The sequence below is a fragment of the Anopheles arabiensis genome (assembly GCF_016920715.1).
Source record: "Anopheles arabiensis isolate DONGOLA chromosome X unlocalized genomic scaffold, AaraD3 X_pericentromeric_contig0037, whole genome shotgun sequence".
NCBI lineage: Eukaryota > Metazoa > Arthropoda > Insecta > Diptera > Culicidae > Anopheles > Anopheles arabiensis.
In genome coordinates this window covers 301,658-445,836 of record NW_024412115.1, presented here as the reverse complement: position 1 = coordinate 445,836, position 144,179 = coordinate 301,658, and positions in this window count along the sequence as shown.

Genomic DNA, 144,179 nt, shown 5'->3' with positions numbered 1-144,179 from the left:
AAAGAAGATAAAATTTGGTCGAAATTCGGAAAAAATTGTTTTTTGGTCAAAATTTCATCCATAAAAACAGTCAAACTTTAAACGGCCACAACTGTTTAACCAGAAGAGCTAGAGACGTAGTTTTTGCACCATTAGAAAGGAATTTTATTGTTCTAAAAAGATAAAATTTGGTCGAAATTCGGCAAAATTTGTTTTTGGGTCAAAATTTCATCCATAAAAACAGTCAACTTTAAACGGCCATAACTTTTGAACCAGAAGAGCTAGAGACGTAGTTTTTGCACCATTAGAAAGGAAATTTATTGTTCTAAAAACGATTAAATTTGGTCGAAATTCGAAAAAAATTGTTTTTGGGTCAAAATTTCATCCATAAAACAGTCAAACTTTAAACGGCCATAACTTTTGAACCAGAAGAGCTAGAGACGTAGTTTTTGCACCATTAGAAAGGAAATTTATTGTTCTAAAAAGATAAAATTTGGTCGAAATTCGAAAAAAATTGTTTTTGGGTCAAAATTTCATCCATAAACACATTCAAACTTTAAACGGCCATAACTTTTGAACCAGAAGAGCTAGAGACGTAGTTTTTGCACCATAAGAAAGGAAATTTATTGTTCTAAAAAGATAAAATTTGGTCGAAATTCGAAAAAATTGTTTTTGGTCAAAATTTCATCCATAAACACATTCAAACTTTAAACGGCCATAACTTTTGAACCAGAAGAGCTAGAGACGTAGTTTTTGCACCATTTGAAAGGAAATTTATTGTTCTAAAAACGATAAAATTTGGTCGAAATTCGAAAAATTTGTTTTTGGGTCAAAATTTCATCCATAAACACAGTCAAACTTTAAACGGCCATAACTTTTGAACCAGAAGAGCTAGAGACGTAGTTTTGCACCATTAGATAGGAAATTTATTGTTCTAAACGATAAAATTTGGTCGAAATTCGAAAAATTTGTTTTTGGGTCAAAATTTCAACCTAAACACATTCAAACTTTAAACGGCCATAACTTTTGAACCAGAAGAGCTAGAGACGTAGTTTTTGCACCATAAGATAGGAAATTTATTGTTCTAAAACGATAAAATTTGGTCGAAATTCGAAAAAATTGTTTTTGGGTCAAAATTTCATCCATAAAACAGTCAAACTTTAAACCGGCCATACTTTTGAACCAGAAGAGCTAGAGACGTAGTTTTGCACCATTAGAAAGGAAATTTATTGTTCTAAAACGATAAAATTTGGTCGAAATTCGAAAAAATTGTTTTGGGTCAAAATTTCATCCATAAACACAGTCAAACTTTAAACGGCCACAACTTTTAACCAGAAGAGCTAGAGACGTATTTTGCACCATTAGAAAGGAAATTTATTGTTCTAAAAAAGATAAAATTTGGTCGAAATTCGAAAAAATTTGTTTTTGGGTCAAAATTTCATCCATAAACACAGTCTAACTTTAAACGGCCATAACTTTTGAACCAGAAGAGCTAGAGACGTAGTTTTTGCACCATTAGAAAGGAAATTTATTGTTCTAAAAACGATAAAATTTGGTCGAAATTCGAAAAAAATTGTTTTTGGGTCAAAATTTCATCCATAAAAACAGTCAAGCTTTAAACGGCCATAACTTTTGAACCAGAAGAGCTAGAGACGTAGTTTTTGCACCATTAGAAAGGAAATTTATTGTTCTAAAGAAGATTAAATTTGGTCGAAATTCGGAAAAAATTGTTTTTTGGTCAAAATTTCATCCATAAAAACAGTCAAACTTTAAACGGCCATAACTTTTGAACCAGAAGAGCTAGAGACGTAGTTTTTGCACCATTAGAAAGGAAATTTATTGTTCTAAAAAGATAAAATTTGGTCGAAATTCGAAAAATTTGTTTTTGGGTCAAAATTTCATCCATAAACACAGTCTAACTTTAAACGGCCACAACTGTTTAACCAGAAGAGCTAGAGACGTAGTTTTTGCACCATTAGAAAGGAAATTTATTGTTCTAAAGAAGATAAAATTTGGTCGAAATTCGAAAGAAATTGCTTTTGGGTCCAAATTTCATCCATAAAAACAGTCAAACTTTAAACGGCCATAACTTTTGAACCAAAATGAGCTAGAGACGTAGTTTTTACACCATTTGAAAGGAAATTTATTTTTCTTAAAAAGATAAAATTTGGTCGAAATTCGGCAAAATTTGTTTTGGGTCAAAATTTCATCCATAACCACAGTCTAACTTTAACCGGCCATAACTTTTGAACCAGAAGAGCTAGAGACGTAGTTTTTGCACCATTAGAAAGGAAATTTATTGTTCTAAAACGATAAAATTTGGTCGAAATTCGAAAAATTGTTTTTGGGTCAAAATTTCATCCATAAACACAGTCTAACTTTAAACGGCAATAACTTTTGAACCAGAAGAGCTAGAGACGTAGTTTTTGCACCATTAGAAAGGAAATTTATTGTTCTAAAAAGATAAAATTTGGTCGAAATTCGAAAAATTGTTTTTGGTCAAAATTTCATCCATAAACACAGTCTAACTTTAAACGGCCATAACTTTTGAACCAGAAGAGCTAGAGACGTAGTTTTTGCACCATTAGAAAGGAAATTTATTGTTCTAAAAAGATAAAATTTGGTCGAAATTCGAAAAATTGTTTTGGGTCAAAATTTCATCCATAAACACAGTCTAACTTTAAACCGGCCATAACTTTTGAACCAGAAGAGCTAGAGACGTAGTTTTGCACCATTAGAAAGGAAATTTATTGTTCTAAAAAGATAAAATTTGGTCGAAATTCGAAAAATTGTTTTTGGGTCAAAATTTCATCCATAAACACAGTCTAACTTTAAACGGCCATAACTTTTGAACCAGAAGAGCTAGAGACGTAGTTTTGCACCATTAGAAAGGAAATTTATTGTTCTAAAAAGATAAAATTTGGTCGAAATTCGAAAAATTGTTTTTGGGTCAAAATTTCATCCATAAACACAGTCTAACTTTAAACGGCCATAACTTTTGAACCAGAAGAGCTAGAGACGTAGTTTTGCACCATTAGAAAGGAAATTTATTGTTCTAAAAGATAAAATTTGGTCGAAATTCGAAAAATTGTTTTTGGGTCAAAATTTCATCCATAAACACAGTCAAACTTTAAACGGCCATAACTTTTGAACCAGAAGAGCTAGAGACGTAGTTTTGCACCATTAGAAAGGAAATTTATTGTTCTAAAAAGATAAAATTTGGTCGAAATTCGAAAAAATTGTTTTGGGTCAAAATTTCATCCATAAACACAGTCTAACTTTAAACGGCCATAACTTTTGAACCAGAAGAGCTAGAGACGTAGTTTTTGCACCATTTGAAAGGAAATTTATTGTTCTAAAGAAGATAAAATTTGGTCGAAATTCGAAAAAAATTTGTTTTTGGGTCAAAATTTCATCCATAAACACAGTCTAACTTTAAACGGCCATAACTTTTGAACCAGAAGAGCTAGAGACGTAGTTTTTGCACCATTAGAAAGGAAATTTATTGTTGTAAAAAGATAAAATTTGGTCGAAATTCGAAAAATTGTTTTTGGGTCAAAATTTCATCCATAAACACAGTCAAACTTTAAACGGCCATAACTTTTGAACCAGAAGAGCTAGAGACGTAGTTTTTGCACCATTAGAAAGGAAATTTATTGTTCTAAAAAGATAAAATTTGGTCGAAATTCGAAAAATTGTTTTTGGGTCAAAATTTCATCCATAAACACAGTCAAACTTTAAACGGCCATAACTTTTGAACCAGAAGAGCTAGAGACGTAGTTTTTGCACCATTAGAAAGGAAATTTATTGTTCTAAAAAGATAAAATTTGGTCGAAATTCGAAAAATTGTTTTTGGGTCAAAATTTCATCCATAAACACAGTCAAACTTTAAACGGCCATAACTTTTGAACCAGAAGAGCTAGAGACGTAGTTTTTGCACCATTAGAAAGGAAATTTATTGTTCTAAAAAGATAAAATTTGGTCGAAATTCGAAAAATTGTTTTGGGTCAAAATTTCATCCATAAACACAGTCAAACTTTAAACGGCCATAACTTTTGAACCAGAAGAGCTAGAGACGTAGTTTTTGCACCATTAGAAAGGAAATTTATTGTTCTAAAACGATAAAATTTGGTCGAAATTCGAAAAATTGTTTTTGGTCAAAATTTCATCCATAAACACAGTCTAACTTTAAACGGCCATAACTTTTGAACCAGAAGAGCTAGAGACGTAGTTTTTGCACCATTAGAAAGGAAATTTATTGTTCTAAAAAGATAAAATTTGGTCGAAATTCGAAAAATTGTTTTTGGGTCAAAATTTCATCCATAAACACAGTCAAACTTTAAACGGCCATAACTTTTGAACCAGAAGAGCTAGAGACGTAGTTTTGCACCATTAGAAAGGAAATTTATTGTTCTAAAAAGATAAAATTTGGTCGAAATTCGAAAAATTGTTTTGGGTCAAAATTTCATCCATAAACACAGTCAAACTTTAAACGGCCATAACTTTTGAACCAGAAGAGCTAGAGACGTAGTTTTGCACCATTAGAAAGGAAATTTATTGTTCTAAAAAGATAAAATTTGGTCGAAATTCGAAAAATTGTTTTGGGTCAAAATTTCATCCATAAACACAGTCTAACTTTAAACGGCCATAACTTTTGAACCAGAAGAGCTAGAGACGTAGTTTTTGCACCATTAGAAAGGAAATTTATTGTTCTAAAAAGATAAAATTTGGTCGAAATTCGAAAAAATTGTTTTTGGTCAAAATTTCATCCATAAACACAGTCTAAACTTTAAACGGCCATAACTTTTGAACCAGAAGAGCTAGAGACGTAGTTTTTGCACCATTAGAAAGGAAATTTATTGTTCTAAAAAGATAAAATTTGGTCGAAATTCGAAAAAATTGTTTTTGGGTCAAAATTTCATCCATAAACACAGTCAAACTTTAAACGGCCATAACTTTTGAACCAGAAGAGCTAGAGACGTAGTTTTTGCACCATTAGAAAGGAAATTTATTGTTCTAAAAAGATAAAATTTGGTCGAAATTCGAAAAAATTGTTTTTGGGTCAAAATTTCATCCATAAACACAGTCAAACTTTAAACGGCCATAACTTTTGAACCAGAAGAGCTAGAGACGTAGTTTTTGCACCATTAGAAAGGAAATTTATTGTTCTAAAAAGATAAAATTTGGTCGAAATTCGAAAAAATTGTTTTGGGTCAAAATTTCATCCATAAACACAGTCTAACTTTAAACGGCCATAACTTTTGAACCAGAAGAGCTAGAGACGTAGTTTTTGCACCATTAGAAAGGAAATTTATTGTTCTAAAACGATAAAATTTGGTCGAAATTCGAAAAATTTGTTTTTGGGTCAAAATTTCATCCATAAACACAGTCTAACTTTAAACGGCCATAACTTTTGAACCAGAAGAGCTAGAGACGTAGTTTTTGCACCATTAGAAAGGAAATTTATTGTTCTAAAAAGATAAAATTTGGTCGAAATTCGAAAAATTTGTTTTGGGTCAAAATTTCATCCATAAACACAGTCAAACTTTAAACGGCCATAACTTTTGAACCAGAAGAGCTAGAGACGTAGTTTTTGCACCATTAGAAAGGAAATTTATTGTTCTAAAAAGATAAAATTTGGTCGAAATTCGAAAAATTTGTTTTTGGTCAAAATTTCATCCATAAACACAGTCAAACTTTAAACGGCCATAACTTTTGAACCAGAAGAGCTAGAGACGTAGTTTTGCACCATTAGAAAGGAAATTTATTGTTCTAAAAAGATAAAATTTGGTCGAAATTCGAAAAAATTGTTTTGGGTCAAAATTTCATCCATAAACACAGTCTAACTTTAAACGGCCATAACTTTTGAACCAGAAGAGCTAGAGACGTAGTTTTTGCACCATTAGAAAGGAAATTTATTGTTCTAAAACGATAAAATTTGGTCGAAATTCGAAAAAATTGTTTTTGGGTCAAAATTTCATCCATAAACACAGTCAAACTTTAAACGGCCATAACTTTTGAACCAGAAGAGCTAGAGACGTAGTTTTTGCACCATTAGAAAGGAAATTTATTGTTCTAAAACGATAAAATTTGGTCGAAATTCGAAAAAATTGTTTTGGGTCAAAATTTCATCCATAAACACAGTCTAACTTTAAACGGCCATAACTTTTGAACCAGAAGAGCTAGAGACGTAGTTTTTGCACCATTAGAAAGGAAATTTATTGTTCTAAAAAGATAAAATTTGGTCGAAATTCGAAAAATTGTTTTTGGGTCAAAATTTCATCCATAAACACAGTCAAACTTTAAACGGCCATAACTTTTGAACCAGAAGAGCTAGAGACGTAGTTTTTGCACCATTAGAAAGGAAATTTATTGTTCTAAAAAGATAAAATTTGGTCGAAATTCGAAAAATTGTTTTGGGTCAAAATTTCATCCATAAACACAGTCAAACTTTAAACGGCCATAACTTTTGAACCAGAAGAGCTAGAGACGTAGTTTTTGCACCATTAGAAAGGAAATTTATTGTTCTAAAAAGATAAAATTTGGTCGAAATTCGAAAAATTGTTTTGGGTCAAAATTTCATCCATAAACACAGTCAAACTTTAAACGGCCATAACTTTTGAACCAGAAGAGCTAGAGACGTAGTTTTTGCACCATTAGAAAGGAAATTTATTGTTCTAAAAAGATAAAATTTGGTCGAAATTCGAAAAAATTGTTTTGGGTCAAAATTTCATCCATAAACACAGTCAAACTTTAAACGGCCATAACTTTTGAACCAGAAGAGCTAGAGACGTAGTTTTTGCACCATTAGAAAGGAAATTTATTGTTCTAAAAAGATAAAATTTGGTCGAAATTCGAAAAAATTGTTTTTGGGTCAAAATTTCATCCATAAACACAGTCAAACTTTAAACGGCCATAACTTTTGAACCAGAAGAGCTAGAGACGTAGTTTTGCACCATTAGAAAGGAAATTTATTGTTCTAAAAAGATAAAATTTGGTCGAAATTCGAAAAAATTGTTTTGGGTCAAAATTTCATCCATAAACACAGTCAAACTTTAAACGGCCATAACTTTTGAACCAGAAGAGCTAGAGACGTAGTTTTGCACCATTAGAAAGGAAATTTATTGTTCTAAAAACGATAAAATTTGGTCGAAATTCGAAAAATTGTTTTTGGGTCAAAATTTCATCCATAAACACAGTCAAACTTTAAACGGCCATAACTTTTGAACCAGAAGAGCTAGAGACGTAGTTTTTGCACCATTAGAAAGGAAATTTATTGTTCTAAAAAGATAAAATTTGGTCGAAATTCGAAAAAATGTTTTTGGGTCAAAATTTCATCCATAAACACAGTCTAACTTTAAACGGCCATAACTTTTGAACCAGAAGAGCTAGAGACGTAGTTTTTGCACCATTAGAAAGGAAATTTATTGTTCTAAAAAGATAAAATTTGGTCGAAATTCGGAAAAATTGTTTTGGGTCAAAATTTCATCCATAAACACAGTCTAACTTTAAACGGCCATAACTTTTGAACCAGAAGAGCTAGAGACGTAGTTTTTGCACCATTAGAAAGGAAATTTATTGTTCTAAAAAGATAAAATTTGGTCGAAATTCGAAAAATTGTTTTGGGTCAAAATTTCATCCATAAACACAGTCAAACTTTAAACGGCCATAACTTTTGAACCAGAAGAGCTAGAGACGTAGTTTTTGCACCATTAGAAAGGAAATTTATTGTTCTAAAAAGATAAAATTTGGTCGAAATTCGAAAAAATTGTTTTGGGTCAAAATTTCATCCATAAACACAGTCAAACTTTAAACGGCCATAACTTTTGAACCAGAAGAGCTAGAGACGTAGTTTTTGCACCATTAGAAAGGAAATTTATTGTTCTAAAAAGATAAAATTTGGTCGAAATTCGAAAAATTGTTTTGGGTCAAAATTTCATCCATAAACACAGTCTAACTTTAAACGGCCATAACTTTTGAACCAGAAGAGCTAGAGACGTAGTTTTTGCACCATTAGAAAGGAAATTTATTGTTCTAAAAAGATAAAATTTGGTCGAAATTCGAAAAATTGTTTTGGGTCAAAATTTCATCCATAAACACAGTCAAACTTTAAACGGCCATAACTTTTGAACCAGAAGAGCTAGAGACGTAGTTTTTGCACCATTAGAAAGGAAATTTATTGTTCTAAAAAGATAAAATTTGGTCGAAATTCGAAAAAATTGTTTTGGGTCAAAATTTCATCCATAAACACAGTCAAACTTTAAACGGCCATAACTTTTGAACCAGAAGAGCTAGAGACGTAGTTTTTGCACCATTAGAAAGGAAATTTATTGTTCTAAAAAGATAAAATTTGGTCGAAATTCGAAAAATTTGTTTTTGGGTCAAAATTTCATCCATAAACACAGTCAAACTTTAAACGGCCATAACTTTTGAACCAGAAGAGCTAGAGACGTAGTTTTTGCACCATTAGAAAGGAAATTTATTGTTCTAAAAAGATAAAATTTGGTCGAAATTCGAAAAATTGTTTTGGGTCAAAATTTCATCCATAAACACAGTCAAACTTTAAACGGCCATAACTTTTGAACCAGAAGAGCTAGAGACGTAGTTTTTGCACCATTAGAAAGGAAATTTATTGTTCTAAAAAGATAAAATTTGGTCGAAATTCGAAAAATTGTTTTGGGTCAAAATTTCATCCATAAACACAGTCAAACTTTAAACGGCCATAACTTTTGAACCAGAAGAGCTAGAGACGTAGTTTTTGCACCATTAGAAAGGAAATTTATTGTTCTAAAAAGATAAAATTTGGTCGAAATTCGAAAAATTTGTTTTTGGGTCAAAATTTCATCCATAAACACAGTCAAACTTTAAACGGCCATAACTTTTGAACCAGAAGAGCTAGAGACGTAGTTTTTGCACCATTAGAAAGGAAATTTATTGTTCTAAAAAGATAAAATTTGGTCGAAATTCGAAAAAATGTTTTTGGGTCAAAATTTCATCCATAAACACAGTCAAACTTTAAACGGCCATAACTTTTGAACCAGAAGAGCTAGAGACGTAGTTTTTGCACCATTAGAAAGGAAATTTATTGTTCTAAAAAGATAAAATTTGGTCGAAATTCGAAAAAATTGTTTTTGGTCAAAATTTCATCCATAAACACAGTCAAACTTTAAACGGCCATAACTTTTGAACCAGAAGAGCTAGAGACGTAGTTTTGCACCATTAGAAAGGAAATTTATTGTTCTAAAAAGATAAAATTTGGTCGAAATTCGAAAAATTGTTTTGGGTCAAAATTTCATCCATAAACACAGTCAAACTTTAAACGGCCATAACTTTTGAACCAGAAGAGCTAGAGACGTAGTTTTTGCACCATTAGAAAGGAAATTTATTGTTCTAAAACGATAAAATTTGGTCGAAATTCGAAAAATTTGTTTTTGGTCAAAATTTCATCCATAAACACAGTCTAACTTTAAACGGCCATAACTTTTGAACCAGAAGAGCTAGAGACGTAGTTTTTGCACCATTAGAAAGGAAATTTATTGTTCTAAAAGATAAAATTTGGTCGAAATTCGAAAAATTGTTTTGGGTCAAAATTTCATCCATAAACACAGTCAAACTTTAAACGGCCATAACTTTTGAACCAGAAGAGCTAGAGACGTAGTTTTGCACCATTAGAAAGGAAATTTATTGTTCTAAAAAGATAAAATTTGGTCGAAATTCGAAAAATTTGTTTTGGGTCAAAATTTCATCCATAAACACAGTCTAACTTTAAACGGCCATAACTTTTGAACCAGAAGAGCTAGAGACGTAGTTTTTGCACCATTAGAAAGGAAATTTATTGTTCTAAAAAGATAAAATTTGGTCGAAATTCGAAAAATTGTTTTGGGTCAAAATTTCATCCATAAACACAGTCTAACTTTAAACGGCCATAACTTTTGAACCAGAAGAGCTAGAGACGTAGTTTTTGCACCATTAGAAAGGAAATTTATTGTTCTAAAACGATAAAATTTGGTCGAAATTCGAAAAAATTGTTTTGGGTCAAAATTTCATCCATAAACACAGTCAAACTTTAAACGGCCATAACTTTTGAACCAGAAGAGCTAGAGACGTAGTTTTTGCACCATTAGAAAGGAAATTTATTGTTCTAAAAAGATAAAATTTGGTCGAAATTCGAAAAATTGTTTTTGGGTCAAAATTTCATCCATAAACACAGTCAAACTTTAAACGGCCATAACTTTTGAACCAGAAGAGCTAGAGACGTAGTTTTTGCACCATTAGAAAGGAAATTTATTGTTCTAAAAAGATAAAATTTGGTCGAAATTCGAAAAATTGTTTTTGGGTCAAAATTTCATCCATAAACACAGTCTAACTTTAAACGGCCATAACTTTTGAACCAGAAGAGCTAGAGACGTAGTTTTTGCACCATTAGAAAGGAAATTTATTGTTCTAAAAAGATAAAATTTGGTCGAAATTCGAAAAAATTGTTTTTGGGTCAAAATTTCATCCATAAACACAGTCTAACTTTAAACGGCCATAACTTTTGAACCAGAAGAGCTAGAGACGTAGTTTTGCACCATTAGAAAGGAAATTTATTGTTCTAAAAGATAAAATTTGGTCGAAATTCGAAAAATTGTTTTGGGTCAAAATTTCATCCATAAACACACAACTTTTAAACGGCCATAACTTTTGAACCAGAAGAGCTAGAGACGTAGTTTTTGCACCATTAGAAAGGAAATTTATTGTTCTAAAAAGATAAAATTTGGTCGAAATTCGAAAAATTTTTTTGGGTCAAAATTTCATCCATAAACACAGTCAACTTTAAACGGCCATAACTTTTGAACCAGAAGAGCTAGAGACGTAGTTTTTGCACCATTAGAAAGGAAATTTATTGTTCTAAAAAGATAAAATTTGGTCGAAATTCGAAAATTGTTTTGGGTCAAAATTTCATCCATAAACACAGTCTAACTTTAAACGGCCATAACTTTTGAACCAGAAGAGCTAGAGACGTAGTTTTTGCACCATTAGAAAGGAAATTTATTGTTCTAAAAAGATAAAATTTGGTCGAAATTCGAAAAATTTTTTGGGTCAAAATTTCATCCATAAACACAGTCAAACTTTAAACGGCCATAACTTTTGAACCAGAAGAGCTAGAGACGTAGTTTTTGCACCATTAGAAAGGAAATTTATTGTTCTAAAAAGATAAAATTTGGTCGAAATTCGAAAAAATTGTTTTGGGTCAAAATTTCATCCATAAACACAGTCTAACTTTAAACGGCCATAACTTTTGAACCAGAAGAGCTAGAGACGTAGTTTTTGCACCATTAGAAAGGAAATTTATTGTTCTAAAAACGATAAAATTTGGTCGAAATTCGAAAAAATTGTTTTTGGTCAAAATTTCATCCATAAACACAGTCAAACTTTAAACGGCCATAACTTTTGAACCAGAAGAGCTAGAGACGTAGTTTTTGCACCATTAGAAAGGAAATTTATTGTTCTAAAAAGATAAAATTTGGTCGAAATTCGAAAAATTTGTTTTGGGTCAAAATTTCATCCATAAACACAGTCTAACTTTAAACGGCCATAACTTTTGAACCAGAAGAGCTAGAGACGTAGTTTTTGCACCATTAGAAAGGAAATTTATTGTTCTAAAAAGATAAAATTTGGTCGAAATTCGAAAAATTGTTTTTGGGTCAAAATTTCATCCATAAACACAGTCAAACTTTAAACGGCCATAACTTTTGAACCAGAAGAGCTAGAGACGTAGTTTTTGCACCATTAGAAAGGAAATTTATTGTTCTAAAAGATAAAATTTGGTCGAAATTCGAAAAAATTGTTTTGGGTCAAAATTTCATCCATAAACACAGTCTAACTTTAAACGGCCATAACTTTTGAACCAGAAGAGCTAGAGACGTAGTTTTTGCACCATTAGAAAGGAAATTTATTGTTCTAAAAAGATAAAATTTGGTCGAAATTCGAAAAATTGTTTTGGGTCAAAATTTCATCCATAAACACAGTCTAACTTTAAACGGCCATAACTTTTGAACCAGAAGAGCTAGAGACGTAGTTTTTGCACCATTAGAAAGGAAATTTATTGTTCTAAAAAGATAAAATTTGGTCGAAATTCGAAAAATTGTTTTGGGTCAAAATTTCATCCATAAACACAGTCTAACTTTAAACGGCCATAACTTTTGAACCAGAAGAGCTAGAGACGTAGTTTTTGCACCATTAGAAAGGAAATTTATTGTTCTAAAAAGATAAAATTTGGTCGAAATTCGAAAAATTGTTTTTGGTCAAAATTTCATCCATAAACACAGTCAAACTTTAAACGGCCATAACTTTTGAACCAGAAGAGCTAGAGACGTAGTTTTTGCACCATTAGAAAGGAAATTTATTGTTCTAAAAAGATAAAATTTGGTCGAAATTCGAAAAAATTGTTTTGGGTCAAAATTTCATCCATAAACACAGTCAAACTTTAAACGGCCATAACTTTTGAACCAGAAGAGCTAGAGACGTAGTTTTTGCACCATTAGAAAGGAAATTTATTGTTCTAAAAAGATAAAATTTGGTCGAAATTCGAAAATTGTTTTTGGGTCAAAATTTCATCCATAAACACAGTCTAACTTTAAACGGCCATAACTTTTGAACCAGAAGAGCTAGAGACGTAGTTTTTGCACCATTAGAAAGGAAATTTATTGTTCTAAAAAGATAAAATTTGGTCGAAATTCGAAAAAATTGTTTTTGGGTCAAAATTTCATCCATAAACACAGTCTAACTTTAAACGGCCATAACTTTTGAACCAGAAGAGCTAGAGACGTAGTTTTTGCACCATTAGAAAGGAAATTTATTGTTCTAAAAAGATAAAATTTGGTCGAAATTCGAAAAATTTGTTTTGGGTCAAAATTTCATCCATAAACACAGTCTAACTTTAAACGGCCATAACTTTTGAACCAGAAGAGCTAGAGACGTAGTTTTTGCACCATTAGAAAGGAAATTTATTGTTCTAAAAAGATAAAATTTGGTCGAAATTCGAAAAATTGTTTTGGGTCAAAATTTCATCCATAAACACAGTCAAACTTTAAACGGCCATAACTTTTGAACCAGAAGAGCTAGAGACGTAGTTTTTGCACCATTAGAAAGGAAATTTATTGTTCTAAAACGATAAAATTTGGTCGAAATTCGAAAAATTGTTTTTGGGTCAAAATTTCATCCATAAACACAGTCTAACTTTAAACGGCCATAACTTTTGAACCAGAAGAGCTAGAGACGTAGTTTTTGCACCATTAGAAAGGAAATTTATTGTTCTAAAAAGATAAAATTTGGTCGAAATTCGAAAAATTGTTTTTGGGTCAAAATTTCATCCATAAACACAGTCAAACTTTAAACGGCCATAACTTTTGAACCAGAAGAGCTAGAGACGTAGTTTTTGCACCATTAGAAAGGAAATTTATTGTTCTAAAACGATAAAATTTGGTCGAAATTCGAAAAATTGTTTTTGGGTCAAAATTTCATCCATAAACACAGTCAAACTTTAAACGGCCATAACTTTTGAACCAGAAGAGCTAGAGACGTAGTTTTTGCACCATTAGAAAGGAAATTTATTGTTCTAAAAAGATAAAATTTGGTCGAAATTCGAAAAATTGTTTTGGGTCAAAATTTCATCCATAAACACAGTCAAACTTTAAACGGCCATAACTTTTGAACCAGAAGAGCTAGAGACGTAGTTTTTGCACCATTAGAAAGGAAATTTATTGTTCTAAAAAGATAAAATTTGGTCGAAATTCGAAAAATGTTTTGGGTCAAAATTTCATCCATAAACACAGTCAACTTTAAACGGCCATAACTTTTGAACCAGAAGAGCTAGAGACGTAGTTTTTGCACCATTAGAAAGGAAATTTATTGTTCTAAAACGATAAAATTTGGTCGAAATTCGAAAAAATTGTTTTGGGTCAAAATTTCATCCATAAACACAGTCAAACTTTAAACGGCCATAACTTTTGAACCAGAAGAGCTAGAGACGTAGTTTTTGCACCATTAGAAAGGAAATTTATTGTTCTAAAAAGATAAAATTTGGTCGAAATTCGAAAATTGTTTTGGGTCAAAATTTCATCCATAAACACAGTCTAACTTTAAACGGCCATAACTTTTGAACCAGAAGAGCTAGAGACGTAGTTTTTGCACCATTAGAAAGGAAATTTATTGTTCTAAAACGATAAAATTTGGTCGAAATTCGAAAATTGTTTTGGGTCAAAATTTCATCCATAAACACAGTCAAACTTTAAACGGCCATAACTTTTGAACCAGAAGAGCTAGAGACGTAGTTTTTGCACCATTAGAAAGGAAATTTATTGTTCTAAAAACGATAAAATTTGGTCGAAATTCGAAAAATTGTTTTTGGGTCAAAATTTCATCCATAAACACAGTCAAACTTTAAACGGCCATAACTTTTGAACCAGAAGAGCTAGAGACGTAGTTTTTGCACCATTAGAAAGGAAATTTATTGTTCTAAAAAGATAAAATTTGGTCGAAATTCGAAAAAATTGTTTTTGGGTCAAAATTTCATCCATAAACACAGTCTAACTTTAAACGGCCATAACTTTTGAACCAGAAGAGCTAGAGACGTAGTTTTTGCACCATTAGAAAGGAAATTTATTGTTCTAAAAAGATAAAATTTGGTCGAAATTCGAAAAATTGTTTTGGGTCAAAATTTCATCCATAAACACAGTCAAACTTTAAACGGCCATAACTTTTGAACCAGAAGAGCTAGAGACGTAGTTTTTGCACCATTAGAAAGGAAATTTATTGTTCTAAAAAGATAAAATTTGGTCGAAATTCGAAAAAATTGTTTTGGGTCAAAATTTCATCCATAAACACAGTCAAACTTTAAACGGCCATAACTTTTGAACCAGAAGAGCTAGAGACGTAGTTTTTGCACCATTAGAAAGGAAATTTATTGTTCTAAAACGATAAAATTTGGTCGAAATTCGAAAAATTGTTTTGGGTCAAAATTTCATCCATAAACACAGTCAAACTTTAAACGGCCATAACTTTTGAACCAGAAGAGCTAGAGACGTAGTTTTTGCACCATTAGAAAGGAAATTTATTGTTCTAAAAAGATAAAATTTGGTCGAAATTCGAAAATTTGTTTTGGGTCAAAATTTCATCCATAAACACAGTCAACTTTAAACGGCCATAACTTTTGAACCAGAAGAGCTAGAGACGTAGTTTTTGCACCATTAGAAAGGAAATTTATTGTTCTAAAACGATAAAATTTGGTCGAAATTCGAAAAATTTGTTTTGGGTCAAAATTTCATCCATAAACACAGTCTAACTTTAAACGGCCATAACTTTTGAACCAGAAGAGCTAGAGACGTAGTTTTTGCACCATTAGAAAGGAAATTTATTGTTCTAAAAAGATAAAATTTGGTCGAAATTCGAAAAAATTGTTTTGGGTCAAAATTTCATCCATAAACACAGTCTAACTTTAAACGGCCATAACTTTTGAACCAGAAGAGCTAGAGACGTAGTTTTTGCACCATTAGAAAGGAAATTTATTGTTCTAAAAAGATAAAATTTGGTCGAAATTCGAAAAAATTGTTTTTGGGTCAAAATTTCATCCATAAACACAGTCAAACTTTAAACGGCCATAACTTTTGAACCAGAAGAGCTAGAGACGTAGTTTTTGCACCATTAGAAAGGAAATTTATTGTTCTAAAAAGATAAAATTTGGTCGAAATTCGAAAAATTTGTTTTGGGTCAAAATTTCATCCATAAACACAGTCAAACTTTAAACGGCCATAACTTTTGAACCAGAAGAGCTAGAGACGTAGTTTTTGCACCATTAGAAAGGAAATTTATTGTTCTAAAAAGATAAAATTTGGTCGAAATTCGAAAAAATTGTTTTTGGGTCAAAATTTCATCCATAAACACAGTCAAACTTTAAACGGCCATAACTTTTGAACCAGAAGAGCTAGAGACGTAGTTTTTGCACCATTAGAAAGGAAATTTATTGTTCTAAAACGATAAAATTTGGTCGAAATTCGAAAAATTGTTTTGGGTCAAAATTTCATCCATAAACACAGTCTAACTTTAAACGGCCATAACTTTTGAACCAGAAGAGCTAGAGACGTAGTTTTTGCACCATTAGAAAGGAAATTTATTGTTCTAAAAAGATAAAATTTGGTCGAAATTCGAAAAATTGTTTTGGGTCAAAATTTCATCCATAAACACAGTCAAACTTTAAACGGCCATAACTTTTGAACCAGAAGAGCTAGAGACGTAGTTTTTGCACCATTAGAAAGGAAATTTATTGTTCTAAAAAGATAAAATTTGGTCGAAATTCGAAAAATTTTTTTGGGTCAAAATTTCATCCATAAACACAGTCAAACTTTAAACGGCCATAACTTTTGAACCAGAAGAGCTAGAGACGTAGTTTTTGCACCATTAGAAAGGAAATTTATTGTTCTAAAAGATAAAATTTGGTCGAAATTCGAAAAAATTGTTTTGGGTCAAAATTTCATCCATAAACACAGTCAAACTTTAAACGGCCATAACTTTTGAACCAGAAGAGCTAGAGACGTAGTTTTTGCACCATTAGAAAGGAAATTTATTGTTCTAAAAAGATAAAATTTGGTCGAAATTCGAAAAATTGTTTTTGGGTCAAAATTTCATCCATAAACACAGTCAAACTTTAAACGGCCATAACTTTTGAACCAGAAGAGCTAGAGACGTAGTTTTTGCACCATTAGAAAGGAAATTTATTGTTCTAAAAAGATAAAATTTGGTCGAAATTCGAAAAATTTGTTTTTGGGTCAAAATTTCATCCATAAACACAGTCTAACTTTAAACGGCCATAACTTTTGAACCAGAAGAGCTAGAGACGTAGTTTTTGCACCATTAGAAAGGAAATTTATTGTTCTAAAACGATAAAATTTGGTCGAAATTCGAAAAAATTGTTTTTGGGTCAAAATTTCATCCATAAACACAGTCAAACTTTAAACGGCCATAACTTTTGAACCAGAAGAGCTAGAGACGTAGTTTTTGCACCATTAGAAAGGAAATTTATTGTTCTAAAAAGATAAAATTTGGTCGAAATTCGAAAAATTGTTTTTGGTCAAAATTTCATCCATAAACACAGTCAAACTTTAAACGGCCATAACTTTTGAACCAGAAGAGCTAGAGACGTAGTTTTTGCACCATTAGAAAGGAAATTTATTGTTCTAAAAAGATAAAATTTGGTCGAAATTCGAAAAATTTGTTTTGGGTCAAAATTTCATCCATAAACACAGTCTAACTTTAAACGGCCATAACTTTTGAACCAGAAGAGCTAGAGACGTAGTTTTTGCACCATTAGAAAGGAAATTTATTGTTCTAAAAAGATAAAATTTGGTCGAAATTCGAAAAATTGTTTTTGGGTCAAAATTTCATCCATAAACACAGTCTAACTTTAAACGGCCATAACTTTTGAACCAGAAGAGCTAGAGACGTAGTTTTTGCACCATTAGAAAGGAAATTTATTGTTCTAAAAAGATAAAATTTGGTCGAAATTCGAAAAAATTGTTTTTGGGTCAAAATTTCATCCATAAACACAGTCAAACTTTAAACGGCCATAACTTTTGAACCAGAAGAGCTAGAGACGTAGTTTTTGCACCATTAGAAAGGAAATTTATTGTTCTAAAAAGATAAAATTTGGTCGAAATTCGAAAAATTGTTTTTGGGTCAAAATTTCATCCATAAACACAGTCAAACTTTAAACGGCCATAACTTTTGAACCAGAAGAGCTAGAGACGTAGTTTTTGCACCATTAGAAAGGAAATTTATTGTTCTAAAAAGATAAAATTTGGTCGAAATTCGAAAAATTGTTTTTGGGTCAAAATTTCATCCATAAACACAGTCAAACTTTAAACGGCCATAACTTTTGAACCAGAAGAGCTAGAGACGTAGTTTTTGCACCATTAGAAAGGAAATTTATTGTTCTAAAAAGATAAAATTTGGTCGAAATTCGAAAATTTTGTTTTTGGGTCAAAATTTCATCCATAAACACAGTCAAACTTTAAACGGCCATAACTTTTGAACCAGAAGAGCTAGAGACGTAGTTTTTGCACCATTAGAAAGGAAATTTATTGTTCTAAAAAGATAAAATTTGGTCGAAATTCGAAAAATTGTTTTTGGGTCAAAATTTCATCCATAAACACAGTCTAACTTTAAACGGCCATAACTTTTGAACCAGAAGAGCTAGAGACGTAGTTTTTGCACCATTAGAAAGGCAATTTATTGTTCTAAAAAGATAAAATTTGGTCAAAATTCGGAAAAATTTGTTTTTGGTTCTAAATTTCATCCATAAACACAGTCAAACTTTAAACGGCCATAACTTTTGAACCAGAAGAGCTAGAGACGTAGTTTTTGCACCATTAGAAAGGAAATTTATTGTTCTCAAAAAGATAAAATTTGGTCGAAATTCGAAAAAATTGTTTTGGGTCAAAATTTCATCCATAAACACAGTCTAACTTTAAACGGCCATAACTTTTGAACCAGAAGAGCTAGAGACGTAGTTTTTGCACCATTAGAAAGGAAATTTATTGTTCTAAAAAGATAAAATTTGGTCGAAATTCGAAAAATTGTTTTGGGTCAAAATTTCATCCATAAACACAGTCTAACTTTAAACGGCCATAACTTTTGAACCAGAAGAGCTAGAGACGTAGTTTTTGCACCATTAGAAAGGAAATTTATTGTTCTAAAAAGATAAAATTTGGTCGAAATTCGAAAAATTTTTTTGGGTCAAAATTTCATCCATAAACACAGTCTAACTTTAAACGGCCATAACTTTTGAACCAGAAGAGCTAGAGACGTAGTTTTTGCACCATTAGAAAGGAAATTTATTGTTCTAAAAAGATAAAATTTGGTCGAAATTCGAAAAATTGTTTTGGGTCAAAATTTCATCCATAAACACAGTCAAACTTTAAACGGCCATAACTTTTGAACCAGAAGAGCTAGAGACGTAGTTTTTGCACCATTAGAAAGGAAATTTATTGTTCTAAAAAGATAAAATTTGGTCGAAATTCGAAAAATTGTTTTGGGTCAAAATTTCATCCATAAACACAGTCAAACTTTAAACGGCCATAACTTTTGAACCAGAAGAGCTAGAGACGTAGTTTTTGCACCATTAGAAAGGAAATTTATTGTTCTAAAAAGATAAAATTTGGTCGAAATTCGAAAAATTGTTTTTGGGTCAAAATTTCATCCATAAACACAGTCAAACTTTAAACGGCCATAACTTTTGAACCAGAAGAGCTAGAGACGTAGTTTTTGCACCATTAGAAAGGAAATTTATTGTTCTAAAAAGATAAAATTTGGTCGAAATTCGAAAAATTGTTTTGGGTCAAAATTTCATCCATAAACACAGTCAAACTTTAAACGGCCATAACTTTTGAACCAGAAGAGCTAGAGACGTAGTTTTTGCACCATTAGAAAGGAAATTTATTGTTCTAAAAAGATAAAATTTGGTCGAAATTCGAAAAATTGTTTTGGGTCAAAATTTCATCCATAAACACAGTCAAACTTTAAACGGCCATAACTTTTGAACCAGAAGAGCTAGAGACGTAGTTTTTGCACCATTAGAAAGGAAATTTATTGTTCTAAAAAGATAAAATTTGGTCGAAATTCGAAAATTTGTTTTGGGTCAAAATTTCATCCATAAACACAGTCAAACTTTAAACGGCCATAACTTTTGAACCAGAAGAGCTAGAGACGTAGTTTTTGCACCATTAGAAAGGAAATTTATTGTTCTAAAAAGATAAAATTTGGTCGAAATTCGAAAAATTGTTTTTGGGTCAAAATTTCATCCATAAACACAGTCTAACTTTAAACGGCCATAACTTTTGAACCAGAAGAGCTAGAGACGTAGTTTTTGCACCATTAGAAAGGAAATTTATTGTTCTAAAAAGATAAAATTTGGTCGAAATTCGAAAAATTGTTTTGGGTCAAAATTTCATCCATAAACACAGTCAAACTTTAAACGGCCATAACTTTTGAACCAGAAGAGCTAGAGACGTAGTTTTTGCACCATTAGAAAGGAAATTTATTGTTCTAAAAAGATAAAATTTGGTCGAAATTCGAAAAAATTGTTTTTGGGTCAAAATTTCATCCATAAACACAGTCTAACTTTAAACGGCCATAACTTTTGAACCAGAAGAGCTAGAGACGTAGTTTTTGCACCATTAGAAAGGAAATTTATTGTTCTAAAAAGATAAAATTTGGTCGAAATTCGAAAAATTGTTTTGGGTCAAAATTTCATCCATAAACACAGTCTAACTTTAAACGGCCATAACTTTTGAACCAGAAGAGCTAGAGACGTAGTTTTTGCACCATTAGAAAGGAAATTTATTGTTCTAAAAAGATAAAATTTGGTCGAAATTCGAAAAATTGTTTTGGGTCAAAATTTCATCCATAAACACAGTCAAACTTTAAACGGCCATAACTTTTGAACCAGAAGAGCTAGAGACGTAGTTTTTGCACCATTAGAAAGGAAATTTATTGTTCTAAAAAGATAAAATTTGGTCGAAATTCGAAAAATTTGTTTTTGGGTCAAAATTTCATCCATAAACACAGTCAAACTTTAAACGGCCATAACTTTTGAACCAGAAGAGCTAGAGACGTAGTTTTTGCACCATTAGAAAGGAAATTTATTGTTCTAAAAAGATAAAATTTGGTCGAAATTCGAAAAATTGTTTTGGGTCAAAATTTCATCCATAAACACAGTCTAACTTTAAACGGCCATAACTTTTGAACCAGAAGAGCTAGAGACGTAGTTTTGCACCATTAGAAAGGAAATTTATTGTTCTAAAAAGATAAAATTTGGTCGAAATTCGAAAAATTGTTTTTGGGTCAAAATTTCATCCATAAACACAGTCAAACTTTAAACGGCCATAACTTTTGAACCAGAAGAGCTAGAGACGTAGTTTTTGCACCATTAGAAAGGAAATTTATTGTTCTAAAAAGATAAAATTTGGTCGAAATTCGAAAAATTGTTTTTGGGTCAAAATTTCATCCATAAACACAGTCAAACTTTAAACGGCCATAACTTTTGAACCAGAAGAGCTAGAGACGTAGTTTTTGCACCATTAGAAAGGAAATTTATTGTTCTAAAAAGATAAAATTTGGTCGAAATTCGAAAAATTGTTTTTGGGTCAAAATTTCATCCATAAACACAGTCAAACTTTAAACGGCCATAACTTTTGAACCAGAAGAGCTAGAGACGTAGTTTTTGCACCATTAGAAAGGAAATTTATTGTTCTAAAAAGATAAAATTTGGTCGAAATTCGAAAAATTGTTTTTGGTCAAAATTTCATCCATAAACACAGTCAAACTTTAAACGGCCATAACTTTTGAACCAGAAGAGCTAGAGACGTAGTTTTTGCACCATTAGAAAGGAAATTTATTGTTCTAAAAAGATAAAATTTGGTCGAAATTCGAAAAATTGTTTTTGGGTCAAAATTTCATCCATAAACACAGTCAAACTTTAAACGGCCATAACTTTTGAACCAGAAGAGCTAGAGACGTAGTTTTTGCACCATTAGAAAGGAAATTTATTGTTCTAAAAAGATAAAATTTGGTCGAAATTCGAAAAAATTGTTTTTGGGTCAAAATTTCATCCATAAACACAGTCTAACTTTAAACGGCCATAACTTTTGAACCAGAAGAGCTAGAGACGTAGTTTTTGCACCATTAGAAAGGAAATTTATTGTTCTAAAAAGATAAAATTTGGTCGAAATTCGAAAAATTGTTTTGGGTCAAAATTTCATCCATAAACACAGTCAAACTTTAAACGGCCATAACTTTTGAACCAGAAGAGCTAGAGACGTAGTTTTTGCACCATTAGAAAGGAAATTTATTGTTCTAAAACGATAAAATTTGGTCGAAATTCGAAAAAATTGTTTTGGGTCAAAATTTCATCCATAAACACAGTCAAACTTTAAACGGCCATAACTTTTGAACCAGAAGAGCTAGAGACGTAGTTTTTGCACCATTAGAAAGGAAATTTATTGTTCTAAAAAGATAAAATTTGGTCGAAATTCGAAAAAATTGTTTTGGGTCAAAATTTCATCCATAAACACAGTCAAACTTTAAACGGCCATAACTTTTGAACCAGAAGAGCTAGAGACGTAGTTTTTGCACCATTAGAAAGGAAATTTATTGTTCTAAAAAGATAAAATTTGGTCGAAATTCGAAAAATTGTTTTGGGTCAAAATTTCATCCATAAACACAGTCAAACTTTAAACGGCCATAACTTTTGAACCAGAAGAGCTAGAGACGTAGTTTTTGCACCATTAGAAAGGAAATTTATTGTTCTAAAAAGATAAAATTTGGTCGAAATTCGAAAAAATTGTTTTGGGTCAAAATTTCATCCATAAACACAGTCAAACTTTAAACGGCCATAACTTTTGAACCAGAAGAGCTAGAGACGTAGTTTTGCACCATTAGAAAGGAAATTTATTGTTCTAAAAAGATAAAATTTGGTCGAAATTCGAAAAATTGTTTTTGGGTCAAAATTTCATCCATAAACACAGTCAAACTTTAAACGGCCATAACTTTTGAACCAGAAGAGCTAGAGACGTAGTTTTGCACCATTAGAAAGGAAATTTATTGTTCTAAAAAGATAAAATTTGGTCGAAATTCGAAAAATGTTTTTTGGTCAAAATTTCATCCATAAACACAGTCAAACTTTAAACGGCCATAACTTTTGAACCAGAAGAGCTAGAGACGTAGTTTTTGCACCATTAGAAAGGAAATTTATTGTTCTAAAAAGATAAAATTTGGTCGAAATTCGAAAAATTGTTTTTGGGTCAAAATTTCATCCATAAACACAGTCAAACTTTAAACGGCCATAACTTTTGAACCAGAAGAGCTAGAGACGTAGTTTTTGCACCATTAGAAAGGAAATTTATTGTTCTAAAAAGATAAAATTTGGTCGAAATTCGAAAAAATTGTTTTGGGTCAAAATTTCATCCATAAACACAGTCTAACTTTAAACGGCCATAACTTTTGAACCAGAAGAGCTAGAGACGTAGTTTTTGCACCATTAGAAAGGAAATTTATTGTTCTAAAAAGATAAAATTTGGTCGAAATTCGAAAAAATTGTTTTGGGTCAAAATTTCATCCATAAACACAGTCAACTTTAAACGGCCATAACTTTTGAACCAGAAGAGCTAGAGACGTAGTTTTTGCACCATTAGAAAGGAAATTTATTGTTCTAAAAAGATAAAATTTGGTCGAAATTCGAAAAATTTGTTTTGGGTCAAAATTTCATCCATAAACACAGTCTAACTTTAAACGGCCATAACTTTTGAACCAGAAGAGCTAGAGACGTAGTTTTGCACCATTAGAAAGGAAATTTATTGTTCTAAAAAGATAAAATTTGGTCGAAATTCGAAAAAATTTGTTTTTGGGTCAAAATTTCATCCATAAACACAGTCTAACTTTAAACGGCCATAACTTTTGAACCAGAAGAGCTAGAGACGTAGTTTTTGCACCATTAGAAAGGAAATTTATTGTTCTAAAAAGATAAAATTTGGTCGAAATTCGAAAAATTTGTTTTTGGGTCAAAATTTCATCCATAAACACAGTCAAACTTTAAACGGCCATAACTTTTGAACCAGAAGAGCTAGAGACGTAGTTTTTGCACCATTAGAAAGGAAATTTATTGTTCTAAAAAGATAAAATTTGGTCGAAATTCGAAAAATTTGTTTTGGGTCAAAATTTCATCCATAAACACAGTCTAACTTTAAACGGCCATAACTTTTGAACCAGAAGAGCTAGAGACGTAGTTTTTGCACCATTAGAAAGGAAATTTATTGTTCTAAAAAGATAAAATTTGGTCGAAATTCGAAAAATTGTTTTTGGTCAAAATTTCATCCATAAACACAGTCAAACTTTAAACGGCCATAACTTTTGAACCAGAAGAGCTAGAGACGTAGTTTTTGCACCATTAGAAAGGAAATTTATTGTTCTAAAAAGATAAAATTTGGTCGAAATTCGAAAAATTTGTTTTTGGGTCAAAATTTCATCCATAAACACAGTCTAACTTTAAACGGCCATAACTTTTGAACCAGAAGAGCTAGAGACGTAGTTTTTGCACCATTAGAAAGGAAATTTATTGTTCTAAAAAGATAAAATTTGGTCGAAATTCGAAAAATTTGTTTTTGGGTCAAAATTTCATCCATAAACACAGTCTAACTTTAAACGGCCATAACTTTTGAACCAGAAGAGCTAGAGACGTAGTTTTTGCACCATTAGAAAGGAAATTTATTGTTCTAAAAAGATAAAATTTGGTCGAAATTCGAAAAATTGTTTTGGGTCAAAATTTCATCCATAAACACAGTCTAACTTTAAACGGCCATAACTTTTGAACCAGAAGAGCTAGAGACGTAGTTTTTGCACCATTAGAAAGGAAATTTATTGTTCTAAAAAGATAAAATTTGGTCGAAATTCGAAAAAATTGTTTTTGGGTCAAAATTTCATCCATAAACACAGTCAAACTTTAAACGGCCATAACTTTTGAACCAGAAGAGCTAGAGACGTAGTTTTTGCACCATTAGAAAGGAAATTTATTGTTCTAAAAAGATAAAATTTGGTCGAAATTCGAAAAATTTGTTTTGGGTCAAAATTTCATCCATAAACACAGTCAAACTTTAAACGGCCATAACTTTTGAACCAGAAGAGCTAGAGACGTAGTTTTTGCACCATTAGAAAGGAAATTTATTGTTCTAAAAAGATAAAATTTGGTCGAAATTCGAAAAAATTGTTTTGGGTCAAAATTTCATCCATAAACACAGTCTAACTTTAAACGGCCATAACTTTTGAACCAGAAGAGCTAGAGACGTAGTTTTTGCACCATTAGAAAGGAAATTTATTGTTCTAAAAAGATAAAATTTGGTCGAAATTCGAAAAATTGTTTTTGGGTCAAAATTTCATCCATAAACACAGTCAAACTTTAAACGGCCATAACTTTTGAACCAGAAGAGCTAGAGACGTAGTTTTTGCACCATTAGAAAGGAAATTTATTGTTCTAAAACGATAAAATTTGGTCGAAATTCGAAAAATTTGTTTTGGGTCAAAATTTCATCCATAAACACAGTCTAACTTTAAACGGCCATAACTTTTGAACCAGAAGAGCTAGAGACGTAGTTTTTGCACCATTAGAAAGGAAATTTATTGTTCTAAAAAGATAAAATTTGGTCGAAATTCGAAAAATTGTTTTTGGGTCAAAATTTCATCCATAAACACAGTCAAACTTTAAACGGCCATAACTTTTGAACCAGAAGAGCTAGAGACGTAGTTTTTGCACCATTAGAAAGGAAATTTATTGTTCTAAAAAGATAAAATTTGGTCGAAATTCGAAAAATTGTTTTGGGTCAAAATTTCATCCATAAACACAGTCTAACTTTAAACGGCCATAACTTTTGAACCAGAAGAGCTAGAGACGTAGTTTTTGCACCATTAGAAAGGAAATTTATTGTTCTAAAAAGATAAAATTTGGTCGAAATTCGAAAAATTGTTTTTGGGTCAAAATTTCATCCATAAACACAGTCAAACTTTAAACGGCCATAACTTTTGAACCAGAAGAGCTAGAGACGTAGTTTTTGCACCATTAGAAAGGAAATTTATTGTTCTAAAAAGATAAAATTTGGTCGAAATTCGAAAAATTGTTTTTGGGTCAAAATTTCATCCATAAACACAGTCAAACTTTAAACGGCCATAACTTTTGAACCAGAAGAGCTAGAGACGTAGTTTTTGCACCATTAGAAAGGAAATTTATTGTTCTAAAAAAGATAAAATTTGGTCAAAATTCGAAAAAAATTGTTTTTGGGTCCAAATTTCATCCCTAAACACAGTCAAACTTTAAACGGCCATAACTTTTGAACCAGAAGAGCTAGAGACGTAGTTTTTGCACCATTTGAAAGGAAATGTATTGCTCTTAAAAAGAAAAAATTTTGGTTGATATTCGGAAAAAAATTTTTTTGGGTCAAAATTTCATCCATAAACACAGTCTTAATTTAAACGGCCATAACTTTTGAACCAGAAGAGCTAGAGACGTAGTTTTTGCACCATTAGAAAGGAAATTTATTGTTCTAAAAAGATAAAATTTGGTCGAAATTCGAAAAATTTTTTTTGGGTCAAAATTTCATCCATAAACACAGTCAAACTTTAAACGGCCATAACTTTTGAACCAGAAGAGCTAGAGACGTAGTTTTTGCACCATTAGAAAGGAAATTTATTGTTCTAAAAAGATAAAATTTGGTCGAAATTCGAAAAATTGTTTTTGGGTCAAAATTTCATCCATAAACACAGTCTAACTTTAAACGGCCATAACTTTTGAACCAGAAGAGCTAGAGACGTAGTTTTTGCACCATTAGAAAGGAAATTTATTGTTCTAAAAAGATAAAATTTGGTCGAAATTCGAAAAAATTGTTTTTGGGTCAAAATTTCATCCATAAACACAGTCAAACTTTAAACGGCCATAACTTTTGAACCAGAAGAGCTAGAGACGTAGTTTTTGCACCATTAGAAAGGAAATTTATTGTTCTAAAAAGATAAAATTTGGTCGAAATTCGAAAAATTGTTTTGGGTCAAAATTTCATCCATAAACACAGTCTAACTTTAAACGGCCATAACTTTTGAACCAGAAGAGCTAGAGACGTAGTTTTTGCACCATTAGAAAGGAAATTTATTGTTCTAAAAAGATAAAATTTGGTCGAAATTCGAAAAATTTGTTTTGGGTCAAAATTTCATCCATAAACACAGTCAAACTTTAAACGGCCATAACTTTTGAACCAGAAGAGCTAGAGACGTAGTTTTTGCACCATTAGAAAGGAAATTTATTGTTCTAAAAAGATAAAATTTGGTCGAAATTCGAAAAAATTGTTTTTGGGTCAAAATTTCATCCATAAACACAGTCAAACTTTAAACGGCCATAACTTTTGAACCAGAAGAGCTAGAGACGTAGTTTTGCACCATTAGAAAGGAAATTTATTGTTCTAAAAAGATAAAATTTGGTCGAAATTCGAAAAATTTGTTTTGGGTCAAAATTTCATCCATAAACACAGTCAAACTTTAAACGGCCATAACTTTTGAACCAGAAGAGCTAGAGACGTAGTTTTTGCACCATTAGAAAGGAAATTTATTGTTCTAAAAAGATAAAATTTGGTCGAAATTCGAAAAAATTGTTTTTGGGTCAAAATTTCATCCATAAACACAGTCAAACTTTAAACGGCCATAACTTTTGAACCAGAAGAGCTAGAGACGTAGTTTTTGCACCATTAGAAAGGAAATTTATTGTTCTAAAAAGATAAAATTTGGTCGAAATTCGAAAAATTGTTTTGGGTCAAAATTTCATCCATAAACACAGTCTAACTTTAAACGGCCATAACTTTTGAACCAGAAGAGCTAGAGACGTAGTTTTTGCACCATTAGAAAGGAAATTTATTGTTCTAAAAAGATAAAATTTGGTCGAAATTCGAAAAATTTTTTTGGGTCAAAATTTCATCCATAAACACAGTCAAACTTTAAACGGCCATAACTTTTGAACCAGAAGAGCTAGAGACGTAGTTTTTGCACCATTAGAAAGGAAATTTATTGTTCTAAAAAGATAAAATTTGGTCGAAATTCGAAAAATTGTTTTTGGGTCAAAATTTCATCCATAAACACAGTCAAACTTTAAACGGCCATAACTTTTGAACCAGAAGAGCTAGAGACGTAGTTTTTGCACCATTAGAAAGGAAATTTATTGTTCTAAAAAGATAAAATTTGGTCGAAATTCGAAAAAATTGTTTTTGGGTCAAAATTTCATCCATAAACACAGTCTAACTTTAAACGGCCATAACTTTTGAACCAGAAGAGCTAGAGACGTAGTTTTTGCACCATTAGAAAGGAAATTTATTGTTCTAAAAAGATAAAATTTGGTCGAAATTCGAAAAATTGTTTTGGGTCAAAATTTCATCCATAAACACAGTCAAACTTTAAACGGCCATAACTTTTGAACCAGAAGAGCTAGAGACGTAGTTTTTGCACCATTAGAAAGGAAATTTATTGTTCTAAAAAGATAAAATTTGGTCGAAATTCGAAAAATTGTTTTGGGTCAAAATTTCATCCATAAACACAGTCAAACTTTAAACGGCCATAACTTTTGAACCAGAAGAGCTAGAGACGTAGTTTTTGCACCATTAGAAAGGAAATTTATTGTTCTAAAAAGATAAAATTTGGTCGAAATTCGAAAAATTGTTTTTGGGTCAAAATTTCATCCATAAACACAGTCAAACTTTAAACGGCCATAACTTTTGAACCAGAAGAGCTAGAGACGTAGTTTTTGCACCATTAGAAAGGAAATTTATTGTTCTAAAAAGATAAAATTTGGTCGAAATTCGAAAAAATTGTTTTGGGTCAAAATTTCATCCATAAACACAGTCTAACTTTAAACGGCCATAACTTTTGAACCAGAAGAGCTAGAGACGTAGTTTTTGCACCATTAGAAAGGAAATTTATTGTTCTAAAAAGATAAAATTTGGTCGAAATTCGAAAAAATTGTTTTTGGGTCAAAATTTCATCCATAAACACAGTCTAACTTTAAACGGCCATAACTTTTGAACCAGAAGAGCTAGAGACGTAGTTTTTGCACCATTAGAAAGGAAATTTATTGTTCTAAAAAGATAAAATTTGGTCGAAATTCGAAAAATTGTTTTGGGTCAAAATTTCATCCATAAACACAGTCAAACTTTAAACGGCCATAACTTTTGAACCAGAAGAGCTAGAGACGTAGTTTTTGCACCATTAGAAAGGAAATTTATTGTTCTAAAAAGATAAAATTTGGTCGAAATTCGAAAAAATTGTTTTTGGTCAAAATTTCATCCATAAACACAGTCAAACTTTAAACGGCCATAACTTTTGAACCAGAAGAGCTAGAGACGTAGTTTTTGCACCATTAGAAAGGAAATTTATTGTTCTAAAAAGATAAAATTTGGTCGAAATTCGAAAAATTGTTTTGGGTCAAAATTTCATCCATAAACACAGTCTAACTTTAAACGGCCATAACTTTTGAACCAGAAGAGCTAGAGACGTAGTTTTTGCACCATTAGAAAGGAAATTTATTGTTCTAAAAAGATAAAATTTGGTCGAAATTCGAAAAATTGTTTTTGGGTCAAAATTTCATCCATAAACACAGTCAAACTTTAAACGGCCATAACTTTTGAACCAGAAGAGCTAGAGACGTAGTTTTTGCACCATTAGAAAGGAAATTTATTGTTCTAAAAAGATAAAATTTGGTCGAAATTCGAAAAATTGTTTTGGGTCAAAATTTCATCCATAAACACAGTCAAACTTTAAACGGCCATAACTTTTGAACCAGAAGAGCTAGAGACGTAGTTTTTGCACCATTAGAAAGGAAATTTATTGTTCTAAAAAGATAAAATTTGGTCGAAATTCGAAAAATTGTTTTTGGGTCAAAATTTCATCCATAAACACAGTCTAACTTTAAACGGCCATAACTTTTGAACCAGAAGAGCTAGAGACGTAGTTTTTGCACCATTAGAAAGGAAATTTATTGTTCTAAAAAGATAAAATTTGGTCGAAATTCGAAAAATTGTTTTTGGTCAAAATTTCATCCATAAACACAGTCTAACTTTAAACGGCCATAACTTTTGAACCAGAAGAGCTAGAGACGTAGTTTTTGCACCATTAGAAAGGAAATTTATTGTTCTAAAAAGATAAAATTTGGTCGAAATTCGAAAAATTGTTTTTGGTCAAAATTTCATCCATAAACACAGTCAAACTTTAAACGGCCATAACTTTTGAACCAGAAGAGCTAGAGACGTAGTTTTTGCACCATTAGAAAGGAAATTTATTGTTCTAAAAAGATAAAATTTGGTCGAAATTCGAAAAAATTTTTTTGGGTCAAAATTTCATCCATAAACACAGTCAAACTTTAAACGGCCATAACTTTTGAACCAGAAGAGCTAGAGACGTAGTTTTTGCACCATTAGAAAGGAAATTTATTGTTCTAAAAAGATAAAATTTGGTCGAAATTCGAAAAAATTGTTTTTGGGTCAAAATTTCATCCATAAACACAGTCTAACTTTAAACGGCCATAACTTTTGAACCAGAAGAGCTAGAGACGTAGTTTTTGCACCATTAGAAAGGAAATTTATTGTTCTAAAAAGATAAAATTTGGTCGAAATTCGAAAAATTGTTTTGGGTCAAAATTTCATCCATAAACACAGTCAAACTTTAAACGGCCATAACTTTTGAACCAGAAGAGCTAGAGACGTAGTTTTTGCACCATTAGAAAGGAAATTTATTGTTCTAAAAAGATAAAATTTGGTCGAAATTCGAAAAATTGTTTTTGGGTCAAAATTTCATCCATAAACACAGTCTAACTTTAAACGGCCATAACTTTTGAACCAGAAGAGCTAGAGACGTAGTTTTTGCACCATTAGAAAGGAAATTTATTGTTCTAAAAAGATAAAATTTGGTCGAAATTCGAAAAATTGTTTTGGGTCAAAATTTCATCCATAAACACAGTCTAACTTTAAACGGCCATAACTTTTGAACCAGAAGAGCTAGAGACGTAGTTTTTGCACCATTAGAAAGGAAATTTATTGTTCTAAAAAGATAAAATTTGGTCGAAATTCGAAAAAATGTTTTTGGGTCAAAATTTCATCCATAAACACAGTCTAACTTTAAACGGCCATAACTTTTGAACCAGAAGAGCTAGAGACGTAGTTTTTGCACCATTAGAAAGGAAATTTATTGTTCTAAAAAGATAAAATTTGGTCGAAATTCGAAAAATTGTTTTTGGGTCAAAATTTCATCCATAAACACAGTCAAACTTTAAACGGCCATAACTTTTGAACCAGAAGAGCTAGAGACGTAGTTTTTGCACCATTAGAAAGGAAATTTATTGTTCTAAAAAGATAAAATTTGGTCGAAATTCGAAAAATTGTTTTTGGGTCAAAATTTCATCCATAAACACAGTCAAACTTTAAACGGCCATAACTTTTGAACCAGAAGAGCTAGAGACGTAGTTTTTGCACCATTAGAAAGGAAATTTATTGTTCTAAAAAGATAAAATTTGGTCGAAATTCGAAAAATTGTTTTGGGTCAAAATTTCATCCATAAACACAGTCTAACTTTAAACGGCCATAACTTTTGAACCAGAAGAGCTAGAGACGTAGTTTTTGCACCATTAGAAAGGAAATTTATTGTTCTAAAAAGATAAAATTTGGTCGAAATTCGAAAAATTGTTTTGGGTCAAAATTTCATCCATAAACACAGTCTAACTTTAAACGGCCATAACTTTTGAACCAGAAGAGCTAGAGACGTAGTTTTTGCACCATTAGAAAGGAAATTTATTGTTCTAAAAAGATAAAATTTGGTCGAAATTCGAAAAATTGTTTTTGGGTCAAAATTTCATCCATAAACACAGTCTAACTTTAAACGGCCATAACTTTTGAACCAGAAGAGCTAGAGACGTAGTTTTTGCACCATTAGAAAGGAAATTTATTGTTCTAAAAAGATAAAATTTGGTCGAAATTCGAAAAAATTGTTTTGGGTCAAAATTTCATCCATAAACACAGTCAAACTTTAAACGGCCATAACTTTTGAACCAGAAGAGCTAGAGACGTAGTTTTTGCACCATTAGAAAGGAAATTTATTGTTCTAAAAAGATAAAATTTGGTCGAAATTCGAAAAAATTGTTTTTGGGTCAAAATTTCATCCATAAACACAGTCTAACTTTAAACGGCCATAACTTTTGAACCAGAAGAGCTAGAGACGTAGTTTTTGCACCATTAGAAAGGAAATTTATTGTTCTAAAAAGATAAAATTTGGTCGAAATTCGAAAAATTGTTTTTCAAAATTTCATCCATAAACACAGTCAAACTTTAAACGGCCATAACTTTTGAACCAGAAGAGCTAGAGACGTAGTTTTTGCACCATTAGAAAGGAAATTTATTGTTCTAAAAAGATAAAATTTGGTCGAAATTCGAAAAAATTGTTTTGGGTCAAAATTTCATCCATAAACACAGTCTAACTTTAAACGGCCATAACTTTTGAACCAGAAGAGCTAGAGACGTAGTTTTTGCACCATTAGAAAGGAAATTTATTGTTCTAAAAAGATAAAATTTGGTCGAAATTCGAAAAAATTGTTTTGGGTCAAAATTTCATCCATAAACACAGTCAAACTTTAAACGGCCATAACTTTTGAACCAGAAGAGCTAGAGACGTAGTTTTTGCACCATTAGAAAGGAAATTTATTGTTCTAAAAAGATAAAATTTGGTCGAAATTCGAAAAATTGTTTTTGGGTCAAAATTTCATCCATAAACACAGTCTAACTTTAAACGGCCATAACTTTTGAACCAGAAGAGCTAGAGACGTAGTTTTTGCACCATTAGAAAGGAAATTTATTGTTCTAAAAAGATAAAATTTGGTCGAAATTCGAAAAATTGTTTTGGGTCAAAATTTCATCCATAAACACAGTCTAACTTTAAACGGCCATAACTTTTGAACCAGAAGAGCTAGAGACGTAGTTTTTGCACCATTAGAAAGGAAATTTATTGTTCTAAAAAGATAAAATTTGGTCGAAATTCGAAAAAATTGTTTTTGGTCAAAATTTCATCCATAAACACAGTCAAACTTTAAACGGCCATAACTTTTGAACCAGAAGAGCTAGAGACGTAGTTTTTGCACCATTAGAAAGGAAATTTATTGTTCTAAAAAGATAAAATTTGGTCGAAATTCGAAAAAATTGTTTTTGGGTCAAAATTTCATCCATAAACACAGTCAAACTTTAAACGGCCATAACTTTTGAACCAGAAGAGCTAGAGACGTAGTTTTTGCACCATTAGAAAGGAAATTTATTGTTCTAAAAAGATAAAATTTGGTCGAAATTCGAAAAATTGTTTTGGGTCAAAATTTCATCCATAAACACAGTCAACTTTAAACGGCCATAACTTTTGAACCAGAAGAGCTAGAGACGTAGTTTTTGCACCATTAGAAAGGAAATTTATTGTTCTAAAAAGATAAAATTTGGTCGAAATTCGAAAAATTGTTTTGGGTCAAAATTTCATCCATAAACACAGTCAAACTTTAAACGGCCATAACTTTTGAACCAGAAGAGCTAGAGACGTAGTTTTTGCACCATTAGAAAGGAAATTTATTGTTCTAAAAAGATAAAATTTGGTCGAAATTCGAAAAATTGTTTTGGGTCAAAATTTCATCCATAAACACAGTCAAACTTTAAACGGCCATAACTTTTGAACCAGAAGAGCTAGAGACGTAGTTTTTGCACCATTAGAAAGGAAATTTATTGTTCTAAAAAGATAAAATTTGGTCGAAATTCGAAAAATTGTTTTTGGGTCAAAATTTCATCCATAAACACAGTCTAACTTTAAACGGCCATAACTTTTGAACCAGAAGAGCTAGAGACGTAGTTTTTGCACCATTAGAAAGGAAATTTATTGTTCTAAAAAGATAAAATTTGGTCGAAATTCGAAAAATTGTTTTTGGGTCAAAATTTCATCCATAAACACAGTCAAACTTTAAACGGCCATAACTTTTGAACCAGAAGAGCTAGAGACGTAGTTTTTGCACCATTAGAAAGGAAATTTATTGTTCTAAAAAGATAAAATTTGGTCGAAATTCGAAAAAATTGTTTTTGGGTCAAAATTTCATCCATAAACACAGTCAAACTTTAAACGGCCATAACTTTTGAACCAGAAGAGCTAGAGACGTAGTTTTTGCACCATTAGAAAGGAAATTTATTGTTCTAAAAAGATAAAATTTGGTCGAAATTCGAAAAAATTGTTTTGGGTCAAAATTTCATCCATAAACACAGTCAAACTTTAAACGGCCATAACTTTTGAACCAGAAGAGCTAGAGACGTAGTTTTTGCACCATTAGAAAGGAAATTTATTGTTCTAAAAAGATAAAATTTGGTCGAAATTCGAAAAAATTGTTTTGGGTCAAAATTTCATCCATAAACACAGTCAAACTTTAAACGGCCATAACTTTTGAACCAGAAGAGCTAGAGACGTAGTTTTTGCACCATTAGAAAGGAAATTTATTGTTCTAAAAAGATAAAATTTGGTCGAAATTCGAAAAATTGTTTTTGGTCAAAATTTCATCCATAAACACAGTCTAACTTTAAACGGCCATAACTTTTGAACCAGAAGAGCTAGAGACGTAGTTTTTGCACCATTAGAAAGGAAATTTATTGTTCTAAAAAGATAAAATTTGGTCGAAATTCGAAAAATTGTTTTTGGGTCAAAATTTCATCCATAAACACAGTCAAACTTTAAACGGCCATAACTTTTGAACCAGAAGAGCTAGAGACGTAGTTTTTGCACCATTAGAAAGGAAATTTATTGTTCTAAAAAGATAAAATTTGGTCGAAATTCGAAAAAATTGTTTTTGGGTCAAAATTTCATCCATAAACACAGTCTAACTTTAAACGGCCATAACTTTTGAACCAGAAGAGCTAGAGACGTAGTTTTTGCACCATTAGAAAGGAAATTTATTGTTCTAAAAAGATAAAATTTGGTCGAAATTCGAAAAATTGTTTTTGGGTCAAAATTTCATCCATAAACACAGTCTAACTTTAAACGGCCATAACTTTTGAACCAGAAGAGCTAGAGACGTAGTTTTTGCACCATTAGAAAGGAAATTTATTGTTCTAAAAAGATAAAATTTGGTCGAAATTCGAAAAAATTGTTTTGGGTCAAAATTTCATCCATAAACACAGTCAAACTTTAAACGGCCATAACTTTTGAACCAGAAGAGCTAGAGACGTAGTTTTGCACCATTAGAAAGGAAATTTATTGTTCTAAAAAGATAAAATTTGGTCGAAATTCGAAAAAATTGTTTTGGGTCAAAATTTCATCCATAAACACAGTCTAACTTTAAACGGCCATAACTTTTGAACCAGAAGAGCTAGAGACGTAGTTTTTGCACCATTAGAAAGGAAATTTATTGTTCTAAAAAGATAAAATTTGGTCGAAATTCGAAAAATTTGTTTTGGGTCAAAATTTCATCCATAAACACAGTCTAACTTTAAACGGCCATAACTTTTGAACCAGAAGAGCTAGAGACGTAGTTTTTGCACCATTAGAAAGGAAATTTATTGTTCTAAAAAGATAAAATTTGGTCGAAATTCGAAAAATTGTTTTTGGGTCAAAATTTCATCCATAAACACAGTCAAACTTTAAACGGCCATAACTTTTGAACCAGAAGAGCTAGAGACGTAGTTTTTGCACCATTAGAAAGGAAATTTATTGTTCTAAAAAGATAAAATTTGGTCGAAATTCGAAAAAATTGTTTTGGGTCAAAATTTCATCCATAAACACAGTCAAACTTTAAACGGCCATAACTTTTGAACCAGAAGAGCTAGAGACGTAGTTTTTGCACCATTAGAAAGGAAATTTATTGTTCTAAAAAGATAAAATTTGGTCGAAATTCGAAAAAATTGTTTTTGGGTCAAAATTTCATCCATAAACACAGTCAAACTTTAAACGGCCATAACTTTTGAACCAGAAGAGCTAGAGACGTAGTTTTTGCACCATTAGAAAGGAAATTTATTGTTCTAAAAAGATAAAATTTGGTCGAAATTCGAAAAATTGTTTTGGGTCAAAATTTCATCCATAAACACAGTCTAACTTTAAACGGCCATAACTTTTGAACCAGAAGAGCTAGAGACGTAGTTTTTGCACCATTAGAAAGGAAATTTATTGTTCTAAAAAGATAAAATTTGGTCGAAATTCGAAAAATTGTTTTTGGGTCAAAATTTCATCCATAAACACAGTCTAACTTTAAACGGCCATAACTTTTGAACCAGAAGAGCTAGAGACGTAGTTTTTGCACCATTAGAAAGGAAATTTATTGTTCTAAAAAGATAAAATTTGGTCGAAATTCGAAAAATTGTTTTTGGGTCAAAATTTCATCCATAAACACAGTCAAACTTTAAACGGCCATAACTTTTGAACCAGAAGAGCTAGAGACGTAGTTTTTGCACCATTAGAAAGGAAATTTATTGTTCTAAAAAGATAAAATTTGGTCGAAATTCGAAAAATTGTTTTGGGTCAAAATTTCATCCATAAACACAGTCTAACTTTAAACGGCCATAACTTTTGAACCAGAAGAGCTAGAGACGTAGTTTTTGCACCATTAGAAAGGAAATTTATTGTTCTAAAAAGATAAAATTTGGTCGAAATTCGAAAAATTGTTTTTGGTCAAAATTTCATCCATAAACACAGTCTAACTTTAAACGGCCATAACTTTTGAACCAGAAGAGCTAGAGACGTAGTTTTTGCACCATTAGAAAGGAAATTTATTGTTCTAAAAAGATAAAATTTGGTCGAAATTCGAAAAATTGTTTTTGGGTCAAAATTTCATCCATAAACACAGTCAAACTTTAAACGGCCATAACTTTTGAACCAGAAGAGCTAGAGACGTAGTTTTTGCACCATTAGAAAGGAAATTTATTGTTCTAAAAAGATAAAATTTGGTCGAAATTCGAAAAATTGTTTTGGGTCAAAATTTCATCCATAAACACAGTCTAACTTTAAACGGCCATAACTTTTGAACCAGAAGAGCTAGAGACGTAGTTTTTGCACCATTAGAAAGGAAATTTATTGTTCTAAAAAGATAAAATTTGGTCGAAATTCGAAAAATTGTTTTTGGGTCAAAATTTCATCCATAAACACAGTCAAACTTTAAACGGCCATAACTTTTGAACCAGAAGAGCTAGAGACGTAGTTTTGCACCATTAGAAAGGAAATTTATTGTTCTAAAAAGATAAAATTTGGTCGAAATTCGAAAAATTGTTTTTGGGTCAAAATTTCATCCATAAACACAGTCAAACTTTAAACGGCCATAACTTTTGAACCAGAAGAGCTAGAGACGTAGTTTTTGCACCATTAGAAAGGAAATTTATTGTTCTAAAAAGATAAAATTTGGTCGAAATTCGAAAAAATTGTTTTTGGGTCAAAATTTCATCCATAAACACAGTCAAACTTTAAACGGCCATAACTTTTGAACCAGAAGAGCTAGAGACGTAGTTTTTGCACCATTAGAAAGGAAATTTATTGTTCTAAAAAGATAAAATTTGGTCGAAATTCGAAAAATTGTTTTTGGGTCAAAATTTCATCCATAAACACAGTCTAACTTTAAACGGCCATAACTTTTGAACCAGAAGAGCTAGAGACGTAGTTTTTGCACCATTAGAAAGGAAATTTATTGTTCTAAAAAGATAAAATTTGGTCGAAATTCGAAAAATTTTTTGGGTCAAAATTTCATCCATAAACACAGTCTAACTTTAAACGGCCATAACTTTTGAACCAGAAGAGCTAGAGACGTAGTTTTTGCACCATTAGAAAGGAAATTTATTGTTCTAAAAAGATAAAATTTGGTCGAAATTCGAAAAAATTGTTTTGGGTCAAAATTTCATCCATAAACACAGTCTAACTTTAAACGGCCATAACTTTTGAACCAGAAGAGCTAGAGACGTAGTTTTTGCACCATTAGAAAGGAAATTTATTGTTCTAAAAAGATAAAATTTGGTCGAAATTCGAAAAATTGTTTTTGGGTCAAAATTTCATCCATAAACACAGTCTAACTTTAAACGGCCATAACTTTTGAACCAGAAGAGCTAGAGACGTAGTTTTTGCACCATTAGAAAGGAAATTTATTGTTCTAAAACGATAAAATTTGGTCGAAATTCGAAAATTTTGTTTTGGGTCAAAATTTCATCCATAACCACAGCAGTCTAACTTTAAACGGCCATAACTTTTGAACCAGAAGAGCTAGAGACGTAGTTTTTGCACCATTAGAAAGGAAATTTATTGTTCTAAAAAGATAAAATTTGGTCGAAATTCGAAAATTTTGTTTTTGGGTCAAAATTTCATCCATAACCACAGTCTCTCTAACTTTAAACGGCCATAACTTTTGAACCAGAAGAGCTAGAGACGTAGTTTTTGCACCATTAGAAAGGAAATTTATTGTTCTAAAAAGATAAAATTTGGTCGAAATTCGAAAATTTGTTTTTGGGTCAAAATTTCATCCATAAACACAGTCTAAAGCTTTAAACGGCCATAACTTTTGAACCAGAAGAGCTAGAGACGTAGTTTTTGCACCATTAGAAAGGAAATTTATTGTTCTAAAACCGATAAAATTTGGTCGAAATTCGGAAAATTTTGTTTTGGGTCAAAATTTCATCCATAACCACACAGAAGCTCTAACTTTAAACGGCCATAACTTTTGAACCAGAAGAGCTAGAGACGTAGTTTTTGCACCATTAGAAAGGAAATTTATTGTTCTAAAAAGATAAAATTTGGTCGAAATTCGAAAAATTGTTTTGGGTCAAAATTTCATCCATAAACACAGTCAAACTTTAAACGGCCATAACTTTTGAACCAGAAGAGCTAGAGACGTAGTTTTTGCACCATTAGAAAGGAAATTTATTGTTCTAAAAAGATAAAATTTGGTCGAAATTCGAAAAATTGTTTTTGGGTCAAAATTTCATCCATAAACACAGTCTAACTTTAAACGGCCATAACTTTTGAACCAGAAGAGCTAGAGACGTAGTTTTTGCACCATTAGAAAGGAAATTTATTGTTCTAAAAAGATAAAATTTGGTCGAAATTCGAAAAATTTGTTTTTGGGTCAAAATTTCATCCATAAACACAGTCTAACTTTAAACGGCCATAACTTTTGAACCAGAAGAGCTAGAGACGTAGTTTTTGCACCATTAGAAAGGAAATTTATTGTTCTAAAAAGATAAAATTTGGTCGAAATTCGAAAATTTTGTTTTGGGTCAAAATTTCATCCATAAACACAGTCTAACTTTAAACGGCCATAACTTTTGAACCAGAAGAGCTAGAGACGTAGTTTTTGCACCATTAGAAAGGAAATTTATTGTTCTAAAAAGATAAAATTTGGTCGAAATTCGAAAAATTTGTTTTGGGTCAAAATTTCATCCATAAACACAGTCTAACTTTAAACGGCCATAACTTTTGAACCAGAAGAGCTAGAGACGTAGTTTTTGCACCATTAGAAAGGAAATTTATTGTTCTAAAAAGATAAAATTTGGTCGAAATTCGGAAAATTTGTTTTGGGTCAAAATTTCATCCATAAACACAGTCTAACTTTAAACGGCCATAACTTTTGAACCAGAAGAGCTAGAGACGTAGTTTTTGCACCATTAGAAAGGAAATTTATTGTTCTAAAACCGATAAAATTTGGTCGAAATTCGAAAATTGTTTTTGGGTCAAAATTTCATCCATAAACACAGGGTAGGGGTCGAAATAAAAAATTTTTGGGTCAAAATTTCATCCATAAACACAGTCTAACTTTAAACGGCCATAACTTTTGAACCAGAAGAGCTAGAGACGTAGTTTTTGCACCATTAGAAAGGAAATTTATTGTTCTAAAACCGATAAAATTTGGTCGAAATTCGAAAAATTTGTTTTGGGTCAAAATTTCATCCATAAACACAGTCTAACTTTAAACGGCCATAACTTTTGAAAAGAAGAGCTAGAGACGTAGTTTTTGCACCATTAGAAAGGAAATTTATTTTCTAAAACCGATAAAATTTGGTCGAAATTCGGAAAATTTTGTTTTTGGGTCAAAATTTCATCCATAACCACAGGGTGAAATAGCTATTTTGAAGCAAAAACGTCTAACTTTAAACGGCCATAACTTTTGAAAACAAGAGCTAGAGACGTAGTTTTTGCACCATTAGAAAGGAAATTTATTCCTCTAAAACCGATGTTGCTTGGTCGAAATTCGAAAATTTTGTTTTGGGTCAAAATTTCATCCATAACCACAGGGTGGGTGAAATAGCTATTTTGAAGCAAAAACGTCTAACTTTAAACGGCCATAACTTTTGAAAAACAAGAGCTAGAGACGTAGTTTTTGCACCATTAGAAAGGAAATTTATTCCTCTAAAACCGATGTTGCTTGGTCGAAATTCGGAAAATTTTGTTTTGGGTCAAAATTTCATCCATAACCACAGGGTGGGTGAAATAGCTATTTTGAAGCAAAACGTCTAACTTTAAACGGCCATAACTTTTGAAAACAAGAGCTAGAGACGTAGTTTTTGCACCATTAGAAAGGAAATTTATTGTTCTAAAACCGATGTTGCTTGGTCGAAATTCGAAAAATTTTGTTTTTGGGTCAAAATTTCATCCATAAACACAGTCTAACTTTAAACGGCCATAACTTTTGAAAAACAAGAGCTAGAGACGTAGTTTTTGCTCCATTAGAAAGGAAATTTATTTTCTAAAACCGATGTTGCTTGGTCGAAATTCGGAAAATTTTGTTTTGGGTCAAAATTTCATCCATAACCACAGGGTGGGTGAAATAGCTATTTTGAAGCAAAACGTCTAACTTTAAACGGCCATAACTTTTGAAAACAAGAGCTAGAGACGTAGTTTTTGCACCATTAGAAAGGAAATTTATTGTTCTAAAACCGATGTTGCTTGGTCGAAATTCGAAAATTTTGTTTTTGGGTCAAAATTTCATCCATAACCACAGGGGGGTGAAATAGCTATTTTGAAGCAAAACGTCTAACTTTAAACGGCCATAACTTTTGAAAAACAAGAGCTAGAGACGTAGTTTTTGCACCATTAGAAAGGAAATGTATTCCTCTAAAACCGACGTTGCTTGGTCGAAATTCGGAAAATTTTGTTTTTGGGTCAAAATTTCATCCATAACCACAGGGTGGGTGAAATAGCTATTTTGAAGCAAAACGTCTAACTTTAAACGGCCATAACTTTTGAAAACAAGAGCTAGAGACGTAGTTTTTGCACCATTAGAAAGGAAATTTATTCCTCTAAAACCGATGTTGCTTGGTCGAAATTCGGAAAATTTTGTTTTTGGGTCAAAATTTCATCCATAACCACAGGGTCTATTTTGAAGCTCTAACTTTAAACGGCCATAACTTTTGAAAAACAAGAGCTAGAGACGTAGTTTTTGCACCATTAGAAAGGAAATTTATTCCTCTAAAACCGATGTTTTGGTCGAAATTCGGAAAATTTTGTTTTGGGTCAAAATTTCATCCATAACCACAGGGTGGGTGAAATAGCTATTTTGAAGCAAAACGTCTAACTTTAAACGGCCATAACTTTTGAAAACAAGAGCTAGAGACGTAGTTTTTGCACCATTAGAAAGGAAATGTATTCCTAAAACCGATGTTGCTTGGTCGAAATTCGGAAAATTTTGTTTTTGGGTCAAAATTTCATCCATAACCACAGGTGGGTGAAATAGCTATTTTGAAGCAAAACGTCTAACTTTAAACGGCCATAACTTTTGAAAAACAAGAGCTAGAGACGTAGTTTTTGCACCATTAGAAAGGAAATGTATTTCTAAAACCGATGTTGCTTGGTCGAAATTCGGAAAATTTTGTTTTGGGTCAAAATTTCATCCATAACCACAGGGTGGGTGAAATAGCTATTTTGAAGCAAAAACGTCTAACTTTAAACGGCCATAACTTTTGAAAACAAGAGCTAGAGACGTAGTTTTTGCACCATTAGAAAGGAAATGTATTCTCTAAAACCGATGTTGCTTGGTCGAAATTCGGAAAATTTTGTTTTGGGTCAAAATTTCATCCATAACCACAGGGTGGGTGAAATAGCTATTTTGAAGCAAAAACGTCTAACTTTAAACGGCCATAACTTTTGAAAAACAAGAGCTAGAGACGTAGTTTTTGCACCATTAGAAAGGAAATGTATTCCTCTAAAACCGATGTTGCTTGGTCGAAATTCGGAAAATTTTGTTTTGGGTCAAAATTTCATCCATAACCACAGGGTGGGTGAAATAGCTATTTTGAAGCAAAACGTCTAACTTTAAACGGCCATAACTTTTGAAAACAAGAGCTAGAGACGTAGTTTTTGCACCATTAGAAAGGAAATGTATTCCTCTAAAACCGATGTTGCTTGGTCGAAATTCGGAAAATTTTGTTTTTGGGTCAAAATTTCATCCATAACCACAGGGTGGGTGAAATAGCTATTTTGAAGCAAAAACGTCTAACTTTAAACGGCCATAACTTTTGAAAACAAGAGCTAGAGACGTAGTTTTTGCACCATTAGAAAGGAAATGTATTCCTCTAAAACCGATGTTGCTTGGTCGAAATTCGGAAAATTTTGTTTTTGGGTCAAAATTTCATCCATAACCACAGGGTGGGTGAAATAGCTATTTTGAAGCAAAAACGTCTAACTTTAAACGGCCATAACTTTTGAAAAACAAGAGCTAGAGACGTAGTTTTTGCACCATTAGAAAGGAAATGTATTCCTCTAAAACCGATGTTGCTTGGTCGAAATTCGAAAATTTTGTTTTGGGTCAAAATTTCATCCATAACCACACAGTCTAACTTTAAACGGCCATAACTTTTGAAAAACAAGAGCTAGAGACGTAGTTTTTGCACCATTAGAAAGGAAATGTATTCCTCTAAAACCGATGTTGCTTGGTCGAAATTCGGAAAATTTTGTTTTGGGTCAAAATTTCATCCATAACCACAGGGTGGGTGAAATAGCTATTTTGAAGCAAAAACGTCTAACTTTAAACGGCCATAACTTTTGAAAAACAAGAGCTAGAGACGTAGTTTTTGCACCATTAGAAAGGAAATGTATTCTCTAAAACCGATGTTGCTTGGTCGAAATTCGGAAAATTTTGTTTTGGGTCAAAATTTCATCCATAACCACAGGGTGGGTGAAATAGCTATTTTGAAGCAAAAACGTCTAACTTTAAACGGCCATAACTTTTGAAAAACAAGAGCTAGAGACGTAGTTTTTGCACCATTAGAAAGGAAATGTATTCTCTAAAACCGATGTTGCTTGGTCGAAATTCGGAAAATTTTGTTTTGGGTCAAAATTTCATCCATAACCACAGGGTGGGTGAAATAGCTATTTTGAAGCAAAAACGTCTAACTTTAAACGGCCATAACTTTTGAAAAACAAGAGCTAGAGACGTAGTTTTTGCACCATTAGAAAGGAAATGTATTCCTCTAAAACCGATGTTGCTTGGTCGAAATTCGGAAAATTTTGTTTTGGGTCAAAATTTCATCCATAACCACAGGGTGGGTGAAATAGCTATTTTGAAGCAAAAACGTCTAACTTTAAACGGCCATAACTTTTGAAAACAAGAGCTAGAGACGTAGTTTTTGCACCATTAGAAAGGAAATGTATTCCTCTAAAACCGATGTTGCTTGGTCGAAATTCGGAAAATTTTGTTTTTGGGTCAAAATTTCATCCATAACCACAGGGGTGGGTGAAATAGCTATTTTGAAGCAAAAACGTCTAACTTTAAACGGCCATAACTTTTGAAAAACAAGAGCTAGAGACGTAGTTTTTGCACCATTAGAAAGGAAATGTATTCTCTAAAACCGATGTTGCTTGGTCGAAATTCGGAAAATTTTGTTTTTGGGTCAAAATTTCATCCATAACCACAGGGTGGGTGAAATAGCTATTTTGAAGCAAAAACGTCTAACTTTAAACGGCCATAACTTTTGAAAACAAGAGCTAGAGACGTAGTTTTTGCACCATTAGAAAGGAAATGTATTCCTCTAAAACCGATGTTGCTTGGTCGAAATTCGGAAAATTTTGTTTTTGGGTCAAAATTTCATCCATAACCACAGGGTGGGTGAAATAGCTATTTTGAAGCAAAAACGTCTAACTTTAAACGGCCATAACTTTTGAAAAACAAGAGCTAGAGACGTAGTTTTTGCACCATTAGAAAGGAAATGTATTCCTCTAAAACCGATGTTGCTTGGTCGAAATTCGGAAAATTTTGTTTTTGGGTCAAAATTTCATCCATAACCACAGGGTGGGTGAAATAGCTATTTTGAAGCAAAAACGTCTAACTTTAAACGGCCATAACTTTTGAAAAACAAGAGCTAGAGACGTAGTTTTTGCACCATTAGAAAGGAAATGTATTCCTCTAAAACCGATGTTGCTTGGTCGAAATTCGGAAAATTTTGTTTTGGGTCAAAATTTCATCCATAACCACAGGGTGGGTGAAATAGCTATTTTGAAGCAAAAACGTCTAACTTTAAACGGCCATAACTTTTGAAAAACAAGAGCTAGAGACGTAGTTTTTGCACCATTAGAAAGGAAATGTATTCCTCTAAAACCGATGTTGCTTGGTCGAAATTCGGAAAATTTTGTTTTGGGTCAAAATTTCATCCATAACCACAGGGTGGGTGAAATAGCTATTTTGAAGCAAAAACGTCTAACTTTAAACGGCCATAACTTTTGAAAAACAAGAGCTAGAGACGTAGTTTTTGCACCATTAGAAAGGAAATGTATTCCTCTAAAACCGATGTTGCTTGGTCGAAATTCGGAAAATTTTGTTTTGGGTCAAAATTTCATCCATAACCACAGGGGTGGGTGAAATAGCTATTTTGAAGCAAAAACGTCTAACTTTAAACGGCCATAACTTTTGAAAAACAAGAGCTAGAGACGTAGTTTTTGCACCATTAGAAAGGAAATGTATTCCTCTAAAACCGATGTTGCTTGGTCGAAATTCGGAAAATTTTGTTTTGGGTCAAAATTTCATCCATAACCACAGGGGTGGGTGAAATAGCTATTTTGAAGCAAAAACGTCTAACTTTAAACGGCCATAACTTTTGAAAAACAAGAGCTAGAGACGTAGTTTTTGCACCATTAGAAAGGAAATGTATTCCTCTAAAACCGATGTTGCTTGGTCGAAATTCGGAAAATTTTGTTTTTGGGTCAAAATTTCATCCATAACCACAGGGTGGGTGAAATAGCTATTTTGAAGCAAAAACGTCTAACTTTAAACGGCCATAACTTTTGAAAACAAGAGCTAGAGACGTAGTTTTTGCACCATTAGAAAGGAAATGTATTCCTCTAAAACCGATGTTGCTTGGTCGAAATTCGGAAAATTTTGTTTTTGGGTCAAAATTTCATCCATAACCACAGGGGTGGGTGAAATAGCTATTTTGAAGCAAAAACGTCTAACTTTAAACGGCCATAACTTTTGAAAACAAGAGCTAGAGACGTAGTTTTTGCACCATTAGAAAGGAAATGTCCTCTAAAACCGATGTTGCTTGGTCGAAATTCGGAAAATTTTGTTTTTGGGTCAAAATTTCATCCATAACCACAGGGGTGGGTGAAATAGCTATTTTGAAGCAAAAACGTCTAACTTTAAACGGCCATAACTTTTGAAAACAAGAGCTAGAGACGTAGTTTTTGCACCATTAGAAAGGAAATGTATTCCTCTAAAACCGATGTTGCTTGGTCGAAATTCGGAAAATTTTGTTTTTGGGTCAAAATTTCATCCATAACCACAGGTGGGTGAAATAGCTATTTTGAAGCAAAAACGTCTAACTTTAAACGGCCATAACTTTTGAAAAACAAGAGCTAGAGACGTAGTTTTTGCACCATTAGAAAGGAAATGTATTCTCTAAAACCGATGTTGCTTGGTCGAAATTCGGAAAATTTTGTTTTGGGTCAAAATTTCATCCATAACCACAGGGTGGGTGAAATAGCTATTTTGAAGCAAAAACGTCTAACTTTAAACGGCCATAACTTTTGAAAAACAAGAGCTAGAGACGTAGTTTTTGCACCATTAGAAAGGAAATGTATTCCTCTAAAACCGATGTTGCTTGGTCGAAATTCGGAAAATTTTGTTTTGGGTCAAAATTTCATCCATAACCACAGGGGTGGGTGAAATAGCTATTTTGAAGCAAAACGTCTAACTTTAAACGGCCATAACTTTTGAAAAACAAGAGCTAGAGACGTAGTTTTTGCACCATTAGAAAGGAAATGTATTCCTAAAACCGATGTTGCTTGGTCGAAATTCGGAAAATTTTGTTTTTGGGTCAAAATTTCATCCATAACCACAGGGTGGGTGAAATAGCTATTTTGAAGCAAAAACGTCTAACTTTAAACGGCCATAACTTTTGAAAACAAGAGCTAGAGACGTAGTTTTTGCACCATTAGAAAGGAAATGTATTCCTCTAAAACCGATGTTGCTTGGTCGAAATTCGGAAAATTTTGTTTTTGGGTCAAAATTTCATCCATAACCACAGGGGTGGGTGAAATAGCTATTTTGAAAAGGCCATAACTTTTGAAAAACAAGAGCTAGAGACGTAGTTTTTGCACCATTAGAAAGGAAATGTATTCCTCTAAAACCGATGTTGCTTGGTCGAAATTCGGAAAATTTTGTTTTGGGTCAAAATTTCATCCATAACCACACTATTTTGTCTAACTTTAAACGGCCATAACTTTTGAAAAACAAGAGCTAGAGACGTAGTTTTTGCACCATTAGAAAGGAAATGTATTCCTCTAAAACCGATGTTGCTTGGTCGAAATTCGAAAATTTTGTTTTTGGGTCAAAATTTCATCCATAACCACAGTGGGTGAAATAGCTTCTAACTTTAAACGGCCATAACTTTTGAAAAACAAGAGCTAGAGACGTAGTTTTTGCACCATTAGAAAGGAAATGTATTCCTCTAAAACCGATGTTGCTTGGTCGAAATTCGAAAAATTTTGTTTTGGGTCAAAATTTCATCCATAACCACAAATAGCTATTTTGAAGCTCTAACTTTAAACGGCCATAACTTTTGAAAACAAGAGCTAGAGACGTAGTTTTTGCACCATTAGAAAGGAAATGTATTCCTCTAAAACCGATGTTGCTTGGTCGAAATTCGGAAAATTTGTTTTTGGGTCAAAATTTCATCCATAACCACAGTGGGTGAAATAGCTATTTTGAAGCAAAAACGTCTAACTTTAAACGGCCATAACTTTTGAAAAACAAGAGCTAGAGACGTAGTTTTTGCACCATTAGAAAGGAAATGTATTCCTCTAAAACCGATGTTGCTTGGTCGAAATTCGGAAAATTTTGTTTTGGGTCAAAATTTCATCCATAACCACACAGTCTAACTTTAAACGGCCATAACTTTTGAAAAACAAGAGCTAGAGACGTAGTTTTTGCACCATTAGAAAGGAAATGTATTCCTCTAAAACCGATGTTGCTTGGTCGAAATTCGGAAAATTTTGTTTTGGGTCAAAATTTCATCCATAACCACAAAATAGCTATTTTGAAGCAAAAACGTCTAACTTTAAACGGCCATAACTTTTGAAAAACAAGAGCTAGAGACGTAGTTTTTGCACCATTAGAAAGGAAATGTATTCCTCTAAAACCGATGTTGCTTGGTCGAAATTCGGAAAATTTTGTTTTTGGGTCAAAATTTCATCCATAACCTTACGTCTAACTTAAAAAGGCAATAACTTTTGAAAAACAAGAGCTAGAGACGTAGTTTTTGCACCATTAGAAAGGAAATGTATTCCTCTAAAACCGATGTTGCTTGGTCGAAATTCGGAAAATTTTGTTTTTGGGTCAAAATTTCATCCATAACCACAGGGGTGGGTGAAATAGCTATTTTGAAGCAAAAACGTCTAACTTTAAACGGCCATAACTTTTGAAAACAAGAGCTAGAGACGTAGTTTTTGCACCATTAGAAAGGAAATGTATTCCTCTAAAACCGATGTTGCTTGGTCGAAATTCGGAAAATTTTGTTTTTGGGTCAAAATTTCATCCATAACCACAGGGTGGGTGAAATAGCTATTTTGAAGCAAAAACGTCTAACTTTAAACGGCCATAACTTTTGAAAAACAAGAGCTAGAGACGTAGTTTTTGCACCATTAGAAAGGAAATGTATTCCTCTAAAACCGATGTTGCTTGGTCGAAATTCGGAAAATTTTGTTTTGGGTCAAAATTTCATCCATAACCACAGGGGTGGGTGATTTTTTAAAAACGGCCATAACTTTTGAAAAACAAGAGCTAGAGACGTAGTTTTTGCACCATTAGAAAGGAAATGTATTCCTCTAAAACCGATGTTGCTTGGTCGAAATTCGGAAAATTTTGTTTTTGGGTCAAAATTTCATCCATAACCACAGGGTGGGTGAAATAGCTATTTTGAAGCAAAAACGTCTAACTTTAAACGGCCATAACTTTTGAAAAACAAGAGCTAGAGACGTAGTTTTTGCACCATTAGAAAGGAAATGTATTCTAAAACCGATGTTGCTTGGTCGAAATTCGGAAAATTTTGTTTTTGGGTCAAAATTTCATCCATAACCACAGGGTGGGTGAAATAGCTATTTTGAAGCAAAAACGTCTAACTTTAAACGGCCATAACTTTTGAAAAACAAGAGCTAGAGACGTAGTTTTTGCACCATTAGAAAGGAAATGTATTCCTCTAAAACCGATGTTGCTTGGTCGAAATTCGGAAAATTTTGTTTTTGGGTCAAAATTTCATCCATAACCACAGGGTGGGTGAAATAGCTATTTTGAAGCAAAAACGTCTAACTTTAAACGGCCATAACTTTTGAAAAACAAGAGCTAGAGACGTAGTTTTTGCACCATTAGAAAGGAAATGTATTCCTCTAAAACCGATGTTGCTTGGTCGAAATTCGGAAAATTTTGTTTTGGGTCAAAATTTCATCCATAACCACAGGGGTGGGTGAAATAGCTATTTTGAAGCAAAAACGTCTAACTTTAAACGGCCATAACTTTTGAAAAACAAGAGCTAGAGACGTAGTTTTTGCACCATTAGAAAGGAAATGTATTCCTCTAAAACCGATGTTGCTTGGTCGAAATTCGGAAAATTTTGTTTTGGGTCAAAATTTCATCCATAACCACAGGGGTGGGTGAAATAGCTATTTTGAAGCAAAAACGTCTAACTTTAAACGGCCATAACTTTTGAAAAACAAGAGCTAGAGACGTAGTTTTTGCACCATTAGAAAGGAAATGTATTCCTCTAAAACCGATGTTGCTTGGTCGAAATTCGGAAAATTTTGTTTTTGGGTCAAAATTTCATCCATAACCACAGGGTGGGTGAAATAGCTATTTTGAAGCAAAAACGTCTAACTTTAAACGGCCATAACTTTTGAAAACAAGAGCTAGAGACGTAGTTTTTGCACCATTAGAAAGGAAATGTATTCCTCTAAAACCGATGTTGCTTGGTCGAAATTCGGAAAATTTTGTTTTTGGGTCAAAATTTCATCCATAACCACAGGGTGGGTGAAATAGCTATTTTGAAGCAAAACGTCTAACTTTAAACGGCCATAACTTTTGAAAAACAAGAGCTAGAGACGTAGTTTTTGCACCATTAGAAAGGAAATGTATTCCTCTAAAACCGATGTTGCTTGGTCGAAATTCGGAAAATTTTGTTTTGGGTCAAAATTTCATCCATAACCACAGGGTGGGTGAAATAGCTATTTTGAAGCAAAAACGTCTAACTTTAAACGGCCATAACTTTTGAAAAACAAGAGCTAGAGACGTAGTTTTTGCACCATTAGAAAGGAAATGTATTCCTCTAAAACCGATGTTGCTTGGTCGAAATTCGGAAAATTTTGTTTTTGGGTCAAAATTTCATCCATAACCACAGGGTGGGTGAAATAGCTATTTTGAAGCAAAAACGTCTAACTTTAAACGGCCATAACTTTTGAAAAACAAGAGCTAGAGACGTAGTTTTTGCACCATTAGAAAGGAAATGTATTCCTCTAAAACCGATGTTGCTTGGTCGAAATTCGGAAAATTTTGTTTTTGGGTCAAAATTTCATCCATAACCACAGGGTGGGTGAAATAGCTATTTTGAAGCAAAAACGTCTAACTTTAAACGGCCATAACTTTTGAAAAACAAGAGCTAGAGACGTAGTTTTTGCACCATTAGAAAGGAAATGTATTCCTCTAAAACCGATGTTGCTTGGTCGAAATTCGGAAAATTTTGTTTTGGGTCAAAATTTCATCCATAACCACAGGGGGGTGAAATAGCTATTTTGAAGCAAAAACGTCTAACTTTAAACGGCCATAACTTTTGAAAAACAAGAGCTAGAGACGTAGTTTTTGCACCATTAGAAAGGAAATGTATTCCTCTAAAACCGATGTTGCTTGGTTGAAATTCGGAAAATTTTGTTTTTGGGTCAAAATTTCATCCATAACCACAGGGGTGGGTGAAATAGCTATTTTGAAGCAAAAACGTCTAACTTTAAACGGCCATAACTTTTGAAAACAAGAGCTAGAGACGTAGTTTTTGCACCATTAGAAAGGAAATGTATTCCTCTAAAACCGATGTTGCTTGGTCGAAATTCGGAAAATTTTGTTTTTGGGTCAAAATTTCATCCATAACCACAGGGGTGGGTGAAATAGCTATTTTGAAGCAAAAACGTCTAACTTTAAACGGCCATAACTTTTGAAAAACAAGAGCTAGAGACGTAGTTTTTGCACCATTAGAAAGGAAATGTATTCCTCTAAAACCGATGTTGCTTGGTCGAAATTCGGAAAATTTTGTTTTTGGGTCAAAATTTCATCCATAACCACAGGGGTGGGTGAAATAGCTATTTTGAAGCAAAAACGTCTAACTTTAAACGGCCATAACTTTTGAAAAACAAGAGCTAGAGACGTAGTTTTTGCACCATTAGAAAGGAAATGTATTCCTCTAAAACCGATGTTGCTTGGTCGAAATTCGGAAAATTTTGTTTTGGGTCAAAATTTCATCCATAACCACAGGGTGGGTGAAATAGCTATTTTGAAGCAAAAACGTCTAACTTTAAACGGCCATAACTTTTGAAAAACAAGAGCTAGAGACGTAGTTTTTGCACCATTAGAAAGGAAATGTATTCCTCTAAAACCGATGTTGCTTGGTCGAAATTCGGAAAATTTTGTTTTTGGGTCAAAATTTCATCCATAACCACAGGGGTGGGTGAAATAGCTATTTTGAAGCAAAAACGTCTAACTTTAAACGGCCATAACTTTTGAAAAACAAGAGCTAGAGACGTAGTTTTTGCACCATTAGAAAGGAAATGTATTCCTCTAAAACCGATGTTGCTTGGTCGAAATTCGGAAAATTTTGTTTTGGGTCAAAATTTCATCCATAACCACAGGGTGGGTGAAATAGCTATTTTGAAGCAAAAACGTCTAACTTTAAACGGCCATAACTTTTGAAAAACAAGAGCTAGAGACGTAGTTTTTGCACCATTAGAAAGGAAATGTATTCCTCTAAAACCGATGTTGCTTGGTCGAAATTCGGAAAATTTTGTTTTTGGGTCAAAATTTCATCCATAACCACAGGGGTGGGTGAAATAGCTATTTTGAAGCAAAAACGTCTAACTTTAAACGGCCATAACTTTTGAAAAACAAGAGCTAGAGACGTAGTTTTTGCACCATTAGAAAGGAAATGTATTCCTCTAAAACCGATGTTGCTTGGTCGAAATTCGGAAAATTTTGTTTTGGGTCAAAATTTCATCCATAACCACAGGGTGGGTGAAATAGCTATTTTGAAGCAAAAACGTCTAACTTTAAACGGCCATAACTTTTGAAAAACAAGAGCTAGAGACGTAGTTTTTGCACCATTAGAAAGGAAATGTATTCCTCTAAAACCGATGTTGCTTGGTCGAAATTCGGAAAATTTTGTTTTGGGTCAAAATTTCATCCATAACCACAGGGTGGGTGAAATAGCTATTTTGAAGCAAAAACGTCTAACTTTAAACGGCCATAACTTTTGAAAAACAAGAGCTAGAGACGTAGTTTTTGCACCATTAGAAAGGAAATGTATTCCTCTAAAACCGATGTTGCTTGGTCGAAATTCGGAAAATTTTGTTTTTGGGTCAAAATTTCATCCATAACCACAGGGGGGTGAAATAGCTATTTTGAAGCAAAAACGTCTAACTTTAAACGGCCATAACTTTTGAAAAACAAGAGCTAGAGACGTAGTTTTTGCACCATTAGAAAGGAAATGTATTCCTCTAAAACCGATGTTGCTTGGTCGAAATTCGGAAAATTTTGTTTTTGGGTCAAAATTTCATCCATAACCACAGGGTGGGTGAAATAGCTATTTTGAAGCAAAAACGTCTAACTTTAAACGGCCATAACTTTTGAAAAACAAGAGCTAGAGACGTAGTTTTTGCACCATTAGAAAGGAAATGTATTCCTCTAAAACCGATGTTGCTTGGTCGAAATTCGGAAAATTTTGTTTTGGGTCAAAATTTCATCCATAACCACAGGGTGGGTGAAATAGCTATTTTGAAGCAAAAACGTCTAACTTTAAACGGCCATAACTTTTGAAAAACAAGAGCTAGAGACGTAGTTTTTGCACCATTAGAAAGGAAATGTATTCCTCTAAAACCGATGTTGCTTGGTCGAAATTCGGAAAATTTTGTTTTGGGTCAAAATTTCATCCATAACCACAGGGTGGGTGAAATAGCTATTTTGAAGCAAAAACGTCTAACTTTAAACGGCCATAACTTTTGAAAAACAAGAGCTAGAGACGTAGTTTTTGCACCATTAGAAAGGAAATGTATTCCTCTAAAACCGATGTTGCTTGGTCGAAATTCGGAAAATTTTGTTTTGGGTCAAAATTTCATCCATAACCACAGGGTGGGTGAAATAGCTATTTTGAAGCAAAAACGTCTAACTTTAAACGGCCATAACTTTTGAAAAACAAGAGCTAGAGACGTAGTTTTTGCACCATTAGAAAGGAAATGTATTCCTCTAAAACCGATGTTGCTTGGTCGAAATTCGGAAAATTTTGTTTTGGGTCAAAATTTCATCCATAACCACAGGGGTGGGTGAAATAGCTATTTTGAAGCAAAAACGTCTAACTTTAAACGGCCATAACTTTTGAAAAACAAGAGCTAGAGACGTAGTTTTTGCACCATTAGAAAGGAAATGTATTCCTCTAAAACCGATGTTGCTTGGTCGAAATTCGGAAAATTTTGTTTTTGGGTCAAAATTTCATCCATAACCACAGGGTGGGTGAAATAGCTATTTTGAAGCAAAAACGTCTAACTTTAAACGGCCATAACTTTTGAAAAACAAGAGCTAGAGACGTAGTTTTTGCACCATTAGAAAGGAAATGTATTCCTCTAAAACCGATGTTGCTTGGTCGAAATTCGGAAAATTTTGTTTTTGGGTCAAAATTTCATCCATAACCACAGGGTGGGTGAAATAGCTATTTTGAAGCAAAAACGTCTAACTTTAAACGGCCATAACTTTTGAAAAACAAGAGCTAGAGACGTAGTTTTTGCACCATTAGAAAGGAAATGTATTCCTCTAAAACCGATGTTGCTTGGTCGAAATTCGGAAAATTTTGTTTTTGGGTCAAAATTTCATCCATAACCACAGGGTGGGTGAAATAGCTATTTTGAAGCAAAAACGTCTAACTTTAAACGGCCATAACTTTTGAAAAACAAGAGCTAGAGACGTAGTTTTTGCACCATTAGAAAGGAAATGTATTCCTCTAAAACCGATGTTGCTTGGTCGAAATTCGGAAAATTTTGTTTTTGGGTCAAAATTTCATCCATAACCACAGGGTGGGTGAAATAGCTATTTTGAAGCAAAAACGTCTAACTTTAAACGGCCATAACTTTTGAAAAACAAGAGCTAGAGACGTAGTTTTTGCACCATTAGAAAGGAAATGTATTCCTCTAAAACCGATGTTGCTTGGTCGAAATTCGGAAAATTTTGTTTTGGGTCAAAATTTCATCCATAACCACAGGGTGGGTGAAATAGCTATTTTGAAGCAAAAACGTCTAACTTTAAACGGCCATAACTTTTGAAAAACAAGAGCTAGAGACGTAGTTTTTGCACCATTAGAAAGGAAATGTATTCCTCTAAAACCGATGTTGCTTGGTCGAAATTCGGAAAATTTTGTTTTGGGTCAAAATTTCATCCATAACCACAGGGGTGGGTGAAATAGCTATTTTGAAGCAAAAACGTCTAACTTTAAACGGCCATAACTTTTGAAAAACAAGAGCTAGAGACGTAGTTTTTGCACCATTAGAAAGGAAATGTATTCCTCTAAAACCGATGTTGCTTGGTCGAAATTCGGAAAATTTTGTTTTGGGTCAAAATTTCATCCATAACCACAGGGTGGGTGAAATAGCTATTTTGAAGCAAAAACGTCTAACTTTAAACGGCCATAACTTTTGAAAAACAAGAGCTAGAGACGTAGTTTTTGCACCATTAGAAAGGAAATGTATTCCTCTAAAACCGATGTTGCTTGGTCGAAATTCGGAAAATTTTGTTTTGGGTCAAAATTTCATCCATAACCACAGGGGTGGGTGAAATAGCTATTTTGAAGCAAAAACGTCTAACTTTAAACGGCCATAACTTTTGAAAAACAAGAGCTAGAGACGTAGTTTTTGCACCATTAGAAAGGAAATGTATTCCTCTAAAACCGATGTTGCTTGGTCGAAATTCGGAAAATTTTGTTTTGGGTCAAAATTTCATCCATAACCACAGGGTGGGTGAAATAGCTATTTTGAAGCAAAAACGTCTAACTTTAAACGGCCATAACTTTTGAAAAACAAGAGCTAGAGACGTAGTTTTTGCACCATTAGAAAGGAAATGTATTCCTCTAAAACCGATGTTGCTTGGTCGAAATTCGGAAAATTTTGTTTTTGGGTCAAAATTTCATCCATAACCACAGGGGTGGGTGAAATAGCTATTTTGAAGCAAAAACGTCTAACTTTAAACGGCCATAACTTTTGAAAAACAAGAGCTAGAGACGTAGTTTTTGCACCATTAGAAAGGAAATGTATTCCTCTAAAACCGATGTTGCTTGGTCGAAATTCGGAAAATTTTGTTTTTGGGTCAAAATTTCATCCATAACCACAGGGGTGGGTGAAATAGCTATTTTGAAGCAAAAACGTCTAACTTTAAACGGCCATAACTTTTGAAAAACAAGAGCTAGAGACGTAGTTTTTGCACCATTAGAAAGGAAATGTATTCCTCTAAAACCGATGTTGCTTGGTCGAAATTCGGAAAATTTTGTTTTTGGGTCAAAATTTCATCCATAACCACAGGGTGGGTGAAATAGCTATTTTGAAGCAAAAACGTCTAACTTTAAACGGCCATAACTTTTGAAAAACAAGAGCTAGAGACGTAGTTTTTGCACCATTAGAAAGGAAATGTATTCCTCTAAAACCGATGTTGCTTGGTCGAAATTCGGAAAATTTTGTTTTGGGTCAAAATTTCATCCATAACCACAGGGGTGGGTGAAATAGCTATTTTGAAGCAAAAACGTCTAACTTTAAACGGCCATAACTTTTGAAAAACAAGAGCTAGAGACGTAGTTTTTGCACCATTAGAAAGGAAATGTATTCCTCTAAAACCGATGTTGCTTGGTCGAAATTCGGAAAATTTTGTTTTTGGGTCAAAATTTCATCCATAACCACAGGGTGGGTGAAATAGCTATTTTGAAGCAAAAACGTCTAACTTTAAACGGCCATAACTTTTGAAAAACAAGAGCTAGAGACGTAGTTTTTGCACCATTAGAAAGGAAATGTATTCCTCTAAAACCGATGTTGCTTGGTCGAAATTCGGAAAATTTTGTTTTTGGGTCAAAATTTCATCCATAACCACAGGGGTGGGTGAAATAGCTATTTTGAAGCAAAAACGTCTAACTTTAAACGGCCATAACTTTTGAAAAACAAGAGCTAGAGACGTAGTTTTTGCACCATTAGAAAGGAAATGTATTCCTCTAAAACCGATGTTGCTTGGTCGAAATTCGGAAAATTTTGTTTTGGGTCAAAATTTCATCCATAACCACAGGGTGGGTGAAATAGCTATTTTGAAGCAAAAACGTCTAACTTTAAACGGCCATAACTTTTGAAAAACAAGAGCTAGAGACGTAGTTTTTGCACCATTAGAAAGGAAATGTATTCCTCTAAAACCGATGTTGCTTGGTCGAAATTCGGAAAATTTTGTTTTGGGTCAAAATTTCATCCATAACCACAGGGGTGGGTGAAATAGCTATTTTGAAGCAAAAACGTCTAACTTTAAACGGCCATAACTTTTGAAAACAAGAGCTAGAGACGTAGTTTTTGCACCATTAGAAAGGAAATGTATTCCTCTAAAACCGATGTTGCTTGGTCGAAATTCGGAAAATTTTGTTTTTGGGTCAAAATTTCATCCATAACCACAGGGTGGGTGAAATAGCTATTTTGAAGCAAAAACGTCTAACTTTAAACGGCCATAACTTTTGAAAAACAAGAGCTAGAGACGTAGTTTTTGCACCATTAGAAAGGAAATGTATTCCTCTAAAACCGATGTTGCTTGGTCGAAATTCGGAAAATTTTGTTTTGGGTCAAAATTTCATCCATAACCACAGGGGTGGGTGAAATAGCTATTTTGAAGCAAAAACGTCTAACTTTAAACGGCCATAACTTTTGAAAAACAAGAGCTAGAGACGTAGTTTTTGCACCATTAGAAAGGAAATGTATTCCTCTAAAACCGATGTTGCTTGGTCGAAATTCGGAAAATTTTGTTTTGGGTCAAAATTTCATCCATAACCACAGGGGTGGGTGAAATAGCTATTTTGAAGCAAAAACGTCTAACTTTAAACGGCCATAACTTTTGAAAAACAAGAGCTAGAGACGTAGTTTTTGCACCATTAGAAAGGAAATGTATTCCTCTAAAACCGATGTTGCTTGGTCGAAATTCGGAAAATTTTGTTTTGGGTCAAAATTTCATCCATAACCACAGGGTGGGTGAAATAGCTATTTTGAAGCAAAAACGTCTAACTTTAAACGGCCATAACTTTTGAAAAACAAGAGCTAGAGACGTAGTTTTTGCACCATTAGAAAGGAAATGTATTCCTCTAAAACCGATGTTGCTTGGTCGAAATTCGGAAAATTTTGTTTTTGGGTCAAAATTTCATCCATAACCACAGGGGTGGGTGAAATAGCTATTTTGAAGCAAAAACGTCTAACTTTAAACGGCCATAACTTTTGAAAAACAAGAGCTAGAGACGTAGTTTTTGCACCATTAGAAAGGAAATGTATTCCTCTAAAACCGATGTTGCTTGGTCGAAATTCGGAAAATTTTGTTTTTGGGTCAAAATTTCATCCATAACCACAGGGGTGGGTGAAATAGCTATTTTGAAGCAAAAACGTCTAACTTTAAACGGCCATAACTTTTGAAAAACAAGAGCTAGAGACGTAGTTTTTGCACCATTAGAAAGGAAATGTATTCCTCTAAAACCGATGTTGCTTGGTCGAAATTCGGAAAATTTTGTTTTGGGTCAAAATTTCATCCATAACCACAGGGTGGGTGAAATAGCTATTTTGAAGCAAAAACGTCTAACTTTAAACGGCCATAACTTTTGAAAAACAAGAGCTAGAGACGTAGTTTTTGCACCATTAGAAAGGAAATGTATTCCTCTAAAACCGATGTTGCTTGGTCGAAATTCGGAAAATTTTGTTTTTGGGTCAAAATTTCATCCATAACCACAGGGTGGGTGAAATAGCTATTTTGAAGCAAAAACGTCTAACTTTAAACGGCCATAACTTTTGAAAAACAAGAGCTAGAGACGTAGTTTTTGCACCATTAGAAAGGAAATGTATTCCTCTAAAACCGATGTTGCTTGGTCGAAATTCGGAAAATTTTGTTTTGGGTCAAAATTTCATCCATAACCACAGGGTGGGTGAAATAGCTATTTTGAAGCAAAAACGTCTAACTTTAAACGGCCATAACTTTTGAAAAACAAGAGCTAGAGACGTAGTTTTTGCACCATTAGAAAGGAAATGTATTCCTCTAAAACCGATGTTGCTTGGTCGAAATTCGGAAAATTTTGTTTTTGGGTCAAAATTTCATCCATAACCACAGGGTGGGTGAAATAGCTATTTTGAAGCAAAAACGTCTAACTTTAAACGGCCATAACTTTTGAAAAACAAGAGCTAGAGACGTAGTTTTTGCACCATTAGAAAGGAAATGTATTCCTCTAAAACCGATGTTGCTTGGTCGAAATTCGGAAAATTTTGTTTTTGGGTCAAAATTTCATCCATAACCACAGGGGTGGGTGAAATAGCTATTTTGAAGCAAAAACGTCTAACTTTAAAAGGCCATAACTTTTGAAAAACAAGAGCTAGAGACGTAGTTTTTGCACCATTAGAAAGGAAATGTATTCCTCTAAAACCGATGTTGCTTGGTCGAAATTCGGAAAATTTTGTTTTTGGGTCAAAATTTCATCCATAACCACAGGGGTGGGTGAAATAGCTATTTTGAAGCAAAAACGTCTAACTTTAAACGGCCATAACTTTTGAAAAACAAGAGCTAGAGACGTAGTTTTTGCACCATTAGAAAGGAAATGTATTCCTCTAAAACCGATGTTGCTTGGTCGAAATTCGGAAAATTTTGTTTTGGGTCAAAATTTCATCCATAACCACAGGGTGGGTGAAATAGCTATTTTGAAGCAAAAACGTCTAACTTTAAACGGCCATAACTTTTGAAAAACAAGAGCTAGAGACGTAGTTTTTGCACCATTAGAAAGGAAATGTATTCCTCTAAAACCGATGTTGCTTGGTCGAAATTCGGAAAATTTTGTTTTTGGGTCAAAATTTCATCCATAACCACAGGGGTGTGAAATAGCTATTTTGAAGCAAAAACGTCTAACTTTAAACGGCCATAACTTTTGAAAAACAAGAGCTAGAGACGTAGTTTTTGCACCATTAGAAAGGAAATGTATTCCTCTAAAACCGATGTTGCTTGGTCGAAATTCGGAAAATTTTGTTTTGGGTCAAAATTTCATCCATAACCACAGGGGTGGGTGAAATAGCTATTTTGAAGCAAAAACGTCTAACTTTAAACGGCCATAACTTTTGAAAAACAAGAGCTAGAGACGTAGTTTTTGCACCATTAGAAAGGAAATGTATTCCTCTAAAACCGATGTTGCTTGGTCGAAATTCGGAAAATTTTGTTTTGGGTCAAAATTTCATCCATAACCAGAGGTGGGTGAAATAGCTATTTTGAAGCAAAAACGTCTAACTTTAAACGGCCATAACTTTTGAAAAACAAGAGCTAGAGACGTAGTTTTTGCACCATTAGAAAGGAAATGTATTCCTCTAAAACCGATGTTGCTTGGTCGAAATTCGGAAAATTTTGTTTTTGGGTCAAAATTTCATCCATAACCACAGGGTGGGTGAAATAGCTATTTTGAAGCAAAAACGTCTAACTTTAAACGGCCATAACTTTTGAAAAACAAGAGCTAGAGACGTAGTTTTTGCACCATTAGAAAGGAAATGTATTCCTCTAAAACCGATGTTGCTTGGTCGAAATTCGGAAAATTTTGTTTTTGGGTCAAAATTTCATCCATAACCACAGGGTGGGTGAAATAGCTATTTTGAAGCAAAAACGTCTAACTTTAAACGGCCATAACTTTTGAAAAACAAGAGCTAGAGACGTAGTTTTTGCACCATTAGAAAGGAAATGTATTCCTCTAAAACCGATGTTGCTTGGTCGAAATTCGGAAAATTTTGTTTTTGGGTCAAAATTTCATCCATAACCACAGGGTGGGTGAAATAGCTATTTTGAAGCAAAAACGTCTAACTTTAAACGGCCATAACTTTTGAAAAACAAGAGCTAGAGACGTAGTTTTTGCACCATTAGAAAGGAAATGTATTCCTCTAAAACCGATGTTGCTTGGTCGAAATTCGGAAAATTTTGTTTTGGGTCAAAATTTCATCCATAACCACAGGGTGGGTGAAATAGCTATTTTGAAGCAAAAACGTCTAACTTTAAACGGCCATAACTTTTGAAAAACAAGAGCTAGAGACGTAGTTTTTGCACCATTAGAAAGGAAATGTATTCCTCTAAAACCGATGTTGCTTGGTCGAAATTCGGAAAATTTTGTTTTTGGGTCAAAATTTCATCCATAACCACAGGGGTGGGTGAAATAGCTATTTTGAAGCAAAAACGTCTAACTTTAAACGGCCATAACTTTTGAAAAACAAGAGCTAGAGACGTAGTTTTTGCACCATTAGAAAGGAAATGTATTCCTCTAAAACCGATGTTGCTTGGTCGAAATTCGGAAAATTTTGTTTTGGGTCAAAATTTCATCCATAACCACAGGGGTGGGTGAAATAGCTATTTTGAAGCAAAAACGTCTAACTTTAAACGGCCATAACTTTTGAAAAACAAGAGCTAGAGACGTAGTTTTTGCACCATTAGAAAGGAAATGTATTCCTCTAAAACCGATGTTGCTTGGTCGAAATTCGGAAAATTTTGTTTTGGGTCAAAATTTCATCCATAACCACAGGGGTGGGTGAAATAGCTATTTTGAAGCAAAAACGTCTAACTTTAAACGGCCATAACTTTTGAAAAACAAGAGCTAGAGACGTAGTTTTTGCACCATTAGAAAGGAAATGTATTCCTCTAAAACCGATGTTGCTTGGTCGAAATTCGGAAAATTTTGTTTTTGGGTCAAAATTTCATCCATAACCACAGGGTGGGTGAAATAGCTATTTTGAAGCAAAAACGTCTAACTTTAAACGGCCATAACTTTTGAAAAACAAGAGCTAGAGACGTAGTTTTTGCACCATTAGAAAGGAAATGTATTCCTCTAAAACCGATGTTGCTTGGTCGAAATTCGGAAAATTTTGTTTTTGGGTCAAAATTTCATCCATAACCACAGGGTGGGTGAAATAGCTATTTTGAAGCAAAAACGTCTAACTTTAAACGGCCATAACTTTTGAAAAACAAGAGCTAGAGACGTAGTTTTTGCACCATTAGAAAGGAAATGTATTCCTCTAAAACCGATGTTGCTTGGTCGAAATTCGGAAAATTTTGTTTTTGGGTCAAAATTTCATCCATAACCACAGGGTGGGTGAAATAGCTATTTTGAAGCAAAAACGTCTAACTTTAAAGGCCATAACTTTTGAAAAACAAGAGCTAGAGACGTAGTTTTTGCACCATTAGAAAGGAAATGTATTCCTCTAAAACCGATGTTGCTTGGTCGAAATTCGGAAAATTTTGTTTTTGGGTCAAAATTTCATCCATAACCACAGGGGTGGGTGAAATAGCTATTTTGAAGCAAAAACGTCTAACTTTAAACGGCCATAACTTTTGAAAAACAAGAGCTAGAGACGTAGTTTTTGCACCATTAGAAAGGAAATGTATTCCTCTAAAACCGATGTTGCTTGGTCGAAATTCGGAAAATTTTGTTTTTGGTCAAAATTTCATCCATAACCACAGGGGTGGGTGAAATAGCTATTTTGAAGCAAAAACGTCTAACTTTAAACGGCCATAACTTTTGAAAAACAAGAGCTAGAGACGTAGTTTTTGCACCATTAGAAAGGAAATGTATTCCTCTAAAACCGATGTTGCTTGGTCGAAATTCGGAAAATTTTGTTTTGGGTCAAAATTTCATCCATAACCACAGGGTGGGTGAAATAGCTATTTTGAAGCAAAAACGTCTAACTTTAAACGGCCATAACTTTTGAAAAACAAGAGCTAGAGACGTAGTTTTTGCACCATTAGAAAGGAAATGTATTCCTCTAAAACCGATGTTGCTTGGTCGAAATTCGGAAAATTTTGTTTTGGGTCAAAATTTCATCCATAACCACAGGTGGGTGAAATAGCTATTTTGAAGCAAAAACGTCTAACTTTAAACGGCCATAACTTTTGAAAAACAAGAGCTAGAGACGTAGTTTTTGCACCATTAGAAAGGAAATGTATTCCTCTAAAACCGATGTTGCTTGGTCGAAATTCGGAAAATTTTGTTTTGGGTCAAAATTTCATCCATAACCACAGGGGGGTGAAATAGCTATTTTGAAGCAAAAACGTCTAACTTTAAACGGCCATAACTTTTGAAAAACAAGAGCTAGAGACGTAGTTTTTGCACCATTAGAAAGGAAATGTATTCCTCTAAAACCGATGTTGCTTGGTCGAAATTCGGAAAATTTTGTTTTTGGGTCAAAATTTCATCCATAACCACAGGGTGGGTGAAATAGCTATTTTGAAGCAAAAACGTCTAACTTTAAACGGCCATAACTTTTGAAAAACAAGAGCTAGAGACGTAGTTTTTGCACCATTAGAAAGGAAATGTATTCCTCTAAAACCGATGTTGCTTGGTCGAAATTCGGAAAATTTTGTTTTGGGTCAAAATTTCATCCATAACCACAGGGGTGGGTGAAATAGCTATTTTGAAGCAAAAACGTCTAACTTTAAACGGCCATAACTTTTGAAAAACAAGAGCTAGAGACGTAGTTTTTGCACCATTAGAAAGGAAATGTATTCCTCTAAAACCGATGTTGCTTGGTCGAAATTCGGAAAATTTTGTTTTTGGGTCAAAATTTCATCCATAACCACAGGGTGGGTGAAATAGCTATTTTGAAGCAAAAACGTCTAACTTTAAACGGCCATAACTTTTGAAAAACAAGAGCTAGAGACGTAGTTTTTGCACCATTAGAAAGGAAATGTATTCCTCTAAAACCGATGTTGCTTGGTCGAAATTCGGAAAATTTTGTTTTGGGTCAAAATTTCATCCATAACCACAGGGGTGGGTGAAATAGCTATTTTGAAGCAAAAACGTCTAACTTTAAACGGCCATAACTTTTGAAAAACAAGAGCTAGAGACGTAGTTTTTGCACCATTAGAAAGGAAATGTATTCCTCTAAAACCGATGTTGCTTGGTCGAAATTCGGAAAATTTTGTTTTTGGGTCAAAATTTCATCCATAACCACAGGGGTGGGTGAAATAGCTATTTTGAAGCAAAAACGTCTAACTTTAAACGGCCATAACTTTTGAAAAACAAGAGCTAGAGACGTAGTTTTTGCACCATTAGAAAGGAAATGTATTCCTCTAAAACCGATGTTGCTTGGTCGAAATTCGGAAAATTTTGTTTTTGGGTCAAAATTTCATCCATAACCACAGGGGTGGGTGAAATAGCTATTTTGAAGCAAAAACGTCTAACTTTAAACGGCCATAACTTTTGAAAAACAAGAGCTAGAGACGTAGTTTTTGCACCATTAGAAAGGAAATGTATTCCTCTAAAACCGATGTTGCTTGGTCGAAATTCGGAAAATTTTGTTTTTGGGTCAAAATTTCATCCATAACCACAGGGGTGGGTGAAATAGCTATTTTGAAGCAAAAACGTCTAACTTTAAACGGCCATAACTTTTGAAAAACAAGAGCTAGAGACGTAGTTTTTGCACCATTAGAAAGGAAATGTATTCCTCTAAAACCGATGTTGCTTGGTCGAAATTCGGAAAATTTTGTTTTTGGGTCAAAATTTCATCCATAACCACAGGGGTGGGTGAAATAGCTATTTTGAAGCAAAAACGTCTAACTTTAAACGGCCATAACTTTTGAAAAACAAGAGCTAGAGACGTAGTTTTTGCACCATTAGAAAGGAAATGTATTCCTCTAAAACCGATGTTGCTTGGTCGAAATTCGGAAAATTTTGTTTTGGGTCAAAATTTCATCCATAACCACAGGGTGGGTGAAATAGCTATTTTGAAGCAAAAACGTCTAACTTTAAACGGCCATAACTTTTGAAAAACAAGAGCTAGAGACGTAGTTTTTGCACCATTAGAAAGGAAATGTATTCCTCTAAAACCGATGTTGCTTGGTCGAAATTCGGAAAATTTTGTTTTTGGGTCAAAATTTCATCCATAACCACAGGGGTGGGTGAAATAGCTATTTTGAAGCAAAAACGTCTAACTTTAAACGGCCATAACTTTTGAAAAACAAGAGCTAGAGACGTAGTTTTTGCACCATTAGAAAGGAAATGTATTCCTCTAAAACCGATGTTGCTTGGTCGAAATTCGGAAAATTTTGTTTTGGGTCAAAATTTCATCCATAACCACAGGGGTGGGTGAAATAGCTATTTTGAAGCAAAAACGTCTAACTTTAAACGGCCATAACTTTTGAAAAACAAGAGCTAGAGACGTAGTTTTTGCACCATTAGAAAGGAAATGTATTCCTCTAAAACCGATGTTGCTTGGTCGAAATTCGGAAAATTTTGTTTTGGGTCAAAATTTCATCCATAACCACAGGGGTGGGTGAAATAGCTATTTTGAAGCAAAAACGTCTAACTTTAAACGGCCATAACTTTTGAAAAACAAGAGCTAGAGACGTAGTTTTTGCACCATTAGAAAGGAAATGTATTCCTCTAAAACCGATGTTGCTTGGTCGAAATTCGGAAAATTTTGTTTTTGGGTCAAAATTTCATCCATAACCACAGGGTGGGTGAAATAGCTATTTTGAAGCAAAAACGTCTAACTTTAAACGGCCATAACTTTTGAAAACAAGAGCTAGAGACGTAGTTTTTGCACCATTAGAAAGGAAATGTATTCCTCTAAAACCGATGTTGCTTGGTCGAAATTCGGAAAATTTTGTTTTTGGGTCAAAATTTCATCCATAACCACAGGGTGGGTGAAATAGCTATTTTGAAGCAAAAACGTCTAACTTTAAACGGCCATAACTTTTGAAAAACAAGAGCTAGAGACGTAGTTTTTGCACCATTAGAAAGGAAATGTATTCCTCTAAAACCGATGTTGCTTGGTCGAAATTCGGAAAATTTTGTTTTGGGTCAAAATTTCATCCATAACCACAGGGGTGGGTGAAATAGCTATTTTGAAGCAAAAACGTCTAACTTTAAACGGCCATAACTTTTGAAAAACAAGAGCTAGAGACGTAGTTTTTGCACCATTAGAAAGGAAATGTATTCCTCTAAAACCGATGTTGCTTGGTCGAAATTCGGAAAATTTTGTTTTGGGTCAAAATTTCATCCATAACCACAGGGTGGGTGAAATAGCTATTTTGAAGCAAAAACGTCTAACTTTAAACGGCCATAACTTTTGAAAAACAAGAGCTAGAGACGTAGTTTTTGCACCATTAGAAAGGAAATGTATTCCTCTAAAACCGATGTTGCTTGGTCGAAATTCGGAAAATTTTGTTTTTGGGTCAAAATTTCATCCATAACCACAGGGTGGGTGAAATAGCTATTTTGAAGCAAAAACGTCTAACTTTAAACGGCCATAACTTTTGAAAAACAAGAGCTAGAGACGTAGTTTTTGCACCATTAGAAAGGAAATGTATTCCTCTAAAACCGATGTTGCTTGGTCGAAATTCGGAAAATTTTGTTTTTGGGTCAAAATTTCATCCATAACCACAGGGGTGGGTGAAATAGCTATTTTGAAGCAAAAACGTCTAACTTTAAACGGCCATAACTTTTGAAAAACAAGAGCTAGAGACGTAGTTTTTGCACCATTAGAAAGGAAATGTATTCCTCTAAAACCGATGTTGCTTGGTCGAAATTCGGAAAATTTTGTTTTTGGGTCAAAATTTCATCCATAACCACAGGGGTGGGTGAAATAGCTATTTTGAAGCAAAAACGTCTAACTTTAAACGGCCATAACTTTTGAAAAACAAGAGCTAGAGACGTAGTTTTTGCACCATTAGAAAGGAAATGTATTCCTCTAAAACCGATGTTGCTTGGTCGAAATTCGGAAAATTTTGTTTTTGGGTCAAAATTTCATCCATAACCACAGGGGTGGGTGAAATAGCTATTTTGAAGCAAAAACGTCTAACTTTAAACGGCCATAACTTTTGAAAAACAAGAGCTAGAGACGTAGTTTTTGCACCATTAGAAAGGAAATGTATTCCTCTAAAACCGATGTTGCTTGGTCGAAATTCGGAAAATTTTGTTTTTGGGTCAAAATTTCATCCATAACCACAGGGTGGGTGAAATAGCTATTTTGAAGCAAAAACGTCTAACTTTAAACGGCCATAACTTTTGAAAAACAAGAGCTAGAGACGTAGTTTTTGCACCATTAGAAAGGAAATGTATTCCTCTAAAACCGATGTTGCTTGGTCGAAATTCGGAAAATTTTGTTTTTGGGTCAAAATTTCATCCATAACCACAGGGGTGGGTGAAATAGCTATTTTGAAGCAAAAACGTCTAACTTTAAACGGCCATAACTTTTGAAAAACAAGAGCTAGAGACGTAGTTTTTGCACCATTAGAAAGGAAATGTATTCCTCTAAAACCGATGTTGCTTGGTCGAAATTCGGAAAATTTTGTTTTTGGGTCAAAATTTCATCCATAACCACAGGGTGGGTGAAATAGCTATTTTGAAGCAAAAACGTCTAACTTTAAACGGCCATAACTTTTGAAAAACAAGAGCTAGAGACGTAGTTTTTGCACCATTAGAAAGGAAATGTATTCCTCTAAAACCGATGTTGCTTGGTCGAAATTCGGAAAATTTTGTTTTGGGTCAAAATTTCATCCATAACCACAGGGTGGGTGAAATAGCTATTTTGAAGCAAAAACGTCTAACTTTAAACGGCCATAACTTTTGAAAAACAAGAGCTAGAGACGTAGTTTTTGCACCATTAGAAAGGAAATGTATTCCTCTAAAACCGATGTTGCTTGGTCGAAATTCGGAAAATTTTGTTTTTGGGTCAAAATTTCATCCATAACCACAGGGGTGGGTGAAATAGCTATTTTGAAGCAAAAACGTCTAACTTTAAACGGCCATAACTTTTGAAAAACAAGAGCTAGAGACGTAGTTTTTGCACCATTAGAAAGGAAATGTATTCCTCTAAAACCGATGTTGCTTGGTCGAAATTCGGAAAATTTTGTTTTTGGGTCAAAATTTCATCCATAACCACAGGGTGGGTGAAATAGCTATTTTGAAGCAAAAACGTCTAACTTTAAACGGCCATAACTTTTGAAAAACAAGAGCTAGAGACGTAGTTTTTGCACCATTAGAAAGGAAATGTATTCCTCTAAAACCGATGTTGCTTGGTCGAAATTCGGAAAATTTTGTTTTGGGTCAAAATTTCATCCATAACCACAGGGTGGGTGAAATAGCTATTTTGAAGCAAAAACGTCTAACTTTAAACGGCCATAACTTTTGAAAAACAAGAGCTAGAGACGTAGTTTTTGCACCATTAGAAAGGAAATGTATTCCTCTAAAACCGATGTTGCTTGGTCGAAATTCGGAAAATTTTGTTTTGGGTCAAAATTTCATCCATAACCACAGGGTGGGTGAAATAGCTATTTTGAAGCAAAAACGTCTAACTTTAAACGGCCATAACTTTTGAAAAACAAGAGCTAGAGACGTAGTTTTTGCACCATTAGAAAGGAAATGTATTCCTCTAAAACCGATGTTGCTTGGTCGAAATTCGGAAAATTTTGTTTTTGGGTCAAAATTTCATCCATAACCACAGGGTGGGTGAAATAGCTATTTTGAAGCAAAAACGTCTAACTTTAAACGGCCATAACTTTTGAAAAACAAGAGCTAGAGACGTAGTTTTTGCACCATTAGAAAGGAAATGTATTCCTCTAAAACCGATGTTGCTTGGTCGAAATTCGGAAAATTTTGTTTTTGGGTCAAAATTTCATCCATAACCACAGGGTGGGTGAAATAGCTATTTTGAAGCAAAAACGTCTAACTTTAAACGGCCATAACTTTTGAAAAACAAGAGCTAGAGACGTAGTTTTTGCACCATTAGAAAGGAAATGTATTCCTCTAAAACCGATGTTGCTTGGTCGAAATTCGGAAAATTTTGTTTTTGGGTCAAAATTTCATCCATAACCACAGGGGTGGGTGAAATAGCTATTTTGAAGCAAAAACGTCTAACTTTAAACGGCCATAACTTTTGAAAACAAGAGCTAGAGACGTAGTTTTTGCACCATTAGAAAGGAAATGTATTCCTCTAAAACCGATGTTGCTTGGTCGAAATTCGGAAAATTTTGTTTTTGGGTCAAAATTTCATCCATAACCACAGGGTGGGTGAAATAGCTATTTTGAAGCAAAAACGTCTAACTTTAAACGGCCATAACTTTTGAAAAACAAGAGCTAGAGACGTAGTTTTTGCACCATTAGAAAGGAAATGTATTCCTCTAAAACCGATGTTGCTTGGTCGAAATTCGGAAAATTTTGTTTTTGGGTCAAAATTTCATCCATAACCACAGGGTGGGTGAAATAGCTATTTTGAAGCAAAACGTCTAACTTTAAACGGCCATAACTTTTGAAAAACAAGAGCTAGAGACGTAGTTTTTGCACCATTAGAAAGGAAATGTATTCCTCTAAAACCGATGTTGCTTGGTCGAAATTCGGAAAATTTTGTTTTTGGGTCAAAATTTCATCCATAACCACAGGGGTGGGTGAAATAGCTATTTTGAAGCAAAAACGTCTAACTTTAAACGGCCATAACTTTTGAAAAACAAGAGCTAGAGACGTAGTTTTTGCACCATTAGAAAGGAAATGTATTCCTCTAAAACCGATGTTGCTTGGTCGAAATTCGGAAAATTTTGTTTTTGGGTCAAAATTTCATCCATAACCACAGGGGTGGGTGAAATAGCTATTTTGAAGCAAAAACGTCTAACTTTAAACGGCCATAACTTTTGAAAAACAAGAGCTAGAGACGTAGTTTTTGCACCATTAGAAAGGAAATGTATTCCTCTAAAACCGATGTTGCTTGGTCGAAATTCGGAAAATTTTGTTTTTGGGTCAAAATTTCATCCATAACCACAGGGGTGGGTGAAATAGCTATTTTGAAGCAAAAACGTCTAACTTTAAACGGCCATAACTTTTGAAAAACAAGAGCTAGAGACGTAGTTTTTGCACCATTAGAAAGGAAATGTATTCCTCTAAAACCGATGTTGCTTGGTCGAAATTCGGAAAATTTTGTTTTTGGGTCAAAATTTCATCCATAACCACAGGGTGGGTGAAATAGCTATTTTGAAGCAAAAACGTCTAACTTTAAACGGCCATAACTTTTGAAAAACAAGAGCTAGAGACGTAGTTTTTGCACCATTAGAAAGGAAATGTATTCCTCTAAAACCGATGTTGCTTGGTCGAAATTCGGAAAATTTTGTTTTGGGTCAAAATTTCATCCATAACCACAGGGTGGGTGAAATAGCTATTTTGAAGCAAAAACGTCTAACTTTAAACGGCCATAACTTTTGAAAAACAAGAGCTAGAGACGTAGTTTTTGCACCATTAGAAAGGAAATGTATTCCTCTAAAACCGATGTTGCTTGGTCGAAATTCGGAAAATTTTGTTTTTGGGTCAAAATTTCATCCATAACCACAGGGTGGGTGAAATAGCTATTTTGAAGCAAAAACGTCTAACTTTAAACGGCCATAACTTTTGAAAAACAAGAGCTAGAGACGTAGTTTTTGCACCATTAGAAAGGAAATGTATTCCTCTAAAACCGATGTTGCTTGGTCGAAATTCGGAAAATTTTGTTTTGGGTCAAAATTTCATCCATAACCACAGGGTGGGTGAAATAGCTATTTTGAAGCAAAAACGTCTAACTTTAAACGGCCATAACTTTTGAAAAACAAGAGCTAGAGACGTAGTTTTTGCACCATTAGAAAGGAAATGTATTCCTCTAAAACCGATGTTGCTTGGTCGAAATTCGGAAAATTTTGTTTTTGGGTCAAAATTTCATCCATAACCACAGGGTGGGTGAAATAGCTATTTTGAAGCAAAAACGTCTAACTTTAAACGGCCATAACTTTTGAAAAACAAGAGCTAGAGACGTAGTTTTTGCACCATTAGAAAGGAAATGTATTCCTCTAAAACCGATGTTGCTTGGTCGAAATTCGGAAAATTTTGTTTTGGGTCAAAATTTCATCCATAACCACAGGGTGGGTGAAATAGCTATTTTGAAGCAAAAACGTCTAACTTTAAACGGCCATAACTTTTGAAAAACAAGAGCTAGAGACGTAGTTTTTGCACCATTAGAAAGGAAATGTATTCCTCTAAAACCGATGTTGCTTGGTCGAAATTCGGAAAATTTTGTTTTGGGTCAAAATTTCATCCATAACCACAGGGTGGGTGAAATAGCTATTTTGAAGCAAAAACGTCTAACTTTAAACGGCCATAACTTTTGAAAAACAAGAGCTAGAGACGTAGTTTTTGCACCATTAGAAAGGAAATGTATTCCTCTAAAACCGATGTTGCTTGGTCGAAATTCGGAAAATTTTGTTTTTGGGTCAAAATTTCATCCATAACCACAGGGGTGGGTGAAATAGCTATTTTGAAGCAAAAACGTCTAACTTTAAACGGCCATAACTTTTGAAAAACAAGAGCTAGAGACGTAGTTTTTGCACCATTAGAAAGGAAATGTATTCCTCTAAAACCGATGTTGCTTGGTCGAAATTCGGAAAATTTTGTTTTTGGGTCAAAATTTCATCCATAACCACAGGGTGGGTGAAATAGCTATTTTGAAGCAAAAACGTCTAACTTTAAACGGCCATAACTTTTGAAAAACAAGAGCTAGAGACGTAGTTTTTGCACCATTAGAAAGGAAATGTATTCCTCTAAAACCGATGTTGCTTGGTCGAAATTCGGAAAATTTTGTTTTGGGTCAAAATTTCATCCATAACCACAGGGTGGGTGAAATAGCTATTTTGAAGCAAAAACGTCTAACTTTAAACGGCCATAACTTTTGAAAAACAAGAGCTAGAGACGTAGTTTTTGCACCATTAGAAAGGAAATGTATTCCTCTAAAACCGATGTTGCTTGGTCGAAATTCGGAAAATTTTGTTTTTGGGTCAAAATTTCATCCATAACCACAGGGTGGGTGAAATAGCTATTTTGAAGCAAAAACGTCTAACTTTAAACGGCCATAACTTTTGAAAAACAAGAGCTAGAGACGTAGTTTTTGCACCATTAGAAAGGAAATGTATTCCTCTAAAACCGATGTTGCTTGGTCGAAATTCGGAAAATTTTGTTTTTGGGTCAAAATTTCATCCATAACCAGAGGTGGGTGAAATAGCTATTTTGAAGCAAAAACGTCTAACTTTAAACGGCCATAACTTTTGAAAAACAAGAGCTAGAGACGTAGTTTTTGCACCATTAGAAAGGAAATGTATTCCTCTAAAACCGATGTTGCTTGGTCGAAATTCGGAAAATTTTGTTTTGGGTCAAAATTTCATCCATAACCACAGGGGTGGGTGAAATAGCTATTTTGAAGCAAAAACGTCTAACTTTAAACGGCCATAACTTTTGAAAAACAAGAGCTAGAGACGTAGTTTTTGCACCATTAGAAAGGAAATGTATTCCTCTAAAACCGATGTTGCTTGGTCGAAATTCGGAAAATTTTGTTTTTGGGTCAAAATTTCATCCATAACCACAGGGGTGGGTGAAATAGCTATTTTGAAGCAAAAACGTCTAACTTTAAACGGCCATAACTTTTGAAAAACAAGAGCTAGAGACGTAGTTTTTGCACCATTAGAAAGGAAATGTATTCCTCTAAAACCGATGTTGCTTGGTCGAAATTCGGAAAATTTTGTTTTGGGTCAAAATTTCATCCATAACCACAGGGGTGGGTGAAATAGCTATTTTGAAGCAAAAACGTCTAACTTTAAACGGCCATAACTTTTGAAAAACAAGAGCTAGAGACGTAGTTTTTGCACCATTAGAAAGGAAATGTATTCCTCTAAAACCGATGTTGCTTGGTCGAAATTCGGAAAATTTTGTTTTGGGTCAAAATTTCATCCATAACCACAGGGGTGGGTGAAATAGCTATTTTGAAGCAAAAACGTCTAACTTTAAACGGCCATAACTTTTGAAAAACAAGAGCTAGAGACGTAGTTTTTGCACCATTAGAAAGGAAATGTATTCCTCTAAAACCGATGTTGCTTGGTCGAAATTCGGAAAATTTTGTTTTTGGGTCAAAATTTCATCCATAACCACAGGGGTGGGTGAAATAGCTATTTTGAAGCAAAAACGTCTAACTTTAAACGGCCATAACTTTTGAAAAACAAGAGCTAGAGACGTAGTTTTTGCACCATTAGAAAGGAAATGTATTCCTCTAAAACCGATGTTGCTTGGTCGAAATTCGGAAAATTTTGTTTTTGGGTCAAAATTTCATCCATAACCACAGGGTGGGTGAAATAGCTATTTTGAAGCAAAAACGTCTAACTTTAAACGGCCATAACTTTTGAAAAACAAGAGCTAGAGACGTAGTTTTTGCACCATTAGAAAGGAAATGTATTCCTCTAAAACCGATGTTGCTTGGTCGAAATTCGGAAAATTTTGTTTTGGGTCAAAATTTCATCCATAACCACAGGGGTGGGTGAAATAGCTATTTTGAAGCAAAAACGTCTAACTTTAAACGGCCATAACTTTTGAAAAACAAGAGCTAGAGACGTAGTTTTTGCACCATTAGAAAGGAAATGTATTCCTCTAAAACCGATGTTGCTTGGTCGAAATTCGGAAAATTTTGTTTTGGGTCAAAATTTCATCCATAACCACAGGGGTGGGTGAAATAGCTATTTTGAAGCAAAAACGTCTAACTTTAAACGGCCATAACTTTTGAAAAACAAGAGCTAGAGACGTAGTTTTTGCACCATTAGAAAGGAAATGTATTCCTCTAAAACCGATGTTGCTTGGTCGAAATTCGGAAAATTTTGTTTTTGGGTCAAAATTTCATCCATAACCACAGGGGTGGGTGAAATAGCTATTTTGAAGCAAAAACGTCTAACTTTAAACGGCCATAACTTTTGAAAAACAAGAGCTAGAGACGTAGTTTTTGCACCATTAGAAAGGAAATGTATTCCTCTAAAACCGATGTTGCTTGGTCGAAATTCGGAAAATTTTGTTTTGGGTCAAAATTTCATCCATAACCACAGGGGTGGGTGAAATAGCTATTTTGAAGCAAAAACGTCTAACTTTAAACGGCCATAACTTTTGAAAAACAAGAGCTAGAGACGTAGTTTTTGCACCATTAGAAAGGAAATGTATTCCTCTAAAACCGATGTTGCTTGGTCGAAATTCGGAAAATTTTGTTTTTGGGTCAAAATTTCATCCATAACCACAGGGTGGGTGAAATAGCTATTTTGAAGCAAAAACGTCTAACTTTAAACGGCCATAACTTTTGAAAAACAAGAGCTAGAGACGTAGTTTTTGCACCATTAGAAAGGAAATGTATTCCTCTAAAACCGATGTTGCTTGGTCGAAATTCGGAAAATTTTGTTTTGGGTCAAAATTTCATCCATAACCACAGGGGTGGGTGAAATAGCTATTTTGAAGCAAAAACGTCTAACTTTAAACGGCCATAACTTTTGAAAAACAAGAGCTAGAGACGTAGTTTTTGCACCATTAGAAAGGAAATGTATTCCTCTAAAACCGATGTTGCTTGGTCGAAATTCGGAAAATTTTGTTTTTGGGTCAAAATTTCATCCATAACCACAGGGTGGGTGAAATAGCTATTTTGAAGCAAAAACGTCTAACTTTAAACGGCCATAACTTTTGAAAAACAAGAGCTAGAGACGTAGTTTTTGCACCATTAGAAAGGAAATGTATTCCTCTAAAACCGATGTTGCTTGGTCGAAATTCGGAAAATTTTGTTTTTGGGTCAAAATTTCATCCATAACCACAGGGTGGGTGAAATAGCTATTTTGAAGCAAAAACGTCTAACTTTAAACGGCCATAACTTTTGAAAAACAAGAGCTAGAGACGTAGTTTTTGCACCATTAGAAAGGAAATGTATTCCTCTAAAACCGATGTTGCTTGGTCGAAATTCGGAAAATTTTGTTTTTGGGTCAAAATTTCATCCATAACCACAGGGTGGGTGAAATAGCTATTTTGAAGCAAAAACGTCTAACTTTAAACGGCCATAACTTTTGAAAAACAAGAGCTAGAGACGTAGTTTTTGCACCATTAGAAAGGAAATGTATTCCTCTAAAACCGATGTTGCTTGGTCGAAATTCGGAAAATTTTGTTTTTGGGTCAAAATTTCATCCATAACCACAGGGGTGGGTGAAATAGCTATTTTGAAGCAAAAACGTCTAACTTTAAAAGGCCATAACTTTTGAAAAACAAGAGCTAGAGACGTAGTTTTTGCACCATTAGAAAGGAAATGTATTCCTCTAAAACCGATGTTGCTTGGTCGAAATTCGGAAAATTTTGTTTTGGGTCAAAATTTCATCCATAACCACAGGGTGGGTGAAATAGCTATTTTGAAGCAAAAACGTCTAACTTTAAACGGCCATAACTTTTGAAAAACAAGAGCTAGAGACGTAGTTTTTGCACCATTAGAAAGGAAATGTATTCCTCTAAAACCGATGTTGCTTGGTCGAAATTCGGAAAATTTTGTTTTGGGTCAAAATTTCATCCATAACCACAGGGTGGGTGAAATAGCTATTTTGAAGCAAAACGTCTAACTTTAAACGGCCATAACTTTTGAAAAACAAGAGCTAGAGACGTAGTTTTTGCACCATTAGAAAGGAAATGTATTCCTCTAAAACCGATGTTGCTTGGTCGAAATTCGGAAAATTTTGTTTTGGGTCAAAATTTCATCCATAACCACAGGGTGGGTGAAATAGCTATTTTGAAGCAAAAACGTCTAACTTTAAACGGCCATAACTTTTGAAAAACAAGAGCTAGAGACGTAGTTTTTGCACCATTAGAAAGGAAATGTATTCCTCTAAAACCGATGTTGCTTGGTCGAAATTCGGAAAATTTTGTTTTGGGTCAAAATTTCATCCATAACCACAGGGGTGGGTGAAATAGCTATTTTGAAGCAAAAACGTCTAACTTTAAACGGCCATAACTTTTGAAAAACAAGAGCTAGAGACGTAGTTTTTGCACCATTAGAAAGGAAATGTATTCCTCTAAAACCGATGTTGCTTGGTCGAAATTCGGAAAATTTTGTTTTTGGGTCAAAATTTCATCCATAACCACAGGGTGGGTGAAATAGCTATTTTGAAGCAAAAACGTCTAACTTTAAACGGCCATAACTTTTGAAAAACAAGAGCTAGAGACGTAGTTTTTGCACCATTAGAAAGGAAATGTATTCCTCTAAAACCGATGTTGCTTGGTCGAAATTCGGAAAATTTTGTTTTGGGTCAAAATTTCATCCATAACCACAGGGGTGGGTGAAATAGCTATTTTGAAGCAAAAACGTCTAACTTTAAACGGCCATAACTTTTGAAAAACAAGAGCTAGAGACGTAGTTTTTGCACCATTAGAAAGGAAATGTATTCCTCTAAAACCGATGTTGCTTGGTCGAAATTCGGAAAATTTTGTTTTGGGTCAAAATTTCATCCATAACCACAGGGTGGGTGAAATAGCTATTTTGAAGCAAAAACGTCTAACTTTAAACGGCCATAACTTTTGAAAAACAAGAGCTAGAGACGTAGTTTTTGCACCATTAGAAAGGAAATGTATTCCTCTAAAACCGATGTTGCTTGGTCGAAATTCGGAAAATTTTGTTTTTGGTCAAAATTTCATCCATAACCACAGGGGTGGGTGAAATAGCTATTTTGAAGCAAAAACGTCTAACTTTAAACGGCCATAACTTTTGAAAAACAAGAGCTAGAGACGTAGTTTTTGCACCATTAGAAAGGAAATGTATTCCTCTAAAACCGATGTTGCTTGGTCGAAATTCGGAAAATTTTGTTTTGGGTCAAAATTTCATCCATAACCACAGGGGTGGGTGAAATAGCTATTTTGAAGCAAAAACGTCTAACTTTAAACGGCCATAACTTTTGAAAAACAAGAGCTAGAGACGTAGTTTTTGCACCATTAGAAAGGAAATGTATTCCTCTAAAACCGATGTTGCTTGGTCGAAATTCGGAAAATTTTGTTTTTGGGTCAAAATTTCATCCATAACCACAGGGTGGGTGAAATAGCTATTTTGAAGCAAAAACGTCTAACTTTAAACGGCCATAACTTTTGAAAAACAAGAGCTAGAGACGTAGTTTTTGCACCATTAGAAAGGAAATGTATTCCTCTAAAACCGATGTTGCTTGGTCGAAATTCGGAAAATTTTGTTTTTGGGTCAAAATTTCATCCATAACCACAGGGGTGGGTGAAATAGCTATTTTGAAGCAAAAACGTCTAACTTTAAACGGCCATAACTTTTGAAAAACAAGAGCTAGAGACGTAGTTTTTGCACCATTAGAAAGGAAATGTATTCCTCTAAAACCGATGTTGCTTGGTCGAAATTCGGAAAATTTTGTTTTTGGTCAAAATTTCATCCATAACCACAGGGTGGGTGAAATAGCTATTTTGAAGCAAAAACGTCTAACTTTAAACGGCCATAACTTTTGAAAAACAAGAGCTAGAGACGTAGTTTTTGCACCATTAGAAAGGAAATGTATTCCTCTAAAACCGATGTTGCTTGGTCGAAATTCGGAAAATTTTGTTTTTGGGTCAAAATTTCATCCATAACCACAGGGGTGGGTGAAATAGCTATTTTGAAGCAAAAACGTCTAACTTTAAACGGCCATAACTTTTGAAAAAAAAAGAGCTAGAGACGTAGTTTTTGCACCATTAGAAAGGAAATGTATTCTCTAAAACCGATGTTGCTTGGTCGAAATTCGGAAAATTTTGTTTTTGGGTCAAAATTTCATCCATAACCACAGGGGTGGGTGAAACAGCTATTTTGAAGCAAAAACGTCTAACTTTAAACGGCCATAACTTTTGAAAAACAAGAGCTAGAGACGTAGTTTTTGCACCATTAGAAAGGAAATGTATTCCTCTAAAACCGATGTTGCTTGGTCGAAATTCGGAAAATTTTGTTTTGGGTCAAAATTTCATCCATAACCACAGGGTGGGTGAAATAGCTATTTTGAAGCAAAAACGTCTAACTTTAAACGGCCATAACTTTTGAAAAACAAGAGCTAGAGACGTAGTTTTTGCACCATTAGAAAGGAAATGTATTCCTCTAAAACCGATGTTGCTTGGTCGAAATTCGGAAAATTTTGTTTTTGGTCAAAATTTCATCCATAACCACAGGGTGGGTGAAATAGCTATTTTGAAGCAAAAACGTCTAACTTTAAACGGCCATAACTTTTGAAAAACAAGAGCTAGAGACGTAGTTTTTGCACCATTAGAAAGGAAATGTATTCCTCTAAAACCGATGTTGCTTGGTCGAAATTCGGAAAATTTTGTTTTGGGTCAAAATTTCATCCATAACCACAGGGTGGGTGAAATAGCTATTTTGAAGCAAAAACGTCTAACTTTAAACGGCCATAACTTTTGAAAAACAAGAGCTAGAGACGTAGTTTTTGCACCATTAGAAAGGAAATGTATTCCTCTAAAACCGATGTTGCTTGGTCGAAATTCGGAAAATTTTGTTTTTGGGTCAAAATTTCATCCATAACCACAGGGGTGGGTGAAATAGCTATTTTGAAGCAAAAACGTCTAACTTTAAACGGCCATAACTTTTGAAAAACAAGAGCTAGAGACGTAGTTTTGCACCATTAGAAAGGAAATGTATTCCTCTAAAACCGATGTTGCTTGGTCGAAATTCGGAAAATTTTGTTTTGGGTCAAAATTTCATCCATAACCACAGGGTGGGTGAAATAGCTATTTTGAAGCAAAAACGTCTAACTTTAAACGGCCATAACTTTTGAAAAACAAGAGCTAGAGACGTAGTTTTTGCACCATTAGAAAGGAAATGTATTCCTCTAAAACCGATGTTGCTTGGTCGAAATTCGGAAAATTTTGTTTTTGGGTCAAAATTTCATCCATAACCACAGGGGTGGGTGAAATAGCTATTTTGAAGCAAAAACGTCTAACTTTAAACGGCCATAACTTTTGAAAAACAAGAGCTAGAGACGTAGTTTTTGCACCATTAGAAAGGAAATGTATTCCTCTAAAACCGATGTTGCTTGGTCGAAATTCGGAAAATTTTGTTTTGGGTCAAAATTTCATCCATAACCACAGGGTGGGTGAAATAGCTATTTTGAAGCAAAAACGTCTAACTTTAAACGGCCATAACTTTTGAAAAACAAGAGCTAGAGACGTAGTTTTTGCACCATTAGAAAGGAAATGTATTCCTCTAAAACCGATGTTGCTTGGTCGAAATTCGGAAAATTTTGTTTTGGGTCAAAATTTCATCCATAACCACAGGGGTGGGTGAAATAGCTATTTTGAAGCAAAAACGTCTAACTTTAAACGGCCATAACTTTTGAAAAACAAGAGCTAGAGACGTAGTTTTTGCACCATTAGAAAGGAAATGTATTCCTCTAAAACCGATGTTGCTTGGTCGAAATTCGGAAAATTTTGTTTTGGGTCAAAATTTCATCCATAACCACAGGTGGGTGAAATAGCTATTTTGAAGCAAAAACGTCTAACTTTAAACGGCCATAACTTTTGAAAAACAAGAGCTAGAGACGTAGTTTTTGCACCATTAGAAAGGAAATGTATTCCTCTAAAACCGATGTTGCTTGGTCGAAATTCGGAAAATTTTGTTTTGGGTCAAAATTTCATCCATAACCACAGGGTGGGTGAAATAGCTATTTTGAAGCAAAAACGTCTAACTTTAAACGGCCATAACTTTTGAAAAACAAGAGCTAGAGACGTAGTTTTTGCACCATTAGAAAGGAAATGTATTCCTCTAAAACCGATGTTGCTTGGTCGAAATTCGGAAAATTTTGTTTTTGGGTCAAAATTTCATCCATAACCACAGGGGTGGGTGAAATAGCTATTTTGAAGCAAAAACGTCTAACTTTAAACGGCCATAACTTTTGAAAAACAAGAGCTAGAGACGTAGTTTTTGCACCATTAGAAAGGAAATGTATTCCTCTAAAACCGATGTTGCTTGGTCGAAATTCGGAAAATTTTGTTTTTGGGTCAAAATTTCATCCATAACCACAGGGTGGGTGAAATAGCTATTTTGAAGCAAAAACGTCTAACTTTAAACGGCCATAACTTTTGAAAAACAAGAGCTAGAGACGTAGTTTTTGCACCATTAGAAAGGAAATGTATTCCTCTAAAACCGATGTTGCTTGGTCGAAATTCGGAAAATTTTGTTTTGGGTCAAAATTTCATCCATAACCACAGGGTGGGTGAAATAGCTATTTTGAAGCAAAAACGTCTAACTTTAAACGGCCATAACTTTTGAAAAACAAGAGCTAGAGACGTAGTTTTTGCACCATTAGAAAGGAAATGTATTCCTCTAAAACCGATGTTGCTTGGTCGAAATTCGGAAAATTTTGTTTTTGGGTCAAAATTTCATCCATAACCACAGGGGTGGGTGAAATAGCTATTTTGAAGCAAAAACGTCTAACTTTAAACGGCCATAACTTTTGAAAAACAAGAGCTAGAGACGTAGTTTTTGCACCATTAGAAAGGAAATGTATTCCTCTAAAACCGATGTTGCTTGGTCGAAATTCGGAAAATTTTGTTTTTGGGTCAAAATTTCATCCATAACCACAGGGTGGGTGAAATAGCTATTTTGAAGCAAAAACGTCTAACTTTAAACGGCCATAACTTTTGAAAAACAAGAGCTAGAGACGTAGTTTTTGCACCATTAGAAAGGAAATGTATTCCTCTAAAACCGATGTTGCTTGGTCGAAATTCGGAAAATTTTGTTTTTGGGTCAAAATTTCATCCATAACCACAGGGGTGGGTGAAATAGCTATTTTGAAGCAAAAACGTCTAACTTTAAACGGCCATAACTTTTGAAAAACAAGAGCTAGAGACGTAGTTTTTGCACCATTAGAAAGGAAATGTATTCCTCTAAAACCGATGTTGCTTGGTCGAAATTCGGAAAATTTTGTTTTTGGGTCAAAATTTCATCCATAACCACAGGGGTGGGTGAAATAGCTATTTTGAAGCAAAAACGTCTAACTTTAAACGGCCATAACTTTTGAAAACAAGAGCTAGAGACGTAGTTTTTGCACCATTAGAAAGGAAATGTATTCCTCTAAAACCGATGTTGCTTGGTCGAAATTCGGAAAATTTTGTTTTGGGTCAAAATTTCATCCATAACCACAGGGTGGGTGAAATAGCTATTTTGAAGCAAAAACGTCTAACTTTAAACGGCCATAACTTTTGAAAAACAAGAGCTAGAGACGTAGTTTTTGCACCATTAGAAAGGAAATGTATTCCTCTAAAACCGATGTTGCTTGGTCGAAATTCGGAAAATTTTGTTTTTGGGTCAAAATTTCATCCATAACCACAGGGTGGGTGAAATAGCTATTTTGAAGCAAAAACGTCTAACTTTAAACGGCCATAACTTTTGAAAAACAAGAGCTAGAGACGTAGTTTTTGCACCATTAGAAAGGAAATGTATTCCTCTAAAACCGATGTTGCTTGGTCGAAATTCGGAAAATTTTGTTTTTGGGTCAAAATTTCATCCATAACCACAGGGGTGGGTGAAATAGCTATTTTGAAGCAAAAACGTCTAACTTTAAACGGCCATAACTTTTGAAAAACAAGAGCTAGAGACGTAGTTTTTGCACCATTAGAAAGGAAATGTATTCCTCTAAAACCGATGTTGCTTGGTCGAAATTCGGAAAATTTTGTTTTGGGTCAAAATTTCATCCATAACCACAGGGGTGGGTGAAATAGCTATTTTGAAGCAAAAACGTCTAACTTTAAACGGCCATAACTTTTGAAAAACAAGAGCTAGAGACGTAGTTTTTGCACCATTAGAAAGGAAATGTATTCCTCTAAAACCGATGTTGCTTGGTCGAAATTCGGAAAATTTTGTTTTTGGGTCAAAATTTCATCCATAACCACAGGGGTGGGTGAAATAGCTATTTTGAAGCAAAAACGTCTAACTTTAAACGGCCATAACTTTTGAAAAACAAGAGCTAGAGACGTAGTTTTTGCACCATTAGAAAGGAAATGTATTCCTCTAAAACCGATGTTGCTTGGTCGAAATTCGGAAAATTTTGTTTTGGGTCAAAATTTCATCCATAACCACAGGGTGGGTGAAATAGCTATTTTGAAGCAAAAACGTCTAACTTTAAACGGCCATAACTTTTGAAAAACAAGAGCTAGAGACGTAGTTTTTGCACCATTAGAAAGGAAATGTATTCCTCTAAAACCGATGTTGCTTGGTCGAAATTCGGAAAATTTTGTTTTTGGGTCAAAATTTCATCCATAACCACAGGGTGGGTGAAATAGCTATTTTGAAGCAAAAACGTCTAACTTTAAACGGCCATAACTTTTGAAAAACAAGAGCTAGAGACGTAGTTTTTGCACCATTAGAAAGGAAATGTATTCCTCTAAAACCGATGTTGCTTGGTCGAAATTCGGAAAATTTTGTTTTGGGTCAAAATTTCATCCATAACCACAGGGTGGGTGAAATAGCTATTTTGAAGCAAAAACGTCTAACTTTAAACGGCCATAACTTTTGAAAACAAGAGCTAGAGACGTAGTTTTTGCACCATTAGAAAGGAAATGTATTCCTCTAAAACCGATGTTGCTTGGTCGAAATTCGGAAAATTTTGTTTTGGGTCAAAATTTCATCCATAACCACAGGGGTGGGTGAAATAGCTATTTTGAAGCAAAAACGTCTAACTTTAAACGGCCATAACTTTTGAAAAACAAGAGCTAGAGACGTAGTTTTTGCACCATTAGAAAGGAAATGTATTCCTCTAAAACCGATGTTGCTTGGTCGAAATTCGGAAAATTTTGTTTTTGGGTCAAAATTTCATCCATAACCACAGGGGTGGGTGAAATAGCTATTTTGAAGCAAAAACGTCTAACTTTAAACGGCCATAACTTTTGAAAAACAAGAGCTAGAGACGTAGTTTTTGCACCATTAGAAAGGAAATGTATTCCTCTAAAACCGATGTTGCTTGGTCGAAATTCGGAAAATTTTGTTTTGGGTCAAAATTTCATCCATAACCACAGGGGTGGGTGAAATAGCTATTTTGAAGCAAAAACGTCTAACTTTAAACGGCCATAACTTTTGAAAAACAAGAGCTAGAGACGTAGTTTTTGCACCATTAGAAAGGAAATGTATTCCTCTAAAACCGATGTTGCTTGGTCGAAATTCGGAAAATTTTGTTTTGGGTCAAAATTTCATCCATAACCACAGGGTGGGTGAAATAGCTATTTTGAAGCAAAAACGTCTAACTTTAAACGGCCATAACTTTTGAAAAACAAGAGCTAGAGACGTAGTTTTTGCACCATTAGAAAGGAAATGTATTCCTCTAAAACCGATGTTGCTTGGTCGAAATTCGGAAAATTTTGTTTTGGGTCAAAATTTCATCCATAACCACAGGGGTGGGTGAAATAGCTATTTTGAAGCAAAAACGTCTAACTTTAAACGGCCATAACTTTTGAAAAACAAGAGCTAGAGACGTAGTTTTTGCACCATTAGAAAGGAAATGTATTCCTCTAAAACCGATGTTGCTTGGTCGAAATTCGGAAAATTTTGTTTTGGGTCAAAATTTCATCCATAACCACAGGGGTGGGTGAAATAGCTATTTTGAAGCAAAAACGTCTAACTTTAAACGGCCATAACTTTTGAAAAACAAGAGCTAGAGACGTAGTTTTTGCACCATTAGAAAGGAAATGTATTCCTCTAAAACCGATGTTGCTTGGTCGAAATTCGGAAAATTTTGTTTTTGGGTCAAAATTTCATCCATAACCACAGGGGTGGGTGAAATAGCTATTTTGAAGCAAAAACGTCTAACTTTAAACGGCCATAACTTTTGAAAAACAAGAGCTAGAGACGTAGTTTTTGCACCATTAGAAAGGAAATGTATTCCTCTAAAACCGATGTTGCTTGGTCGAAATTCGGAAAATTTTGTTTTTGGGTCAAAATTTCATCCATAACCACAGGGTGGGTGAAATAGCTATTTTGAAGCAAAACGTCTAACTTTAAACGGCCATAACTTTTGAAAAACAAGAGCTAGAGACGTAGTTTTTGCACCATTAGAAAGGAAATGTATTCCTCTAAAACCGATGTTGCTTGGTCGAAATTCGGAAAATTTTGTTTTGGGTCAAAATTTCATCCATAACCACAGGGTGGGTGAAATAGCTATTTTGAAGCAAAAACGTCTAACTTTAAACGGCCATAACTTTTGAAAAACAAGAGCTAGAGACGTAGTTTTTGCACCATTAGAAAGGAAATGTATTCCTCTAAAACCGATGTTGCTTGGTCGAAATTCGGAAAATTTTGTTTTTGGTCAAAATTTCATCCATAACCACAGGGTGGGTGAAATAGCTATTTTGAAGCAAAAACGTCTAACTTTAAACGGCCATAACTTTTGAAAAACAAGAGCTAGAGACGTAGTTTTTGCACCATTAGAAAGGAAATGTATTCCTCTAAAACCGATGTTGCTTGGTCGAAATTCGGAAAATTTTGTTTTGGGTCAAAATTTCATCCATAACCACAGGGTGGGTGAAATAGCTATTTTGAAGCAAAAACGTCTAACTTTAAACGGCCATAACTTTTGAAAAACAAGAGCTAGAGACGTAGTTTTTGCACCATTAGAAAGGAAATGTATTCCTCTAAAACCGATGTTGCTTGGTCGAAATTCGGAAAATTTTGTTTTTGGGTCAAAATTTCATCCATAACCACAGGGTGGGTGAAATAGCTATTTTGAAGCAAAAACGTCTAACTTTAAACGGCCATAACTTTTGAAAAACAAGAGCTAGAGACGTAGTTTTTGCACCATTAGAAAGGAAATGTATTCCTCTAAAACCGATGTTGCTTGGTCGAAATTCGGAAAATTTTGTTTTTGGGTCAAAATTTCATCCATAACCACAGGGTGGGTGAAATAGCTATTTTGAAGCAAAAACGTCTAACTTTAAACGGCCATAACTTTTGAAAAACAAGAGCTAGAGACGTAGTTTTTGCACCATTAGAAAGGAAATGTATTCCTCTAAAACCGATGTTGCTTGGTCGAAATTCGGAAAATTTTGTTTTGGGTCAAAATTTCATCCATAACCACAGGGGTGGGTGAAATAGCTATTTTGAAGCAAAAACGTCTAACTTTAAACGGCCATAACTTTTGAAAAACAAGAGCTAGAGACGTAGTTTTTGCACCATTAGAAAGGAAATGTATTCCTCTAAAACCGATGTTGCTTGGTCGAAATTCGGAAAATTTTGTTTTTGGGTCAAAATTTCATCCATAACCACAGGGTGGGTGAAATAGCTATTTTGAAGCAAAAACGTCTAACTTTAAACGGCCATAACTTTTGAAAAACAAGAGCTAGAGACGTAGTTTTTGCACCATTAGAAAGGAAATGTATTCCTCTAAAACCGATGTTGCTTGGTCGAAATTCGGAAAATTTTGTTTTTGGGTCAAAATTTCATCCATAACCACAGGGGTGGGTGAAATAGCTATTTTGAAGCAAAACGTCTAACTTTAAACGGCCATAACTTTTGAAAAACAAGAGCTAGAGACGTAGTTTTTGCACCATTAGAAAGGAAATGTATTCCTCTAAAACCGATGTTGCTTGGTCGAAATTCGGAAAATTTTGTTTTGGGTCAAAATTTCATCCATAACCACAGGGTGGGTGAAATAGCTATTTTGAAGCAAAAACGTCTAACTTTAAACGGCCATAACTTTTGAAAAACAAGAGCTAGAGACGTAGTTTTTGCACCATTAGAAAGGAAATGTATTCCTCTAAAACCGATGTTGCTTGGTCGAAATTCGGAAAATTTTGTTTTTGGGTCAAAATTTCATCCATAACCACAGGGTGGGTGAAATAGCTATTTTGAAGCAAAAACGTCTAACTTTAAACGGCCATAACTTTTGAAAAACAAGAGCTAGAGACGTAGTTTTTGCACCATTAGAAAGGAAATGTATTCCTCTAAAACCGATGTTGCTTGGTCGAAATTCGGAAAATTTTGTTTTGGGTCAAAATTTCATCCATAACCACAGGGGTGGGTGAAATAGCTATTTTGAAGCAAAAACGTCTAACTTTAAACGGCCATAACTTTTGAAAAACAAGAGCTAGAGACGTAGTTTTTGCACCATTAGAAAGGAAATGTATTCCTCTAAAACCGATGTTGCTTGGTCGAAATTCGGAAAATTTTGTTTTTGGGTCAAAATTTCATCCATAACCACAGGGTGGGTGAAATAGCTATTTTGAAGCAAAAACGTCTAACTTTAAACGGCCATAACTTTTGAAAAACAAGAGCTAGAGACGTAGTTTTTGCACCATTAGAAAGGAAATGTATTCCTCTAAAACCGATGTTGCTTGGTCGAAATTCGGAAAATTTTGTTTTTGGGTCAAAATTTCATCCATAACCACAGGGTGGGTGAAATAGCTATTTTGAAGCAAAAACGTCTAACTTTAAACGGCCATAACTTTTGAAAAACAAGAGCTAGAGACGTAGTTTTTGCACCATTAGAAAGGAAATGTATTCCTCTAAAACCGATGTTGCTTGGTCGAAATTCGGAAAATTTTGTTTTTGGGTCAAAATTTCATCCATAACCACAGGGTGGGTGAAATAGCTATTTTGAAGCAAAAACGTCTAACTTTAAACGGCCATAACTTTTGAAAAACAAGAGCTAGAGACGTAGTTTTTGCACCATTAGAAAGGAAATGTATTCCTCTAAAACCGATGTTGCTTGGTCGAAATTCGGAAAATTTTGTTTTGGGTCAAAATTTCATCCATAACCACAGGGTGGGTGAAATAGCTATTTTGAAGCAAAAACGTCTAACTTTAAACGGCCATAACTTTTGAAAAACAAGAGCTAGAGACGTAGTTTTTGCACCATTAGAAAGGAAATGTATTCCTCTAAAACCGATGTTGCTTGGTCGAAATTCGGAAAATTTTGTTTTTGGGTCAAAATTTCATCCATAACCACAGGGGTGGGTGAAATAGCTATTTTGAAGCAAAAACGTCTAACTTTAAACGGCCATAACTTTTGAAAAACAAGAGCTAGAGACGTAGTTTTTGCACCATTAGAAAGGAAATGTATTCCTCTAAAACCGATGTTGCTTGGTCGAAATTCGGAAAATTTTGTTTTGGGTCAAAATTTCATCCATAACCACAGGGTGGGTGAAATAGCTATTTTGAAGCAAAAACGTCTAACTTTAAACGGCCATAACTTTTGAAAAACAAGAGCTAGAGACGTAGTTTTTGCACCATTAGAAAGGAAATGTATTCCTCTAAAACCGATGTTGCTTGGTCGAAATTCGGAAAATTTTGTTTTGGGTCAAAATTTCATCCATAACCACAGGGTGGGTGAAATAGCTATTTTGAAGCAAAAACGTCTAACTTTAAACGGCCATAACTTTTGAAAAACAAGAGCTAGAGACGTAGTTTTTGCACCATTAGAAAGGAAATGTATTCCTCTAAAACCGATGTTGCTTGGTCGAAATTCGGAAAATTTTGTTTTGGGTCAAAATTTCATCCATAACCACAGGGTGGGTGAAATAGCTATTTTGAAGCAAAAACGTCTAACTTTAAACGGCCATAACTTTTGAAAAACAAGAGCTAGAGACGTAGTTTTTGCACCATTAGAAAGGAAATGTATTCCTCTAAAACCGATGTTGCTTGGTCGAAATTCGGAAAATTTTGTTTTTGGGTCAAAATTTCATCCATAACCACAGGGGTGGGTGAAATAGCTATTTTGAAGCAAAAACGTCTAACTTTAAACGGCCATAACTTTTGAAAAACAAGAGCTAGAGACGTAGTTTTTGCACCATTAGAAAGGAAATGTATTCCTCTAAAACCGATGTTGCTTGGTCGAAATTCGGAAAATTTTGTTTTGGGTCAAAATTTCATCCATAACCACAGGGGTGGGTGAAATAGCTATTTTGAAGCAAAAACGTCTAACTTTAAACGGCCATAACTTTTGAAAAACAAGAGCTAGAGACGTAGTTTTTGCACCATTAGAAAGGAAATGTATTCCTCTAAAACCGATGTTGCTTGGTCGAAATTCGGAAAATTTTGTTTTGGGTCAAAATTTCATCCATAACCACAGGGTGGGTGAAATAGCTATTTTGAAGCAAAAACGTCTAACTTTAAACGGCCATAACTTTTGAAAAACAAGAGCTAGAGACGTAGTTTTTGCACCATTAGAAAGGAAATGTATTCCTCTAAAACCGATGTTGCTTGGTCGAAATTCGGAAAATTTTGTTTTTGGGTCAAAATTTCATCCATAACCACAGGGTGGGTGAAATAGCTATTTTGAAGCAAAAACGTCTAACTTTAAACGGCCATAACTTTTGAAAAACAAGAGCTAGAGACGTAGTTTTTGCACCATTAGAAAGGAAATGTATTCCTCTAAAACCGATGTTGCTTGGTCGAAATTCGGAAAATTTTGTTTTTGGGTCAAAATTTCATCCATAACCACAGGGTGGGTGAAATAGCTATTTTGAAGCAAAAACGTCTAACTTTAAACGGCCATAACTTTTGAAAAACAAGAGCTAGAGACGTAGTTTTTGCACCATTAGAAAGGAAATGTATTCCTCTAAAACCGATGTTGCTTGGTCGAAATTCGGAAAATTTTGTTTTTGGGTCAAAATTTCATCCATAACCACAGGGGTGGGTGAAATAGCTATTTTGAAGCAAAAACGTCTAACTTTAAACGGCCATAACTTTTGAAAAACAAGAGCTAGAGACGTAGTTTTTGCACCATTAGAAAGGAAATGTATTCCTCTAAAACCGATGTTGCTTGGTCGAAATTCGGAAAATTTTGTTTTTGGGTCAAAATTTCATCCATAACCACAGGGTGGGTGAAATAGCTATTTTGAAGCAAAAACGTCTAACTTTAAACGGCCATAACTTTTGAAAAACAAGAGCTAGAGACGTAGTTTTTGCACCATTAGAAAGGAAATGTATTCCTCTAAAACCGATGTTGCTTGGTCGAAATTCGGAAAATTTTGTTTTGGGTCAAAATTTCATCCATAACCACAGGGTGGGTGAAATAGCTATTTTGAAGCAAAAACGTCTAACTTTAAACGGCCATAACTTTTGAAAAACAAGAGCTAGAGACGTAGTTTTTGCACCATTAGAAAGGAAATGTATTCCTCTAAAACCGATGTTGCTTGGTCGAAATTCGGAAAATTTTGTTTTTGGGTCAAAATTTCATCCATAACCACAGGGTGGGTGAAATAGCTATTTTGAAGCAAAAACGTCTAACTTTAAACGGCCATAACTTTTGAAAAACAAGAGCTAGAGACGTAGTTTTTGCACCATTAGAAAGGAAATGTATTCCTCTAAAACCGATGTTGCTTGGTCGAAATTCGGAAAATTTTGTTTTGGGTCAAAATTTCATCCATAACCACAGGGTGGGTGAAATAGCTATTTTGAAGCAAAAACGTCTAACTTTAAACGGCCATAACTTTTGAAAAACAAGAGCTAGAGACGTAGTTTTTGCACCATTAGAAAGGAAATGTATTCCTCTAAAACCGATGTTGCTTGGTCGAAATTCGGAAAATTTTGTTTTGGGTCAAAATTTCATCCATAACCACAGGGTGGGTGAAATAGCTATTTTGAAGCAAAAACGTCTAACTTTAAACGGCCATAACTTTTGAAAAACAAGAGCTAGAGACGTAGTTTTTGCACCATTAGAAAGGAAATGTATTCCTCTAAAACCGATGTTGCTTGGTCGAAATTCGGAAAATTTTGTTTTTGGGTCAAAATTTCATCCATAACCACAGGGGTGGGTGAAATAGCTATTTTGAAGCAAAAACGTCTAACTTTAAACGGCCATAACTTTTGAAAAACAAGAGCTAGAGACGTAGTTTTTGCACCATTAGAAAGGAAATGTATTCCTCTAAAACCGATGTTGCTTGGTCGAAATTCGGAAAATTTTGTTTTGGGTCAAAATTTCATCCATAACCACAGGGTGGGTGAAATAGCTATTTTGAAGCAAAAACGTCTAACTTTAAACGGCCATAACTTTTGAAAAACAAGAGCTAGAGACGTAGTTTTTGCACCATTAGAAAGGAAATGTATTCCTCTAAAACCGATGTTGCTTGGTCGAAATTCGGAAAATTTTGTTTTTGGGTCAAAATTTCATCCATAACCACAGGGGTGGGTGAAATAGCTATTTTGAAGCAAAAACGTCTAACTTTAAACGGCCATAACTTTTGAAAAACAAGAGCTAGAGACGTAGTTTTTGCACCATTAGAAAGGAAATGTATTCCTCTAAAACCGATGTTGCTTGGTCGAAATTCGGAAAATTTTGTTTTTGGGTCAAAATTTCATCCATAACCACAGGGTGGGTGAAATAGCTATTTTGAAGCAAAAACGTCTAACTTTAAACGGCCATAACTTTTGAAAAACAAGAGCTAGAGACGTAGTTTTTGCACCATTAGAAAGGAAATGTATTCCTCTAAAACCGATGTTGCTTGGTCGAAATTCGGAAAATTTTGTTTTTGGGTCAAAATTTCATCCATAACCACAGGGGTGGGTGAAATAGCTATTTTGAAGCAAAAACGTCTAACTTTAAACGGCCATAACTTTTGAAAAACAAGAGCTAGAGACGTAGTTTTTGCACCATTAGAAAGGAAATGTATTCCTCTAAAACCGATGTTGCTTGGTCGAAATTCGGAAAATTTTGTTTTGGGTCAAAATTTCATCCATAACCACAGGGTGGGTGAAATAGCTATTTTGAAGCAAAAACGTCTAACTTTAAACGGCCATAACTTTTGAAAAACAAGAGCTAGAGACGTAGTTTTTGCACCATTAGAAAGGAAATGTATTCCTAAAACCGATGTTGCTTGGTCGAAATTCGGAAAATTTTGTTTTGGGTCAAAATTTCATCCATAACCACAGGGGTGGGTGAAATAGCTATTTTGAAGCAAAAACGTCTAACTTTAAACGGCCATAACTTTTGAAAAACAAGAGCTAGAGACGTAGTTTTTGCACCATTAGAAAGGAAATGTATTCCTCTAAAACCGATGTTGCTTGGTCGAAATTCGGAAAATTTTGTTTTTGGGTCAAAATTTCATCCATAACCACAGGGGTGGGTGAAATAGCTATTTTGAAGCAAAAACGTCTAACTTTAAACGGCCATAACTTTTGAAAAACAAGAGCTAGAGACGTAGTTTTTGCACCATTAGAAAGGAAATGTATTTCTATAAATCCGATGTTGCTTGGTCGAAATTCGGAAAATTTTGTTTTTGGGTCAAAATTTCATCCATAACCACAGGGGTGGGTGAAATAGCTATTTTGAAGCAAAAACGTCTAACTTTAAACGGCCATAACTTTTGAAAAACAAGAGCTAGAGACGTAGTTTTTGCACCATTAGAAAGGAAATGTATTCCTCTAAAACCGATGTTGCTTGGTCGAAATTCGGAAAATTTTGTTTTGGGTCAAAATTTCATCCATAACCACAGGGGTGGGTGAAATAGCTATTTTGAAGCAAAAACGTCTAACTTTAAACGGCCATAACTTTTGAAAAACAAGAGCTAGAGACGTAGTTTTTGCACCATTAGAAAGGAAATGTATTCCTCTAAAACCGATGTTGCTTGGTCGAAATTCGGAAAATTTTGTTTTTGGGTCAAAATTTCATCCATAACCACAGGGGTGGGTGAAATAGCTATTTTGAAGCAAAAACGTCTAACTTTAAAAGGCCATAACTTTTGAAAAACAAGAGCTAGAGACGTAGTTTTTGCACCATTAGAAAGGAAATGTATTCCTCTAAAACCGATGTTGCTTGGTCGAAATTCGGAAAATTTTGTTTTTGGGTCAAAATTTCATCCATAACCACAGGGGTGGGTGAAATAGCTATTTTGAAGCAAAAACGTCTAACTTTAAACGGCCATAACTTTTGAAAAACAAGAGCTAGAGACGTAGTTTTTGCACCATTAGAAAGGAAATGTATTTCTAAAACCGATGTTGCTTGGTCGAAATTCGGAAAATTTTGTTTTTGGGTCAAAATTTCATCCATAACCACAGGGTGGGTGAAATAGCTATTTTGAAGCAAAAACGTCTAACTTTAAACGGCCATAACTTTTGAAAAACAAGAGCTAGAGACGTAGTTTTTGCACCATTAGAAAGGAAATGTATTCCTCTAAAACCGATGTTGCTTGGTCGAAATTCGGAAAATTTTGTTTTGGGTCAAAATTTCATCCATAACCACAGGGTGGGTGAAATAGCTATTTTGAAGCAAAAACGTCTAACTTTAAACGGCCATAACTTTTGAAAAACAAGAGCTAGAGACGTAGTTTTTGCACCATTAGAAAGGAAATGTATTCCTCTAAAACCGATGTTGCTTGGTCGAAATTCGGAAAATTTTGTTTTTGGGTCAAAATTTCATCCATAACCACAGGGGTGGGTGAAATAGCTATTTTGAAGCAAAAACGTCTAACTTTAAACGGCCATAACTTTTGAAAAACAAGAGCTAGAGACGTAGTTTTTGCACCATTAGAAAGGAAATGTATTCCTCTAAAACCGATGTTGCTTGGTCGAAATTCGGAAAATTTTGTTTTTGGGTCAAAATTTCATCCATAACCACAGGGTGGGTGAAATAGCTATTTTGAAGCAAAAACGTCTAACTTTAAACGGCCATAACTTTTGAAAAACAAGAGCTAGAGATGTAGTTTTTGCACCATTAGAAAGGAAATGTATTCCTGTAAAACCGATGTTGCTTGGTCGAAATTCGGAAAATTTTGTTTTTGGGTCAAAATTTCATCCATAACCACAGGGTGGGTGAAATAGCTATTTTGAAGCAAAAACGTCTAACTTTAAACGGCCATAACTTTTGAAAAACAAGAGCTAGAGACGTAGTTTTTGCACCATTAGAAAGGAAATGTATTCCTCTAAAACCGATGTTGCTTGGTCGAAATTCGGAAAATTTTGTTTTGGGTCAAAATTTCATCCATAACCACAGGGTGGGTGAAATAGCTATTTTGAAGCAAAAACGTCTAACTTTAAACGGCCATAACTTTTGAAAAACAAGAGCTAGAGACGTAGTTTTTGCACCATTAGAAAGGAAATGTATTCTCTAAAACCGATGTTGCTTGGTCGAAATTCGGAAAATTTTGTTTTTGGGTCAAAATTTCATCCATAACCACAGGGTGGGTGAAATAGCTATTTTGAAGCAAAAACGTCTAACTTTAAACGGCCATAACTTTTGAAAAACAAGAGCTAGAGACGTAGTTTTTGCACCATTAGAAAGGAAATGTATTCCTCTAAAACCGATGTTGCTTGGTCGAAATTCGGAAAATTTTGTTTTGGGTCAAAATTTCATCCATAACCACAGGGTGGGTGAAATAGCTATTTTGAAGCAAAAACGTCTAACTTTAAACGGCCATAACTTTTGAAAAACAAGAGCTAGAGACGTAGTTTTTGCACCATTAGAAAGGAAATGTATTCCTCTAAAACCGATGTTGCTTGGTCGAAATTCGGAAAATTTTGTTTTTGGGTCAAAATTTCATCCATAACCACAGGGGTGGGTGAAATAGCTATTTTGAAGCAAAAACGTCTAACTTTAAACGGCCATAACTTTTGAAAAACAAGAGCTAGAGACGTAGTTTTTGCACCATTAGAAAGGAAATGTATTCCTCTAAAACCGATGTTGCTTGGTCGAAATTCGGAAAATTTTGTTTTTGGGTCAAAATTTCATCCATAACCACAGGGGTGGGTGAAATAGCTATTTTGAAGCAAAAACGTCTAACTTTAAACGGCCATAACTTTTGAAAAACAAGAGCTAGAGACGTAGTTTTTGCACCATTAGAAAGGAAATGTATTCCTCTAAAACCGATGTTGCTTGGTCGAAATTCGGAAAATTTTGTTTTGGGTCAAAATTTCATCCATAACCACAGGGGTGGGTGAAATAGCTATTTTGAAGCAAAAACGTCTAACTTTAAACGGCCATAACTTTTGAAAAACAAGAGCTAGAGACGTAGTTTTTGCACCATTAGAAAGGAAATGTATTCCTCTAAAACCGATGTTGCTTGGTCGAAATTCGGAAAATTTTGTTTTGGGTCAAAATTTCATCCATAACCACAGGGGTGGGTGAAATAGCTATTTTGAAGCAAAAACGTCTAACTTTAAACGGCCATAACTTTTGAAAAACAAGAGCTAGAGACGTAGTTTTTGCACCATTAGAAAGGAAATTTATTCCTCTAAAACCGATGTTGCTTGGTCGAAATTCGGAAAATTTTGTTTTTGGGTCAAAATTTCATCCATAACCACAGGGTGGGTGAAATAGCTATTTTGAAGCAAAAACGTCTAACTTTAAACGGCCATAACTTTTGAAAAACAAGAGCTAGAGACGTAGTTTTTGCACCATTAGAAAGGAAATGTATTTCTCTAAAACCAATGTTGCTTGGTAAGAGCTAGAGACGTAGTTTTTGCACCATTAGAAAGGAAATGTATTCTCTAAAACCGATGTTGCTTGGTCGAAATTCGGAAAATTTTGTTTTGGGTCAAAATTTCATCCATAACCACAGGGGTGGGTGAAATAGCTATTTTGAAGCAAAAACGTCTAACTTTAAACGGCCATAACTTTTGAAAAACAAGAGCTAGAGACGTAGTTTTTGCACCATTAGAAAGGAAATGTATTCTCTAAAACCGATGTTGCTTGGTCGAAATTCGGAAAATTTTGTTTTTGGGTCAAAATTTCATCCATAACCACAGGGTGGGTGAAATAGCTATTTTGAAGCAAAAACGTCTAACTTTAAACGGCCATAACTTTTGAAAAACAAGAGCTAGAGACGTAGTTTTTGCACCATTAGAAAGGAAATGTATTCCTCTAAAACCGATGTTGCTTGGTCGAAATTCGGAAAATTTTGTTTTGGGTCAAAATTTCATCCATAACCACAGGGTGGGTGAAATAGCTATTTTGAAGCAAAAACGTCTAACTTTAAACGGCCATAACTTTTGAAAAACAAGAGCTAGAGACGTAGTTTTGCACCATTAGAAAGGAAATGTATTCCTAAAACCGATGTTGCTTGGTCGAAATTCGGAAAATTTTGTTTTGGGTCAAAATTTCATCCATAACCACAGGGGTGGGTGAAATAGCTATTTTGAAGCAAAAACGTCTAACTTTAAACGGCCATAACTTTTGAAAAACAAGAGCTAGAGACGTAGTTTTTGCACCATTAGAAAGGAAATGTATTCCTCTAAAACCGATGTTGCTTGGTCGAAATTCGGAAAATTTTGTTTTGGGTCAAAATTTCATCCATAACCACAGGGGTGGGTGAAATAGCTATTTTGAAGCAAAAACGTCTAACTTTAAACGGCCATAACTTTTGAAAAACAAGAGCTAGAGACGTAGTTTTTGCACCATTAGAAAGGAAATGTATTCCTCTAAAACCGATGTTGCTTGGTCGAAATTCGGAAAATTTTGTTTTTGGTCAAAATTTCATCCATAACCACAGGGGTGGGTGAAATAGCTATTTTGAAGCAAAAACGTCTAACTTTAAACGGCCATAACTTTTGAAAAACAAGAGCTAGAGACGTAGTTTTTGCACCATTAGAAAGGAAATGTATTCCTCTAAAACCGATGTTGCTTGGTCGAAATTCGGAAAATTTTGTTTTTGGGTCAAAATTTCATCCATAACCACAGGGGTGGGTGAAATAGCTATTTTGAAGCAAAAACGTCTAACTTTAAACGGCCATAACTTTTGAAAAACAAGAGCTAGAGACGTAGTTTTTGCACCATTAGAAAGGAAATGTATTCCTCTAAAACCGATGTTGCTTGGTCGAAATTCGGAAAATTTTGTTTTTGGGTCAAAATTTCATCCATAACCACAGGGGTGGGTGAAATAGCTATTTTGAAGCAAAACGTCTAACTTTAAACGGCCATAACTTTTGAAAAACAAGAGCTAGAGACGTAGTTTTTGCACCATTAGAAAGGAAATGTATTCCTCTAAAACCGATGTTGCTTGGTCGAAATTCGGAAAATTTTGTTTTGGGTCAAAATTTCATCCATAACCACAGGGTGGGTGAAATAGCTATTTTGAAGCAAAAACGTCTAACTTTAAACGGCCATAACTTTTGAAAAACAAGAGCTAGAGACGTAGTTTTTGCACCATTAGAAAGGAAATGTATTCCTCTAAAACCGATGTTGCTTGGTCGAAATTCGGAAAATTTTGTTTTGGGTCAAAATTTCATCCATAACCACAGGGGTGGGTGAAATAGCTATTTTGAAGCAAAAACGTCTAACTTTAAACGGCCATAACTTTTGAAAAACAAGAGCTAGAGACGTAGTTTTTGCACCATTAGAAAGGAAATGTATTCCTCTAAAACCGATGTTGCTTGGTCGAAATTCGGAAAATTTTGTTTTGGGTCAAAATTTCATCCATAACCACAGGGTGGGTGAAATAGCTATTTTGAAGCAAAAACGTCTAACTTTAAACGGCCATAACTTTTGAAAAACAAGAGCTAGAGACGTAGTTTTTGCACCATTAGAAAGGAAATGTATTCCTCTAAAACCGATGTTGCTTGGTCGAAATTCGGAAAATTTTGTTTTGGGTCAAAATTTCATCCATAACCACAGGGTGGGTGAAATAGCTATTTTGAAGCAAAAACGTCTAACTTTAAACGGCCATAACTTTTGAAAAACAAGAGCTAGAGACGTAGTTTTTGCACCATTAGAAAGGAAATGTATTCCTCTAAAACCGATGTTGCTTGGTCGAAATTCGGAAAATTTTGTTTTTGGTCAAAATTTCATCCATAACCACAGGGGTGGGTGAAATAGCTATTTTGAAGCAAAAACGTCTAACTTTAAACGGCCATAACTTTTGAAAAACAAGAGCTAGAGACGTAGTTTTTGCACCATTAGAAAGGAAATGTATTCCTCTAAAACCGATGTTGCTTGGTCGAAATTCGGAAAATTTTGTTTTGGGTCAAAATTTCATCCATAACCACAGGGTGGGTGAAATAGCTATTTTGAAGCAAAAACGTCTAACTTTAAACGGCCATAACTTTTGAAAAACAAGAGCTAGAGACGTAGTTTTTGCACCATTAGAAAGGAAATGTATTCCTCTAAAACCGATGTTGCTTGGTCGAAATTCGGAAAATTTTGTTTTTGGGTCAAAATTTCATCCATAACCACAGGGTGGGTGAAATAGCTATTTTGAAGCAAAAACGTCTAACTTTAAACGGCCATAACTTTTGAAAAACAAGAGCTAGAGACGTAGTTTTTGCACCATTAGAAAGGAAATGTATTCCTCTAAAACCGATGTTGCTTGGTCGAAATTCGGAAAATTTTGTTTTTGGGTCAAAATTTCATCCATAACCACAGGGGTGGGTGAAATAGCTATTTTGAAGCAAAAACGTCTAACTTTAAACGGCCATAACTTTTGAAAAACAAGAGCTAGAGACGTAGTTTTTGCACCATTAGAAAGGAAATGTATTCCTCTAAAACCGATGTTGCTTGGTCGAAATTCGGAAAATTTTGTTTTGGGTCAAAATTTCATCCATAACCACAGGGTGGGTGAAATAGCTATTTTGAAGCAAAAACGTCTAACTTTAAACGGCCATAACTTTTGAAAAACAAGAGCTAGAGACGTAGTTTTTGCACCATTAGAAAGGAAATGTATTCCTCTAAAACCGATGTTGCTTGGTCGAAATTCGGAAAATTTTGTTTTTGGGTCAAAATTTCATCCATAACCACAGGGGTGGGTGAAATAGCTATTTTGAAGCAAAAACGTCTAACTTTAAACGGCCATAACTTTTGAAAAACAAGAGCTAGAGACGTAGTTTTTGCACCATTAGAAAGGAAATGTATTCCTCTAAAACCGATGTTGCTTGGTCGAAATTCGGAAAATTTTGTTTTGGGTCAAAATTTCATCCATAACCACAGGGGTGGGTGAAATAGCTATTTTGAAGCAAAAACGTCTAACTTTAAACGGCCATAACTTTTGAAAAACAAGAGCTAGAGACGTAGTTTTTGCACCATTAGAAAGGAAATGTATTCCTCTAAAACCGATGTTGCTTGGTCGAAATTCGGAAAATTTTGTTTTGGGTCAAAATTTCATCCATAACCACAGGGGTGGGTGAAATAGCTATTTTGAAGCAAAAACGTCTAACTTTAAACGGCCATAACTTTTGAAAAACAAGAGCTAGAGACGTAGTTTTTGCACCATTAGAAAGGAAATGTATTCCTCTAAAACCGATGTTGCTTGGTCGAAATTCGGAAAATTTTGTTTTTGGGTCAAAATTTCATCCATAACCACAGGGTGGGTGAAATAGCTATTTTGAAGCAAAAACGTCTAACTTTAAACGGCCATAACTTTTGAAAAACAAGAGCTAGAGACGTAGTTTTTGCACCATTAGAAAGGAAATGTATTCCTCTAAAACCGATGTTGCTTGGTCGAAATTCGGAAAATTTTGTTTTGGGTCAAAATTTCATCCATAACCACAGGGTGGGTGAAATAGCTATTTTGAAGCAAAAACGTCTAACTTTAAACGGCCATAACTTTTGAAAAACAAGAGCTAGAGACGTAGTTTTTGCACCATTAGAAAGGAAATGTATTCCTCTAAAACCGATGTTGCTTGGTCGAAATTCGGAAAATTTTGTTTTTGGGTCAAAATTTCATCCATAACCACAGGGTGGGTGAAATAGCTATTTTGAAGCAAAAACGTCTAACTTTAAACGGCCATAACTTTTGAAAAACAAGAGCTAGAGACGTAGTTTTTGCACCATTAGAAAGGAAATGTATTCCTCTAAAACCGATGTTGCTTGGTCGAAATTCGGAAAATTTTGTTTTTGGGTCAAAATTTCATCCATAACCACAGGGTGGGTGAAATAGCTATTTTGAAGCAAAAACGTCTAACTTTAAAAGGCCATAACTTTTGAAAAACAAGAGCTAGAGACGTAGTTTTTGCACCATTAGAAAGGAAATGTATTCCTCTAAAACCGATGTTGCTTGGTCGAAATTCGGAAAATTTTGTTTTTGGGTCAAAATTTCATCCATAACCACAGGGTGGGTGAAATAGCTATTTTGAAGCAAAAACGTCTAACTTTAAACGGCCATAACTTTTGAAAAACAAGAGCTAGAGACGTAGTTTTTGCACCATTAGAAAGGAAATGTATTCCTCTAAAACCGATGTTGCTTGGTCGAAATTCGGAAAATTTTGTTTTGGGTCAAAATTTCATCCATAACCACAGGGGTGGGTGAAATAGCTATTTTGAAGCAAAAACGTCTAACTTTAAACGGCCATAACTTTTGAAAAACAAGAGCTAGAGACGTAGTTTTTGCACCATTAGAAAGGAAATGTATTCCTCTAAAACCGATGTTGCTTGGTCGAAATTCGGAAAATTTTGTTTTTGGGTCAAAATTTCATCCATAACCACAGGGGTGGGTGAAATAGCTATTTTGAAGCAAAAACGTCTAACTTTAAACGGCCATAACTTTTGAAAAACAAGAGCTAGAGACGTAGTTTTTGCACCATTAGAAAGGAAATGTATTCCTCTAAAACCGATGTTGCTTGGTCGAAATTCGGAAAATTTTGTTTTGGGTCAAAATTTCATCCATAACCACAGGGGTGGGTGAAATAGCTATTTTGAAGCAAAAACGTCTAACTTTAAACGGCCATAACTTTTGAAAAACAAGAGCTAGAGACGTAGTTTTTGCACCATTAGAAAGGAAATGTATTCCTCTAAAACCGATGTTGCTTGGTCGAAATTCGGAAAATTTTGTTTTTGGGTCAAAATTTCATCCATAACCACAGGGTGGGTGAAATAGCTATTTTGAAGCAAAAACGTCTAACTTTAAACGGCCATAACTTTTGAAAAACAAGAGCTAGAGACGTAGTTTTTGCACCATTAGAAAGGAAATGTATTCCTCTAAAACCGATGTTGCTTGGTCGAAATTCGGAAAATTTTGTTTTGGGTCAAAATTTCATCCATAACCACAGGGTGGGTGAAATAGCTATTTTGAAGCAAAAACGTCTAACTTTAAACGGCCATAACTTTTGAAAAACAAGAGCTAGAGACGTAGTTTTTGCACCATTAGAAAGGAAATGTATTCCTCTAAAACCGATGTTGCTTGGTCGAAATTCGGAAAATTTTGTTTTGGGTCAAAATTTCATCCATAACCACAGGGGTGGGTGAAATAGCTATTTTGAAGCAAAAACGTCTAACTTTAAACGGCCATAACTTTTGAAAAACAAGAGCTAGAGACGTAGTTTTTGCACCATTAGAAAGGAAATGTATTCCTCTAAAACCGATGTTGCTTGGTCGAAATTCGGAAAATTTTGTTTTTGGGTCAAAATTTCATCCATAACCACAGGGTGGGTGAAATAGCTATTTTGAAGCAAAAACGTCTAACTTTAAACGGCCATAACTTTTGAAAAACAAGAGCTAGAGACGTAGTTTTTGCACCATTAGAAAGGAAATGTATTCCTAAAACCGATGTTGCTTGGTCGAAATTCGGAAAATTTTGTTTTTGGGTCAAAATTTCATCCATAACCACAGGGTGGGTGAAATAGCTATTTTGAAGCAAAAACGTCTAACTTTAAACGGCCATAACTTTTGAAAAACAAGAGCTAGAGACGTAGTTTTTGCACCATTAGAAAGGAAATGTATTCCTCTAAAACCGATGTTGCTTGGTCGAAATTCGGAAAATTTTGTTTTGGGTCAAAATTTCATCCATAACCACAGGGGTGGGTGAAATAGCTATTTTGAAGCAAAAACGTCTAACTTTAAACGGCCATAACTTTTGAAAAACAAGAGCTAGAGACGTAGTTTTTGCACCATTAGAAAGGAAATGTATTCCTCTAAAACCGATGTTGCTTGGTCGAAATTCGGAAAATTTTGTTTTGGGTCAAAATTTCATCCATAACCACAGGGGTGTGAAATAGCTATTTTGAAGCAAAAACGTCTAACTTTAAACGGCCATAACTTTTGAAAAACAAGAGCTAGAGACGTAGTTTTTGCACCATTAGAAAGGAAATGTATTCCTCTAAAACCGATGTTGCTTGGTCGAAATTCGGAAAATTTTGTTTTTGGGTCAAAATTTCATCCATAACCACAGGGTGGGTGAAATAGCTATTTTGAAGCAAAAACGTCTAACTTTAAACGGCCATAACTTTTGAAAAACAAGAGCTAGAGACGTAGTTTTTGCACCATTAGAAAGGAAATGTATTCCTCTAAAACCGATGTTGCTTGGTCGAAATTCGGAAAATTTTGTTTTTGGGTCAAAATTTCATCCATAACCACAGGGGTGGGTGAAATAGCTATTTTGAAGCAAAAACGTCTAACTTTAAACGGCCATAACTTTTGAAAAACAAGAGCTAGAGACGTAGTTTTTGCACCATTAGAAAGGAAATGTATTCCTCTAAAACCGATGTTGCTTGGTCGAAATTCGGAAAATTTTGTTTTTGGGTCAAAATTTCATCCATAACCACAGGGTGGGTGAAATAGCTATTTTGAAGCAAAAACGTCTAACTTTAAACGGCCATAACTTTTGAAAAACAAGAGCTAGAGACGTAGTTTTTGCACCATTAGAAAGGAAATGTATTCCTCTAAAACCGATGTTGCTTGGTCGAAATTCGGAAAATTTTGTTTTTGGGTCAAAATTTCATCCATAACCACAGGGGTGGGTGAAATAGCTATTTTGAAGCAAAAACGTCTAACTTTAAACGGCCATAACTTTTGAAAAACAAGAGCTAGAGACGTAGTTTTTGCACCATTAGAAAGGAAATGTATTCCTCTAAAACCGATGTTGCTTGGTCGAAATTCGGAAAATTTTGTTTTTGGGTCAAAATTTCATCCATAACCACAGGGTGGGTGAAATAGCTATTTTGAAGCAAAAACGTCTAACTTTAAACGGCCATAACTTTTGAAAAACAAGAGCTAGAGACGTAGTTTTTGCACCATTAGAAAGGAAATGTATTCCTCTAAAACCGATGTTGCTTGGTCGAAATTCGGAAAATTTTGTTTTGGGTCAAAATTTCATCCATAACCACAGGGTGGGTGAAATAGCTATTTTGAAGCAAAAACGTCTAACTTTAAACGGCCATAACTTTTGAAAAACAAGAGCTAGAGACGTAGTTTTTGCACCATTAGAAAGGAAATGTATTCCTCTAAAACCGATGTTGCTTGGTCGAAATTCGGAAAATTTTGTTTTTGGGTCAAAATTTCATCCATAACCACAGGGTGGGTGAAATAGCTATTTTGAAGCAAAAACGTCTAACTTTAAACGGCCATAACTTTTGAAAAACAAGAGCTAGAGACGTAGTTTTTGCACCATTAGAAAGGAAATGTATTCCTCTAAAACCGATGTTGCTTGGTCGAAATTCGGAAAATTTTGTTTTGGGTCAAAATTTCATCCATAACCACAGGGTGGGTGAAATAGCTATTTTGAAGCAAAAACGTCTAACTTTAAACGGCCATAACTTTTGAAAAACAAGAGCTAGAGACGTAGTTTTTGCACCATTAGAAAGGAAATGTATTTCTAAAACCGATGTTGCTTGGTCGAAATTCGGAAAATTTTGTTTTGGGTCAAAATTTCATCCATAACCACAGGGTGGGTGAAATAGCTATTTTGAAGCAAAAACGTCTAACTTTAAACGGCCATAACTTTTGAAAAACAAGAGCTAGAGACGTAGTTTTTGCACCATTAGAAAGGAAATGTATTCCTCTAAAACCGATGTTGCTTGGTCGAAATTCGGAAAATTTTGTTTTGGGTCAAAATTTCATCCATAACCACAGGGGTGGGTGAAATAGCTATTTTGAAGCAAAAACGTCTAACTTTAAACGGCCATAACTTTTGAAAAACAAGAGCTAGAGACGTAGTTTTTGCACCATTAGAAAGGAAATGTATTCCTCTAAAACCGATGTTGCTTGGTCGAAATTCGGAAAATTTTGTTTTTGGGTCAAAATTTCATCCATAACCACAGGGGTGGGTGAAATAGCTATTTTGAAGCAAAAACGTCTAACTTTAAAAGGCCATAACTTTTGAAAAACAAGAGCTAGAGACGTAGTTTTTGCACCATTAGAAAGGAAATGTATTCCTCTAAAACCGATGTTGCTTGGTCGAAATTCGGAAAATTTTGTTTTGGGTCAAAATTTCATCCATAACCACAGGGTGGGTGAAATAGCTATTTTGAAGCAAAAACGTCTAACTTTAAACGGCCATAACTTTTGAAAAACAAGAGCTAGAGACGTAGTTTTTGCACCATTAGAAAGGAAATGTATTCCTCTAAAACCGATGTTGCTTGGTCGAAATTCGGAAAATTTTGTTTTTGGGTCAAAATTTCATCCATAACCACAGGGTGGGTGAAATAGCTATTTTGAAGCAAAAACGTCTAACTTTAAACGGCCATAACTTTTGAAAAACAAGAGCTAGAGACGTAGTTTTTGCACCATTAGAAAGGAAATGTATTCCTCTAAAACCGATGTTGCTTGGTCGAAATTCGGAAAATTTTGTTTTTGGGTCAAAATTTCATCCATAACCACAGGGTGGGTGAAATAGCTATTTTGAAGCAAAAACGTCTAACTTTAAACGGCCATAACTTTTGAAAAACAAGAGCTAGAGACGTAGTTTTTGCACCATTAGAAAGGAAATGTATTCCTCTAAAACCGATGTTGCTTGGTCGAAATTCGGAAAATTTTGTTTTTGGGTCAAAATTTCATCCATAACCACAGGGGTGGGTGAAATAGCTATTTTGAAGCAAAAACGTCTAACTTTAAACGGCCATAACTTTTGAAAAACAAGAGCTAGAGACGTAGTTTTTGCACCATTAGAAAGGAAATGTATTCCTCTAAAACCGATGTTGCTTGGTCGAAATTCGGAAAATTTTGTTTTGGGTCAAAATTTCATCCATAACCACAGGGGTGGGTGAAATAGCTATTTTGAAGCAAAAACGTCTAACTTTAAACGGCCATAACTTTTGAAAAACAAGAGCTAGAGACGTAGTTTTTGCACCATTAGAAAGGAAATGTATTCCTCTAAAACCGATGTTGCTTGGTCGAAATTCGGAAAATTTTGTTTTGGGTCAAAATTTCATCCATAACCACAGGGGTGGGTGAAATAGCTATTTTGAAGCAAAAACGTCTAACTTTAAACGGCCATAACTTTTGAAAAACAAGAGCTAGAGACGTAGTTTTTGCACCATTAGAAAGGAAATGTATTCCTCTAAAACCGATGTTGCTTGGTCGAAATTCGGAAAATTTTGTTTTTGGGTCAAAATTTCATCCATAACCACAGGGTGGGTGAAATAGCTATTTTGAAGCAAAAACGTCTAACTTTAAACGGCCATAACTTTTGAAAAACAAGAGCTAGAGACGTAGTTTTTGCACCATTAGAAAGGAAATGTATTTCTCTAAAACCGATGTTGCTTGGTCGAAATTCGGAAAATTTTGTTTTTGGGTCAAAATTTCATCCATAACCACAGGGGTGGGTGAAATAGCTATTTTGAAGCAAAAACGTCTAACTTTAAACGGCCATAACTTTTGAAAAACAAGAGCTAGAGACGTAGTTTTTGCACCATTAGAAAGGAAATGTATTCCTCTAAAACCGATGTTGCTTGGTCGAAATTCGGAAAATTTTGTTTTTGGGTCAAAATTTCATCCATAACCACAGGGGTGGGTGAAATAGCTATTTTGAAGCAAAAACGTCTAACTTTAAACGGCCATAACTTTTGAAAAACAAGAGCTAGAGACGTAGTTTTTGCACCATTAGAAAGGAAATGTATTCCTCTAAAACCGATGTTGCTTGGTCGAAATTCGGAAAATTTTGTTTTTGGGTCAAAATTTCATCCATAACCACAGGGTGGGTGAAATAGCTATTTTGAAGCAAAAACGTCTAACTTTAAACGGCCATAACTTTTGAAAAACAAGAGCTAGAGACGTAGTTTTTGCACCATTAGAAAGGAAATGTATTCCTCTAAAACCGATGTTGCTTGGTCGAAATTCGGAAAATTTTGTTTTTGGGTCAAAATTTCATCCATAACCACTTGAAGCAAAAACGTCTAACTTTAAACGGCCATAACTTTTGAAAAACAAGAGCTAGAGACGTAGTTTTTGCACCATTAGAAAGGAAATGTATTCCTCTAAAACCGATGTTGCTTGGTCGAAATTCGGAAAATTTTGTTTTGGGTCAAAATTTCATCCATAACCACAGGGGTGGGTGAAATAGCTATTTTGAAGCAAAAACGTCTAACTTTAAACGGCCATAACTTTTGAAAACAAGAGCTAGAGACGTAGTTTTTGCACCATTAGAAAGGAAATGTATTCCTCTAAAACCGATGTTGCTTGGTCGAAATTCGGAAAATTTTGTTTTGGGTCAAAATTTCATCCATAACCACAGGGTGGGTGAAATAGCTATTTTGAAGCAAAAACGTCTAACTTTAAACGGCCATAACTTTTGAAAAACAAGAGCTAGAGACGTAGTTTTTGCACCATTAGAAAGGAAATGTATTCCTCTAAAACCGATGTTGCTTGGTCGAAATTCGGAAAATTTTGTTTTTGGTCAAAATTTCATCCATAACCACAGGGGTGGGTGAAATAGCTATTTTGAAGCAAAAACGTCTAACTTTAAACGGCCATAACTTTTGAAAAACAAGAGCTAGAGACGTAGTTTTTGCACCATTAGAAAGGAAATGTATTCCTCTAAAACCGATGTTGCTTGGTCGAAATTCGGAAAATTTTGTTTTTGGGTCAAAATTTCATCCATAACCACAGGGTGGGTGAAATAGCTATTTTGAAGCAAAAACGTCTAACTTTAAACGGCCATAACTTTTGAAAAACAAGAGCTAGAGACGTAGTTTTTGCACCATTAGAAAGGAAATGTATTCCTCTAAAACCGATGTTGCTTGGTCGAAATTCGGAAAATTTTGTTTTTGGGTCAAAATTTCATCCATAACCACAGGGGTGGGTGAAATAGCTATTTTGAAGCAAAAACGTCTAACTTTAAACGGCCATAACTTTTGAAAAACAAGAGCTAGAGACGTAGTTTTTGCACCATTAGAAAGGAAATGTATTCCTCTAAAACCGATGTTGCTTGGTCGAAATTCGGAAAATTTTGTTTTTGGGTCAAAATTTCATCCATAACCACAGGGTGGGTGAAATAGCTATTTTGAAGCAAAAACGTCTAACTTTAAACGGCCATAACTTTTGAAAAACAAGAGCTAGAGACGTAGTTTTTGCACCATTAGAAAGGAAATGTATTCCTCTAAAACCGATGTTGCTTGGTCGAAATTCGGAAAATTTTGTTTTGGGTCAAAATTTCATCCATAACCACAGGGGTGGGTGAAATAGCTATTTTGAAGCAAAAACGTCTAACTTTAAACGGCCATAACTTTTGAAAAACAAGAGCTAGAGACGTAGTTTTTGCACCATTAGAAAGGAAATGTATTCCTCTAAAACCGATGTTGCTTGGTCGAAATTCGGAAAATTTTGTTTTTGGGTCAAAATTTCATCCATAACCACAGGGGTGGGTGAAATAGCTATTTTGAAGCAAAAACGTCTAACTTTAAACGGCCATAACTTTTGAAAAACAAGAGCTAGAGACGTAGTTTTTGCACCATTAGAAAGGAAATGTATTCCTCTAAAACCGATGTTGCTTGGTCGAAATTCGGAAAATTTTGTTTTTGGGTCAAAATTTCATCCATAACCACAGGGGTGGGTGAAATAGCTATTTTGAAGCAAAAACGTCTAACTTTAAAGGCCATAACTTTTGAAAAACAAGAGCTAGAGACGTAGTTTTTGCACCATTAGAAAGGAAATGTATTCCTCTAAAACCGATGTTGCTTGGTCGAAATTCGGAAAATTTTGTTTTTGGGTCAAAATTTCATCCATAACCACAGGGGTGGGTGAAATAGCTATTTTGAAGCAAAAACGTCTAACTTTAAACGGCCATAACTTTTGAAAAACAAGAGCTAGAGACGTAGTTTTTGCACCATTAGAAAGGAAATGTATTCCTCTAAAACCGATGTTGCTTGGTCGAAATTCGGAAAATTTTGTTTTGGGTCAAAATTTCATCCATAACCACAGGGGTGGGTGAAATAGCTATTTTGAAGCAAAAACGTCTAACTTTAAACGGCCATAACTTTTGAAAAACAAGAGCTAGAGACGTAGTTTTTGCACCATTAGAAAGGAAATGTATTCCTCTAAAACCGATGTTGCTTGGTCGAAATTCGGAAAATTTTGTTTTGGGTCAAAATTTCATCCATAACCACAGGGGTGGGTGAAATAGCTATTTTGAAGCAAAAACGTCTAACTTTAAACGGCCATAACTTTTGAAAAACAAGAGCTAGAGACGTAGTTTTTGCACCATTAGAAAGGAAATGTATTCCTCTAAAACCGATGTTGCTTGGTCGAAATTCGGAAAATTTTGTTTTTGGGTCAAAATTTCATCCATAACCACAGGGGTGGGTGAAATAGCTATTTTGAAGCAAAAACGTCTAACTTTAAACGGCCATAACTTTTGAAAAACAAGAGCTAGAGACGTAGTTTTTGCACCATTAGAAAGGAAATGTATTCCTCTAAAACCGATGTTGCTTGGTCGAAATTCGGAAAATTTTGTTTTTGGGTCAAAATTTCATCCATAACCACAGGGGTGGGTGAAATAGCTATTTTGAAGCAAAAACGTCTAACTTTAAACGGCCATAACTTTTGAAAAACAAGAGCTAGAGACGTAGTTTTTGCACCATTAGAAAGGAAATGTATTCCTCTAAAACCAATGTTGCTTGGTCGAAAGTCGGAAAATTTTGTTTTTGAGTCAAAATTTCATCCATAACCACAAGGGGTGAAATAGCTATTTTGAAGCAAAAACGTCTAACTTTAAACGGCCATAACTTTTGAAAAACAAGAGCTAGAGACGTAGTTTTTGCACCATTAGAAAGGAAATGTATTCCTCTAAAACCGATGTTGCTTGGTCGAAATTCGGAAAATTTTGTTTTTGGGTCAAAATTTCATCCATAACCACAGGGTGGGTGAAATAGCTATTTTGAAGCAAAAACGTCTAACTTTAAACGGCCATAACTTTTGAAAAACAAGAGCTAGAGACGTAGTTTTTGCACCATTAGAAAGGAAATGTATTTCTAAAACCGATGTTGCTTGGTCGAAATTCGGAAAATTTTGTTTTTGGTCAAAATTTCATCCATAACCACAGGGGTGGGTGAAATAGCTATTTTGAAGCAAAAACGTCTAACTTTAAACGGCCATAACTTTTGAAAAACAAGAGCTAGAGACGTAGTTTTTGCACCATTAGAAAGGAAATGTATTCCTCTAAAACCGATGTTGCTTGGTCGAAATTCGGAAAATTTTGTTTTTGGGTCAAAATTTCATCCATAACCACAGGGTGGGTGAAACAGCTATTTTGAAGCAAAAACGTCTAACTTTAAACGGCCATAACTTTTGAAAAACAAGAGCTAGAGACGTAGTTTTTGCACCATTAGAAAGGAAATGTATTCCTCTAAAACCGATGTTGCTTGGTCGAAATTCGGAAAATTTTGTTTTTGGGTCAAAATTTCATCCATAACCACAGGGGTAGTAAAACAGCTATTTTGAAGCAAAAACGTCTAACTTTAAACGGCCATAACTTTTGAAAAACAAGAGCTAGAGACGTAGTTTTTGCACCATTAGAAAGGAAATGTATTCCTCTAAAACCGATGTTGCTTGGTCGAAATTCGGAAAATTTTGTTTTTGGGTCAAAATTTCATCCATAACCACAGGGTGGGTGAAATAGCTATTTTGAAGCAAAAACGTCTAACTTTAAACGGCCATAACTTTTGAAAAACAAGAGCTAGAGACGTAGTTTTTGCACCATTAGAAAGGAAATGTATTCCTCTAAAACCGATGTTGCTTGGTCGAAATTCGGAAAATTTTGTTTTTGGGTCAAAATTTCATCCATAACCACAGGGTGGGTGAAATAGCTATTTTGAAGCAAAAACGTCTAACTTTAAACGGCCATAACTTTTGAAAAACAAGAGCTAGAGACGTAGTTTTTGCACCATTAGAAAGGAAATGTATTCCTCTAAAACCGATGTTGCTTGGTCGAAATTCGGAAAATTTTGTTTTGGGTCAAAATTTCATCCATAACCACAGGGTGGGTGAAATAGCTATTTTGAAGCAAAAACGTCTAACTTTAAACGGCCATAACTTTTGAAAAACAAGAGCTAGAGACGTAGTTTTTGCACCATTAGAAAGGAAATGTATTCCTCTAAAACCGATGTTGCTTGGTCGAAATTCGGAAAATTTTGTTTTGGGTCAAAATTTCATCCATAACCACAGGGTGGGTGAAATAGCTATTTTGAAGCAAAAACGTCTAACTTTAAACGGCCATAACTTTTGAAAAACAAGAGCTAGAGACGTAGTTTTTGCACCATTAGAAAGGAAATGTATTCCTCTAAAACCGATGTTGCTTGGTCGAAATTCGGAAAATTTTGTTTTTGGGTCAAAATTTCATCCATAACCACAGGGTGGGTGAAATAGCTATTTTGAAGCAAAAACGTCTAACTTTAAACGGCCATAACTTTTGAAAAACAAGAGCTAGAGACGTAGTTTTTGCACCATTAGAAAGGAAATGTATTCCTCTAAAACCGATGTTGCTTGGTCGAAATTCGGAAAATTTTGTTTTGGGTCAAAATTTCATCCATAACCACAGGGTGGGTGAAATAGCTATTTTGAAGCAAAAACGTCTAACTTTAAACGGCCATAACTTTTGAAAAACAAGAGCTAGAGACGTAGTTTTTGCACCATTAGAAAGGAAATGTATTCCTCTAAAACCGATGTTGCTTGGTCGAAATTCGGAAAATTTTGTTTTTGGGTCAAAATTTCATCCATAACCACAGGGGTGGGTGAAATAGCTATTTTGAAGCAAAAACGTCTAACTTTAAACGGCCATAACTTTTGAAAAACAAGAGCTAGAGACGTAGTTTTTGCACCATTAGAAAGGAAATGTATTCCTCTAAAACCGATGTTGCTTGGTCGAAATTCGGAAAATTTTGTTTTTGGGTCAAAATTTCATCCATAACCACAGGGGTGGGTGAAATAGCTATTTTGAAGCAAAAACGTCTAACTTTAAACGGCCATAACTTTTGAAAAACAAGAGCTAGAGACGTAGTTTTTGCACCATTAGAAAGGAAATGTATTCCTCTAAAACCGATGTTGCTTGGTCGAAATTCGGAAAATTTTGTTTTGGGTCAAAATTTCATCCATAACCACAGGGTGGGTGAAATAGCTATTTTGAAGCAAAAACGTCTAACTTTAAACGGCCATAACTTTTGAAAAACAAGAGCTAGAGACGTAGTTTTTGCACCATTAGAAAGGAAATGTATTCCTCTAAAACCGATGTTGCTTGGTCGAAATTCGGAAAATTTTGTTTTTGGGTCAAAATTTCATCCATAACCACAGGGTGGGTGAAATAGCTATTTTGAAGCAAAAACGTCTAACTTTAAACGGCCATAACTTTTGAAAAACAAGAGCTAGAGACGTAGTTTTTGCACCATTAGAAAGGAAATGTATTCCTCTAAAACCGATGTTGCTTGGTCGAAATTCGGAAAATTTTGTTTTGGGTCAAAATTTCATCCATAACCACAGGGTGGGTGAAATAGCTATTTTGAAGCAAAAACGTCTAACTTTAAACGGCCATAACTTTTGAAAAACAAGAGCTAGAGACGTAGTTTTTGCACCATTAGAAAGGAAATGTATTCCTCTAAAACCGATGTTGCTTGGTCGAAATTCGGAAAATTTTGTTTTTGGGTCAAAATTTCATCCATAACCACAGGGTGGGTGAAATAGCTATTTTGAAGCAAAAACGTCTAACTTTAAACGGCCATAACTTTTGAAAAACAAGAGCTAGAGACGTAGTTTTTGCACCATTAGAAAGGAAATGTATTCCTCTAAAACCGATGTTGCTTGGTCGAAATTCGGAAAATTTTGTTTTTGGGTCAAAATTTCATCCATAACCACAGGGTGGGTGAAATAGCTATTTTGAAGCAAAAACGTCTAACTTTAAACGGCCATAACTTTTGAAAAACAAGAGCTAGAGACGTAGTTTTTGCACCATTAGAAAGGAAATGTATTCCTCTAAAACCGATGTTGCTTGGTCGAAATTCGGAAAATTTTGTTTTTGGGTCAAAATTTCATCCATAACCACAGGGTGGGTGAAATAGCTATTTTGAAGCAAAAACGTCTAACTTTAAACGGCCATAACTTTTGAAAAACAAGAGCTAGAGACGTAGTTTTTGCACCATTAGAAAGGAAATGTATTCCTCTAAAACCGATGTTGCTTGGTCGAAATTCGGAAAATTTTGTTTTGGGTCAAAATTTCATCCATAACCACAGGGGTGGGTGAAATAGCTATTTTGAAGCAAAAACGTCTAACTTTAAACGGCCATAACTTTTGAAAAACAAGAGCTAGAGACGTAGTTTTTGCACCATTAGAAAGGAAATGTATTCCTCTAAAACCGATGTTGCTTGGTCGAAATTCGGAAAATTTTGTTTTTGGGTCAAAATTTCATCCATAACCACAGGGGTGGGTGAAATAGCTATTTTGAAGCAAAAACGTCTAACTTTAAACGGCCATAACTTTTGAAAAACAAGAGCTAGAGACGTAGTTTTTGCACCATTAGAAAGGAAATGTATTCTCTAAAACCGATGTTGCTTGGTCGAAATTCGGAAAATTTTGTTTTTGGGTCAAAATTTCATCCATAACCACAGGGTGGGTGAAATAGCTATTTTGAAGCAAAAACGTCTAACTTTAAACGGCCATAACTTTTGAAAAACAAGAGCTAGAGACGTAGTTTTTGCACCATTAGAAAGGAAATGTATTCCTCTAAAACCGATGTTGCTTGGTCGAAATTCGGAAAATTTTGTTTTTGGGTCAAAATTTCATCCATAACCACAGGGGTGGGTGAAATAGCTATTTTGAAGCAAAAACGTCTAACTTTAAACGGCCATAACTTTTGAAAAACAAGAGCTAGAGACGTAGTTTTTGCACCATTAGAAAGGAAATGTATTCCTCTAAAACCGATGTTGCTTGGTCGAAATTCGGAAAATTTTGTTTTTGGGTCAAAATTTCATCCATAACCACAGGGGTGGGTGAAATAGCTATTTTGAAGCAAAAACGTCTAACTTTAAACGGCCATAACTTTTGAAAAACAAGAGCTAGAGACGTAGTTTTTGCACCATTAGAAAGGAAATGTATTCCTCTAAAACCGATGTTGCTTGGTCGAAATTCGGAAAATTTTGTTTTTGGGTCAAAATTTCATCCATAACCACAGGGTGGGTGAAATAGCTATTTTGAAGCAAAAACGTCTAACTTTAAACGGCCATAACTTTTGAAAAACAAGAGCTAGAGACGTAGTTTTTGCACCATTAGAAAGGAAATGTATTCCTCTAAAACCGATGTTGCTTGGTCGAAATTCGGAAAATTTTGTTTTGGGTCAAAATTTCATCCATAACCACAGGGTGGGTGAAATAGCTATTTTGAAGCAAAAACGTCTAACTTTAAACGGCCATAACTTTTGAAAAACAAGAGCTAGAGACGTAGTTTTTGCACCATTAGAAAGGAAATGTATTCCTCTAAAACCGATGTTGCTTGGTCGAAATTCGGAAAATTTTGTTTTTGGGTCAAAATTTCATCCATAACCACAGGGGTGGGTGAAATAGCTATTTTGAAGCAAAAACGTCTAACTTTAAAAGGCCATAACTTTTGAAAAACAAGAGCTAGAGACGTAGTTTTTGCACCATTAGAAAGGAAATGTATTCCTCTAAAACCGATGTTGCTTGGTCGAAATTCGGAAAATTTTGTTTTTGGGTCAAAATTTCATCCATAACCACAGGGGTGGGTGAAATAGCTATTTTGAAGCAAAAACGTCTAACTTTAAACGGCCATAACTTTTGAAAAACAAGAGCTAGAGACGTAGTTTTGCACCATTAGAAAGGAAATGTATTCCTCTAAAACCGATGTTGCTTGGTCGAAATTCGGAAAATTTTGTTTTGGGTCAAAATTTCATCCATAACCACAGGGTGGGTGAAATAGCTATTTTGAAGCAAAAACGTCTAACTTTAAACGGCCATAACTTTTGAAAAACAAGAGCTAGAGACGTAGTTTTTGCACCATTAGAAAGGAAATGTATTCCTCTAAAACCGATGTTGCTTGGTCGAAATTCGGAAAATTTTGTTTTTGGTCAAAATTTCATCCATAACCACAGGGGTGGGTGAAATAGCTATTTTGAAGCAAAAACGTCTAACTTTAAACGGCCATAACTTTTGAAAAACAAGAGCTAGAGACGTAGTTTTTGCACCATTAGAAAGGAAATGTATTCCTCTAAAACCGATGTTGCTTGGTCGAAATTCGGAAAATTTTGTTTTTGGGTCAAAATTTCATCCATAACCACAGGGGTGGGTGAAATAGCTATTTTGAAGCAAAAACGTCTAACTTTAAACGGCCATAACTTTTGAAAAACAAGAGCTAGAGACGTAGTTTTTGCACCATTAGAAAGGAAATGTATTCCTCTAAAACCGATGTTGCTTGGTCGAAATTCGGAAAATTTTGTTTTGGGTCAAAATTTCATCCATAACCACAGGGTGGGTGAAATAGCTATTTTGAAGCAAAAACGTCTAACTTTAAAAGGCCATAACTTTTGAAAAACAAGAGCTAGAGACGTAGTTTTTGCACCATTAGAAAGGAAATGTATTCCTCTAAAACCGATGTTGCTTGGTCGAAATTCCAAAATTTCAATAACCACAGGGGTGGGTGAAATAGCTATTTTGAAGCAAAAACGTCTAACTTTAAACGGCCATAACTTTTGAAAAACAAGAGCTAGAGACGTAGTTTTTGCACCATTAGAAAGGAAATGTATTCCTCTAAAACCGATGTTGCTTGGTCGAAATTCGGAAAATTTTGTTTTTGGGTCAAAATTTCATCCATAACCACAGGGGTGGGTGAAATAGCTATTTTGAAGCAAAAACGTCTAACTTTAAACGGCCATAACTTTTGAAAAACAAGAGCTAGAGACGTAGTTTTTGCACCATTAGAAAGGAAATGTATTCCTCTAAAACCGATGTTGCTTGGTCGAAATTCGGAAAATTTTGTTTTGGGTCAAAATTTCATCCATAACCACAGGGGTGGGTGAAATAGCTATTTTGAAGCAAAAACGTCTAACTTTAAACGGCCATAACTTTTGAAAAACAAGAGCTAGAGACGTAGTTTTTGCACCATTAGAAAGGAAATGTATTCCTCTAAAACCGATGTTGCTTGGTCGAAATTCGGAAAATTTTGTTTTTGGGTCAAAATTTCATCCATAACCACAGGGTGGGTGAAATAGCTATTTTGAAGCAAAAACGTCTAACTTTAAACGGCCATAACTTTTGAAAAACAAGAGCTAGAGACGTAGTTTTTGCACCATTAGAAAGGAAATGTATTCCTCTAAAACCGATGTTGCTTGGTCGAAATTCGGAAAATTTTGTTTTTGGGTCAAAATTTCATCCATAACCACAGGGTGGGTGAAATAGCTATTTTGAAGCAAAAACGTCTAACTTTAAACGGCCATAACTTTTGAAAAACAAGAGCTAGAGACGTAGTTTTTGCACCATTAGAAAGGAAATGTATTCCTCTAAAACCGATGTTGCTTGGTCGAAATTCGGAAAATTTTGTTTTTGGGTCAAAATTTCATCCATAACCACAGGGGTGGGTGAAATAGCTATTTTGAAGCAAAAACGTCTAACTTTAAACGGCCATAACTTTTGAAAAACAAGAGCTAGAGACGTAGTTTTTGCACCATTAGAAAGGAAATGTATTTCTAAAACCGATGTTGCTTGGTCGAAATTCGGAAAATTTTGTTTTTGGGTCAAAATTTCATCCATAACCACAGGGTGGGTGAAATAGCTATTTTGAAGCAAAAACGTCTAACTTTAAACGGCCATAACTTTTGAAAAACAAGAGCTAGAGACGTAGTTTTTGCACCATTAGAAAGGAAATGTATTCCTAAAACCGATGTTGCTTGGTCGAAATTCGGAAAATTTTGTTTTTGGGTCAAAATTTCATCCATAACCACAGGGGTGGGTGAAATAGCTATTTTGAAGCAAAAACGTCTAACTTTAAACGGCCATAACTTTTGAAAAACAAGAGCTAGAGACGTAGTTTTTGCACCATTAGAAAGGAAATGTATTCCTCTAAAACCGATGTTGCTTGGTCGAAATTCGGAAAATTTTGTTTTGGGTCAAAATTTCATCCATAACCACAGGGGTGGGTGAAATAGCTATTTTGAAGCAAAAACGTCTAACTTTAAACGGCCATAACTTTTGAAAAACAAGAGCTAGAGACGTAGTTTTTGCACCATTAGAAAGGAAATGTATTCCTCTAAAACCGATGTTGCTTGGTCGAAATTCGGAAAATTTTGTTTTTGGGTCAAAATTTCATCCATAACCACAGGGGTGGGTGAAATAGCTATTTTGAAGCAAAAACGTCTAACTTTAAACGGCCATAACTTTTGAAAAACAAGAGCTAGAGACGTAGTTTTTGCACCATTAGAAAGGAAATGTATTCCTCTAAAACCGATGTTGCTTGGTCGAAATTCGGAAAATTTTGTTTTTGGGTCAAAATTTCATCCATAACCACAGGGGTGGGTGAAATAGCTATTTTGAAGCAAAAACGTCTAACTTTAAAAGGCCATAACTTTTGAAAAACAAGAGCTAGAGACGTAGTTTTTGCACCATTAGAAAGGAAATGTATTCCTAAAACCGATGTTGCTTGGTCGAAATTCGGAAAATTTTGTTTTGGGTCAAAATTTCATCCATAACCACAGGGGTGGGTGAAATAGCTATTTTGAAGCAAAAACGTCTAACTTTAAACGGCCATAACTTTTGAAAAACAAGAGCTAGAGACGTAGTTTTTGCACCATTAGAAAGGAAATGTATTCTCTAAAACCGATGTTGCTTGGTCGAAATTCGGAAAATTTTGTTTTTGGGTCAAAATTTCATCCATAACCACAGGGTGGGTGAAATAGCTATTTTGAAGCAAAAACGTCTAACTTTAAACGGCCATAACTTTTGAAAAACAAGAGCTAGAGACGTAGTTTTTGCACCATTAGAAAGGAAATGTATTCCTCTAAAACCGATGTTGCTTGGTCGAAATTCGGAAAATTTTGTTTTGGGTCAAAATTTCATCCATAACCACAGGGTGGGTGAAATAGCTATTTTGAAGCAAAAACGTCTAACTTTAAACGGCCATAACTTTTGAAAAACAAGAGCTAGAGACGTAGTTTTTGCACCATTAGAAAGGAAATGTATTCCTCTAAAACCGATGTTGCTTGGTCGAAATTCGGAAAATTTTGTTTTGGGTCAAAATTTCATCCATAACCACAGGGTGGGTGAAATAGCTATTTTGAAGCAAAAACGTCTAACTTTAAAAGGCCATAACTTTTGAAAAACAAGAGCTAGAGACGTAGTTTTTGCACCATTAGAAAGGAAATGTATTCCTCTAAAACCGATGTTGCTTGGTCGAAATTCGGAAAATTTTGTTTTTGGGTCAAAATTTCATCCATAACCACAGGGTGGGTGAAATAGCTATTTTGAAGCAAAAACGTCTAACTTTAAACGGCCATAACTTTTGAAAAACAAGAGCTAGAGACGTAGTTTTTGCACCATTAGAAAGGAAATGTATTCCTCTAAAACCGATGTTGCTTGGTCGAAATTCGGAAAATTTTGTTTTTGGGTCAAAATTTCATCCATAACCACAGGGGTGGGTGAAATAGCTATTTTGAAGCAAAAACGTCTAACTTTAAACGGCCATAACTTTTGAAAAACAAGAGCTAGAGACGTAGTTTTGCACCATTAGAAAGGAAATGTATTCCTCTAAAACCGATGTTGCTTGGTCGAAATTCGGAAAATTTTGTTTTGGGTCAAAATTTCATCCATAACCACAGGGTGGGTGAAATAGCTATTTTGAAGCAAAAACGTCTAACTTTAAACGGCCATAACTTTTGAAAAACAAGAGCTAGAGACGTAGTTTTTGCACCATTAGAAAGGAAATGTATTCCTCTAAAACCGATGTTGCTTGGTCGAAATTCGGAAAATTTTGTTTTGGGTCAAAATTTCATCCATAACCACAGGGGTGGGTGAAATAGCTATTTTGAAGCAAAAACGTCTAACTTTAAACGGCCATAACTTTTGAAAAACAAGAGCTAGAGACGTAGTTTTTGCACCATTAGAAAGGAAATGTATTCCTCTAAAACCGATGTTGCTTGGTCGAAATTCGGAAAATTTTGTTTTGGGTCAAAATTTCATCCATAACCACAGGGTGGGTGAAATAGCTATTTTGAAGCAAAAACGTCTAACTTTAAACGGCCATAACTTTTGAAAAACAAGAGCTAGAGACGTAGTTTTTGCACCATTAGAAAGGAAATGTATTTCTAAAACCGATGTTGCTTGGTCGAAATTCGGAAAATTTTGTTTTTGGTCAAAATTTCATCCATAACCACAGGGGTGGGTGAAATAGCTATTTTGAAGCAAAAACGTCTAACTTTAAAAGGCCATAACTTTTGAAAAACAAGAGCTAGAGACGTAGTTTTTGCACCATTAGAAAGGAAATGTATTCTCTAAAACCGATGTTGCTTGGTCGAAATTCGGAAAATTTTGTTTTTGGGTCAAAATTTCATCCATAACCACAGGGTGGGTGAAATAGCTATTTTGAAGCAAAAACGTCTAACTTTAAACGGCCATAACTTTTGAAAAACAAGAGCTAGAGACGTAGTTTTTGCACCATTAGAAAGGAAATGTATTCCTCTAAAACCGATGTTGCTTGGTCGAAATTCGGAAAATTTTGTTTTGGGTCAAAATTTCATCCATAACCACAGGGTGGGTGAAATAGCTATTTTGAAGCAAAAACGTCTAACTTTAAACGGCCATAACTTTTGAAAAACAAGAGCTAGAGACGTAGTTTTTGCACCATTAGAAAGGAAATGTATTCCTCTAAAACCGATGTTGCTTGGTCGAAATTCGGAAAATTTTGTTTTGGGTCAAAATTTCATCCATAACCACAGGGTGGGTGAAATAGCTATTTTGAAGCAAAAACGTCTAACTTTAAACGGCCATAACTTTTGAAAAACAAGAGCTAGAGACGTAGTTTTTGCACCATTAGAAAGGAAATGTATTCCTCTAAAACCGATGTTGCTTGGTCGAAATTCGGAAAATTTTGTTTTTGGGTCAAAATTTCATCCATAACCACAGGGGTGGGTGAAATAGCTATTTTGAAGCAAAAACGTCTAACTTTAAACGGCCATAACTTTTGAAAAACAAGAGCTAGAGACGTAGTTTTTGCACCATTAGAAAGGAAATGTATTCCTCTAAAACCGATGTTGCTTGGTCGAAATTCGGAAAATTTTGTTTTTGGGTCAAAATTTCATCCATAACCACAGGGGTGGGTGAAATAGCTATTTTGAAGCAAAAACGTCTAACTTTAAACGGCCATAACTTTTGAAAAACAAGAGCTAGAGACGTAGTTTTTGCACCATTAGAAAGGAAATGTATTCCTCTAAAACCGATGTTGCTTGGTCGAAATTCGGAAAATTTTGTTTTGGGTCAAAATTTCATCCATAACCACAGGGTGGGTGAAATAGCTATTTTGAAGCAAAAACGTCTAACTTTAAACGGCCATAACTTTTGAAAAACAAGAGCTAGAGACGTAGTTTTTGCACCATTAGAAAGGAAATGTATTCCTCTAAAACCGATGTTGCTTGGTCGAAATTCGGAAAATTTTGTTTTTGGGTCAAAATTTCATCCATAACCACAGGGTGGGTGAAATAGCTATTTTGAAGCAAAAACGTCTAACTTTAAACGGCCATAACTTTTGAAAAACAAGAGCTAGAGACGTAGTTTTTGCACCATTAGAAAGGAAATGTATTCCTCTAAAACCGATGTTGCTTGGTCGAAATTCGGAAAATTTTTTTTTTGGGTCAAAATTTCATCCATAACCACAGGGGTGGGTGAAATAGCTATTTTGAAGCAAAAACGTCTAACTTTAAACGGCCATAACTTTTGAAAAACAAGAGCTAGAGACGTAGTTTTTGCACCATTAGAAAGGAAATGTATTCCTCTAAAACCGATGTTGCTTGGTCGAAATTCGGAAAATTTTGTTTTTGGGTCAAAATTTCATCCATAACCACAGGGGTGGGTGAAATAGCTATTTTGAAGCAAAAACGTCTAACTTTAAACGGCCATAACTTTTGAAAAACAAGAGCTAGAGACGTAGTTTTTGCACCATTAGAAAGGAAATGTATTCCTCTAAAACCGATGTTGCTTGGTCGAAATTCGGAAAATTTTGTTTTTGGGTCAAAATTTCATCCATAACCACAGGGTGGGTGAAATAGCTATTTTGAAGCAAAAACGTCTAACTTTAAACGGCCATAACTTTTGAAAAACAAGAGCTAGAGACGTAGTTTTTGCACCATTAGAAAGGAAATGTATTCCTCTAAAACCGATGTTGCTTGGTCGAAATTCGGAAAATTTTGTTTTTGGGTCAAAATTTCATCCATAACCACAGGGTGGGTGAAATAGCTATTTTGAAGCAAAAACGTCTAACTTTAAACGGCCATAACTTTTGAAAAACAAGAGCTAGAGACGTAGTTTTTGCACCATTAGAAAGGAAATGTATTCCTCTAAAACCGATGTTGCTTGGTCGAAATTCGGAAAATTTTGTTTTTGGGTCAAAATTTCATCCATAACCACAGGGGTGGGTGAAATAGCTATTTTGAAGCAAAACGTCTAACTTTAAACGGCCATAACTTTTGAAAAACAAGAGCTAGAGACGTAGTTTTTGCACCATTAGAAAGGAAATGTATTCCTCTAAAACCGATGTTGCTTGGTCGAAATTCGGAAAATTTTGTTTTGGGTCAAAATTTCATCCATAACCACAGGGGTGGGTGAAATAGCTATTTTGAAGCAAAAACGTCTAACTTTAAACGGCCATAACTTTTGAAAAACAAGAGCTAGAGACGTAGTTTTTGCACCATTAGAAAGGAAATGTATTCCTCTAAAACCGATGTTGCTTGGTCGAAATTCGGAAAATTTTGTTTTGGGTCAAAATTTCATCCATAACCACAGGGGTGGGTGAAATAGCTATTTTGAAGCAAAAACGTCTAACTTTAAACGGCCATAACTTTTGAAAAACAAGAGCTAGAGACGTAGTTTTTGCACCATTAGAAAGGAAATGTATTCCTCTAAAACCGATGTTGCTTGGTCGAAATTCGGAAAATTTTGTTTTTGGGTCAAAATTTCATCCATAACCACAGGGGTGGGTGAAATAGCTATTTTGAAGCAAAAACGTCTAACTTTAAACGGCCATAACTTTTGAAAAACAAGAGCTAGAGACGTAGTTTTTGCACCATTAGAAAGGAAATGTATTTCTAAAACCGATGTTGCTTGGTCGAAATTCGGAAAATTTTGTTTTGGGTCAAAATTTCATCCATAACCACAGGGTGGGTGAAATAGCTATTTTGAAGCAAAAACGTCTAACTTTAAACGGCCATAACTTTTGAAAAACAAGAGCTAGAGACGTAGTTTTTGCACCATTAGAAAGGAAATGTATTCCTAAAACCGATGTTGCTTGGTCGAAATTCGGAAAATTTTGTTTTGGGTCAAAATTTCATCCATAACCACAGGTGGGTGAAATAGCTATTTTGAAGCAAAAACGTCTAACTTTAAAGGCCATAACTTTTGAAAAACAAGAGCTAGAGACGTAGTTTTTGCACCATTAGAAAGGAAATGTATTCCTCTAAAACCGATGTTGCTTGGTCGAAATTCGGAAAATTTTGTTTTGGGTCAAAATTTCATCCATAACCACAGGGTGGGTGAAATAGCTATTTTGAAGCAAAAACGTCTAACTTTAAACGGCCATAACTTTTGAAAAACAAGAGCTAGAGACGTAGTTTTTGCACCATTAGAAAGGAAATGTATTCCTCTAAAACCGATGTTGCTTGGTCGAAATTCGGAAAATTTTGTTTTGGGTCAAAATTTCATCCATAACCACAGGGGTGGGTGAAATAGCTATTTTGAAGCAAAAACGTCTAACTTTAAACGGCCATAACTTTTGAAAAACAAGAGCTAGAGACGTAGTTTTTGCACCATTAGAAAGGAAATGTATTCCTCTAAAACCGATGTTGCTTGGTCGAAATTCGGAAAATTTTGTTTTGGGTCAAAATTTCATCCATAACCACAGGGTGGGTGAAATAGCTATTTTGAAGCAAAAACGTCTAACTTTAAACGGCCATAACTTTTGAAAAACAAGAGCTAGAGACGTAGTTTTTGCACCATTAGAAAGGAAATGTATTCCTCTAAAACCGATGTTGCTTGGTCGAAATTCGGAAAATTTTGTTTTTGGGTCAAAATTTCATCCATAACCACAGGGGTGGGTGAAATAGCTATTTTGAAGCAAAAACGTCTAACTTTAAACGGCCATAACTTTTGAAAAACAAGAGCTAGAGACGTAGTTTTTGCACCATTAGAAAGGAAATGTATTCTCTAAAACCGATGTTGCTTGGTCGAAATTCGGAAAATTTTGTTTTTGGGTCAAAATTTCATCCATAACCACAGGGTGGGTGAAATAGCTATTTTGAAGCAAAAACGTCTAACTTTAAACGGCCATAACTTTTGAAAAACAAGAGCTAGAGACGTAGTTTTTGCACCATTAGAAAGGAAATGTATTCCTCTAAAACCGATGTTGCTTGGTCGAAATTCGGAAAATTTTGTTTTTGGGTCAAAATTTCATCCATAACCACAGGGTGGGTGAAATAGCTATTTTGAAGCAAAAACGTCTAACTTTAAACGGCCATAACTTTTGAAAAACAAGAGCTAGAGACGTAGTTTTTGCACCATTAGAAAGGAAATGTATTCCTCTAAAACCGATGTTGCTTGGTCGAAATTCGGAAAATTTTGTTTTGGGTCAAAATTTCATCCATAACCACAGGGTGGGTGAAATAGCTATTTTGAAGCAAAAACGTCTAACTTTAAACGGCCATAACTTTTGAAAAACAAGAGCTAGAGACGTAGTTTTTGCACCATTAGAAAGGAAATGTATTCCTCTAAAACCGATGTTGCTTGGTCGAAATTCGGAAAATTTTGTTTTTGGGTCAAAATTTCATCCATAACCACAGGGGTGGGTGAAATAGCTATTTTGAAGCAAAAACGTCTAACTTTAAACGGCCATAACTTTTGAAAAACAAGAGCTAGAGACGTAGTTTTTGCACCATTAGAAAGGAAATGTATTTCTAAAACCGATGTTGCTTGGTCGAAATTCGGAAAATTTTGTTTTTGGGTCAAAATTTCATCCATAACCACAGGGGTGGGTGAAATAGCTATTTTGAAGCAAAAACGTCTAACTTTAAAAGGCCATAACTTTTGAAAAACAAGAGCTAGAGACGTAGTTTTTGCACCATTAGAAAGGAAATGTATTCCTCTAAAACCGATGTTGCTTGGTCGAAATTCGGAAAATTTTGTTTTTGGGTCAAAATTTCATCCATAACCACAGGGGTGGGTGAAATAGCTATTTTGAAGCAAAAACGTCTAACTTTAAACGGCCATAACTTTTGAAAAACAAGAGCTAGAGACGTAGTTTTTGCACCATTAGAAAGGAAATGTATTCCTCTAAAACCGATGTTGCTTGGTCGAAATTCGGAAAATTTTGTTTTGGGTCAAAATTTCATCCATAACCACAGGGGTGGGTGAAATAGCTATTTTGAAGCAAAAACGTCTAACTTTAAACGGCCATAACTTTTGAAAAACAAGAGCTAGAGACGTAGTTTTTGCACCATTAGAAAGGAAATGTATTCCTCTAAAACCGATGTTGCTTGGTCGAAATTCGGAAAATTTTGTTTTTGGGTCAAAATTTCATCCATAACCACAGGGTGGGTGAAATAGCTATTTTGAAGCAAAAACGTCTAACTTTAAACGGCCATAACTTTTGAAAAACAAGAGCTAGAGACGTAGTTTTTGCACCATTAGAAAGGAAATGTATTCCTAAAACCGATGTTGCTTGGTCGAAATTCGGAAAATTTTGTTTTGGGTCAAAATTTCATCCATAACCACAGGGGTGGGTGAAATAGCTATTTTGAAGCAAAAACGTCTAACTTTAAACGGCCATAACTTTTGAAAAACAAGAGCTAGAGACGTAGTTTTTGCACCATTAGAAAGGAAATGTATTCTCTAAAACCGATGTTGCTTGGTCGAAATTCGGAAAATTTTGTTTTTGGGTCAAAATTTCATCCATAACCACAGGGTGGGTGAAATAGCTATTTTGAAGCAAAAACGTCTAACTTTAAACGGCCATAACTTTTGAAAAACAAGAGCTAGAGACGTAGTTTTTGCACCATTAGAAAGGAAATGTATTCCTCTAAAACCGATGTTGCTTGGTCGAAATTCGGAAAATTTTGTTTTTGGGTCAAAATTTCATCCATAACCACAGGGGTGGGTGAAATAGCTATTTTGAAGCAAAAACGTCTAACTTTAAACGGCCATAACTTTTGAAAAACAAGAGCTAGAGACGTAGTTTTTGCACCATTAGAAAGGAAATGTATTCTCTAAAACCGATGTTGCTTGGTCGAAATTCGGAAAATTTTGTTTTGGGTCAAAATTTCATCCATAACCACAGGGGTGGGTGAAATAGCTATTTTGAAGCAAAAACGTCTAACTTTAAACGGCCATAACTTTTGAAAAACAAGAGCTAGAGACGTAGTTTTTGCACCATTAGAAAGGAAATGTATTCCTCTAAAACCGATGTTGCTTGGTCGAAATTCGGAAAATTTTGTTTTGGGTCAAAATTTCATCCATAACCACAGGGTGGGTGAAATAGCTATTTTGAAGCAAAAACGTCTAACTTTAAACGGCCATAACTTTTGAAAAACAAGAGCTAGAGACGTAGTTTTTGCACCATTAGAAAGGAAATGTATTCCTCTAAAACCGATGTTGCTTGGTCGAAATTCGGAAAATTTTGTTTTGGGTCAAAATTTCATCCATAACCACAGGGGTGGGTGAAATAGCTATTTTGAAGCAAAAACGTCTAACTTTAAACGGCCATAACTTTTGAAAAACAAGAGCTAGAGACGTAGTTTTTGCACCATTAGAAAGGAAATGTATTCTCTAAAACCGATGTTGCTTGGTCGAAATTCGGAAAATTTTGTTTTGGGTCAAAATTTCATCCATAACCACAGGGGTGGGTGAAATAGCTATTTTGAAGCAAAAACGTCTAACTTTAAACGGCCATAACTTTTGAAAAACAAGAGCTAGAGACGTAGTTTTGCACCATTAGAAAGGAAATGTATTCTCTAAAACCGATGTTGCTTGGTCGAAATTCGGAAAATTTTGTTTTTGGGTCAAAATTTCATCCATAACCACAGGGGTGGGTGAAATAGCTATTTTGAAGCAAAAACGTCTAACTTTAAACGGCCATAACTTTTGAAAAACAAGAGCTAGAGACGTAGTTTTTGCACCATTAGAAAGGAAATGTATTCCTAAAACCGATGTTGCTTGGTCGAAATTCGGAAAATTTTGTTTTTGGGTCAAAATTTCATCCATAACCACAGGGTGGGTGAAATAGCTATTTTGAAGCAAAAACGTCTAACTTTAAACGGCCATAACTTTTGAAAAACAAGAGCTAGAGACGTAGTTTTTGCACCATTAGAAAGGAAATGTATTCTCTAAAACCGATGTTGCTTGGTCGAAATTCGGAAAATTTTGTTTTTGGGTCAAAATTTCATCCATAACCACAGGGGTGGGTGAAATAGCTATTTTGAAGCAAAAACGTCTAACTTTAAACGGCCATAACTTTTGAAAAACAAGAGCTAGAGACGTAGTTTTTGCACCATTAGAAAGGAAATGTATTCCTCTAAAACCGATGTTGCTTGGTCGAAATTCGGAAAATTTTGTTTTGGGTCAAAATTTCATCCATAACCACAGGGTGGGTGAAATAGCTATTTTGAAGCAAAAACGTCTAACTTTAAACGGCCATAACTTTTGAAAAACAAGAGCTAGAGACGTAGTTTTTGCACCATTAGAAAGGAAATGTATTCCTCTAAAACCGATGTTGCTTGGTCGAAATTCGGAAAATTTTGTTTTGGGTCAAAATTTCATCCATAACCACAGGGGTGGGTGAAATAGCTATTTTGAAGCAAAAACGTCTAACTTTAAACGGCCATAACTTTTGAAAAACAAGAGCTAGAGACGTAGTTTTTGCACCATTAGAAAGGAAATGTATTCCTCTAAAACCGATGTTGCTTGGTCGAAATTCGGAAAATTTTGTTTTTGGGTCAAAATTTCATCCATAACCACAGGGGTGGGTGAAATAGCTATTTTGAAGCAAAAACGTCTAACTTTAAACGGCCATAACTTTTGAAAAACAAGAGCTAGAGACGTAGTTTTTGCACCATTAGAAAGGAAATGTATTTCTAAAACCGATGTTGCTTGGTCGAAATTCGGAAAATTTTGTTTTTGGGTCAAAATTTCATCCATAACCACAGGGTGGGTGAAATAGCTATTTTGAAGCAAAAACGTCTAACTTTAAACGGCCATAACTTTTGAAAAACAAGAGCTAGAGACGTAGTTTTTGCACCATTAGAAAGGAAATGTATTTCTCTAAAACCGATGTTGCTTGGTCGAAATTCGGAAAATTTTGTTTTTGGGTCAAAATTTCATCCATAACCACAGGGTGGGTGAAATAGCTATTTTGAAGCAAAAACGTCTAACTTTAAACGGCCATAACTTTTGAAAAACAAGAGCTAGAGACGTAGTTTTTGCACCATTAGAAAGGAAATGTATTCCTCTAAAACCGATGTTGCTTGGTCGAAATTCGGAAAATTTTGTTTTTCAAAATTTCATCCATAACCACAGGGGTGGGTGAAATAGCTATTTTGAAGCAAAAACGTCTAACTTTAAACGGCCATAACTTTTGAAAAACAAGAGCTAGAGACGTAGTTTTTGCACCATTAGAAAGGAAATGTATTCCTCTAAAACCGATGTTGCTTGGTCGAAATTCGGAAAATTTTGTTTTGGGTCAAAATTTCATCCATAACCACAGGGGTGGGTGAAATAGCTATTTTGAAGCAAAAACGTCTAACTTTAAACGGCCATAACTTTTGAAAAACAAGAGCTAGAGACGTAGTTTTTGCACCATTAGAAAGGAAATGTATTCCTCTAAAACCGATGTTGCTTGGTCGAAATTCGGAAAATTTTGTTTTTGGGTCAAAATTTCATCCATAACCACAGGGTGGGTGAAATAGCTATTTTGAAGCAAAAACGTCTAACTTTAAACGGCCATAACTTTTGAAAAACAAGAGCTAGAGACGTAGTTTTTGCACCATTAGAAAGGAAATGTATTCCTCTAAAACCGATGTTGCTTGGTCGAAATTCGGAAAATTTTGTTTTTGGGTCAAAATTTCATCCATAACCACAGGGGTGGGTGAAATAGCTATTTTGAAGCAAAAACGTCTAACTTTAAACGGCCATAACTTTTGAAAAACAAGAGCTAGAGACGTAGTTTTTGCACCATTAGAAAGGAAATGTATTTCTCTAAAACCGATGTTGCTTGGTCGAAATTCGGAAAATTTTGTTTTGGGTCAAAATTTCATCCATAACCACAGGGTGGGTGAAATAGCTATTTTGAAGCAAAAACGTCTAACTTTAAACGGCCATAACTTTTGAAAAACAAGAGCTAGAGACGTAGTTTTTGCACCATTAGAAAGGAAATGTATTCCTCTAAAACCGATGTTGCTTGGTCGAAATTCGGAAAATTTTGTTTTTGGGTCAAAATTTCATCCATAACCACAGGGGTGGGTGAAATAGCTATTTTGAAGCAAAAACGTCTAACTTTAAACGGCCATAACTTTTGAAAAACAAGAGCTAGAGACGTAGTTTTTGCACCATTAGAAAGGAAATGTATTTCTATAAATCCGATGTTGCTTGGTCGAAATTCGGAAAATTTTGTTTTTGGGTCAAAATTTCATCCATAACCACAGGGGTGGGTGAAATAGCTATTTTGAAGCAAAAACGTCTAACTTTAAACGGCCATAACTTTTGAAAAACAAGAGCTAGAGACGTAGTTTTTGCACCATTAGAAAGGAAATGTATTCTCTAAAACCGATGTTGCTTGGTCGAAATTCGGAAAATTTTGTTTTTGGGTCAAAATTTCATCCATAACCACAGGGGTGGGTGAAATAGCTATTTTGAAGCAAAAACGTCTAACTTTAAACGGCCATAACTTTTGAAAAACAAGAGCTAGAGACGTAGTTTTTGCACCATTAGAAAGGAAATGTATTCCTCTAAAACCGATGTTGCTTGGTCGAAATTCGGAAAATTTTGTTTTTGGGTCAAAATTTCATCCATAACCACAGGGTGGGTGAAATAGCTATTTTGAAGCAAAAACGTCTAACTTTAAACGGCCATAACTTTTGAAAAACAAGAGCTAGAGACGTAGTTTTTGCACCATTAGAAAGGAAATGTATTCCTCTAAAACCGATGTTGCTTGGTCGAAATTCGGAAAATTTTGTTTTGGGTCAAAATTTCATCCATAACCACAGGGGTGGGTGAAATAGCTATTTTGAAGCAAAAACGTCTAACTTTAAACGGCCATAACTTTTGAAAAACAAGAGCTAGAGACGTAGTTTTTGCACCATTAGAAAGGAAATGTATTCCTCTAAAACCGATGTTGCTTGGTCGAAATTCGGAAAATTTTGTTTTGGGTCAAAATTTCATCCATAACCACAGGGTGGGTGAAATAGCTATTTTGAAGCAAAAACGTCTAACTTTAAACGGCCATAACTTTTGAAAACAAGAGCTAGAGACGTAGTTTTTGCAAAATGTTGCAAAAAACCACAGGGGTGGGTGAAATAGCTATTTTGAAGCAAAAACGTCTAACTTTAAACGGCCATAACTTTTGAAAAACAAGAGCTAGAGACGTAGTTTTTGCACCATTAGAAAGGAAATGTATTCCTCTAAAACCGATGTTGCTTGGTCGAAATTCGGAAAATTTTGTTTTTGGGTCAAAATTTCATCCATAACCACAGGGGTGGGTGAAATAGCTATTTTGAAGCAAAAACGTCTAACTTTAAACGGCCATAACTTTTGAAAAACAAGAGCTAGAGACGTAGTTTTTGCACCATTAGAAAGGAAATGTATTCCTCTAAAACCGATGTTGCTTGGTCGAAATTCGGAAAATTTTGTTTTTGGTCAAAATTTCATCCATAACCACAGGGTGGGTGAAATAGCTATTTTGAAGCAAAAACGTCTAACTTTAAACGGCCATAACTTTTGAAAAACAAGAGCTAGAGACGTAGTTTTTGCACCATTAGAAAGGAAATGTATTCCTCTAAAACCGATGTTGCTTGGTCGAAATTCGGAAAATTTTGTTTTTGGGTCAAAATTTCATCCATAACCACAGGGGTGGGTGAAATAGCTATTTTGAAGCAAAAACGTCTAACTTTAAACGGCCATAACTTTTGAAAAACAAGAGCTAGAGACGTAGTTTTTGCACCATTAGAAAGGAAATGTATTCCTCTAAAACCGATGTTGCTTGGTCGAAATTCGGAAAATTTTGTTTTTTGTCAAAATTTCATCCATAACCACAGGGGTGGGTGAAATAGCTATTTTGAAGCAAAAACGTCTAACTTTAAACGGCCATAACTTTTGAAAAACAAGAGCTAGAGACGTAGTTTTTGCACCATTAGAAAGGAAATGTATTTCTATAAAACCGATGTTGCTTGGTCGAAATTCGGAAAATTTTGTTTTTGGGTCAAAATTTCATCCATAACCACAGGGGTGGGTGAAATAGCTATTTTGAAGCAAAAACGTCTAACTTTAAACGGCCATAACTTTTGAAAAACAAGAGCTAGAGACGTAGTTTTTGCACCATTAGAAAGGAAATGTATTCCTCTATAACCGATGTTGCTTGGTCGAAATTCGGAAAATTTTGTTTTGGGTCAAAATTTCATCCATAACCACAGGGTGGGTGAAATAGCTATTTTGAAGCAAAAACGTCTAACTTTAAACGGCCATAACTTTTGAAAAACAAGAGCTAGAGACGTAGTTTTTGCACCATTAGAAAGGAAATGTATTTCTCTAAAACCGATGTTGCTTGGTCGAAATTCGGAAAATTTTGTTTTGGGTCAAAATTTCATCCATAACCACAGGGTGGGTGAAATAGCTATTTTGAAGCAAAAACGTCTAACTTTAAACGGCCATAACTTTTGAAAAACAACAGCTAGAGACGTAGTTATTGCACCATTAGAAAGGAAATGTATATATCTTAAACCGATGTTGCTTGGTCGAAATTCGGAAAATTTTGTTTTTGGGTCAAAATTTCATCCATAACCAGAGGTGGGTGAAATAGCTATTTTGAAGCAAAAACGTCTAACTTTAAACGGCCATAACTTTTGAAAAACAAGAGCTAGAGACGTAGTTTTTGCACCATTAGAAAGGAAATGTATTCCTCTAAAACCGATGTTGCTTGGTCGAAATTCGGAAAATTTTGTTTTGGGTCAAAATTTCATCCATAACCACAGGGGTGGGTGAAATAGCTATTTTGAAGCAAAAACGTCTAACTTTAAAAGGCCATAACTTTTGAAAAACAAGAGCTAGAGACGTAGTTTTTGCACCATTAGAAAGGAAATGTATTCCTCTAAAACCGATGTTGCTTGGTCGAAATTCGGAAAATTTTGTTTTGGGTCAAAATTTCATCCATAACCACAGGGGTGGGTGAAATAGCTATTTTGAAGCAAAAACGTCTAACTTTAAACGGCCATAACTTTTGAAAAACAAGAGCTAGAGACGTAGTTTTTGCACCATTAGAAAGGAAATGTTTTCTAAAACCGATGTTGCTTGGTCGAAATTCGGAAAATTTTGTTTTGGGTCAAAATTTCATCCATAACCACAGGGTGGGTGAAATAGCTATTTTGAAGCAAAAACGTCTAACTTTAAAAGGCCATAACTTTTGAAAAACAAGAGCTAGAGACGTAGTTTTTGCACCATTAGAAAGGAAATGTATTCTCTAAAACCGATGTTGCTTGGTCGAAATTCGGAAAATTTTGTTTTTGGGTCAAAATTTCATCCATAACCACAGGGTGGGTGAAATAGCTATTTTGAAGCAAAAACGTCTAACTTTAAAAGGCCATAACTTTTGAAAAACAAGAGCTAGAGACGTAGTTTTTGCACCATTAGAAAGGAAATGTATTCCTCTAAAACCGATGTTGCTTGGTCGAAATTCGGAAAATTTTGTTTTTGGGTCAAAATTTCATCCATAACCACAGGGGTGGGTGAAATAGCTATTTTGAAGCAAAAACGTCTAACTTTAAACCCATAACTTTTGAAAAACAAGAGCTAGAGACGTAGTTTTTGCACCATTAGAAAGGAAATGTATTCCTCTAAAACCGATGTTGCTTGGTCGAAATTCGGAAAATTTTGTTTTGGGTCAAAATTTCATCCATAACCACAGGGGTGGGTGAAATAGCTATTTTGAAGCAAAAACGTCTAACTTTAAACGGCCATAACTTTTGAAAAACAAGAGCTAGAGACGTAGTTTTTGCACCATTAGAAAGGAAATGTATTCCTCTAAAACCGATGTTGCTTGGTCGAAATTCGGAAAATTTTGTTTTTGGGTCAAAATTTCATCCATAACCACAGGGGTGGGTGAAATAGCTATTTTGAAGCAAAAACGTCTAACTTTAAACGGCCATAACTTTTGAAAAACAAGAGCTAGAGACGTAGTTTTTGCACCATTAGAAAGGAAATGTATTCCTCTAAAACCGATGTTGCTTGGTCGAAATTCGGAAAATTTTGTTTTGGGTCAAAATTTCATCCATAACCACAGGGTGGGTGAAATAGCTATTTTGAAGCAAAACGTCTAACTTTAAACGGCCATAACTTTTGAAAAACAAGAGCTAGAGACGTAGTTTTTGCACCATTAGAAAAACCGATGTTGCTTGGTCGAAATTCGGAAAATTTTGTTTTTGGGTCAAAATTTCATCCATAACCACAGGGGGTGAAATAGCTATTTTGAAGCAAAAACGTCTAACTTTAAACGGCCATAACTTTTGAAAAACAAGAGCTAGAGACGTAGTTTTTGCACCATTAGAAAGGAAATGTATTCTCTAAAACCGATGTTGCTTGGTCGAAATTCGGAAAATTTTGTTTTTGGGTCAAAATTTCATCCATAACCACAGGGGTGGGTGAAATAGCTATTTTGAAGCAAAAACGTCTAACTTTAAACGGCCATAACTTTTGAAAACAAGAGCTAGAGACGTAGTTTTTGCACCATTAGAAAGGAAATGTATTCCTCTAAAACCGATGTTGCTTGGTCGAAATTCGGAAAATTTTGTTTTGGGTCAAAATTTCATCCATAACCACAGGGTGGGTGAAATAGCTATTTTGAAGCAAAACGTCTAACTTTAAACGGCCATAACTTTTGAAAAACAAGAGCTAGAGACGTAGTTTTGCACCATTAGAAAGGAAATGTATTCTCTAAAACCGATTTGTTTTGGGTCAAAATTTCTATTTTGAAGCAAAAACGTCTAACTTTAAACGGCCATAACTTTTGAAAAACAAGAGCTAGAGACGTAGTTTTGCACCATTAGAAAGGAAATGTATTCCTCTAAAACCGATGTTGCTTGGTCGAAATTCGGAAAATTTTGTTTTTGGGTCAAAATTTCATCCATAACCACAGGGGTGGGTGAAATAGCTATTTTGAAGCAAAAACGTCTAACTTTAAACGGCCATAACTTTTGAAAAACAAGAGCTAGAGACGTAGTTTTTGCACCATTAGAAAGGAAATGTATTCCTCTAAAACCGATGTTGCTTGGTCGAAATTCGGAAAATTTTGTTTTGGGTCAAAATTTCATCCATAACCACAGGGGTGGGTGAAATAGCTATTTTGAAGCAAAAACGTCTAACTTTAAACGGCCATAACTTTTGAAAAACAAGAGCTAGAGACGTAGTTTTTGCACCATTAGAAAGGAAATGTATTTTTCTAAAACCGATGTTGCTTGGTCGAAATTCGGAAAATTTTGTTTTTGGGTCAAAATTTCATCCATAACCTGGGGTGGGTGAAACAGCTATTTTGAAGCAAAAACGTCTAACTTTAAACGGCCATAACTTTTGAAAAACAAGAGCTAGAGACGTAGTTTTTGCACCATTAGAAAGGAAATGTATTCCTAAAACCGATGTTGCTTGGTCGAAATTCGGAAAATTTTGTTTTGGGTCAAAATTTCATCCATAACCACAGGGGTGGGTGAAATAGCTATTTTGAAGCAAAAACGTCTAACTTTAAACGGCCATAACTTTTGAAAAACAAGAGCTAGAGACGTAGTTTTTGCACCATTAGAAAGGAAATGTATTCCTCTAAAACCGATGTTGCTTGGTCGAAATTCGGAAAATTTTGTTTTTGGGTCAAAATTTCATCCATAACCACAGGGTAGGGTGAAAGAGCTATTTTGAAGCAAAAACGTCTTTAAACGGCCATAACTTTTGAAAAACAAGAGCTAGAGACGTAGTTTTGCACCATTAGAAAGGAAATGTATTCCTCTAAAACCGATGTTGCTTGGTCGAAATTCGGAAAATTTTGTTTTTGGGTCAAAATTTCATCCATAACCACAGGGTGGGTGAAATAGCTATTTTGAAGCAAAACGTCTAACTTTAAACGGCCATAACTTTTGAAAAACAAGAGCTAGAGACGTAGTTTTTGCACCATTAGAAAGGAAATGTATTCCTCTAAAACCGATGTTGCTTGGTCGAAATTCGGAAAATTTTGTTTTGGGTCAAAATTTCATCCATAACCACAGGGTGGGTGAAATAGCTATTTTGAAGCAAAAACGTCTAACTTTAAAAGGCCATAACTTTTGAAAAACAAGAGCTAGAGACGTAGTTTTTGCACCATTAGAAAGGAAATGTATTCTCTAAAACCGATGTTGCTTGGTCGAAATTCGGAAAATTTTGTTTTTGGGTCAAAATTTCATCCATAACCACAGGGTGGGTGAAATAGCTATTTTGAAGCAAAAACGTCTAACTTTAAACGGCCATAACTTTTGAAAAACAAGAGCTAGAGACGTAGTTTTTGCACCATTAGAAAGGAAATGTATTTTCTAAAACCGATGTTGCTTGGTCGAAATTCGGAAAATTTTTTTTGGGTCAAAATTTCATCCATAACCACAGTCTATACTTAAAACGGCCATAACTTTTGAAAAACAAGAGCTAGAGACGTAGTTTTGCACCATTAGAAAGGAAATTTATTTTCTAAAACCGATGTTGCTTGGTCGAAATTCGGAAAATTTTGTTTTGGGTCAAAATTTCATCCATAACCACAGTCTAACTTAAAACGGCCATAACTTTTGAAAACAAGAGCTAGAGACGTAGTTTTTGCACCATTAGAAAGGAAATTTATTTTCTAAAACCGATGTTGCTTGGTCGAAATTCGGAAAATTTGTTTTTGGGTCAAAATTTCATCCATAACCACAGTCAAAAAAACGGCCATAACTTTTGAAAACAAGAGCTAGAGACGTAGTTTTTGCACCATTAGAAAGGAAATGTATTCCTCTAAAACCGATGTTGCTTGGTCGAAATTCGAAAAATTTGTTTTTGGGTCAAAATTTCATCCATAACCACAGTCAAACTTTAAACGGCCATAACTTTTGAAAACAAGAGCTAGAGACGTAGTTTTTGCACCATTAGAAAGGAAATTTATTGTTCTAAAACCGATGTTGCTTGGTCGAAATTCGAAAAAATTGTTTTGGGTCAAAATTTCATCCATAAACACAGTCAAACTTTAAACGGCCATAACTTTTGAAAACAAGAGCTAGAGACGTAGTTTTGCACCATTAGAAAGGAAATTTATTTTCTAAAACCGATTTTGGTCGAAATTCGAAAAATTTGTTTTGGGTCAAAATTTCATCCATAAACACAGTCAAACTTTTTAAACGGCCATAACTTTTGAACCACAAGAGCTAGAGACGTAGTTTTGCACCATTAGAAAGGAAATTTATTTTCTAAAAAGATAAAATTTGGTCGAAATTCGAAAAATTTGTTTTTGGGTCAAAATTTCATCCATAAACACAGTCTAACTTTAAACGGCCATAACTTTTGAAGAAGCTAGAGACGTAGTTTTTGCACCATTAGAAAGGAAATTTATTTTCTAAAAAGATAAAATTTGGTCGAAATTCGAAAAAATTGTTTTTGGTCAAAATTTCATCCATAAACACAGTCTAACTTTAAACGGCCATAACTTTTGAACCAAAGAGCTAGAGACGTAGTTTTTGCACCATTAGAAAGGAAATTTATTGTTCTAAAAAGATAAAATTTGGTCGAAATTCGAAAAATTGTTTTTGGGTCAAAATTTCATCCATAAACACAGTCTTACTTTAAACGGCCATAACTTTTGAACCAGAAGAGCTAGAGACGTAGTTTTTGCACCATTAGAAAGGAAATTATTGTTCTAAAAAGATTTTGGTCGAAATTTGAAAAATGTTTTTGGGTCAAAATTTAAACACAGTCTAACTTTAAACGGCCATAACTTTTGAAAAAGAGCTAGAGACGTAGTTTTCACCATTAGAAAGGAAATTTATTCTAAAAAGAAAAATTTGGTCGAATTTCGAAAATTTGTTTTTGGGTCAAAATTTCCTTTCTAATGGTGCAAAACTACGTCTCTAGCTCTTGCAAAAGTTATGGCCGTTTAAAGAGCTAAGACTGTGTTTATGGATGAAATTTTGACCCAAAAACATTTTTTCGAATTTCGACCAAATTTTATCTTTTAGAACAATAAATTTCCTTTCTAATGGTGCAAAAACTACGTCTCTAGCTCTTCTGGTTCAAAAGTTATGGCCGTTTAAAGTTAGACTGTGTTTATGGATGAAATTTTGACCCAAAACAATTTTTCGAATTTCGACCAAATTTTATCTTTTTAGAACAATAAATTTCCTTTCTAATGGTGCAAAACTACGTCTCTAGCTCTTCTGGTTCAAAAGTTATGGCCGTTTAAAGTTAGACTGTGTTTATGGATGAAATTTTGACCCAAAACAAATTTTTCGAATTTCGACCAAATTTTATCTTTTAGAACAATAAATTTCCTTTCTAATGGTGCAAAACTACGTCTCTAGCTCTTCTGGTTCAAAAGTTATGGCCGTTTAAAGTTTGACTGTGTTTATGGATGAAATTTTGACCCAAAACATTTTTCGAATTTCGACCAAATTTTATCTTTTTAGAACAATAAATTTCCTTTCTAATGGTGCAAAAACTACGTCTCTAGCTCTTCTGGTTCAAAAGTTATGGCCGTTTAAAGTTAGACTGTGTTTATGGATGAAATTTTGACCCAAAAACAAATTTTTCGAATTTCGACCAAATTTTATCTTTTTAGAACAATAAATTTCCTTTCTAATGGTGCAAAAACTACGTCTCTAGCTCTTCTGGTTCAAAAGTTATGGCCGTTTAAAGTTAGACTGTGTTTATGGATGAAATTTTGACCCAAAACAATTTTTCGAATTTCGACCAAATTTTATCTTTTTAGAACAATAAATTTCCTTTCTAATGGTGCAAAAACTACGTCTCTAGCTCTTCTGGTTCAAAAGTTATGGCCGTTTAAAGTTAGACTGTGTTTATGGATGAAATTTTGACCCAAAACAATTTTTCGAATTTCGACCAAATTTTATCTTTTTAGAACAATAAATTTCCTTTCTAATGGTGCAAAACTACGTCTCTAGCTCTTCTGGTTCAAAAGTTATGGCCGTTTAAAGTTAGACTGTGTTTATGGATGAAATTTTGACCCAAAAACAATTTTTTCGAATTTCGACCAAATTTTATCTTTTTAGAACAATAAATTTCCTTTCTAATGGTGCAAAAACTACGTCTCTAGCTCTTCTGGTTCAAAAGTTATGGCCGTTTAAAGTTAGACTGTGTTTATGGATGAAATTTTGACCCAAAAACAATTTTTTCGAATTTCGACCAAATTTTATCTTTTTAGAACAATAAATTTCCTTTCTAATGGTGCAAAAACTACGTCTCTAGCTCTTCTGGTTCAAAAGTTATGGCCGTTTAAAAGACTGTGTTTATGGATGAAATTTTGACCCAAAAACAATTTTTCAATTTCGACCAAATTTTATCTTTTAGAACAATAAATTTCCTTTCTAATGGTGCAAAAACTACGTCTCTAGCTCTTCTGGTTCAAAAGTTATGGCCGTTTAAAGTTAGACTGTGTTTATGGATGAAATTTTGACCCAAAAAATTTTTCGAATTTCGACCAAATTTTATCTTTTTAGAACAATAAATTTCCTTTCTAATGGTGCAAAAACTACGTCTCTAGCTCTTCTGGTTCAAAAGTTATGGCCGTTTAAAGTTAGACTGTGTTTATGGATGAAATTTTGACCCAAAAACATTTTTCGAATTTCGACCAAATTTTATCTTTTTAGAACAATAAATTTCCTTTCTAATGGTGCAAAAACTACGTCTCTAGCTCTTCTGGTTCAAAAGTTATGGCCGTTTAAAGTTAGACTGTGTTTATGGATGAAATTTTGACCCAAAAACAATTTTCGAATTTCGACCAAATTTTATCTTTTTAGAACAATAAATTTCCTTTCTAATGGTGCAAAACTACGTCTCTAGCTCTTCTGGTTCAAAAGTTATGGCCGTTTAAAGTTAGACTGTGTTTATGGATGAAATTTTGACCCAAAAACATTTTTTCGAATTTCGACCAAATTTTATCTTTTTAGAACAATAAATTTCCTTTCTAATGGTGCAAAAACTACGTCTCTAGCTCTTCTGGTTCAAAAGTTATGGCCGTTTAAAGTTAGACTGTGTTTATGGATGAAATTTTGACCCAAAAACAATTTTCGAATTTCGACCAAATTTTATCTTTTTAGAACAATAAATTTCCTTTCTAATGGTGCAAAAACTACGTCTCTAGCTCTTCTGGTTCAAAAGTTATGGCCGTTTAAAGTTAGACTGTGTTTATGGATGAAATTTTGACCCAAAAACATTTTTTCGAATTTCGACCAAATTTTATCTTTTTAGAACAATAAATTTCCTTTCTAATGGTGCAAAAACTACGTCTCTAGCTCTTCTGGTTCAAAAGTTATGGCCGTTTAAAGTTAGACTGTGTTTATGGATGAAATTTTGACCCAAAAACATTTTTTCGAATTTCGACCAAATTTTATCTTTTTAGAACAATAAATTTCCTTTCTAATGGTGCAAAAACTACGTCTCTAGCTCTTCTGGTTCAAAAGTTATGGCCGTTTAAAGTTAGACTGTGTTTATGGATGAAATTTTGACCCAAAAACAATTTTTTCGAATTTCGACCAAATTTTATCTTTTTAGAACAATAAATTTCCTTTCTAATGGTGCAAAAACTACGTCTCTAGCTCTTCTGGTTCAAAAGTTATGGCCGTTTAAAGTTAGACTGTGTTTATGGATGAAATTTTGACCCAAAAACATTTTTTCGAATTTCGACCAAATTTTATCTTTTTAGAACAATAAATTTCCTTTCTAATGGTGCAAAAACTACGTCTCTAGCTCTTCTGGTTCAAAAGTTATGGCCGTTTAAAGTTAGACTGTGTTTATGGATGAAATTTTGACCCAAAAACATTTTTTCGAATTTCGACCAAATTTTATCTTTTTAGAACAATAAATTTCCTTTCTAATGGTGCAAAACTACGTCTCTAGCTCTTCTGGTTCAAAAGTTATGGCCGTTTAAAGTTAGACTGTGTTTATGGATGAAATTTTGACCCAAAACAATTTTTTCGAATTTCGACCAAATTTTATCTTTTTAGAACAATAAATTTCCTTTCTAATGGTGCAAAAACTACGTCTCTAGCTCTTCTGGTTCAAAAGTTATGGCCGTTTAAAGTTAGACTGTGTTTATGGATGAAATTTTGACCCAAAAACAATTTTTCGAATTTCGACCAAATTTTATCTTTTTAGAACAATAAATTTCCTTTCTAATGGTGCAAAAACTACGTCTCTAGCTCTTCTGGTTCAAAAGTTATGGCCGTTTAAAGTTAGACTGTGTTTATGGATGAAATTTTGACCCAAAAACAATTTTTCGAATTTCGACCAAATTTTATCTTTTTAGAACAATAAATTTCCTTTCTAATGGTGCAAAAACTACGTCTCTAGCTCTTCTGGTTCAAAAGTTATGGCCGTTTAAAGTTAGACTGTGTTTATGGATGAAATTTTGACCCAAAACATTTTTTCGAATTTCGACCAAATTTTATCTTTTTAGAACAATAAATTTCCTTTCTAATGGTGCAAAAACTACGTCTCTAGCTCTTCTGGTTCAAAAGTTATGGCCGTTTAAAGTTAGACTGTGTTTATGGATGAAATTTTGACCCAAAACATTTTTTCGAATTTCGACCAAATTTTATCTTTTTAGAACAATAAATTTCCTTTCTAATGGTGCAAAAACTACGTCTCTAGCTCTTCTGGTTCAAAAGTTATGGCCGTTTAAAGTTAGACTGTGTTTATGGATGAAATTTTGACCCAAAAACAATTTTTCAATTTCGACCAAATTTTATCTTTTTAGAACAATAAATTTCCTTTCTAATGGTGCAAAAACTACGTCTCTAGCTCTTCTGGTTCAAAAGTTATGGCCGTTTAAAGTTAGACTGTGTTTATGGATGAAATTTTGACCCAAAAACATTTTTCGAATTTCGACCAAATTTTATCTTTTTAGAACAATAAATTTCCTTTCTAATGGTGCAAAACTACGTCTCTAGCTCTTCTGGTTCAAAAGTTATGGCCGTTTAAAGTTAGACTGTGTTTATGGATGAAATTTTGACCCAAAACAATTTTTCGAATTTCGACCAAATTTTATCTTTTTAGAACAATAAATTTCCTTTCTAATGGTGCAAAAACTACGTCTCTAGCTCTTCTGGTTCAAAAGTTATGGCCGTTTAAAGTTAGACTGTGTTTATGGATGAAATTTTGACCCAAAAACAATTTTTCGAATTTCGACCAAATTTTATCTTTTTAGAACAATAAATTTCCTTTCTAATGGTGCAAAAACTACGTCTCTAGCTCTTCTGGTTCAAAAGTTATGGCCGTTTAAAGTTAGACTGTGTTTATGGATGAAATTTTGACCCAAAACAATTTTTCGAATTTCGACCAAATTTTATCTTTTTAGAACAATAAATTTCCTTTCTAATGGTGCAAAACTACGTCTCTAGCTCTTCTGGTTCAAAAGTTATGGCCGTTTAAAGTTAGACTGTGTTTATGGATGAAATTTTGACCCAAAACAAATTTTTCGAATTTCGACCAAATTTTATCTTTTTAGAACAATAAATTTCCTTTCTAATGGTGCAAAACTACGTCTCTAGCTCTTCTGGTTCAAAAGTTATGGCCGTTTAAAGTTAGACTGTGTTTATGGATGAAATTTTGACCCAAAAACAAATTTTTCGAATTTCGACCAAATTTTATCTTTTTAGAACAATAAATTTCCTTTCTAATGGTGCAAAAACTACGTCTCTAGCTCTTCTGGTTCAAAAGTTATGGCCGTTTAAAGTTAGACTGTGTTTATGGATGAAATTTTGACCCAAAACATTTTTCGAATTTCGACCAAATTTTATCTTTTTAGAACAATAAATTTCCTTTCTAATGGTGCAAAAACTACGTCTCTAGCTCTTCTGGTTCAAAAGTTATGGCCGTTTAAAGTTAGACTGTGTTTATGGATGAAATTTTGACCCAAAACAATTTTCGAATTTCGACCAAATTTTATCTTTTTAGAACAATAAATTTCCTTTCTAATGGTGCAAAACTACGTCTCTAGCTCTTCTGGTTCAAAAGTTATGGCCGTTTAAAGTTAGACTGTGTTTATGGATGAAATTTTGACCCAAAAACAATTTTTCGAATTTCGACCAAATTTTATCTTTTTAGAACAATAAATTTCCTTTCTAATGGTGCAAAAACTACGTCTCTAGCTCTTCTGGTTCAAAAGTTATGGCCGTTTAAAGTTAGACTGTGTTTATGGATGAAATTTTGACCCAAAACAATTTTTTCGAATTTCGACCAAATTTTATCTTTTTAGAACAATAAATTTCCTTTCTAATGGTGCAAAAACTACGTCTCTAGCTCTTCTGGTTCAAAAGTTATGGCCGTTTAAAGTTAGACTGTGTTTATGGATGAAATTTTGACCCAAAAACAATTTTTCGAATTTCGACCAAATTTTATCTTTTTAGAACAATAAATTTCCTTTCTAATGGTGCAAAAACTACGTCTCTAGCTCTTCTGGTTCAAAAGTTATGGCCGTTTAAAGTTAGACTGTGTTTATGGATGAAATTTTGACCCAAAAACAATTTTTCGAATTTCGACCAAATTTTATCTTTTTAGAACAATAAATTTCCTTTCTAATGGTGCAAAACTACGTCTCTAGCTCTTCTGGTTCAAAAGTTATGGCCGTTTAAAGTTAGACTGTGTTTATGGATGAAATTTTGACCCAAAAACAATTTTTCAATTTCGACCAAATTTTATCTTTTTAGAACAATAAATTTCCTTTCTAATGGTGCAAAAACTACGTCTCTAGCTCTTCTGGTTCAAAAGTTATGGCCGTTTAAAGTTAGACTGTGTTTATGGATGAAATTTTGACCCAAAAACAATTTTTCGAATTTCGACCAAATTTTATCTTTTTAGAACAATAAATTTCCTTTCTAATGGTGCAAAAACTACGTCTCTAGCTCTTCTGGTTCAAAAGTTATGGCCGTTTAAAGTTAGACTGTGTTTATGGATGAAATTTTGACCCAAAACAATTTTTCGAATTTCGACCAAATTTTATCTTTTTAGAACAATAAATTTCCTTTCTAATGGTGCAAAAACTACGTCTCTAGCTCTTCTGGTTCAAAAGTTATGGCCGTTTAAAGTTAGACTGTGTTTATGGATGAAATTTTGACCCAAAACAATTTTTTCGAATTTCGACCAAATTTTATCTTTTTAGAACAATAAATTTCCTTTCTAATGGTGCAAAAACTACGTCTCTAGCTCTTCTGGTTCAAAAGTTATGGCCGTTTAAAGTTAGACTGTGTTTATGGATGAAATTTTGACCCAAAAACAATTTTTTCGAATTTCGACCAAATTTTATCTTTTTAGAACAATAAATTTCCTTTCTAATGGTGCAAAAACTACGTCTCTAGCTCTTCTGGTTCAAAAGTTATGGCCGTTTAAAGTTAGACTGTGTTTATGGATGAAATTTTGACCCAAAACAATTTTTCAATTTCGACCAAATTTTATCTTTTTAGAACAATAAATTTCCTTTCTAATGGTGCAAAAACTACGTCTCTAGCTCTTCTGGTTCAAAAGTTATGGCCGTTTAAAGTTAGACTGTGTTTATGGATGAAATTTTGACCCAAAAACAATTTTTTCGAATTTCGACCAAATTTTATCTTTTTAGAACAATAAATTTCCTTTCTAATGGTGCAAAAACTACGTCTCTAGCTCTTCTGGTTCAAAAGTTATGGCCGTTTAAAGTTAGACTGTGTTTATGGATGAAATTTTGACCCAAAACAATTTTTTCGAATTTCGACCAAATTTTATCTTTTTAGAACAATAAATTTCCTTTCTAATGGTGCAAAAACTACGTCTCTAGCTCTTCTGGTTCAAAAGTTATGGCCGTTTAAAGTTAGACTGTGTTTATGGATGAAATTTTGACCCAAAAACAATTTTTCGAATTTCGACCAAATTTTATCTTTTTAGAACAATAAATTTCCTTTCTAATGGTGCAAAAACTACGTCTCTAGCTCTTCTGGTTCAAAAGTTATGGCCGTTTAAAGTTAGACTGTGTTTATGGATGAAATTTTGACCCAAAACAATTTTTCGAATTTCGACCAAATTTTATCTTTTTAGAACAATAAATTTCCTTTCTAATGGTGCAAAAACTACGTCTCTAGCTCTTCTGGTTCAAAAGTTATGGCCGTTTAAAGTTAGACTGTGTTTATGGATGAAATTTTGACCCAAAAACAATTTTTTCGAATTTCGACCAAATTTTATCTTTTTAGAACAATAAATTTCCTTTCTAATGGTGCAAAAACTACGTCTCTAGCTCTTCTGGTTCAAAAGTTATGGCCGTTTAAAGTAAGACTGTGTTTATGGATGAAATTTTGACCCAAAAACAATTTTTCCGAATTTCGACCAAATTTTATCTTTTATAGAACAATAAATTTCCTTTCTAATGGTGCAAAAACTTCGACTCTAGCTCTTCTGGTTCAAAAATTATGGCCGTTTAAAGTTCGAATGTGTTTATGGATGAAATTTTGACCCAAAACAATTTTTTCAATTTCGACCAAATTTTATCTTTTTAGAACAATAAATTTCCTTTCTAATGGTGCAAAAACTACGTCTCTAGCTCTTCTGGTTCAAAAGTTATGGCCGTTTAAAGTTAGACTGTGTTTATGGATGAAATTTTGACCCAAAAACAATTTTTCGAATTTCGACCAAATTTTATCTTTTTAGAACAATAAATTTCCTTTCTAATGGTGCAAAAACTACGTCTCTAGCTCTTCTGGTTCAAAAGTTATGGCCGTTTAAAGTTAGACTGTGTTTATGGATGAAATTTTGACCCAAAAACAATTTTTCGAATTTCGACCAAATTTTATCTTTTTAGAACAATAAATTTCCTTTCTAATGGTGCAAAAACTACGTCTCTAGCTCTTCTGGTTCAAAAGTTATGGCCGTTTAAAGTTAGACTGTGTTTATGGATGAAATTTTGACCCAAAAACAATTTTTTCGAATTTCGACCAAATTTTATCTTTTTAGAACAATAAATTTCCTTTCTAATGGTGCAAAAACTACGTCTCTAGCTCTTCTGGTTCAAAAGTTATGGCCGTTTAAAGTTAGACTGTGTTTATGGATGAAATTTTGACCCAAAACAATTTTTCGAATTTCGACCAAATTTTATCTTTTTAGAACAATAAATTTCCTTTCTAATGGTGCAAAAACTACGTCTCTAGCTCTTCTGGTTCAAAAGTTATGGCCGTTTAAAGTTAGACTGTGTTTATGGATGAAATTTTGACCCAAAAACAATTTTTCGAATTTCGACCAAATTTTATCTTTTTAGAACAATAAATTTCCTTTCTAATGGTGCAAAAACTACGTCTCTAGCTCTTCTGGTTCAAAAGTTATGGCCGTTTAAAGTTAGACTGTGTTTATGGATGAAATTTTGACCCAAAACAATTTTTTCGAATTTCGACCAAATTTTATCTTTTTAGAACAATAAATTTCCTTTCTAATGGTGCAAAAACTACGTCTCTAGCTCTTCTGGTTCAAAAGTTATGGCCGTTTAAAGTTAGACTGTGTTTATGGATGAAATTTTGACCCAAAACAATTTTTCGAATTTCGACCAAATTTTATCTTTTTAGAACAATAAATTTCCTTTCTAATGGTGCAAAAACTACGTCTCTAGCTCTTCTGGTTCAAAAGTTATGGCCGTTTAAAGTTAGACTGTGTTTATGGATGAAATTTTGACCCAAAAACAATTTTTCAATTTCGACCAAATTTTATCTTTTTAGAACAATAAATTTCCTTTCTCATGGTGCAAAAACTACGTCTCTAGCTCTTCTGGTTCAAAAGTTATGGCCGTTTAAAGTTTGACTGTGTTTATGGATGAAATTTTGACCCAAAACAATTTTTCGAATTTCGACCAAATTTTATCTTTTTAGAACAATAAATTTCCTTTCTAATGGTGCAAAAACTACGTCTCTAGCTCTTCTGGTTCAAAAGTTATGGCCGTTTAAAGTTAGACTGTGTTTATGGATGAAATTTTGACCCAAAAACAATTTTTTCGAATTTCGACCAAATTTTATCTTTTTAGAACAATAAATTTCCTTTCTAATGGTGCAAAAACTACGTCTCTAGCTCTTCTGGTTCAAAAGTTATGGCCGTTTAAAGTTAGACTGTGTTTATGGATGAAATTTTGACCCAAAACAATTTTTTCGAATTTCGACCAAATTTTATCTTTTTAGAACAATAAATTTCCTTTCTAATGGTGCAAAACTACGTCTCTAGCTCTTCTGGTTCAAAAGTTATGGCCGTTTAAAGTTAGACTGTGTTTATGGATGAAATTTTGACCCAAAAACAATTTTTTCGAATTTCGACCAAATTTTATCTTTTAGAACAATAAATTTCCTTTCTAATGGTGCAAAAACTACGTCTCTAGCTCTTCTGGTTCAAAAGTTATGGCCGTTTAAAGTTAGACTGTGTTTATGGATGAAATTTTGACCCAAAAACAATTTTTCGAATTTCGACCAAATTTTATCTTTTTAGAACAATAAATTTCCTTTCTAATGGTGCAAAAACTACGTCTCTAGCTCTTCTGGTTCAAAAGTTATGGCCGTTTAAAGTTAGACTGTTTTATGGATGAAATTTTGACCCAAAAACAATTTTTTCGAATTTCGACCAAATTTTATCTTTTTAGAACAATAAATTTCCTTTCTAATGGTGCAAAAACTACGTCTCTAGCTCTTCTGGTTCAAAAGTTATGGCCGTTTAAAGTTAGACTGTGTTTATGGATGAAATTTTGACCCAAAAACAATTTTTTCGAATTTCGACCAAATTTTATCTTTTTAGAACAATAAATTTCCTTTCTAATGGTGCAAAAACTACGTCTCTAGCTCTTTTGGTTCAAAAGTTATGGCCGTTTAAAGTTTGACTGTGTTTATGGATGAAATTTTGACCCAAAAACAATTTTTCGAATTTCGACCAAATTTTATCTTTTTAGAACAATAAATTTCCTTTCTAATGGTGCAAAAACTACGTCTCTAGCTCTTTTGGTTCAAAAGTTATGGCCGTTTAAAGTTAGACTGTGTTTATGGATGAAATTTTGACCCAAAAACAATTTTTCGAATTTCGACCAAATTTTATCTTTTTAGAACAATAAATTTCCTTTCTAATGGTGCAAAAACTACGTCTCTAGCTCTTTTGGTTCAAAAGTTATGGCCGTTTAAAGTAAGACTGTGTTTATGGATGAAATTTTGACCCAAAACAATTTTTCGAATTTCGACCAAATTTTATCTTTTTAGAACAATAAATTTCCTTTCTAATGGTGCAAAAACTACGTCTCTAGCTCTTTGGTTCAAAAGTTATGGCCGTTTAAAGTTAAGACTGTGTTTATGGATGAAATTTTGACCCAAAAACAATTTTTCGAATTTCGACCAAAAATTTTTTAGAACAATAAATTTCCTTTCTAATGGTGCAAAAACTACGTCTCTAGCTCTTTTTTTCAAAAGTTATGGCCGTTTAAAGTTAGACTGTGTTTATGGATGAAATTTTGACCCAAAACAAATTTTTCGAATTTCGACCAAATTTTATCTTTTTTAGAACAATAAATTTCCTTTCTAATGGTGCAAAAACTACGTCTCTAGCTCTTGTGGTTCAAAAGTTATGGCCGTTTAAAGTTAGACTGTGTTTATGGATGAAATTTTGACCCAAAAACAAATTTTTCCGAATTTCGACCAAATTTTATCTTTTTTAGAACAATAAATTTCCTTTCTAATGGTGCAAAAACTACGTCTCTAGCTCTTTTTTTCAAAAGTTATGGCCGTTTAAAGTTAGACTTAAAGTTTATGGATGGATGAAATTTTGACCCAAAAACAATTTTCGAATTTCGACCAAATTTTATCTTTTTAGAACAATAAATTTCCTTTCTAATGGTGCAAAAACTACGTCTCTAGCTCTTGTTTTTCAAAAGTTATGGCCGTTTAAAGTTAGACTGTGTTTATGGATGAAATTTTGACCCAAAAACAATTTTGAAATTTCGACCAAATTTTATCTTTTTTCCTTTCTAATGGCCTTTTTGTAAAAACTAGCGTTTTTGGTTCAAAAGTTATGGCCGTTTAAAGTACCCTGTGTTTATGGATGAAATTTTGACCCAAAAACAAAATTTTCCGAATTTCGA